We start from the raw sequence: 144,179 nt of genomic DNA on the forward strand, positions 1-144,179 counted from the left end.
AAAATGACCCCAAAGCAGTCATAACTTTCGCCGGAAGTGCAGCATCAACCGAAAGTGAGGGTATGACTTCGATGGAAAATGACCCCGAAGCTATTTCTGCCCAAAGAAGAAGACTAGAGACCCGAGCAAACACAGGGACCCCAACTAGGAATATGCGAAGTGCAATGACAACAGATATGGAATTTGACCCTGACGCAATCATCCCGACAAAAAGTTTAACAACGGAAATGGAAGACGACCCAGATGGGGAGCCTACCGGAAATGTCACCCCAACCGGAAGTCCAGCTACTACAGAAAGAATTACCGAAAACCAGCCCACGGCCGGAAGCTATCACATGCGGCCAAGCGGACAGACCACAATGATGGAGGAGGATGTCATGGGAAGTGAGGAAATAAAGGAATTTTCTCGCCCTAAACAAACGACTTCAAAACCCTCACCTGCGTCAATAAAATTCTATGGAGGCGACGTTAAGATTCCTGAATCAAGTCTTCACTCGGTCTGGCCCGAGGAGCTCACAATGGACAACCCTCGGCACGCCTACGGGACCGTCTCGGACTTTGACTTGTCTGATAGAGGCAAGGACATGATGAGCCTGATCGGTCCTATCGCAGAGAAAGCGGCCGCTGATATCAGTAGAGAGGAATTCAACCCGGAGAACCGCCACGACATTGAAACGAACTCAGGTAAGAGAGTCATAGTTATCACCATTATAAACATCGTCATCATCACACAATTTACTTATATCAGTAAAGCCATCATTCCACCTCATCATTTTCACCAACATTGTAATAATCGCCATCATTATCATGACTACAAAAGCATCATCATCATTAGCATCACCACCATCATCGTCACCAATCGCCATCTCCATCATCGTCATTACTGAAAACAACAACACCATGATCATCGTCATTATCATCATCATTACCAACAACAGCAATAGCATCATCATCATCATAATTAGCATCAACATCGTCATTACTAACAACAACAACAACAACAACAGCATCATCATCATCATCACCTTTCTACATTACTAATAACAAAAACATCATCATCATCATATTTTAGCTTGCATCTACTTCCTACTTGTAGGCAATCCTCCTGCACCGAACATTAAGAAAGTACATGCTTAAAATGCAATTTTACAATATATTGATTAAATCTAAAATAATCATACAAATAAGTTTGAGAATACCTAAACGTTTGACGGACTATTTATCATTCAGGTAGTAGCTCCAGCTCTTCAAATGGCGGTTTGACGAATACAGGAGGCTCATCCTCAAGTAATGGCGGGAGTTCAAACACAAATGGTGGTAGTACGTCAAATACAGGCGCGGGGTCAAACACAGGGGAGAACTCTGCCAGCGTCTCATCAATGCCTGGTCACACAAGCACCGGATCCTCTACAGGGTCCGCAAGTAATGGAAATCTACCTGGAACTGGTCAAATGGGTTCTCCTGGAACTGTTCAAACGGGTTCTCCTGGAATTGATCATTCACATGGAACTGGTCAAACGGGTACTCCTGGAACTGGCAAAGCGGGTTCTACTGGAATTGATCATTCTCATGGAACTGGTCAAACGGGCTCCACTGGAACTAGTCATGCTGGTCAAACCGGTAATACTGGTCAGTCTATTACGCCTGTGACGGGGCAATCTCCCAGTTCTTCTATTGACCCTCACGTGTCTGTCATCACGAGTCAGACCCAGGGATCGTCAGGAGTGCCGGTGCATCATGGGAATAACCCAGAACAAATATCCGTAGAGACAGGGTCAAAGGCAGGTTAGTATCGATCAAAGTCATTGGTTGACAATATTTTTTTGTATATTACCGCCGAATGCATTAATACGCGCCCAACCCAGATGAAGTCCTGATATTCAAACTCATAGCTGATAGCTACTCTATAAATTCATTTTGACTAATGCTGGAAACTTTTTCTACCATATCTGTGAGAGTAAAGCCGCATTGTCACCAGTTTACTTCCGGAGGTGCGACGGAAACCTCAACCGTTAAAATACAAAAGAATCTATTAGAATCCGAGATATTTAACAGGCCATCCGCTCTAAATTATCAATCACAACCTTAAAAAAAATTTCAATAGACACACTGCTTTAAAAATGTTGAAATATTTTTCTCGTTTTTCGTTAAAAATCATAGATTGCTACGTAATCGACCGGAAGTAAACTGGTGACAATGCGGCTTTAAGTAGCTATGCTAAGCAAAGACTTTCTCTGTATTTAGGCGCACCGATCCCCACCACTGTCCCACCTATATCTGCAAGGAGGCTATACTAAACTAAGACTTCTTTATGTCTAGGTGCACCGATAACCATCACAATTCCACCCATCGTGCTACCGCAATCCGTCACCGCCATTCCAAATCTAGAAGGTTCCACAACAGACGGCTCACAGGGCCTCATACCTCTACCAACCACCCAGCCGATAGCGACCCAAACAACCACCGCACCTGGCGAGCAAGGTGCCGCCCAAGTAGGAACCTCTGGAGTTATTACGGCAACAACACCAACGTTTGTTACTACACATGCAACAATTTCGACGACGCTTACGACACCGACGACACCATCAACTACGCCAACAACAATAACGACGATACCAACTACACCAACGACGATACCAACTACAGCTTCGACAGTTATGTCAACGACAGTGACGACCATAACGACACCTGTTGAGACAACCAAGAGTACCGTGAATATCCCCACTACGATGGCGCCCAATCCCAAAACAGAACTGCGGAACTTGAACTGTAAGTATTGTGGAACAAGAGTTCTTAAAGCCGCATTGTCACCAGTTTACTTCCGGTTGACTACGTAACAATCTCCGATGATTTTTAAGGGGAAAACGGGAAAAATATTTCAAAATTGTGAAAGCAGTCTGTCTATTGGAAATTTCTTTGAGGATATGATTGATAATTTAGATCGGATGGCCTGTTTAACAGCGCGGATCCTATTAGGTTTTATTGTCTTTTAACTGTTGACAGGGGTTCTATAGCGTTTTGCTAAAAGAGGTGTTTGGCTCAGTAACAAAGGGGGTAGGGGGTAATATTTTTGTTACATATGGAAGCAGAGGACCTTTAAAAGGGAGGGCGGGCAATGTATAGAACGTATGATCGTGGTGACTCGTACACTACAGGATGATAAGTGCAAACATTCAGTTATTTAAAGAAACAAAATGTTCAAACTCTAGCTTTGTATACTTGAAGTGTGATGTCATACGCAGTCGTGTCGACCACAAACGCTCAACGTGAGAGATCCGAGAAACTGCGTAGGAAAACAATCGCCTGAATAGAAGCTGATTCTCGAAATAACAACATCGAAGTTTTTCTGTTCTCGAACAAAAGTGGAACATGCCACTTCAATCTTGTGTTGGATTTATTTTCCAAATAGATAATAAACCCTTCCGAACATAACATATTCCTTCATTAATATGTGCTGAAATAATAAGCTCGTCCGTCTAGAACTCCATTACAGTATACTTTTATCATATCACAGGCTAAACCCACACCACTCTGCTATCCTTTTAAGGTTGTGACTTTTTAAGTCCCCCGCCCCCCTTTCCTAACAGTGCAAACCTATTGAAATAGTTGTATACCCCTAACAATTATCTTGTTCTGTGTCAGTTGCCCCTCTAATCTAGAGCCTGTTTTTCCAGGTAAGATATTCTTAGTTGCCATGAGATTGGCGTACCCTTGGAATCGCGAGCTCATGTTTTCATCTACTCCCACCTACGAGAACCTTAGGCACATCATAGAGGAGAGGGTAAGGAGAGGCAACAGATGGCAAAGGGTGGACGATAAAAAGATGGCACAAGAAACTATGGAGATTTTGTACACAATATTATTCATCCTCTGTGTATAACGCAGTCCTGCTTTAATAAAAGACATGCTTAGCACTGAATTACACATTTCGACTTTCGTAGTCGGGCATCGTAGCGAAGTCGTAGGCTTATTTACACTCTACGCCCAGAGTTGTAGAGGTGTCGCGGGCAAGTCCCATACGACTCAACCTTAGACCTCTAATACAAGGGTATGTTTAAAGTTTGCTTGAAATTGTATGCTCCTTTCTTTCAACACAGGTTCTCGCGGTTTACGGAGAAGAGTTGAATTTCCTTGGGATACAGTTTGGACGTTTCTCGTAAGCATTTTTATGAACTTGATACATCTTCATTGCCAAATCCTTTGATTGCACCAAACATAAAAATGTTGCTTCCATGTTTTTTTAGGCGATCCAGTGAGGACGGTACGACAAAGGCCTACTTTGTTCTTCGCTTCAACAGCAATGGCGCGTTCCTTGCCAAACTTATTGACGAGTATGGACAGAACACCATATACGCGGCGGGTGGGTATACGATTAGGGGTGGGGGGGATCTCTCGATAGGGGCATATGATCAGGGAGAGGGGGAATTTTTCGATAGGGTATACGACCAGGTGAAGGACTGAATTTGTAAGCCGGTGTGGGTGAGGTTTGTTGGGCTAAGGGTTCACAGTGGTAAGATTGGGGCTTGTCTTGTTGATAGTTTGTTGAGGTCAGGGTTTAACCAAAACATCGCGTTTTAAATATTGATACATCTCAATTTTTTAATTTAATAGCTTTTGCGTTACACCTCTTTTTCAATGTGTTTTTTAAAGCCGCATCAACAACCAATAACTTAATGTAATCTCGTGAGATCTTACGACAATGTGAATTAATAGAATTCGAAACTCGACACCCAGAAACAAAAATTTTCCAAGTACCCTTCTTTTTTGTATTTCAGGTTGTTACGATCCAGCTAAAATATGTCCCGCAAACTGTCCCGAGTCCTGTGCGCCTGCATGCACGCCATCATGTTGTTCAGCGGGCTTACCCAAAATAATTACCGCCGCGCCTCCCCTATCCAAGTGTCCTGGCTCCTGTTTGCCCGCATGCGCACCTGGCTGTAATCCGCTGTGCTGCTCTTCAACATCGCTGCTTCATCAAAATCGAATCCCCCCAAATATGGTGATAGTAGAACCAGGACCACCCATGCAAGACCCAAGCTTACCAGGGCCCATATTACCTGATATGGTCCCACTTCGCGTTGCTATGGGTTACAAGAAATCCCTTCCTTGCCCGCGAAGCTGCGATAGATATTGTAAACCTAACTGCCCGATCTTGTGCTGTCGATCGAACCCGTTTCGAGTCAAAGGAAAAAAAGTCACTTGGAATAAGTACACAAAGCGATCTAAAGTTGCGAGACGAAAAAACCGTCAACGGATTGGTTCTAGAAAGCACAATTGAACGAATTTTGTAGACTTATTTTATTTATAGAATTAAATAAATTTAGATTGTGGATTCCATTATTGTCTTAGAATAATTATGGATAATCACCGAAAATTAAAATGTGATATGCATCCGAAAAAACCTCAGCCTAAGTCTCCCTGCATCCGTTCTGGACTCGCTAGGGAGACTATAACTATTACCATGGAGACTATAGTATATCTTAGCATAATTTGTACAAAAAATCAGTTACATTGACCTTTTAGGGAGCAAATATAGCTATTGTCAAAATACGTTGATGGCAACATAACAGTGTCGATCTGTTATCATTGAAATTTGAAATTCTTTTATCAAAATAGCTCAATTTTTATGCACGACTTTTTATTATTTGCCGATCTATTTCATTGATCTACAAAACCTGCGCTAATTTTTTTTTGCATCCCTCCCCCGCTTTTCCCCAAAAAAGTCTATAACATCTAAAGTTCCATCATTAACCCATTGGCCTCTTAACCGGCCTGTACCGGCCGTGAAAGCACCCGCAAGAAAATAAAAATAAAAACAAGGAAAAGATATCAGCAAACACAACTTAAGACACACATAGATACCTTTATTTTGATCCTTCAGGTCCATTTCCATGGCCTTAAAACACAAAATGCACTCCTTGGAGGCTTATGAAACCATCTTGCTCACGCCACAATTAGACAGTATTTTTGTAGTTTCTGCGCATGTGCGAGTAGGGTAGGTGGAAAAAGCAGAAAAAAGGGGAGAGAATGGAGCGAGACTAGGACAGAAAGGAGCATGGGAGTAAAACCAGATACAACTGCAAATAAAATTGCATTTTATTTTATTTTTTGTTATACTTAACATAAGCTGTAAGGCAATGGCCAAAAGGACATGAACAAGAAAAAAAGACATGAACAAAAAAACAAAAGAATTCTACGGCGTGAGTTTCAACTTAAGCAAAATTTAAATTTAAATTTAAATAGAAGTATCCTCGTGACTAGCCAGAATTCCTTTGTGATTCTGCTGTCCTTTCGTCTGTTGCCAGACAACGGTTAATAATAAATCCTACATATGTCTAAATTATGAGGATCGTCGGCCGGCGCATAACCCAAACAATCAACCAGAGAAAGTTTTGTTTTTCTGAGGTTTCTGTAGTAACCATCTCAAACTATTGTTGAGTATAAGGGGTTGTCATAGTAACATTAGGTAATGCGCCGTCAATCACTACGAATATAATAACCGCATGGGTTTAAAAGATTTCCTATAAGGATACCATGTGACGCACTTCCACTGGAAGTAATAATTCATTAAATGCTACGGCATGTTATACTGTCATGAAAAGTGCTTTTAAACTGAGTGAGCAACAGTTTAATTCAACTAAACTCTAAACTGGGACATACAGGGTCCAAAAGAAATTTTGTTGGTGTTCTTATTGTCTTATTAAGGAGGCTAAGACTTACAAAAATGTATGGAGCCTTTTATGAGGATTCGAGAACTGTTCTTTCAGGGCCCTTGTCAGCTACACCTTTGTTATTGTTTTTATCTAATTATTAGCACACAATGTGTTAAAATCTCGAAATAACCAATTAAAAACAAAGTTTATTACTTTATTTACCCAATTCAATCGAAAATATCGCATTAGCTTTCCCAAATCAGCCGATGGAAATGTTTCCCTTTTCACACTTGTTATTTTGCTAGGAGCAAAATGTTGGCTGTCAGAGGCTGTTTAATAACTAGGTGCTCTCAGTGTTATTCAATGCAAAAACTATCTAATACCTACAATGGTTTCCACATTCGAAATTCTTAGACCCCCCCCTTGCGCATGAATTCAAGAGGGCTCTAAAAGGGCAAATTGTGCAGATAATCCTCTATTGTGACAATCACGATCACGAACGTTTTTTAGATAATGAGAGAACCAAATATGGGCAGGGTGTCTTTGTAAGTATTTTTACAAAGAGGTACGAAAAGTTTAATGCGGATTATCTTTGGGGGTGTCTAAAAATAGCTTTGGATATTTTAGTTATTTTCGAAGTAAAAAATTCGTTAAATCGAGACTAAAAGATAATCGTGAAGACTTTGGGTTTTTATTTCAGTTTATAGTCTTGTAGTATAATTCTAAATGCATTATTTTGCAGTCTTGGTTTTACCAACTCAATTGAACCAATGTCATCGTGTTTTTAGTTAGCAATGTCCTGCCTCGTGGCTTGTATTAGCATGGCAACTATTCGCCTGGGGCAAATAACGCAAACATACACGAAAATCGTGTATATGCACGCGCACTTTCAAATACGAGAAAAAAGGTGATTATAATCCAAAGCTCAAAAGGATTTTTCTTCGTCTCTTTTTGTTATGACATATGACGAAGGGCTAACGTTCGAAACGCCAGCGAAACAAATGTGTTCCACAAGGGCGTAAAACAAGTAAAACATACAATTTCAACCTAGGATTGATTCATTTCCCTGATTCTGCCACGCCTACGTAGACCACCTAGTTATTCTACAGCTTGTCTGTTTTTTTTTTTTCTAGCCATGTTACTTTTAGAAACTCTACTTGAATGAAACACTAAAGTAAACGTGACGTTTGTGACCAAAATCTTGAGCAATGCGATAGAGTAGAGAATAAGCTCCTTGTGCTTGAACAATGCAATGCGGGAGATAAGGACATTGCAATAGAAAAACAACTTACTCAATAAAGAGTAAATCTAGCAAACAATACATTCCTACTTTCAAAAATACTTTCCGTGCAAACAGAAATAGCGATTGGCAAATTCTGGCATTTCTAATAGAGACCTTACGCAACGACGACGACGGCATCAAAAACGGCGCGCGAGCTCACGAATTGATTAAAAACGGCGTTGTCTGCAAATCTAAAAAGGCATTTTCCAATTTCCACGTTCCTCGCGCGCCGTTCTTGATGCCTTCGCCGTCGTCCTTGTCTCTAAGCTGTGTCGCCATGGCGTCTCGTATTGCTCATTAGAGTTAAGTCGTGCAAGTTCTTAGACTTGAGCTATTTTAAACTGGCTAAAATAAAGATAAAATATCAGCGGTAAGATGGCGTCGTCACCCCAGTCGTCTTTTAATTCTTTCACAAATACCTAGTTCAGGTGGTGTCACGTGATGCAGCTATCACGTGATTAAGGTTACTCAGGCTTGGTCGTCGATATCAACAAAACATTGTGTGTGAAGATTGCTAACAATTACCAATGTTTTAATGTTGACGCGTAAGTTTTTACAGTATTATCTTGGGGTAACTTTTTGTCCGTGTTTTGTCTTTACATTCCATTCCAGATTCCATTTTTCCATATATTGAACATCGACATTTTCCCGTAATTAAATAATAGCGTCCTTGCAGTCCAAGTTCTATATTACATATTCTTTCGATCTAAAGCTATGTCATATGTCTACACCTCAAAAGATCCACCGTGTCCCATCCTCTTCCACGCATTCCACAGAAGCTTCTGGATCATTCTAGGTCGCGCCGTATTTTGTGATTGGTGCAGTGCTTGTGCTAGTGTCCCCTACCTCTGACGTCACAAATCACATGTTAAAATACGGCGCCTCTACTGCCACCCTATGACATCATCTCACGTAGACTTCTTCTCCCCTCCGTGCATTTTCTTCTTCAGCATTCTTCGGAGCCATTTTACTTGCTTCTGTAATGCAAATTCATGTTATTTTTTTCTAAATATTTTAAGAGCCTAAGGCGAGTGCGCGGGAAACCTGTGTTATTCTAAAGTGTTAGGGTCTGGGCCGGTTTTGCAAGATGACGGCCAGCAAAAAAAAAAACACTAATAATTTAATTTGAATCGAGCCGTCATTTTACGCCCTGTGCAATACTGAATCAACGATTTCCATCGGCTAATTTTAACAAGTAACTGAGAAACTTTCAATCAAATAATCGTTGATAAAGTTTTCACACTTTAATCGTGGATGGTTTTGAATTTTTTTAGCAAATAAAACATCATCAATGTTAACAAAGTAGTGGTTGATCGACATTCTTTAAAGCATAAAGGTTCAGAAGAAAAGCAATCACACGGTATAAAAATATTGTCTAAGTCACATTAGCACTTACATACTGGCTGGATGTCTAATTTCTGTCGGGGGAGGGGGAAGGGGTTCTTGTCATGTCGACCTAATAGGAATGCTCGGCGTATTTTTTAGGGGTCAAAATTGGGCCTCGGGTATTTTTAAGGGGGTATCCGAGAAAAAATCGGCTTTTTCTCTTAGAAATTGTATTTTTAATGCTTCTGTCATTTTTTTATGGCAGCAATTTTTGGCGTGCAGGTATTTTTAGGGGTATTTTTCTATTTCCCGACGAGCATCCCTATTACTTTTACCCTGAAGGACCCCCCTTCCCGAATAGCATCCCTATCACTTTTACCCTGAAGAACCCCCCTTCCCGACGAGCATCCCTATCACTTTTACCCTGAAGAACCCCCCTTCCCGACGAGCATCCCTATCACTTTTACCCTGAAGAACCCCCCTTCCCGACGAGCATCCCTATCACTTTTACCCTGAAGAACCCCCCTTCCCGACGAGCATCCCTATCACTTTTACCCTGAAGAACCCCCGTTCCCGACGAGCATCCCCATCACTTTTACCCTTAAGAACCCCCGTTCCCGACGAGCATCCCTATCACTTTTACCCTGAAGAACCCCCCTTCCCGACGAGCACCCCTATCACTTTTACCCTGAAGAACCCCCCTTTCCGACGAGCACCCCTATCACTTTTACCCTGAAGGACCCCCCTTTCCGACGAGCATCCCTATCACTTTTACCCTGAAGAACCCCCGTTCCCGACGAGCATCCCTATCACTTTTACCCTGAAGAACCCCCGTTCCCGACGAGCATCCCTATCACTTTTACCCTGAAGAATCCCCCCCCTCCCCTCGGGGTCCATATACTCAATGATAAGATTTTTTGGCCGCTTTAAAGAGGTAAATGGGACTGAGAAATGGTGGATGTGGCTGCATAACTGAAGTGGTCGCTTTATAGAGGTATGAAATAAATTGTTTGGTTGATCAATTTTTCAACCCTTTAGAAAGTGGCCTCTTTATAAAGGACCCACATATACAAGTCAGCTGACTTAGTCATAAACACTTCAGGCTGAACGCTCTTACCGTCCGAAAAAGACACAAGGAATGACTCATTATTTATATTGAGTTATGGTGTAGTGTTATGTAGAGTTATGTAGAGTTATGGTGTAGTGCAGTTTTGTCACAACCGCATATTTATTCAAGTACAAAAGTCTGAAAGAGACAAACTATTTACGAGGACGATATTTGACTTCTTATGTCAAATATCTTAATGTCTAAGCTCATCAATATAAAAGGAATTGTTAAAGTAAATCGGTCTTACGACATATGTTTTTTCTTCATATGGCTTCAACTATCTGGAAAATATGAATAACCATGCGCTTTGTTCGAGTATTAAGACAAAGCCTTGGCAAAGGCCTCGGATTTCTTACAATGGTATCTAGCAAGTTTTTGTATGGTCAGTGGCTGAGACGTTCGAGGCTCGAGACGCTCCGCATTAAACTGAGATATCAGTATTTGAAAAGAAATATTGTTGGCTTGAGGAGTTTCTAAAAACATCACATGTTCGTGTCTAACTTGTAAAATCTTCCGTTTGTAACACTATACACTAAGTGTGTTTTTGTTTTTGCTTGGCATTGTTTGAGAATAAGCGGAGCCATTTTATTAAATAAATAAACAAATAGCTAGACGATAGCAAAAAAACAACAAGTTAAGATGGACTTCGGGTGTCTTTTTGTCAAACACTTTACCCGGCAAAATCTATTTCAAAATAATTCGAAATAAATGCAAATATAATGCCAATATATAAAAATCTATTAAAATCTATGTTTTCGAAATATAAAAGTATCATTTTTAATGGATAATGTAAATGGAATTTGGGATAGAAAATATGTATTTGTTATCTTTTTTACCGCGGTGCGTTTAGACGGGACCTTGTGTGCTGAGAAGGTGACCTCGGTTCTGTAGAATTTGTAAGAGACTCGCAAATGAATCCATTAGAGTTATTCACAGTATGACACTGAACTAATAAAGGGCATTCCAAACATACAAAACATATTGTGGTCTTAAAATCCATGCCCATACATAACTAGTACTCTACAAAAAACGACAGCAAGAGTTCCAAAGTCCACTGAAAAAGACTGGAAACATACATATTCATAAATAATAATTCTGTTATCTCAAACTCGTGACAAACCGGAAAAAACATGCGAACTACCTTTGCTTTCGTGTGGGAATTCATATATCACACTTCTATCAAACGATTCAGTTTATTTTATTTTCCTATTTGCGCGAATTGAATCATCAGAGAGGGCAACGTTTTTTTGTGTTCTGGAATTCGGGTGACGTCGAATGAACAGTGTTACTTTCTTGATATAATCACTTTACATCCTTTACTTTGTTCACTGACTGATCGTTGGTGTTTTTGTTGAGAGTGCTTGTCGAAAAATCATTCGCATTATTTGTTTTCCTTCCGAGTGGAGAAAGCAGCGCGCAAACGTCTTCTAGTGAAAATATAACCATCGTCCTGTGAGGTCTTCTGAAATACTGTAATACGATCTTATTTTCATTTCTTTACAAAATTCTTATTTTTAAAACGCAGCTTCCGATTTCCCAAAATACTCACTAGCTTCTCAAGTACTCTGTCATTGCAGAGTAAACTTTAGAGTTAATCCTTTGTTGACACAAGAGCGCTTTCATGCGAATTCTGCTTGATGTGAAATAAAGGACGGATTTATAGCACGGTTCGCATCCATACTTTACATTGTTCAAAGTAATCCCGGAAAATCTACTTTCAAACGGTAAGAAACGCAATGAAGAGTGCGACCGACATTACAGACAAACACATACCATTAGTGAAATGATTGCGGTAGGGACGTAAGGCACCCATGAAAGCAGTTGTGACAAAATTGTTTGTCGAAGTTTTGTTGAAAAATTTCAGTAATTCCGGCGCACGCCTAAACAAGTTGGCAAAGTATGTGAAGGTATCTAAGTTCATTAAATTTCAATTAACCACCCATACCATTCGAATTAGTGTCTTTCAGAACCCCAAATTCAGTTTGTAACAATGCTAGAGTATTTATTGATCGAAGTTGTTCGAAGAAGTGTTGATAATCCGATTAGAAGTGACTTTCAATCGACTTTGCCATAAAGCGCGAAGTTTAACGTTGAACGTAACACAGAGATGTGAATAGAGGAAACTGCTAAGCCGCCCTATAGTGTTGGACACTTTGGCATCATTTAGAACTCATCACTTTAGATGAGGATCTAAACAGCAGTTAATTCTATAGTGTTAAGTGGCTCACACTATCTCACAAAGTGTACCCGACACTAATCTGTGATATTTCTAATGACAAACCTTTTGCTTGAATCGCCGAAGCCACCTTCGCATCTCGCGAAGTTTCTGAGATCTCTTTGAATGTTTTTTCTTTCTCTTGCCGCGATTCAGTGCCTTGATTCTCTTGATTCTCTTCGTCAGCTTCTTAATCTGACGTTGTCGTTCAATTGATCGAATTTTTCCTTGGCTCAGCACGAATACCACAGCATTTGTATCCTCAGGAAAGGAGACCAATACAAGAAGCACCACGAAGACAGCGATAAGCAATAACGACGTCTTCATCTTTGAAGATTCTTCTTCAGTGAACGTCGTTGTTCACTTTTGTTTCATATATCCTCTTGACCAGTGTTCTCTAGAAAGCTATAAGCGGTTTATGTTTTGTCAGAAGCGCATGTTAAATCCGTACCCTAATTTCTCGAACGACGGGAGGTCATGAGCTATGCTATCCACGGGATCACAAACAATAAAACAAAAGCGAGGCTCTAAAATATGACCTCGGTAATTACATGCAAAATGATGCACCAAGTCATCCGAGGAAAGAAACAAACGCGTGCCTTAAGGCCAACGAAACAATCTCGCTACCCAGCTAGCGAAAAGCTGTCATTCAAGTGAATTCCGTGCTTTTTGGAACAACAAGGGGCTTAGGATACTCAGCATTTCTGCTTGTTTTGTCGCTATTACAAAGAGACAAGTTTTGGATGATATTTAGAAAGCTGTAACGTCATCTTTGCTTTGCACTGATGACAGAAAAATTGATGGCGTCTGAATGTGATTTGTGTCGTCCAAAAGGTGCCGCTTGCGCCAAGTTTACTTAAGAGGGTTATTTATGGTGTATGCCAAAGTAATAACAATAACAGCGTCTTTAATTAAATAGGAAAACAGTGCCTCACTCGAGTTTTCATATTACGTGTTCCACTAAACACTGCCCGTAGGTCGAGTGATGTTGCTTTAAAAGTAAACATTGTTTGTCCAAGGAAAGACTCTCTCGCATCTTCTATAGGATCTGAGCCATTATCTCCGTGTCAAGTGTTTAATGGATATTAATCGACGCAGGAAATGCGCAGTTTTCAAAGTATCCCACCTTTTTCGACCACGCCTTTTTATTTTCAGAAAACGGTAATGGTATAATGCTTTTGTAAAGGAAAAGACATCTTTCCTTCTCTGGACACTTGATAAAAAAGGTTATGCACAGTTTTACCTAGCAGAATGCTAATCTTTTTTTTTTCCGATGTAGCTATAGGCTACGGAATTTGAGATAATATCTAATTTTTGGTTCTATATTATGCTGCTACCAAGTGTCCATATCCTTAAAGGTTCTATATATGTTAGTTGTGTGTTTCTATGTGTGTGTTTTTTTCCTTGAGTGTTAAGTACTGTCACTGAGAAATATTGCCACTGGGCCAGTGTTCTCAGTGGTTCTATGTGCGTTCGTCTGTAAGTACTGTCACCGAAAATTATCACCACAGGGCTAATATCCTCAGTTGTTCTATGTGTGTTGCCTTGTTAGTAATGTTACTGAGGATGGTACATCAGGGCCAGTGTCCTCAAAGGTTTTATATGTTAATGAAGTGTTTTTTTGAGGATTGTAGCAGCGTCTACGCTGCATTAAAGTCTGACGGACATTTCACACAAAAAACAACAACAAGAAAACAATAAGACAGCAAATGCAACCTAAAACTGCTATGTTCATATTGTTAATATGAAATGTGATCATTTCAATCTTTTGTATCTGTCTCGCGCTTTATCTTAATGTTTGTTTTCTTGTTGACTGGTTGATATTGCTTGTAGCGTCTTATTTCCGTTGTAACGCGGGTGGTAAGGTTATGACGTGTGCTTGATAATAACCTGTTTTCGAATACCCATATTTTCTTCACTAATTCACAAAAGTTCGACCTGGATCCGTAGCGTTTTTCAGTTATATCCGTACCTACATATTAGGACGTGACATATAGGGACGTTCCTATATGTCAGCCGCCCAGCTGCTTGACATTTGCGTTAGTATAGGTAATTTTGGCGAACTTCCCCATATGTCACGCGCCTGGATGTCGGGTAGCGCTACGAATATAACTGAAAGTTCCAAAAAGTATGTGGATTGTTTACGTGAGTTTATTGTCTCAGTGGTCTATCGTTGGTGGAACTTCCACTTGTGCTCGCTTATTCACTTAGGTTAAACTATAGTAGAAATTAAACACAAGGCGATATAGACAGAGAATCGAAATGGTATTATTTTATAACTGCTACCTTCACAACCATTACGACATAATGCATGTAGATGTTGTTTTGAAAGTTTGACTAATAATTTGTTCATTCTACAGTAATTTTGGGAATGCAACTAGATTAACCAATATGCATTCTTTTGTGGGAAATATCAAAAACAACAATAAATCAATTATCTTTGGCATTTATATTGATTTATCGAGTTTGAGGCGTTTGTATAGATCATTATCGCGTTAATCGCTTCTTTTGATCTACATGCTGAATTACACTTAATTATCTAATAAAAATTCAGTTGATATATCGCCGCTGGCAAAACCAGTTATCTATACTATCCGACCACCTAATCAACGACTTCAAAGAGGCCCTACTCTTGCACAGTAATATCCAAAGAAAGAGACGCATCATAGTATACACGCACTTAGACAATCCGAATACGGCTTATCCATAGAGCGCAAGCCGTATGGAAACTTATGGACGTGATAAATTTTCCATCGATTTATGGCCCCCAAAAAGGAAATTTCTTGCAAAAAGATCCGAGGAGCCATAAATTTCCATAAAGCTCAAGAAAACAAAGACAATAATATTTGACAGCGTTTTGAGAGAAAGAAATCTTCGCAAAGTGAACGCGCGTAGCAGAACAGTAATGCGCTTACTTCGATTCTTATAAATGTACATGGAATATGTATTGATTTCTTGAGTCGATTTGAGCCTTTAAAGGAAATTGATGAGCCTTTATGACTAGTAAAGAGTATAAAAGATTATCAGTCGGGATGTATTTACATTTGGGGAGCGTAAAAGAACCATCGGGGAAGCTGTTCCTTGGTGCCATCTTCAGCGACAGTAAGTGTCCAGACAAAAAGGCTGAGAGGGGTCCAGAGCAGAATTCACAAACCATGGATCAATTAAGTTTAAATAGGCATCTTTAGTGCTGGTAATAGGCCACCAGTACCATCCACTTTTTCTATCCAAACGCACACATAAAATTAACCGTCCAGTTTTTACTTCCAAATAAGGGGTCGACTGGAGTGGAACCCATCTTGTCACCATGTACAGGGTGGGGTCCGGATCCCCAACTCCCCTCCACCCTCTAAACACGTGTCTGTTCTTTTTTAAACGTAAAATGCATAGAGCAGTCCATCACAAATATTAAGGTTAGTCGGATTGTAAATCACATTTGATTGATATTTACGGCGGGATGTTAATGACATACAAATAATAACATGTTCTTTTTCATTTCATCTCCAACAAGAGAGACTGCATCAATAAATCAAAGTCAAACCTTCTCAGGACACCCTCAGGGACATCTAATATCTCTCTATCCAGAGATCTAAGATCTGCAAAGATATCTCCGCGGGGAAGCAAACTTTAATTCATGGAGTTTCTATCAGAGCTCCCTACACAAAAGCACATCGTTATCAATAAAGATGATTTATGACTGCCCACACATAACTGATAATTCTTTATTCCTCTGGCAGAAAAATGTGTAAATGATCGCTTGTTTATGATTCGGTAACAAGTCAAGGGCGAATGGACCCAGGGGTCCCGCCCTTATTGGCCGCGTTTCACAGTTGGCCACACTGCATAAAACCCCGCACAGCACGTATAACGATGGTCAAGTAGGTTCTCGAACAGGTACTAGATCAGAGGCCGCTCTCAAATAGACGCCGTAACAAACAACCAGAAAACAACACGGTGGTTAAGTGGTTGATCGAACGGTTGCTAAATCAGAGGCCGCTCTCAAATAGACGCCGTAACAAACAACCATAAAACAACACGGTGGTTAAGTGGTTGATCGAACGGTTGCTAAATCAGAGGCCGCTCTCAAATAGACGCCGTAACAAACAACCAGAAAACAACACGGTGGTTAAGTGGTAGATCGAACGGTTGCTAAATCAGAGGCCGCTCTCAAATAGACGCCGTAACAAACAACCAGAAAACAACACGGTGGTTAAGTGGTTGATCGAACGGTTGCTAAATAAGAGGCCGCTCTCAAATAGACGCCGTAACAAACAACCAGAGGACAACGCGGTGGTAAAGTGGTTGATCGAACGGTTGCTAGAACCAAAACAAAGATTCAGCCAATCGGAATAAAATATGGTGGATTCCAAAACAGATCACGCAAGTTTTTCGAGATTGAAAGGGAATCTAAGAAAATTGAAACCTAAAATCACAAAAGCACAACTTGAATAGACAAATTAAAGAGAAAACGGTAAGCTTCGTGTAAGTTACAACGGGTTTATGTAAACTTGTTATATTCTGATAGAAGAAACGTTTGCTAAACTCGTGAAAGTAAAGGCCCGTACCCAGGATTTTTCGTGTGGAGGGGGGGGGGGGGGGGGGGGGGTTCGAAATCCGATAAAGTGGACCTTATATTTGTGTGGGGGGGGGGGGGGGGGGGGAAGGGATCTCTCTGATAAAAATCTGACCATGCCTTTGCAGTATCTCCACAGGACGTTTATTGTCGGTTTGGCTACATACGAGAGCGATCTAGCTGATGCTTAATAGGTTTGTCTACAAATAATAGCACGTCTATTGAGAACCGAAAGTGGACCTTTGCCCGTTGTGTGTGTGTGTGTGTGTGTGTGTGGGGGGGTTATTTCGTGGATTTTGTGGATCCAGCACATTCAACTCAAGTTTGGGATCGATTCGATCAGAGTCGAAATCGTGGCCCATCACTGAGATTTCATTGAGATGGTTAGTTTTACAAAGACGTAAAACTAACCATAGTTTTATTCCCAAAAGATGGGTTCTCTAAAATTTTTTAAAAAGAAACAGGACTTAAATATGTCGAGGTCGATAAGTTCCGTCTCCTCTTATAGACTGGAGCAAAAACCAGCGCTAGTTCGATATTCACTAACCGTCCGCCATGAAATTACTGGAAAGCCGCCATACTTGGTCTAAATGAGGCCGAGATGTATCGCTTGCTATTTCTACCTTCTAAACCGTTAAAGGATCCGGGAATCTCAAATACGAGCGGCGTTGCAAACTCCTTAACCGTCCAGCGAGTCAGCGAGAAGTATTGGCGTCACTTTATGGACTGATTACTTTACCCTTTTAGGAAAAAGTGTCCAGTGAGTTTATATTCGCTGGAATAATCAGTCAGGCAATGCTTTGATAAACCACATTATTGCCAATGTTACTGAGCAAAGGAAGATGAATGTTGCGGCGGATGCTTCTTGGACGAAAGCTTCTATCAACATGGGGCCACCTGTCGAAGAGGCTTTTATAGGACGATTTTAAAGAATGCAATTCAACATGGCGTCGAACAATGCCAATGTTAATGTCGCGAATATAATTGATGGAGAATTCCGGGAGCTAAATCCCACATCTACAAATTTTCGTAAAAATCAAATTATGAATTATTCTAAAGAAAACAAAACAAAAAATATCTGGTTGTTTAATTAACGTGCGTAACGAGTGTTTTTCCGGGGTTTTAGAGTGACGAGAGAAGAGTCTGACCGCCCAAAGAAGGATACTTTTTATAAGTTATGCTTGTGTTATGCACGTCTTTCATGTTTCAAAGTGCTCCTGCAGTCCATGTGCCAAGAACACGAAATTTATGCCGGCTTTGTAAGCAACTCCAGCGATCATCTCACGTGTGTCCCTAATGGTAAGCATCACTCTATCACGTGAATATCAAGTGCTAACGCGAGGCGCATGCCAAGGGGTCTTCCTACTGAGCACAAATGTATCTGCAAGAAAGGCTTCGTAAAGCTACTCCCGCGATCACCTCACGTGTATTCCTAATGGTAAGCATCACTCTATCACGTGAATATCACGTGCTAACTCGAGGCGCATGCCGGGAGGTCTTCCTACTGAGTACAAATTTATCTGTAAGAAAGGCTTTGTAAAGCTACTCCCGCGATCACCTCACGTGTATTCCTAATGGTAAGCATTATTCTATCACGTGAACACCAACGATCCTCTGATTGGTGAACATTTAGTAAACCTGCACAAACAATGAGTTTTCGGTCCTTTAATTCAAACTTCTGTAGTCTCTGTCTTGCCTCTAACGATAATATACGGTAGTTATTTAAGGCTATTTAAACATGACGCTTACTTGAATGGAAGGTAACATTCAATACAAGGGCATACTACGAGCCCCCCTTTCCGAATATGTTCTCATGCCGAAAGTATCAATTTTAAAAGTTGCTGGGAAAAATTATCTGCAGTACCTTTTTTCCAGGAGAGACGATTCCTTTTTTATCCCAGCCAGCAGTGGTTACGCATTTTAACACATGAATAATTGCCCGTATAACCGATCGGGACGATTTTTGTCCCAAGCATCCGCTCCAGTGCCCAAAAAATATTACCAGCACAACTAGTTCGACTCCACAAATTTGCCAGCAGAACCACTCGGGACGGTCATTTTCCCAGCAACCGAGGGTTTTAACATCTTCCCAACCAACAAAAAAAGGGGCTGCGGAACAGACCCGTTTTTGCCCTTGAACATAACACATTAAGTCATAGATTATTGGGAGCAGATATTTTGCAATCGGGGTAAAAGGAATTCGAAATAGAAATGAAGCACAGATTGCGGGATTAATGGAAAAATGATCCTGGATAACGGCATTTAGATGGACCATTAAAAACTAAATTGGAAACGCGCTATTCACTATTTAGTGTGCAGAACAAAGTGTTATTAATTATGCAAGACTTTAAATTCCATTAGAATTTTTGACATTCCTGCACGGAGCAATACAAAAGATTTCAAAACAGTTGGTGAAGTGCCAGCTCTGAGTATGGCTTCTTTGCATTTGGACATTCTCGTTATGATACTGATATTCCCCTTACAGGTTATTGGCAATCAAGGTAGGTAGATTGATGTTAAACTTCATTGATTCCTTCATCCTTTCGCTAGAAGCAAAGTTCATCACCGCCAATCGAGCAAAACAAACTTATTCTATCAATAAGAAAATTAAGAATGGAAAAACTCAGTTTTTCAGTGAAAGCTGAAACTATCACAAATGGTTCGTGTCAAAGGATCTGGCTTTTGTTGTTTTGTTGATCGGTATGGGGGTAGAGTTTAAGTGTTGTTACAGTAGACGATGTTTAGTTTAGTTTGTTTTTGGTTTCGAAAAGGTGCTGTCGTTATCGGGCTTCCTCCTTGTACCAGCAGCACTTGCCAGCGTAGTGCAATAGCGCTGTCTAGAATAGGGCTTAAAGCCGCATTGTCACCAGTTTACTCCCGGAGGTCCGACGGAAACCTCAACCGTTAAAAGACAAAAGAATCTATTAGAATCCGAGATATTTAACAGGCCATCCGCTCTAAATTATCAATCACATCCTTAAAGAAATAGACACACTGCTTTCAATATTTTGAAATATTTTACGCGTTTTCCGTCAAAAATCATCGGATATTGTTAGGTTTTAACTATCTAGACAGATGTGTTTTGCATAAGTTATGGAGAAGGTTTTGCAATCGCCTCTGGATTGGAGACAAAAATATAAACACAAACAACTAAAGAGCTAAGTTACAGCAGACAAGGACGACCGCTGTATAAGGACCCATAATTTTTATAAAGAGTTTTAACAAACAAGTTTTTACAAAGATGTATCGACCTGCATTGATAAAACTTGAGAGAGAGCAACGCGCGTTTTTTATGATGAATATCCAATACTAGAGACCAATACACAGGTGGAATGCCGCTAACTCGAACTGACTTCAACTTTGCTAGAGACTTATTTTTCTGTCATTTCTACTCGGATAACACGGAGTCCCCGCTTGTTTTTGGATATTTAACGGAGTTCCACAATATGCACTGTATTTTTTAACATGGATTTACAATATAGGAACTATTAACAGACTACAAAGGAATCATTCCGTTAAAAATTCTCATACGGTTTTTAAATAACATCTGTTCGTTTTCTGTTAAAGAAAACAAAATGATTTACATTTAGAGATTTTTCTAACACCTAGGTTACAATTTATTTCAGGACGCAAGTGTCGAATTTTGCCTCTCACTAAAAACCAGACAGGAAAAGCCTTGTCAAACCATGTTTTCGACAATCTCACCGCAAGTGATGAAAAAAATTGTGGATTAAAGTGCTTCTTGGATGAACGCTGTGCTTCTATAAACATCGGGCCACCTGTCAAAGATGGTTTTATCTGTGAGCTGAGCTCCTCGGATCACATCCAAGACCCAGAAAGTTTGGTTCCCAAGGACGGCTACACTTATAAAGGGACAGAGGTATTCTATTAAAGTTTAAAGACTTGGTTGACATTATTGTTTCCGTTGTATTTCAATGATCGAAACATTGGAAATGACCTCGAGTTCGAGTGAGATCATAAATCTAAACTAAAAGTCTGGTGGCAGAAGCCGAAAAATAGGGGTTTCGCACATGTCGAGGGCTAGAGAAGGTTTGAAAGCATATTTGAGTAGATTTTGATCCCCTGAACAAACCTGGTAGTTAGTGGAGTGTTATATATTTTGAATTATTTAGGTTTTTCTATTTCGGGTAAAAAAACACAGGATACCCGAGTATAAATTTTAGAAAATAATTTATTGAGCATGCAAAACATACAATATAGGCATGAAAACATTCTACAAACATACTTTTCATATGTTGCAAGTCGCTCCAACTAATACAGCCTAAAACCACAGGGTGCCCGAGTCATATATTTGCAAGGTTCCAGTGTGTTCGCGCATAAGCTTGGGGAAAAACCAATAGAGTTTTCATTCTATTGTCGTTTTTAACTCAGAAGCAACCTAAACATGATACTCCAGTGTCAAATATGGCATCTGAGATAAATCTAGGCTTCTAGATGCTTCTCTTTTATATCTAATGGGACCACAGGGATTCCAAGTCAAGTTTTCTTTAAATGAGCAAGTCAATGTTAAAACAAATTGAGAAAATGTTCGAAGTGAAAGCCAACTGAGATCTGTTAGGAAGACTTCTCAAATGCAAGACAAGTCAACCTATCAGTCCCCTGCGCAATTTCCTACAACGATGGAAGTTTGAGGAAGTGCACCATTAGTGACCTTTTCACAATTCTTGCGGAAGGTGTTGACACATGATGTTGTTAATATCTTGGATGGAATGGCAATTATTCAGATGCAAATACGTTTGGGGAGCTTGCGCAGAAATCATCATGATGCAGATCACCACCAACAACTGCTCTATCCTTAACATGGTCTTGGGATACAACGATGTAGCTGGGAAGAGGGCCAGGAAAGGGCCACAATACACCAGTCACGACAATGGTCCAAGTACCTACAGAACCCAAAGAACAAGACCATCTCATGCCCGGGAAGGACCTTTTAAGATGAGGAGGTGTTTCAATGGCGAGAAAGCCAATGACAGAAACAGAAGAGGATCCAGTGGATCTAAATGGGGGGTGGATGATCGCCGGAAAGACGGCTTATAATTGCTCCAGTGCTTCTTGGTAGGTCACATAGATCTTAAATACTTCATATGCTGAATTGGATTTGTCGCTTCATCAAAGTCAAGCTGGCGAAGGAAAATGGCCAGTACCTCCCGTCCCTCAGACATTAATTCATTAACCGGGTGCTATTCCACAAGCAGCATCTCTGGTAGAGGAAAGAGGAAACCATGGCTAACGCTAAGACAAAGAGCTGCACGCCAATCAACGCTTAGTCTGTTTTGTCAGCATAAAGCCCTCGATGATGAGATAGCAGCGAAGACAGAGGCTTTTGTTTGCGATCTCTATATGTATCAAGATCAGCTGACGAGCTGCACCATCTGAAGTTCTGCCAACATCAGACAGCCTCAGGCAACATATGGAGCTTGCCAGCTTCCAGACGTTCGGTTGTTGGCCGAGTCCAGAGGAACATGGATAGAAAAGCAAGAACAGCAAGTCTCAGGCCTGTCTACATGACGAAAGACCCAGATCCACCCAGTCTTGGCCGACAAGGTTTGATGCTGATGTCAACGGAATTTTTCTTGGGTAAACAAGGGTCTTTTATGCACAGAAGCCTGTTCATGTATGGCTGAAGAGGCAAAGAACCCCCATAACACGGCAAGCAAGTAGATGAGTCAAAGGACGAAAACAGTGATGATGAGTAGGATCAAGTCCTGTTATGCTAGTGCCAAACCTTCTTTTTCTTTTTCTTTGCCTGAGATGTCGGATGAGAACAGGCCGGGTACCACAGCCTAGACGGAAAGAGGGCTGATCTGTGTTATGCTAGATTGCCTGGCAAGTAACTTTGTTTCCATTTTCAAAGAAGTAATGGGCTCCCTGTGGTTTTAATGTCGTGCAAGGCTACACCTTTGGTACAATGAACGTACTTTCAATACAGGACTGCAATTGCTAATATTGCATCTTTTAACAATAAGATAGCATAGCATCCTGCTCAAACATTCTCTGAATGTCGACACTGACAAAAAATGTCAGTGTCGATTTGTCAGCGCTCTGTGCGATAATTACGTACCTTTAAACGAGGTTGTCGATTTACCAGTTGACAGGTCGACAAAACTTGTCGATTTGTCAGTACCGACAAAGCTGACAAAACAAGACTCCATGTTTGTGCAATCTGGCGATAAACGGCGAGAGTAGTGATTTATGTGGTGCTTTGAGAATTTGCCTGAGATCACCAATTTGGTGATTTAGCTAGTGGTGATGGATGCCATCTTGATGCTCTGTAACACCGAGAAACTACCGATAGTCGTGCCTGCAAATTCTGCCGATTCTTGACTTTGAAAAAAATCACATTTATGATTTTCTTATTATCTATTGTTTTCGTCCGTCATTCGTTGCAGATTCAGATTGAAGCAAAATATGTGCGGATTAGCGGATTTTCGAGAAAAAAAAGCGGGATAGGCGGATTTGGAGATAGACACCCCAACTACCCCCCACCCCCTCCTCCGCATAAAATGGAAATACTTGTATAGAAGGCGAGGTTGTCCACCTAAATTTGATATAGATTAACCGAAATCGCGACACTTTTCAGAATGGCTGCTCAAGCAATCCGTGCGGAAACAACGAGATATGCATGCCTGGAGGTCTTCCTACTGAGTACAAATGTATCTGCAAGAAAGGCTTCGTAAGCCACTCAAGCGATCGCCTCACGTGTGTCTCTAATGGTAAGCATCACTCTATCACGTAAATATCACGTGCTAACTCGAGGCACATGACAGGAGGTCTTCCTACTGAGTACAAATGTATCTACAAGAAAGGCTTCGTAAGCCACTCAAGCGATCGCCTCACGTGTCTCCCTAATGGTAAGCATCACTTTATCACGTGAACATCACGTGCTAGCTCGAGGCGCATGTCAGGAGGTTTTTTTACTGAGTACAAATGTATCTGCAAGAAAGGCTTCATAAGCCACTCAAGCGATCACCTCACGTGTGTCCCTAATGGTAAGCATCACTTTATCACGTGAATATCACGTGCTAGCTCGAGGCGCATGCCAGGAGGTTTTTCTATTGAGTACAAATGTATCTTCAAGAAAGGCTTCGTAAGCCACTCAAGCGATCACCTCACGTGTGTCCCTAATGGTAAGCATCATTTTATCACGTGAATATCACGTGCTAGCGCCAGATGCATGCTGCTGGGAGACGCAACTGAGACCAATGTCTCAGGTCAAAGAAGTTATATACAGCTCTCGGCGCTTACAAAATGCCAATCTTGTTTTCAGGATTTACAGCATCCGACTGTCAAGATCTTCATTCGAAATTCCCCTCGTTTCCAAGCGCCATGTACAAACTGTTCCCTGACAGCAGTAACCATGACAACTGGATCGAGGCGTACTGTGATATGACGTCAGGAGGTGGTGGCTGGACAATGTGCTACACAAGTGACGATAAGGCGGACCCAAGACAGGAAGTGACGTATGACCCAGCACACCCGTACGGCACGGATGGGTACCGAACCAACTGTAACCCATTCGAGGTGAGTAACACGGGGCTATCACGTGCAACAGTAGACCGGAAGTGATGTATGACCAAGCACACCCGTACGGCATAGATAGGTACCGAACCAACTGTAACCCGTTCGAGGTGAGTAACACGGGGCTATCACGTGCAACAGTAGACCGGAAGTGACGTATGACCCAGCGCACCCGTACGGCATAGATGGGTACCGAACCAACTTTAACCCGCTCGAGGTGAGTAACACGGGGCTATCACGTGCAACAGTAGACCGGAAGTGACGTATGACCCAGCGCACCCGTACGGCACGGATGGGTACCGTAACAGCTGTTACACGTTCGAGTTGAGTGACACGGGGCTATCACGTGCAAAAGTATAAGATCGGAAAGTGACGTATGACCCAGCACACCCGCGTGACATAGATGGGTATCGGACCCACTGTAACCCATTCGAGGTGAGTAACACGGGGCTATCACGTGCAACAGTAGACCGGAAGTGACGTATGACCCAGCACACCCGCGTGACATAGATGGGTATCGGACCCACTGTAACCCATTCGAGGTGAGTAACACGGGGCTATCACGTGCAACAGTAGACCGGAAGTGACGTATGACCCAGCACACCCGCGTGACATAGATGGGTATCGGACCCACTGTAACCTATTCGAGGTGAGTAACACGGGGCTATCACGTGCAAAATATGGCAGAGCAATAGGTGACAGGGTTATTTTATTTTCTTTTTTTACAGTTCAACGAAGTCATCTTCGTCCACGGCCAACAGTTTGCTTGGTTCCGACGGCAAGGTGGCCAGGCCTTGAACCTTGGTTCAAGTTATAGAAACTCCGCGTCTGACAATGGGTTATGGGACGGGCATGGCGTAGCCTCGACTTCCTACTCGTACCAGCTGCTCGTCTGTGATGCAGACCTTGTCGAAGGGTTGTTTGTCAGTGGGTTTGCAAACAGTTGTTATAAAAGGTGTGGTAGCTGGTGTGCTGATTCTTACAGTGACTACTACCGCATGTCTGCCACTCATCCATCATTTAGAGGTGTTGCCTTCAAAGAAAACGGCCATGTCTCCGTCACTTATAAGCTCGTTAGCGTAGGGATAAGGAAAAGGAAATAAAGCAAACGAAGAACACGCATAAGTGGGCATTGGAAAAGCGAAGGAAAATATTACCCCCACCCCTACATGACAGTGTTTGTATGGAAAATACAAGTCATTGCGAATAACAATACTCGAGTCAATGGTCGTGGTGTTTGTGTTAAGACAAGAGATTAATATTTACTCGCCGCGATTTTTTTTGTTATCAGAATAAATGTAGCTACAGCGATTATTGGGGCGCCCTTTTTTTGGAGAGCGGCTTTAATTGATTCAAATTGATTTTGAGCCCCATTAGAGAGGTAATTTTTTAAGACTTTTATGTCTTTAAGAGTGACCGTCTCAGACGAAGAATTTTTTTGTTCAGAACAAAAATACCTTTTTCCAGGAGATAGCCCTTGATGACCTTAGTATTCTGTGAAAGTTTGAAACGAATCGTATAAATATTTTTGGCTTGAGAGGGGAAAATGTATTTTTCGAATATATTTAGCGATTTTTCGGTATTTTTGACTTGAACAGAAAATGTCTAAAAAAACAAACAAAATTAAGCCGGGCAGCAAAAATCTAACTTGATTAATAGAAATTATATAATTGTACATATTTGGATTAGGTCGTTGGTAGTTTTAGTATTTTTCTTAATTTTTAACAGATTTTTCAATTATTTTATGTTTTTCGTACTCCGTGAATAAGCCCGGAAAACGAGGCCTATATCTTTCATGGGACGTGACGTGCACAATTCTTTTCACTCTAGGTATACAGCACTTATTGTACCTCCAATATATCAAATAAAATTTTGTGGCAATTAAAAACACGAGTTTTGATGAAGCGATAAACAGCCCCCACTGAGCGCTCATATTTCAACAATTGCAAGACAATGGGGGGACTGGGGACTTTTATAGACACCGAAACGCCCCTTCGGGCCTCCCAGCCCCATTTTAGGCTTGCGAGGTGCACTGGGCCCCTCCGACCCCCATCCCCCCCCCCCCCCCCCAGCGCCATTTTAGGCTTGGAAGGTGCGCTGGACCCCTCCGACCCCCCTCCGATTAATAATTGCTAATTATCAATCTACGTCGGGACCGCTTCGCGTAGATAAATAATTAGCAATCATTAATATACGGCGGGACTGGGGCCTTTCATAGAAAGGTGCATAAAAACACCCGTTTATCGTTTATATCCAAGGGTGCACGACAACCCTGTCAATGCTTGTATTCCGAGGCAACAAGACAACCCTCTCTTCTATCCCTAGGTTCCATGACAGTGTAGTGGATACTTTTTAACAGTCTCAAATTGGCTGTTCGAGCTTTTTATGCCGCTCTAGTAAGTTGTACAAGTAGTAGCTAGTAGTGTACAGCCAGAATCAACATAACATTTTATTATGGCTCTGTTGCGTGTATTTTATAGTTTATTATATCAGCGATAGAACTGGAAAAAGATATATGAACGTTATGTACACGACAAAAACGTGTTTTTTTAACTAACTGTGCTTACATGGGCTTCCTGTGGTGTTGTCACGCATTCATTGTTTATATCGTTGACAGTTACGAAATCCGGAGCAAGCTACCAACAATAGAACCAAAATTAGTTCCTACGCGGGGAAACTGTAATGTTTCTAGTACAGCTTTCTATGAAGGACTAAATTCGACGGGAAGCGTGGCGTACGATTGCGTCTAATTCGAGGTCGATCGAATGGTTGACCTAGCGTTATCGAGTGCTCTTTTGAACTTCTACGGTTAGATACGCCTTGTAAGATGTTATTTAAAGTCTACCAGGACCACGTTTCGCATTTATATGAACTTATTTTGGCGATAAAAGCACAGGTAGCCCAGGCAGGTTGCTTGTCGTAGCTCGGAATTCGGCTGTTCTGAGATCGGTCGAGTAAAGCGTTTTGTGTGTGTGTGTGTGTGTGTGTGTGTGTGTGTGTGTGTGTGTGTGTGTGTGTGTGTGTGTGTGTGTGTGTGTGTGTGTGTGTGTGTGTGTGTGTGTGTGTGTGTGTGTGTGTGTGTGTGTGTGTGTGTGTGTGTGTGTGTGTGTGCGTGCGCCGAACCGTGTTTAGGAGGACCGGTATTTGGATAAACACCAACGTTCAGAGGACCACCGTATTTACGAGGACCGACCTCCGGTCCTCGTAACGCTTTTTGTCTAGAACACCGTAAAACGTCGTGCAATGATATCCTAGAGGCTTTTTAAAGTGGTCCTCGTAAACCACCCTGGGCATGATTTGTAAGTGTGCATGATTTTGGTCCTTCTAAACCACCTTCCGTTAGCTTTTTACTTTTTATTGTTTTTTTCAGCCATACTCTAGGAATCTTAGGTTTTGAGGCTATCTCACATATTATCAAGGAATAACAATTACAAAAAAGTTGTTTCTTCTAGTTTACACTCTTCTTTTATTTTTAGCCCCACACACACTTTTTTCAGTGGTCTTCCTAATGTCGGTGAAAAAACATGTCGTAGCAACGTCGGTGAAAAAACTTGTTATATTTTAATCAAATGCAAGTAGGGAATTAAATGACACTATATAGTTGTTTTGTTCGTTTATTAGAATTGCAACAAATAAATAAATTCTATCACACTTTTCTTACAGTAATCAATAGAGAGGTTTCCACAAACCCGTAAAATATACCTCAGCGTATTATCTTCTCATTTTCATCTTCTTTTGACAACGACAAGAAATTACAGTAAATATTGGAAAATTCGCGGGTCTTGGGTTCCAAGGTTTAAATCCGCGATTTAAACCTTCAGCGGGAACTTTGTAGTAATTTTGGTAAACTAGTAGTATTTGGGGGTAAAAAAAAAAAAACCTTGGGGTCCAAGACCTGACCGCGAATTTTTTTAGTGTTCGCGAATTTTCCGGTCGCGAATTTTCCAATATTCACTGTATCATTTGCTTGACAGGGTTATTGTAACAATTCCAAAATCGTTATTGAATACATTATTTTAAGCTAAGCTCCCTATCCTCTGTACATTACATCCATGCTAATCAAATCTGAGCTAAGCCCCTTATCAACTTTATATTAGACAACATTAATCAAAATGAGGAAAGCCCTTCAGCACTGCACATGAGGCCAATGCTAATCAAACTGAGCTAAGCCCCTTATACACCGTTTATTTGACTAACACCAACCAAAATATCCGCCCCATATCCACTCTACACCACATCAATGATAATCAAACTGAGCTGAGGCCCCTATCTACTGTACATCAGACCAATGATCATCAAACTGAAGTAAGCACCTTATCTAGTGCATTTAGACACATTTAGACACGCTAATGAAACAAAGCAAAGCCCCTCCTTCACAGTACAGAAGACTGATGCTAATCAAACTTAGCTGTGCCCCTTATCCATTGTACATGAAACCCTTATTCAACAGAGCTGAGCCCCTTATCCAATAATAATCAAACTGATTTAAGCCCCTTGTATATTAGACTAATACTACTCAAAGAAAAGACCCATATCCCCTCGACACCTGACCAATTAAATTCAGACTGAGCTGAGCCACTTATCCACTGTACGACAAACAAATTATAATTAAACTGTATAAAGCGACTTATTTACTTGAAAACAAGCCAATAATAATCAAACTGAACTAAGCAACTTATCCACCACACACCAAACTGATGCTAATCAAACAAAGCTCAGTCTGTTATCCACAGTACACGAGAGCTAAACTAACTCAACTGAGCTAAGGCCCTTATCCACCGTACATCAAATTGAACTAAGCTACTTATACATCGCATGCTAATCAAACTAAACTACACTGTTTGCCCCTTATCCACTATACACAAGACTTAGCTAGGGCCCCTTATCCACTGTACAAATGACAAACGCTAATTCAACAGAGCTAAGCCCCTTGTCTACTGTTCTTCAGACATAATAAACAAACTGAATTAAGCCCGCCTATCCGCTGTTTATATGACCGGCTCCAATAAAACTGCTCTAAGCTCCTCAGCACTGCACAAGCAGCCAATGCTTCTTAAACTGAGCATAGCCCATTACTCACCGCACACCAAAATGACGCTAAGCAAACTGAGCCAAGCCCCTTATCCACCGCACATCAAACTGGTGCTAAGCAAACTGAGCTAAGCCCCTTATCCACCGCACACCAAAATGACACTAAGCAAACTGAACTAAGCCCCTTATCCACCACACACAAAACTGGTGCTAAGCAAACTGAGCTAAACCCCCTTAAAACCCACTGCACACCAAACTGACACTAAGCAAACTGAACTACGCCCCTTATCCACTGCACATACTGATGCTTATCAAACTGGGCCATTTCCTTTATCCAATATACACAGACCAATACTAATCACACTGAACTAAGCCTTATATTTACTGTACACAAGACCAACTCTAATTCAACTGAGCTTAGCACTTTATCCATTGCACACCAGACTGATGCAACACAAGACCAGCACTAACTCATTTAAGCTAAGCCCTCACCACAGCACACCAGACCACAGACAAATGCTAATCAAACTAATAAAGTACCTTAACCTCTGTACATCAAATTAAACTTTACCACTTATCCATCACACACCAGACTGATGCCAATCAAAGTGAGTTAAGCCCCTCAAACACTGTACACAAGACCAACACTGACTCATCTGAGCCAGGGCCCTCACCACAGCACACCAGGCAAATGATAATCAAACTGAGCTAAGCCCCGTATCCACTGTAAACCAATATGAGGTAAGCCTCATCTGCTCTACAACAAACCAATGATAATCAAACTGAGTTATCAGAACAATAATAACCAAACTGAACTTAACACCTTATCCACTGTACACCAGACCAATGATAGTCTAATTCCCTTATCAACTCTACATCAAACAAATATTAATCAAACTGAACTAAGCACCTTATCTAATGCATTTAGACAAACACGAATGAAACCGTGCAAAGCCTCTTATCCACCACACACAAGACTGATGCTATTCCAACTGAGCTTAAAAGCCCCTTATTCACCACACACCATACTGATGCTATTCAAACTGTGTTTAAGCCCCTTATTCACCACACACTATACTGATGCTATTCCAACTGAGTTTAAGCCCCTTATTCACCACACACTATACTGACGCTATTCCAACTGAGCTTAAGCCCCTTATTCACTACACACCATACTGATGCTATTCAAACTGAGTCTAAGCCCCTTATACACCACACACTATACTGATGCTATTCCAACTGAGCTTAAGCCCCTTATTCACTACACACCATACTGATGCTATTCTAAATGAGCTTAAGCCCCTTATACACCACACACTATACTGGTGCTATTCAAACTTAGCTTAAGCCCCTTATACACCACACACTATACTGGTGCTTAATCAAACTGGGCTTACTTATTCACTACACACCATACTGATGCTATTCAAACTGAGTTTAAGCCCCCTTATACACCACACACTATACTGATGCTATTCAAACTTAGCTTAAGCCCCTTATACACCACACACTATACTGGTGCTTAATCAAACTGGGCTTACTTATTCACTACACACCATACTGATGCTATTCAAACTGAGCTTAAGCCCTTATTCACTACACACCATACTGATGCTATTCAAACTGAGCTTAAGCCCCTTATTTACTACACACCATACTGATGCTATTCAAACTGAGTTTAAGCCCCTTATTCACCACACACTATACTGATGCTATTCCAACTGAGCTCAAGCCCCTTATACACCACAAACCATACTGATGCTATTCAAACTAAGCTTAAGCCCCTTATTCACCACACACTATACTGGTGCTTAATCAAACTGGGCTTACTTATTCACTACACACCATACTGATGCTATTCAAACTGAGCTTAAGCCCCTTATACACCACACACTATACTGATGCTTAATCAAACTGGGCTTACTTATTCACTACACACCATACTGATGCTATTCAATCTGAGCTTAAGCCCCTTATTCACTACACACCATACTGATGCTATTCAATCTGAGCTTAAGCCCCTTATACACCACGCACTAACTGATGCTATTCAAACTGAGCTTAAGCCCCTTATACACCACACACCATACTGATGCTATTCAAACTGAGCTTAAGCCCCTTATTCACCACACACCATACTGATGCTATTCCAACTGAGCTTAAGCCCCTTATACACCACACACCATACTGATGCTATTCAAACTGAGCTTAAGCCCCTTATTCACCACACACCATACTTATAATGCTATTCCAACTGAGCTTAAGCCCCTTATACACCACACACCATACTGATGCAATTCAAACTGAGACTAAGCCCCTTATACACCACACACTATACGATGCTATTCAAACTGAGCTTAAGCCCCTTATTCACTACACACCATACTGATGCTATTCAAACTGAGCTTAAGCCCGTTATTCACTACACACCATACGGATGCTATCCAAACTGAGCTTAAGCCCCTTATTCACTACACACCATACTGATGCTATTCCAACTGAGCTTAAGCCCCTTATTCACTACACACTATACTAGTGCTATTCAAACTGAGCTTAAGCCCCTTATCCACTACACACCATACTGATGCTATTCCAACTGAGCTTAAGCCCATTATTCACTACACACCATACTGGTGCTATTCAAACTGAGTCTAAGCCCCTTATACACCACACACTATACTGATGCTATTAAAACTGAGCTTAAGCCCCTTATTTACTACACACCATACTGCTATTCAAACTGAGCTTAAGCCCCTTATTCACTACACACTATACTGACGCTATTCAAACTGAGCTTAAGCCCCTTATACACCACACACCATACTGATGCTATTCCAACTGAGCTTAAGCCCCTTATACACCACACACCATACTGATGCTATTCAAACTGAGCTTAAGCACCTTATTCACCACACACCATACTGATGTTATTCTAACTGAGCTTAAGCCCCTTATACACCACATACTATACTGGTGCTTAATCACACTGGGCTTACTTATTCACTACACACCATACTGATGCTATTCAATCTGAGCTTAAGCCCCTTATTCACTACACACCATACTGATGCTATTCAATCTGAGCTTAAGCCCCTCATTCACCACACACCATACTGATGCTATTCAAACTGAGCTTAAGCCCCTTATTCACCACACTTATAATGCTATTCCAACTGAGCTTAAGCCCCTTATACACCACACACCATACTGATGCAATTCAAACTGAGACTAAGCCCCTTATACACCACACACTATACGATGCTATTCAAACTGAGCTTAAGCCCCTTATTCACCACACACCATACTGATGCTATTCAAACTGAGCTTAAGCCCCTTATTCACCACACACCATACTTATAATGCTATTCCAACTGAGCTTAAGCCCCTTATACACCACACACCATACTGATGCAATTCAAACTGAGACTAAGCCCCTTATACACCACACACTATACGATGCTATTCAAACTGAGCTTAAGCCCCTTATTCACTACACACCATACTGATGCTATTCAAACTGAGCTTAAGCCCGTTATTCACTACACACCATACGGATGCTATCCAAACTGAGCTTAAGCCCCTTATTCACTACACACCACACTGATGCTATTCCAACTGAGCTTAAGCCCCTTATTCACTACACACTATACTAGTGCTATTCAAACTGAGCTTAAGCCCCTTATCCACTACACACCATACTGATGCTATTCCAACTGAGCTTAAGCCCATTATTCACTACACACCACACTGGTGCTATTCAAACTGAGTCTAAGCCCCTTATACACCACACACTATACTGATGCTATTAAAACTGAGCTTAAGCCCCTTATTTACTACACACCATACTGCTATTCAAACTGAGCTTAAGCCCCTTATTCACTACACACTATACTGACGCTATTCAAACTGAGCTTAAGCCCCTTATACACCACACACCATACTGATGCTATTCCAACTGAGCTTAAGCCCCTTATACACCACACACCATACTGATGCTATTCAAACTGAGCTTAAGCCCCTTATTCACCACACACCATACTGATGTTATTCTAACTGAGCTTAAGCCCCTTATACACCACATACTATACTGGTGCTTAATCACACTGGGCTTACTTATTCACTACACACCATACTGATGCTATTCAAACTGAGCTTAAGCCCCTTATTCACTACACACCATACTGATGCTATTCAATCTGAGCTTAAGCCCCTTATACACCACGCACTAACTGATGCTATTCAAACTGAGCTTAAGCCCCTCATTCACTACACACCATACTGATGCTATTCAAACTGAGTTTAAGCTCCTTATTCACCACACACTATACTGATGCTATTCCAACTGAGCTCAAGGCCCTTATACACCACACACCATACTGATGCTATTCAAACTAAGCTTAAGCCCCTTATTCACCACACACTATACTGGTGCTTAATCAAACTGGGCTTACTTATTCACTACACACCATACTGATGCTATTCAAACTGAGCTTAAGCCCCTTATTCACTACACACCATACTGATGCTATTCAATCTGAGCTTAAGGCCCTTATTCACTACACACCATACTTGATGCTATTCAAACTGAGCTTAAGTCCCTTATACACCACACACCATACTGATGCTATTCCAACTGAGCTTAAGCCCCTTATACACCACACACCATACTGATGCTATTCCAACTGAGCTTAAGCCCCTTATACACCACACACCATACTGATGCTATTCCAACTGAGCTTAAGCCCCTTATACACTACATACCATACTGATGCTATTCAAACTGAGCTTAAGCCCCTTATACACCACACACTATACTGATGCTATCCAAACTGATCTTAAGCCCCTTATTCACTACACACCATACTGATGCTATTCAATCTGAGCTTAAGCCCCTTATTCACTACACACCATACTGATGCTATCCAAACTGAGCTTAAGGCCCTTATTCACTACACACCATACTGATGCTATTCAAACTGAGTTTAAGCCGCTTATACACCACACACTATACTGATGCTATGCAAATGTTAATGACACTGAATTAAGCCCTTATCCACTGTAAACTAGACCAACAATAACTCATCTGAGCTATGCCCCACCAGAACCTAGTGTTAAGAATTAAGCCCCTATCCACTGTTCATCATCAGACTAATAATAATCAAAACAAGTTAAGCTCTTATCCACTGTTTATACGATCAGCTCTAATAAAAATGAGCTAAGCCCCTCAGCACTGTATAAAGGCCAATGCTAAGCAAACTGAGCTGACTCCCTTATTCACTGTACAGAATTGAAATGCACAACACACCAGATACTGATGTCCAACACACACCAGATTCTGGTGCTTATCAAACTGAACCAGCCCATATCAACTGTACATAAGACTGAGCCAAGCACCTTTTCCATCAAATTGGACTTAAGCCAGTTATCATCAGACTGATGCCTCCAGTTATATCATCAAACTGAGCTAAGCCCCTTGTACACAAGACAATCCTAATTCAACTCAGCTTAGCCCCTAGCCAACACACAAGGGGCCAATGCTAATCAAACTGAGCTACAAGTGCACTTTACATCAAATTGAACTCAGCCAGTTATTCATCACACACCAGACAAATGCTAATCAAACTGAGCTAGTATATGGGAACAATAATAATCAAACTGACTAGGTCCCTTATCAACCACACACCAGACTGATGCTAAGCATACTGAACTAAACCCCCTATTGTACACAAGACTGAGCTAATCACCTTTTCCACTGTAAACCAGACCAATCCTAATTTAACTGTCCATGGCCCCTTATCCAATAATAATCAAAATGGAATTATGCACCGCACACCAGACTAATGCTAAGCAAACTAAGCTGAGCGCCTAATCCATTGTACATAAGACCAATGCTATTCAAACTTGGCTAATCCATATATTCACTGTACATAAGACCAATGCTATTCAAACTGGGCTAATCCTTATAATCACTGTAGTTGAACCCCATATCTGCTGTACAGGTGACCAATGCTAATCAAACTGAGTTGAGCCTCTTATCCACCACACACCAGGCAGGGCAGTAGAAGTGATTATTTAACCTGAAAAGGAAAAAATAATAAAAGTAACAGTTATTGATTAAGCGCCTTTTTGTAGAGGTTATATACAGTAAAAAAGAACATGCAAAACAACAGACAGGTGATACAACTATTGCAGGTAAACTGGGCAATTCCACATGAGATATGCAATATCAAGATTTTTTCAAATTACATTGAGCCTTCCAAACCATTGAGCCTTATGAAAATGATAAAATATTGAGAATTTGGGTTCACGCCCATTTCACAGGGCTCACTGAAAAAGGGGCTTGTGCCTTGGATTGAAAAAAATTCCAGATTTCTCACTTGTTTCCGCATGAGGACACATTATATTGTGGACACATTATTGTTGACATTACTTAATGTCCACAACGTTGACATATTTAAGTTTAATTTAGGAAAAAAGCTTCACATAAATGTGAAGAATCATTAAAATTCATCTTTTAGATACATGCATCTTTTATGTAAAAAATAAAAATTGAGAATATCTATCCTACTTATATCATATTTTTTTCAAAAAGAAAGGTTGATTTTTATGTTATCTCTGCAATACTTCTATTTTAAAATGAATAAAAAAAACTGGATGTCATTTTTTGGGGGAAAGCTACAGTACGACTTTTGCAGTGAATGGTATGAGAAGCAATTTAAAGTAGAATTAGAAACAAATCTCAATTTTTGTCTTTGGATGTGATGCACAACAATCATGAACAAAAAGAATGTAAACATCATGGAAATCGTCATTCTCCATACACAGAGCTTCTGGAATTACGCAAAAAAAAAACCCTCAAAATTACGCGTGATTCTTTACTAAATTATACGCAAAATTACACGGAATATCAACTGTTACGCCCAAACTACATTTTGTACCGAAGGAAAGCACGTTCGAAACATCGCACTCTTACGAAGAATATCTCTCTTTTTTTACGAGAAATAGAGGTAAGAACCCATCAGCTGTGCAATTAAATGTTTTGTCTTTCAAAATTTATCCAAAATATGTGGGATTACGTGGAAATTTGTGGATTACGCGGATTACGCGGAAAAAGCCAAATTACGCGCTTCCGCACAAGCGCGTAATTCCAGAAGCCCTGCATACATGAGACGTAAGACCAAAACAATGAGCTTGTCACAAGTTTGAAGAACAAGAGGCTAAAAGTAAACATAAAGGAGAAACTTTTACATTTGGAAGGCCAGCTTAAAGTCACTTTGTTCCCTATAAAAATAGAAAAAATGTGCACTCTATAAACAAATGGAGGGTTCAACTTTGAAATAAATATGAGTGTTTGCATAACTTGTATAAAATATTTGGATGTTTTGGATTGGACAAAAATCCACATTTATGCTGTTTTAAGTATGAGCAGAGCTTGATGTGCCCTAAAATTGGATTGGGATGACTTATAACTTCTGGTTTAGGGCTGGATTTCAATATAAATTGTTGCTGATTTGCTGCAATGATAATGCTATGGAGAACATTTCTCATTTGTTATTTGAGAGAAGTAGGTACTATACCCATTATAGACCACAAAAATTGATGGCAAGGAAATTTAATAGAAAACGATCGCAAGATAGAAGTGTTTTACTGACCATATTATCGAAAGCTCTTACCTAATATCAGACTTCTTTGTGAGAGTAATAAAAAAAAAATGCAAGTATTTTAACTGTAACTAAAATACCACAGACAATAATTGTTGACGAATTTAGTTTTTAAAAGTCATGTTTGTAAATGTGTGACAGCTCAAATTTATGTTGAATAATTCAGCAATTGTTAGACTGTCTGATAATACAGTAGGTTGCAAGGGTGAGGTACTGTCCAAACAAATCAGGAATACAGAGAGGCCAAATAGCATCCTGAGACATCAACAACAAAATGGAAGGTTTTTAAACTCGCCATGAGGTGCATGAGTAAAGATTATTTCTTGTTTTGGGAATTATAGCCAAATTCGTTGTTGTGCGACCTCCAAAAATCCAAAATCCCTTTCTTTGTTTGATAATAGTGCGTAGTCAATCAAACCAAACAATCAAAACCAGCTGTAATAAACACCAAGTCTTGTAAAAAGCTTTGGAAAACATTGTTCTCTAATTGTCAGTTCTTCAACTTGATGAGTCAGTTTTCAGCTTGTTTTCCTATGAAGTGAGATTTTTATGATTTTTTTTGCAACTGTCCAATAATAGGTACCGTCTGAAAATAGGTATGAGTACCTTAAAGGTTCTGTAACACCCTATATCAAACAAATTTCATTATCCTCTTTAACAAATATTCTGGCATAGAATACAAATATTGTGGTCAATTTGTTTAAAAGCCATGTAAATGTTTCTTCATATTAACATTATATACAGTCATAAAAACACTAATAGCTTTCTTAACTTGAACTGTTTTAATATTAGCTTATCTATTTGATAACGCATTAAGCATTGTGGGCTATTAGACATGGGCTCCTTAGCAGTGTGGTATGCCAGTTCAGGAAGAAAGGAAGTAATATAATGGTTCATTGTCCTTGTGAAAATGCCAAAAAGTCATGAAGATATTCAGCAGAAATCGCAAGCTGTGCACCAACTATCAGTGTAATGGTGAACGGCTAAGACGGAAAGATGCCGAGAAATGGCAATTTCTAGTGAGAATTCGCCCCAATTCAGAAGGAAATCTGTGCAGTTATGGCTTCTCTTTTAATAAAACTGTACCTGTATCTCCTTAAAAGGAAACAGTGTGAACAGGAAATCATTTAACCATTTCATAATCCCATGACAATTAAAGACTTATTAGAGGTGAAATTAAATTTTAACAAAGAAGCAGTAAGCTGTTCCTCTGTGCTGTTCATTGATGAGTGTCCGCAGATAAGTCTTGTTGTTTTCTCTTGAATTTGTAGAGTTATCATAGATAAATATACACATTTTTTTGTCAAACAGTTCCTCTGACTTGATTTCGGGTTCGCAATAATGCACGGTTATTGATTAAATCGACCAAATCATGATAGCTACACAGAGGAAATCTTGCATGTGATTCACCCTGAGCTTACATAATATTCTATCTAATCCTTGCAATACTTTGAAGCTTTGAAAACTGTTTGGTAAACTGGAAAAACCGAAAGTGTACGACATTCTGCTACCAAGCTGCCATTTTTAACTATTGGTTTACTGCGAATGAAATGCCAGAGTGGCCTGGAGTCGAATGTTTTGATGGCCAATGTTAATCCATTTTTTCCCTCCTTCCCAAACTGGCATTCTCCCCACTGCTTAGAGCTTAGCTGCTTAGTGTATCCAACCGGAAGTAATATTGCAAAAGTGAAAAGGTAAACTTTTAGGCCAAAATGGACAAAAATACCACAATATTCATATTGGTTGCCAGATTTGCTAAAGATGACCCCCGAGGTGTTAACAGGAACTAATGAACTAGGTGTTCACATAGTCATGTTTGGGCTGAAGAAAACAAATGTGCCATATGACTGTCAATTAGTTTAACTAAGACAAAATAAAGATGCAGTAAACAAAGCATAAATATTGAGAATAAAACCTAAAATCGTCAGAAATGTGTAATGAAAGCCCGTTTAGATTTGAAAGGCAATTAAAAAAAAAAACGGTTCAATTCTCTATTGGGTTCAAGTCAGGGCTTGTTGCAGGTATAGTAAAGAGCTCTGCGCCTTTTTTATTGCATTTCTTTCTTAGCGTCCCCACAATTCTGGCTGGGGTCACCATCTTGAACCCATAGACGCAATGAAAATTTGTTCAATTTTTTAAACATTCCGCGAAATTTTCTTCGGATGTAATTGGAAAAATATTTTCCGTCGAGGTGCTCATACTGTTCACATTCAATAACCCCTTTCCCGTATGAAATTGCTACCATCAACTTCACAAGTTTTCCCCCTTGTCCCCTCTTTGCTTTCTCTGGCTGGGCAGCCCGCTTTTAACCCCTCTCCATTTTTACGCCTTTTGCGCCCCCTTGGGGCTCGGGCTTGATAAGCTGGGTTGGTTTTGTGATAAAAGTTTAGCCCGTCTAAAAAAGGTTTATGTCCTTCGACCAAACATCTTTGCGATAGAGTCGCTTAACTATTCTTGCAAAGCGAAAATGCGTTTCTTCAAGTCCTGTTCACTCAGCATTCCTTTTCTTGCTTGATTGGAGGTACTCGTATCCATTTCTATTTAGCGTACGTCAGACAGTTCGAACGCTCACTTTAGCTGCATCCGCATCCGCAAATTTCATCAATCTTCTGGCTGAAAAAAAAGACCTCTTGCGCCCGAAGTTTGTCTATCCCGTTGACAATAATCCGCTCGTGTCTGGGTGAGATTTTAAGTGGTCGCCCTCCATTGTGTCGACATTTTTTCTAATTTTAGATGTCTCGATCATTTTTTCCTCTGTATTTAAACTGCCGATAATCCTAAACCAGTCCTTTTTTTCAGGCTGTTTTTCAGGCTTTTTTTCAGGGCTGATCATGCCTCATATTTCAACAATTGCAAGACAATGGGGGGACTGGGGACTTTTATAGACACCGAAACGCCCCTCCGGGCCTCCCAGCCCCATTTTAGGCTTGCGAGGTGCACTGGGCCCCTCCGACCCCCATCCCCCCACCCCCCCCCCCCCCCCCAGCGCCATTTTAGGCTTGGAAGGTGCGCTGGACCCCTCCGACCCCCCTCCGATTAATAATTGCTAATTATCAATCTACGTCGGGACCGCTTCGCGTAGATAAATAATTAGCAATCATTAATATACGGCGGGACTGGGGCCTTTCATAGAAAGGTGCATAAAAACACCCGTTTATCGTTTATATCCAAGGGTGCACGACAACCCTGTCAATGCTTGTATTCCGAGGCAACAAGACAACCCTCTCTTCTATCCCTAGGTTCCATGACAGTGTAGTGGATACTTTTTAACAGTCTCAAATTGGCTGTTCGAGCTTTTTATGCCGCTCTAGTAAGTTGTACAAGTAGTAGCTAGTAGTGTACAGCCAGAATCAACATAACATTTTATTATGGCTCTGTTGCGTGTATTTTATAGTTTATTATATCAGCGATAGAACTGGAAAAAGATTTATGAACGTTATGTACACGACAAAAACGTGTTTTTTTAACTAACTGTGCTTACATGGGCTTCCTGTGGTGTTGTCACGCATTCATTGTTTATATCGTTGACAGTTACGAAATCCGGAGCAAGCTACCAACAATAGAACCAAAATTAGTTCCTACGCGGGGAAACTGTAATGTTTCTAGTACAGCTTTCTATGAAGGACTAAATTCGACGGGAAGCGTGGCGTACGATTGCGTCTAATTCGAGGTCGATCGAATGGTTGACCTAGCGTTATCGAGTGCTCTTTTGAACTTCTACGGTTAGATACGCCTTGTAAGATGTTATTTAAAGTCTACCAGGACCACGTTTCGCATTTATATGAACTTATTTTGGCGATAAAAGCACAGGTAGCCCAGGCAGGTTGCTTGTCGTAGCTCGGAATTCGGCTGTTCTGAGATCGGTCGAGTAAAGCGTTTGTGTGTGTGTGTGTGTGTGTGTGTGTGTGTGTGTGTGTGTGTGTGTGTGTGTGTGTGTGTGTGTGTGTGTGTGTGTGTGTGTGTGTGTGAAATGTTGTCAATAAAATTGCCTTAGAACTTAGAACATGCCTTGTTGTTGTCAAATTCACGTGTAATAAACGATTTGGGGGGGTTTTCTCAACAGAATTTATGACTTCTCTCTCCCTACTAAAGAAAGTATCGAGCTACGACAAGCAACCATTGCCTGGGCTACCTGTGATAAAAGGTGCCCCGATGCAAAGGTATGTGTTCTTGCCATTGTCTTGCAATTGTTGAAATATGAGCGCTCAGTGGGGGCTGTTTATCGCTTCATCAAAACTCGTGTTTTTAATTGCCACAAAATTTTATTTGATATATTGGAGGTACAATAAGTGCTGTATACCTAGAGTGAAAAGAATTGTGCACGTCACGTCCCATGAAAGATATAGGCCTCGTTTTCCGGGCTTATTCACGGAGTACGAAAAACATAAAATAATTGAAAAATCTGTTAAAAATTAAGAAAAATACTAAAACTACCAACGACCTAATCCAAATATGTACAATTATATAATTTCTATTAATCAAGTTAGATTTTTGCTGCCCGGCTTAATTTTGTTTGTTTTTTTAGACATTTTCTGTTCAAGTCAAAAATACCGAAAAATCGCTAAATATATTCGAAAAATACATTTTCCCCTCTCGAGCCAAAAATATTTATACGATTCGTTTCAAACTTTCACAGAATACTAAGGTCATCAAGGGCTATCTCCTGGAAAAAGGTATTTTTGTTCTGAACAAAAAAATTCTTGGTCTGAGACGGTCACTTATAATACACTGTGATTTATTACAAAATATAGCTTCGCACAGTTAGAATAGAATATTAGTAAATTTGTTTCCTTCTCAAATTCAAAGGATACCCTTGAAAGCCTAATAAGTAGGCTTAACAAAGCCCCCAGCCATTGGTGTAAGCTCTATTTGCACTTTGTATAGTGGTAATGAGATCTAGAACGGTATACTGAAAGTTAGTGTACAGCGAGACTAAAAAGCATTTGAGAAAATACAGTTAAGAACGGAATACACTCGTGTAAAAGGTTTCTTCGAAAATCAATAAACTGATCCAAACACGACTCTTGTTTCTTGAAATGTTTTGTTTCTTCATGCCGCCGCCGTTTGTATTAGTACCCGGCCACACGCCTCAGTTTGAAAATTGGGAACTATGAGATAAGATATTTTCAAAGCCAAGGTCAAACCAACAGACCAAGTCCAATGCAGGCGCGGACATAGGGGGGGGGGGGGGCATGCGCACGATGCGCGCGCACCCCCTTCCCCCCTTGGCGACCAAAAAGTGGGTCAATTCTTATCAAGAAATCTTCCAATACAATGCTTTGTCCACATAATACCTGACTGCGCAACCCCCCCCCCCCTTCTTCAATTTAGTATTGTCATTTGTATGCATTTACATTGAATATGATCCATGAATAATACGGCTGAGTTCAAAAGTGGTATTATCCATGGGGCGTATTCAATGCAAATGAAGATTAATCATTCGACTCGATTCATTTGAATTGAATACGGCTCATATAATCTATACTTAGATAATATAGATTTAGGCATTGCCTGAAAGAGGAGTTCCAATCGACCAAATCTGTGCTATTAAATATTATTATTTTTACGAATTTTTTTGTTTTTGACGACGTCAACTATTTCACAGATCACGCGACCACTTGTTATACACGCTTCCCCCCACCATTGACATCTACACGACACATAACATCGTCTGACAACCAAACACGGTGGGTGTCATGTATGTTTCAAGTGGGGTCAATTGAGATGGTCACGTGACGTCATTTATGACTTTTTTTAGGTATGGGCCTCCGCTCACGCGACGCTTCGCGCGTGGGAGCTCCGCTATTTAGAAAGCGTAAGAACTCTACTCTTCTTGGGTTAGGTGGGGGGGTGCGAAATCCAAAAAAAGGACCTACAAAGCCCTCCCCCCTTCTTCCGGGCGGGGGGGGGGGGGGGGGGGGGGGGGAGGGACAATACTCCCCTCGTGAATTTTGAATTTTTCCCTGGATCTCCCAGAATGCTTAAAGGCATCTTCGTGGTTTTACAAGCCTTCAAGGAGTGGACATTGTGTTTTGGGGCCATGGAAATGAACCTGGAGGATCAGAATAAAGGTAACTATTTGTGTCTTGAGCTGTGTTTGCTGATCTCTCTCCCTTGTGTTGTATTTTGAGCGTTTTATTGAGAGGGGTGATTCTGCTTTTCTTTCCTTGTTCGATTTTAAATTTGTCAAAGAACCTGTGCTATTATTTGGCTTAAGAGTAGTTGCCAACACCTTGGTTGGATGCATATCTTCAAGACCATTTATCCCTTAGACTGATGCCTGAGTATCTTCATTTTGTTGTGTTTAGTTTGCATTTATGAATTTTTTGGGTTGTGGGTACTTCCCAAAGCCGGTACAGGCCGGTTGAGGGGTCAATGTGTTAAGGATGGCTCTTTTCACTAAACGAAATTAGGATTGTTCGGATAATTACTTAAATAAACATGTATCTCCGAACTTAAAACTCATCTTAAACATATATCTTTTGCATAGTAAGTGGTTGAAAGTTTTAATGTTTTTTTTCTTTTATGTCATTATGTCCATGTCGTTATGTCGGGCTTAAAAGAGTGCGCGCGCCTGTTGTTATGTCACTAGTGTGCACTAGGCATTACGAAAAGGAAATAAAGTGAATAAAGGGCTACTTAAGGCATGCTTATAAGGAACTAGACCCTTCGCGCAGGGTTGACTGGGATACCTGTGATTTGCAATTTATTTGAGCACTGTGACATGGATGACAAAGATTTTACTGCCCACTTTGGATATAATAAAACAAACTATAATCTTGGTTTTTATTGTAAATGCTATATCACAGCCTTGTTGGGGCAAGAAAGGTAAGAAGCATCATCTCTTGAAAGTAGACGGGGCTGATTGTCCTATCTTTTACGGTGTAAAAATCTTACAATACTATCCCCACAGTACCCTGGTTCCAGAGCCTCGAACGTCTCGCTGGCCACTAATTGACTTATTTCTGTCAAATGAGAGGGCTATAGAATATCCAGACATGATTGAAATTAAAGCATAATATACATATTTTTTAGATCAAAAACACATACGAGTTCAAACAATTCTCTAATTTAGGGAAATAATAAAAACTTATCTAAAGGAAGCACCAAAACACCAAAAAGATAAGCACCAAAGTACCCAAATAATTTTCATAGATTTACATATCTTACAATACACATGGCTACTGACATGTTTACCTCTAAATAGATACCAGCAAAGCAAAAGCACCAGGCTTTTAACTTTTGTAGTACAAGATTTTTGACGCTTATTGATGAAAACTGCTCGATATTGTTAGGTTACACCTATGCTGTACCTTATTAAAATCGACATGGTAAAGATGATGTCATTCGATGAGAGATCAAGTTATTTTATAGTAAGAAAAAAGAAAAATATTTTGGGTAGCCGGTTAGTTATTTTGGGTAGCCGGTTAGATTTAGCAATAAAAGTTTAATACCTCGCGTCCGTTAATGATTGTCCAGTAACTGTAACAACGACAGACATTTGGGGACGGTACCGGGTTAACTTGATCGCTGTTACAAAACTGCTTTACACAGAGTGTACAAGTAAATTTGAACCCTATTCAGACTGGGGGGGGGGGGGGGGGGTTCATTAAGGAAAATTGCTATAAATTCTGAACCATAGAAGCTAAGAGGCTTAAATGTGATGACTTTTCCTAAATTGGCTCAGTTTTAGCGGATCTCATTAGAATGATTCACTAGATGCACACAAAAAACGATTCTGAAATTAAGATTTTCAAGTGCAGTTTGAAGACGGGGACTATCCTATCGCTCGTGCTTCGATGATGGCAGCATTATATAACACAAGTGAATCGTCACAGTTGTAAGGGGGGGGGGGGGGGGGGGTTCAGTTAGCATCATGTCCATAATTGTAAAATCGTAAAATATAATCGATGAAATAAAAATAAACAAATCAAACTGCAGGCTCTGCTCTCCATTCTTTAAACCCCTTACATCAGCGTGATATTGCCTTACGTATTTCGAGAAACCTTTTTTTTTCAGCTGTACTTGTTTTCAGCTGTACTAGGATGCTTCCAAGGGTCAAGCCACTACCTCATTCGACTTGCCACATAAGATCTGCTCTATTTCAAGACAAACCAGATTCTACCAAACATAAAATTTATTTTTATTGCTTTGTACAATTCTAAAACATGTAGAATTCTTTAATAAGTTAGTCAGTAAAACCATACATGGCAATGGAGCTAGCGTTACTGCTTACAACTACTAAGGTGTGGAATGCATGGAAGCGACGCAGATTATATTAGACTACTCGGCATTAAACCAGGAAATGCGATCAGTAGTTCAGGGCGCACATGAGTGCCACGCCCTGTTTGATCCAATGGTCTTGGGGCTTACCACTCGGGATTTCTACAGACAGCACGAAGTTCGTCGAATGGCCAGTAGTTGAAAGAGTTCCTATAACACAATCGAAGGTTGTGAGATGTCAACCGTGCAGCAATCTTTGATTCCATCTCGTCCTAAGCACTCGAAAAGGTCTATAAGGTTTAGAAGGGATGCGTATGACTCCACAAGGGTTCTTGTTTAAGGAATATTGTTGAAAAAAAATCCGAGAAGGAGAGGAGGTGATGGTCAAAGGAAGGAGAGGAAGGAGAGGGGGTGATGGTCAAAGGCCAACTCAGAAAAAAAAAAAGAAAGTTTTAAAATCGAAATAAAAAGAAAAAGAAAAAAAAAGATATTGTGCAAAAATATAAGAATCTTTTTTTTTCAAGATCCCTAACCAAATGTAGCCTGTCATAGTATATTAGTTCATGACCAGCTTTGTATAAGGTTGATCATGTCCGTTTGAATGAGCAAACACTTCTGAGCTAATAGAATTCTTACCCGCTCTAGTGAGTGTCTTATAGACGGGGCAGTCGTAAATGCCAGAAGAAGGTTTCTCGCGGTTGGCGGCAGGTTTGAGCCAGATGATCGGCATATCAGTGAAGAGCTCTTTTGGTCGGGATTCGGCAAGCTCATGACTCTCTGTGTCCCAGCGAGCTCCCTCTAGAAATAATCCCCGGATGTAGCATCCGTCCTTAGGCCGAGTCTTTAGCTCATCTTCTTGTTGCTTAAGAACCTGTGGTAGAAATTTAAGAAATGAATTGCACTGCAATTGCAGCACTGAGAAACAAATCCAGTTATTGGTCAGAGCAGTAGCCTTCTAGCTGGCTCTTATTCGGAAATGTTTTGTTTCCGAATACTGAGAGTTCTGTGGCCCGCGCGAAGGCCGAGGTGCGCTTTGGCGAAGCCCGTAAAAGAGCCGTTTAGCAGGGCTGAACTCGGTACCACCGGATCACAACTCAAACGCTTGACCCACAAGGCCATGCTGGCACCCCGTGTAAGGTAAACGTCACTCCGTTTTCCAATATTTTATTCCGAATAAGGTATATATTTATATATGACTTACCTCGAAATCAAAGGCGATGATGTCGATTGATATGGAGTAAGCACGAGCAAAGTTCTGAAGGGTGCCGGTGAGGAAGCCTTGTGGGAAGAAGAACCCGGATATCCAGAATACCTACGACGCGGAAACGATTAGTTTATGTATCCCAGAACCGTAGCAGGCCTTGAAATTATGGGGGGGGGGGGGGGGGGGGCACAGTGCAGAAACATTAAGAAAGTTGTGGGGGCACGGCCACGCTTCTTCTGGTCATTCCCTTATAATTTATGAAAATTGTTTGGGTCCCGTACCCCCAGTACCCCACCCCCTGCTACGGCCCTGTATCTGGGGACGGTCCGTAAAAAAAGGGGGGAGGGGAGGGGGAAGAGTTTGAAGAAAGGTTGGGCCAGATTCATTGTTCAGGTAGATTTCTTATGATTTCTTGTTATGTATAAGCTAAACATAGTCTTAATGTCTGAAAAAAGGGGGGGGGGGGTGCACTTGGCCTACCCCTAGATCCGCCCCTATATGTCCGCCCATGTGTATGACACCTATAGATTGTTCAGCTAATATTTTAAGTCTTGGATTTTATGCCGAGCTCGTTCATCTTTGCTTGGTAGTAACTTACCGGGGGTATGCCATTGTCAATCCATTTCTGGACAAACTGAATCCGCGCCACCAAGTCAAGCACCCACGACGCTAGAGGTTTAAGTGAAGGATATGCCTAAAAGAGGGAAGAGAAAAGATTAGTTAAAAATAGCGAGCTGATAGCTGTTTCGACTGATTAAAGAATGTCTCACCGCGGAACACAGTTTATATTGATTTGTTTGTTGTTGAAGAGGGAGGAACTCCCAGAGACCGAAGAAAAAAGCTTCAAGCGTCGTAGCAGGCTTGGAAATATCGAGGGTGGGGGTTGGGGGACACAGAAATATTAAAAACATAGTAGAGGAGGGGGAGTTAAGGCCATGCCTCTTCTGGTTATTTCCTTATACGGACGAGAACCAACTAACTTAAATCAGGACTGAACCAGGACCGGACAACTGTCAAACAGTGCACGAGACATGACCACAAGGATCTTACCTTGCCCGCCCAAAGATCTGGCACACTGTTGTCAAAAAGGCTGTTCGACATGGCTTTTTTCCTAGTATTCGGAAAATGCCCAGAAAAGCCTTACCTTGCCCGCCCAAAGATCTGGCACACAGTTGTCAAATATACTGTTCGACATGTCGACATGTTTTTTTTAGTATTCGAAACATGCCCAGAAAAGCCTTACCTTGCCCGCCAAAGATCTGGCACACTGTTGTCAAACAGACTGTTCGACATGTTTTTTTAGTATTCGAAGCATGCCCAGAAAAGCCTTACCTTGCCCGCCCAAAGATCTGGAACACTGTTGTCAAACAGACTGTTCGACATGTTTTTTAAGTATTCGAAACATGCCCAGAAAAGCCTTACCTTGCCCGCCCAAAGATCTGGCACACTGTTGTCAAACACACTGTTCGACATGCTTTTATTTTTAGTATTATAAAACATGCCCAGAAAGGCCTTACCTTGCCCGCCCAAAGATCTGGCACACTGTTGTCAAACAGACTGTTCGACATGGTTTCTAGAGCCTGAGACATGACCACGAGACCCTTGAGTGCCTTGAGCAAGTCGTTCAGCGTCTGTCTGACGGTCACCAGCAGCTTGTTGTAGCGGATAACCTCCTGCACGAGCACCGTGTTCATGGACTCTTCGTACCTAACGGGGTACTTCTCCATCAGGGGGCCTAGAGGGATTGGCTGGGGAACACGTTCTAAGATCCCTTTAGCAGTCTCTTCCATCACCTGAAGTCCACACGGAAAAAGTAAAGCAATAGATTTAGATAAGTGTGGAGTTTATAAACAGTTACTATAGCAGTTCATAAATACAAACAATAGTATTTATATAGCTCTTACACGATCTCAACCACATTCTAAGCGTTGCACACTTTAATAGAATTATGATAGAAATTAAAATAATATTAGAATAAATATTGTAAATGACCCATCCTGTAACTGAGGAGCACAAGCTTCAAGCAAGCTCACAAACTTTTAAGTCAAGTCCAGAGCCAAGAAACAGAAATATATTTTCCATATCTCGATCGGGAATCGAACCTGCATCAGCAAAGGCCACATACGCTGACGGGCCAACATCCTGGAACTGAGGAGCACAAGCTTCAAGCAAGCTCACAAACTTTTAAGTCAAGTCCAGAGCCAAGAAACAGAAATATATTTTTCATATCTCGATCGGGAATCGCGCCATTAGACCACTTAAGATCCCCTTACTACAGACGACTGACCTCTTCTCGCGAGCGCCCTTTGCCTGTGGACGCCTTAGGCTGCATCTTAAGAATGCCATGAAGCAGGTTAAAAGTCTCGTTCTGTGCGAACGTGATGTTGGCATTGTCATGAAGGCTGAAGATTTCGGGTGTATCGTTGATGGGCAGACTTCTGATGTAGTGGACATAGCCCTGGTAAGAGTTGATATAGAGAATAAGAAACAATTATTCCTCGAGTCCGAAAAGTCCAGTTTCGAATTCGAAAATGACCGCTAGACAGATTAATTGAGGGCGCATTTTACAGTGTTAACCTCGGCGTAAAGTTAATTATTCACAAATTCCTACGAGAAACTACCGATCCTGAAAATCATACACTGATTGTACTTGTAAATACTTCGCTTTCTTATGAAAATTTATGAATAATTTTCTTCATGTCGTCGAGACTTTACAAATTCAAAACTGGACAATTGTCCCTTGACACAGACACCATAAGGGCGAGAATAGTAATTGATTAGTCAAATGCACACTAATGGCCAATTTTTATAACCAAACCGTTGTCAGTTCTTGTCTTTTGTCATTTTTTTACTTTCAAATCTGGCAATTGTCACTACTGATAGGTTATAAGCTATTGCCTACCAGTAGATCCCGATCGGGAGTAGGAATTTCGCTATTTACATCGACAAGCTACATTATGGCTTCAATAAGGCGTCAATATTTCAAACGTATCATAGATTGGATATGTTAAATTTTGAGATCTGACTTTAACCAGCGACCTAGCACTGTTGAAGTGTCTTTAAAGATTCACAGAAGTTAATGTGCTCACTGAAACGTACCTCGTGGTCAGTCGAGTCGGGTAGGCTGTGGTAAATACCAGAAATGGAAAATTTGTGCTGGCTTTCTACTACATTGGGAGAGTAGAAGCTGTCCAGGATGGTCATGATGCACCGCCTGTCCCAGTCATCCGTGACACGACCGCCATAGTTGATGTGACCTGCCGTGTACTTAAGTACCTGGAACATTAGAATAGGCATGTCATGGACATGTTTGGACGGAATATTGCACCTAAAACATTAGAATGGGTATATCAAGAATGTCTTTGGACTGAACACTGACCAATATTCAGCACCTAAAATATTAGAATGGGTAGAATATAAATGTGTTTGGACGGAACACTGACCAATATTCAGCTGGTTCTCTTATCTGGTTTGTTCATAAAATGCAAAGGTTAAGGGATATATTGTGTTTACAAAAAGGGACATGTAGGGTGGGGAAAAGTGTGTCAATAGCATGGGCGGAGAGGAGAGTTTTTCATTGAATGGGATGCCTTCATTATTTTCTTGTCAGGGAGAGGAAGAAAGGGAAAGCTTTAAATACAAAAGCTTAGCCATTAAGTTATATTTGGGAAATACTATGTTGGCTGTTTCAGAAACCAGGGGGGGGGGAGAGGTTACCTTGAATGGAATGCCTTCATACTCGTCTAGGAACATGCTCAGTTGGCTGATGCAAATACGCAGATCGCCGGTGGTAAACTCGTACGGAATATTAAACCCAAGTGGACCAAACTTCCTCCTTTCAAGTGTAACACCGTGGAAGAGGCAGAGCGAGAACAGTAGTGGCTTGAAGACCTCCTTTAGAAGAAGAGGACATTCAGAAAAAGTGTTAGATTCTCCAAGAATTGTTGGATTTTCCGAGAAGCGTTGGATATTCCGAGAAGTGTGTTGGATGTTTAGAAAAGGTTCAGGCGCGGATGGGGATGGGTGTGCGCAGTCATAGGTATTATATGGAAAAAGGGTAGTATTTGATGAACCTTCAATAGGAAATTGTCCACTTTTTGCCAATGGGGTGTGTCACGGAACATACTGAGGCCTTTAACCCTTCAAAAAATATCTAAGAAGTAAGTCGAGCTCACCTTACTGCAGGTCTTGTAGAAGTCATCGCTGAAGCCTACGTATGACCTCAGAAGGTTTGCCTTGATTCCTCTTGGCGGCTCCACCGTCATCTTTGATCCATTCTGTAAGATGGACACAGGGAACCTCGGGCTAGGCATGCTGGTCAGCCATAGACGGAAGTCACGATGGACCTGTAATAACATCATATCATTCGTCAGTCAGGTCACTTAAGAAAACAGTTATGATCCTTCATTGCGCTATAATGAAAACCAAGGAGCTGGTTTGTAAGATCTAAAGAGCAGAACAGGTCTTCGTCAGAGAAAAAAAAACTTCATAGGAATTTATAGGAACTCTTATAACAACCATACCACCGCGCCACTGTAATCACTCCATTGTCCCATCACTCACCTTATCAGCGTCGATGTTTTCAATAAGCCGTTCAAGCGTGGGCATCCAGCTTGGAGCAAGGTGACAGTTCTGGAAGAAGACCCATTTGCCGCGCTCCATGGCGGACCTCATCAAGGCTTCTGCGCGAGGACCCTACACAAAAGTACTTTGTAAAAAGGCCATTTGCACTTTCGTACTAAGGACGATTAATAAACGATGAGAGTCTGTGACTTTAATATTCCTTTTTACCTTACCAAGTTGAATGAAAAGACGGAAAGGAAAGAAGGAAACATTTTTCTCCAATTATATGGTGGACAGAGGGTTTGATTGGTTCATTCTAAGTAATTTTATTGTTTGTGTTAAAGTTACCGAAACCTTAAAGTTATATTTCTTATCGTTTCCATCCGCTCGATGTGAGACGTTTAAAGCATAATTTCACATCTGGATGTTGGTCTGTACTGTTGTGAATGTTGGTCTGTACTGTTGCGAATGTTGGTCTGTACTGTTGTGAATGTTGGTCTGTTCTGTTGTGAATGTTGGTCTGTACTGTTGTGGATGTTGGTCTGTACTGTTGTGGATGTTGGTCTGTACTGTTGTGGATGTTGGTCTGTACTGTTGTGGATGTTGGTCTGTACTGTTGTGGATGTTGGTCTGTACTGTTGTGGATGTTGGTCTGTACTGTTGTGGATGTTGGTCTGTACTGTTGTGAATGTTGGTCTGTTCTGTTGTGGATGTTGGTCTGTTCTGTTGTGGATGTTGGTCTGTAATGTTGTGGATGTTGGTCTGTACTGTTGTGGATGTTGGTCTGTGCTGTTGTGGATGTTGGTCTGTGCTGTTGTGGATGTTGTTCTGTTCTGTTGTGGATGTTGGTCTGTATTGTTGTGAATGTTGGTCTGTACTGTTGTGAATGTTGTTCTGTTCTGTTGTGGATGTTGTTCTGTACTGTTGTGGATGTTGGTCTGTACTGTTGTGGATGTTGGCCTGTATTGTTGTGGATGTTGGCCTGTACTGTTGTGGATGTTGGTCTGTACTGTTGTGGATGTTGGTCTGTACTGTTGTGGATGTTGGTCTGTACTGTTGTGGATGTTGGTCTGTACTGTTGTGGATGTTGGTCTGTACTGTTGTAGATGTTGGTCTGTACTGTTGTGGTAGTTAAGTCTGTTCTGTTGTGGATGTTGGTCTGTACTGTTGTGAATGTTGGTCTGTTCTGTTGTGGATGTTGGTCTGTTCTGTTGTGGATGTTGGTCTGTAATGTTGTGGATGTTGGTCTGTACTGTTGTGAATGTTGGTCTGTTCTGTTGTGGATGTTGGTCTGTAATGTTGTGGATGTTGGTCTGTACTGTTGTGAATGTTGGTCTGTTCTGTTGTGGATGTTGGTCTGTAATGTTGTGGATGTTGGTCTGTACTGTTGTGGTTGTAGTTCTGTTCTGTTGTGGTTGTAGTTCTGTACTGTTGTGGATGTTGGTCTGTTCTGTTGTGGATGTTGGTCTGTTATGTTGTGGATGTTGGTCTGTACTGTTGCGGATGTTGGTCTGTACTGTTGTGGTTGTAGTTCTGTACTGTTGTGAATGTTGGCCTGTACTGTTGTGGATGTTGGTCTGTTCTGTTGTGGATGTTGGTCTGTTATGTTGTGGATGTTGGTCTGTACTGTTGTGGATGTTGGTCTGTACTGTTGTGGTTGTAGTTCTGTACTGTTGTGAATGTTGGCCTGTTCTGTTGTGGATGTTGGCCTGTACTGTTGTGGATGTTGGTCTGTACTGTTGTGGATGTTGGTCTGTACTGTTGCGAATGTTGGTCTGTACTGTTGTGAATGTTGGTCTGTTCTGTTGTGAATGTTGGTCTGTACTGTTGTGGATGTTGGTCTGTACTGTTGTGGATGTTGGTCTGTACTGTTGTGGATGTTGGTCTGTACTGTTGTGAATGTTGGCCTGTTCTGTTGTGGATGTTGGTCTGTACTGTTGTGGATGTTGGTCTGTACTGTTGTGAATGTTGGTCTGTACTGGTGGTGAATGTTGGTCTGTTCTGTTGTGGATGTTGGTCTGTACTGTTGTGGATGTTAGTCTGTACTGTTGTGAATATTGGTCTGTACTGTTGTGGATGTTGGTCTGTACTGTTGTGGATGTTGGTCTGTACTGTTGTGAATGTTGGTCTGTGCTGTTGTGGATGTTGGCCTGTACTGTTGTGGATGTTGGTCTGTACTGTTGTGGATGTTGGTCTGTACTGTTGTGGATGTTGGTCTGTACTGTTGTGGATGTTGGTCTGTTCTGTTGTGGATGTTGGTCTGTATTGTTGTGGATGTTGGCCTGTACTGTTGTGGATGTTGGTCTGTACTGTTGTGGATGTTGGCCTGTACTGTTGTGGATGTTGGTCTGTACTGTTGTGGATGTTGGTCTGTACTGTTGTGAATGTTGGTCTGTACTGTTGTGAATGTTGTTCTGTACTGTTGTGGTTGTAGTTCTGTTCTGTTGTGGTTGTAGTTATGTTCTGTTGTGAATGTTGTTCTGTACTGTTGTGGATGTTGGTCTGTAGTGTTGTGAATGTTGGTCTGTGCTGTTGTGGTTGTAGTTCTGTTCTGTTGTGAATGTTGGTCTGTAATGTTGTGGATGTTGGTCTGTACTGTTGTGGATGTTGGTCTGTAATGTTGTGGATGTTGGTCTGTACTGTTGTGAATGTTGGTCTGTCCTGCTGATGTTGCTTTTTGTTATTTATTGCTATCAACTCCAGTTGTTGTTCTGTACGGCAATTATTGATGTTCTCTGCTACTGTCGTTGTTTTTAGGATGTCGTTGTTGTTGTCTGTGGCAGTGGCTTACCTGGCCCTGTCCGAGGGAGATAGCGTTGAGTTTCTTGGAAAATCTCATCTCCTCGGCGAACTTGTATAAATCAGCTGCAGGATCCGTGCCGACGGACAGCACAAAGATCAGCGGTGTAGAGGGCGAGGAGTCTTTAAACACAGCAGAGAGATCGGCCGTCTGCAAAGACGATAAGATTAAGTCAGCAGATATACCAGTAAGATTAAGATAAGATTAAGACAGTCAGTAGATATACCAGTCAGCAATAGCTCTTGTCTATAGACGATAATCAAAAGGCATTTAAACGCAAAGATATCTGCTCTCTTAACTTTTAAGATATATTCTCTCTTCTATGATAGGATCTTTGCTCTCTTCTTTGGTAAGATATTTGCTCTATTCTTTGATAAGATATTTGCCCTTTTATTCAATAAGATATTTGCTCTCGCATTCTATAATATCTTTTCTATTCAATTGATAAGATATTTGCTCTTATATTCTATAAGATATTTGGTCTTTAATAATATGACATATTTACTCCATTATTTGATAAGATATTTGCTCTCTTAAATAATAAGATAGTACTATTTGCTCTCTTATTCTATAAGATATTTGTCCTCTTAATTAATAAGATATTTGCTCTCCTATTCTATAAGATCTTTACTCTCTTATTTGATAAGTTATTTGCTCTCTTCACTAATAAGATTTGCTCTCGTATTCTTATACTCTCATACTTGATAAGATGTTTGCTCTGTTATTTAATAATATATGTTCCCTCCTACCTGAGGTTCAATAAAGCGTTGTCCCAGGTTCTCCGCCACAAAGTCCTGCATGGCGTTAGTGACCTTATCTACGCGAAGACATTTGAGTACTAACATCTTCTGGAACATGTCCAAGTCGCTATTCCATGGTTCAGGCAACACTTCCCTAAACAACCATGATATATCGTGTTATAATAAATGCCATAGTCTATCAGTAGCGCCGGATTTGTGGCAAACGACCAAACCAAACAACGTCATATTGCTATATAAATTGAATATTTCTACTGCGAATTGACAAAAAGAACTATTCTTCTCGCCCTCATTGTCTCTGGGTTCAATAGCCGATTCAGCTTTTAGCATCATGGGCATTTCCTAATAGCCCATATGAGCTCCAGGAATAATGTTAACCGCTTTGTCAGCAGTTGTCAATCATTTCAAGTATTCTAATCACTGCCCCTTACAAAGTCTAGAAAGCGGAAACAAATCGAAAGTGTTCTCGTCTAGTTTACACATTTTCCTAATCGCTCCAGAGTACTTTTACATGAGTATCTCTTTCCTGAATAATTCACTTTAATGCAATATTGTCTAGCAATTTACAGTGTACATATTTTTTCCTGCTCAATAAAATTTGAAACATTTGTGAAAACCCGTAGTCATGGGAATCCTGTGCGCTATCATGAATGTGTTAAACCATTTGGTGGCTGTGCTCACCTATGCGGATCTGCGCTATCAAACATGCGTTTGTACTCTTCAATGTGGTTAGAGAAGTCTTCAGCAAATGCTGCGAACTTGGGCTGAAATGTTTAGATTTGAAACAAGTTTGATACATTAACATCAAATGAAAATTATGATGATACCATGATAAAAATAGGTTTAGAAGAAAACGATAATAAGTAATGAGCAATACTTTTTAAATGGTTAACATTAGAGACTCTTTCTGCACATTACAGACTCTTTCAAAAAATCCATTCCCATCGCGTAATTCGAGCCTGTGACTGAGGTACTTTGAATAAAGTATTATAAAAAAGGTATTCAATTTCCATCAAGGGTGATTATTTTGAAGTTTCTTGCAAATAAACTGATGTATTTTCGAGGTTAAACAATAGCAGATGAGGCTCACCAACATTCTTTAAAACCAAAGTTGCCATTATTGACTTACCAACACTGGTATTTTAAGGATCTCTCCCCAGGCCCTCTCAGACAACCAGTCAGGGGCAGGGTTGGGGTGGTCCTTAGGTACGGCAGTACCGCCAGCCAATAAGAAGCGCCACTCGTCCTACGAGGTAAACAAGCAGGTTAGAGCCGTGCCGTAATTGCTTGAATGAGCGCCTCCCCCAAATAGCGCCTCGCGTTTTAGATAAAAAATATGATTAAACAGCCTCGGTCAGTCACCATTTTGTCACCCTAGCAAAGTACCAAGTGTGGAAAAGCATCCATCTCCATTGGCTGATTTGCGGAAGCCAATGGCATATTTTCGATTGAAGTCGGTAAAAGAAGTATAAAACTTTGTTTTTGGATTGTTATTCCGAGATTTAAATACATTGTGTGCCTTCAAATGATTTTTTTACGTGATCGCCATTCCCTTCTTTTGACGAGAGGGGGAAAGGTTGAAGTGTGAAAGAGGCTGATTTGATGAAAGTAACTAAGCACGTTAATCATGTTGCGAAGGGAGAGCGATTAAATTGAAAGATGGGCTGGTTATGTTGGCTTGCCATTCTCTTCTTCTGACGGGAGGAAGTGGTTTGAAGTGAAAAAGGGGATGATTTAATGGAAGCTACTCACCATGTTGATTTTGTTACGGAAGGGAGGGGGAGGGTGTAGAGAGAGAGGGGGGGGGGGGTGATTTTATAACCGTGCTGATTTGATGGAAGTTACTAAGCTTATTAAACTTGTTCTGAAGGGAGAGCGATTAAAATAAAGGGGGGAGTGTGATTTTGTTAACGTGGTCGCCATTCCCTTCTTCTTACGGGAAGGAGAGAGATTGAAGAGAGAGGCTGATCTTATGGCAGTACTCACCATGTTAATCTTGTTTTCATTCATCAGAATGCGAACACAGACAAGGAAAGAGAACAGCAATTTGTCCTTCTCGAACATGGACCGGCACACATTGGAGTACAAGCTGAATGTGAAGTACTCATTGATGTTCTGGATACGCGTGTCAACAGAGTCTGAAATTTGATAAGTGTGTCAGCAGAGTCTAAAAAATAGGATAAGTGTGTCAGTAGAGTCTAAAAAATAGGATAAGTGTGTCAGCAGAGTCTAAAAAATAGGATAAGTGTGTCAGTAGAGTCTAAAAAATAAGATAAGTGTGTCAGCAGAGTCTAAAACAATTGTATAGGAGTGTCAACAGTCTAAAAATAGAATAATTGTGCCAGTAGTCTAAAAAATAGGATAAGTGTGTCAGTAGAGTCTAAAAAATAAGATAAGTGTGTCAGTAGAGTCTAAAAAATAGGATAAGTGTGTCAGTAAAGTCTAAAAAATAGGATAAGTGTGTCAGTAGAGTCTAAAAAATAGGATAAGTGTGTCAGTAGAGTCTAAAAAATAGGATAAGTGTGTCAGTAGAGTCTAAAAAATAGGATAAGTGTGTCAGTATAGTCTAAAAAATAGGATAAGTGTGTCAGTAGAGTCTAAAAAATAAGATAAGTGTGTCAGCAGAGTCTAAAACAATTGTATAGGAGTGTCAACAGTCTAAAAATAGAATAATTGTGCCAGTAGTCTAAAAAATAGGATAAGTGTGTCAGCAGAGTCTAAAAAATAAGATAAGTGTGTCAGCAGAGTCTGAAAATTTGATAAGTAAGCAGAGTCAGATGTCTTTTTTCCGATTGGCTTATTTCACCTAGAGGTTTCGTTTATCCGACTGACTGTGCTCCAATTTGTTATGTCGATTTAGGTTAGATGTTTTTTTTTAGAATTTGTCTTCTGTTGACCGCTTAAGAATATGTTTACGTAGTTTTAGCGCATTATAAATAAATTATTATTATTATTATTATTATTATTATTATTATTATTATTATTATTATTATTATTATTATTATTATTATTTTCATTATTCCCTTTTGTGCTGGCTTGACTTCTTCGCCTTGACTATTAAACTTTGTTTTTTTTATAAACCACGTAGCTTTTTAAGAAGACTGACAACTTCAACCAGTTAACCTTTTTAACAGGGTCCAATAGAACCCTTATCCTGAAAGGCAGTGACATAAACAAGGCTTATAAACTCTTACCTGATATATCAGCATTAGCGATGCTGTTGAGGAAGATGGAGACAAACCACTCAAGGGAGTACTGGTACATAGGGTCTATGTTAGCCAGGTCATTTGTGCAGAAAAACAGGATCCCTGTCCTAACAGCGACGGGGATGTACTGGGACCGGGTTACGTCGATGTCCTTCTCCGTTTGTTCTGCAATCACGACTTTCGCCTGTCGACACAAAGAGATTGTCAACACATAACCAATCTTAACAAAGCGGCGATTGCTTTCTGGCAAAAATATAAGATACCCCCAAATTTCTCAAGACGCTTTAGCAAGTGTAGCGGTAAAATGTGCGCGATTTATAGGGTTATTCTCGAAGGCACCTTTCAACCCCAAATAAAAATATACAAGATGCATATTTACCTTAATTTCTCCAGACTTGGCCTTAGAAGCTTCCAGAGTAGCGATAAGGTCTATATCATCCACAGGGTTACCCTCGGAGGCGCTGAGCTTGTGCAAGATCTTGTCTTCGATCTCCTTCAACTCTTGCTTCATCTTGGCATTGCTAATAATCAACTGGTTCTTGGCTTCCTCGAGGTCGGGGCGCTCTTCGGCCACCACAAGGGCAAGCATCTGGTCTTCTAGGCCGCTACAGGAGTAACATGAGTTAGCAGGGTTGGATCCAGGGTAGTTTACAGGAGTTAGCAGGGTTGGATCCAGGGTAGTTAGGGTTCAAAGAGAAAAAGCTTGAAGAGAGTGATGACGATGTTGGTCATATTGGTTTATCTTTGTGCAAGCTCTAATATGAGGATGCCGAATTTATTGATTTACCTTTGTCAGAGTGTGAGTTGACAATAGGTTGGTACTAGTACGTTGGTACTAGTACGTGACGGGTTAGTTAACGAAAATCTTTTTAAAAGAGTGAATTGAGATGAGGTGAAAAGGTTTAAGTCGGTGAAAGTGAAGTTGAGATCCAGACTTAAATGGTTTACGTTGGTGAGAGTTGAAGTCGATAAGTAGACTGAAATAATTTACCTTGGTGATAGTGAAGTTGAGATGTAGATTTAAATAATTTACCTTGGTGAGAGTAAAGTTAAAATATAGACTTAAATATTTTCCGTTTACACGTTGGCGAGAGCGAAGTTAAGATGTAGACTTAAAAGGTTTGAATGGAGTGAAGTTTATGATGGTGGGTCAAATGGTTTACCTTTGTGAGAGCGTGAAGTTGACAATTGTGACTTTGGTCGACACTTCTGGGGTATAGTGCGGGTTGGGAAGCTTGGTTGTGATGTAGAATTTAAAGTCGTCATGGTACGGGATAATTGCGTCTCCAAGCTTGATGACAGTGCTTCCTGACTGCTTGAACGTCTGCACAAAAGAAACAACGTGATCATTACGATAACAACGTAATCAAACATTTTCTGAATAGTAATTCATGCCAAATTGCTATTTGCCACAGTAACACATTTGAAATAGCAGAATCAGTATTATGGCCATACGTGATTCCATGGATAGCACAAAATTAGCTCCCCTTAAGTTACAGGTAAACATACAACAAGTATTTGCTGGAGACTGGTAAGGCTTGATAATTACGAGAGAGCTATATAGATAACATAAACAATTTTTATAGAGACGTTGTAAGTTGTGCTTGAATGGATTGTTGGACTTGAGTGGGATTGTGGATAATTACGAGAGAGCTATATAGATAGTGGGATTGTGGATAATTACGAGAGAGCTGTATAGATAGTGGGAATGTGGATAATTACGAAAGAGCTGTATAGATAACATATACAAATTTTATAGAGACGTTGTAAGTTGCGCTTGAATGGATTGTTAGACTTGAGTGGGATTGTGGATAATTACGAGAGAGCTATATAGATAGTGGGAATGTGGATAATTGCGAGAGAGCTGTATAGATAATATATACAAATTTTATAGAGAAGGTGGCTGCCACCCATAGAGAAGATACTATATATAATTGTTGGAGCGCATTAAACGTGGCTTATTTGTTCATTTGTAAAATTGCCCACTTTGAAGAGTTTGTTCGTGATCATGTTATTAACAGTGAGGCTTGGATGCCGTAGACCGGCTTAAACATATCTCCAAGCTAGCTATAAATCAGCACAAGCTTGAAAAAGTATGTTGCACGCCTCTGTGAAACAGAGTAGTTGTGCTGCAAGCGTTAGCCCTTGGTCAAAATGAAGTGTTGACTTATATATCGCTTGTCTACACGACACCTAAGCTGAGCACCCAGTTTTTTCAACAGCTGGTATATACGGTTTTTATTTATACCAATAAACAAGATTTCCTACCTGCTTCAAAAGAATCGGTTCCAGAGCGGGGTCAAGTTCCTCGGCCACGTTTTCCAGCAGGCAAGGCTTGCCAAACCTGATAGCATTCTCAAGACTCCTCAGGAAATCACGGTCTGTCAGCTTTACTACATCTAGACCAGCTTCTTTTTCCTGTTGATAATAGGCGGTCAATATAAAAAAATACAGAAGTCTATGATTTCCAAGACTTGATCTCTTAAGAAGAATTAACATGGAAGCCCTGGAACATAGTATTCTAATCAGTAGAAATCTTGGAATTTTCGATTAAAAAAAAACCCTAAGATAGGACTGCTCAAGCCATATGGATGGAGTACTCACAAAGTTTTTGATCCACTTGTTGGCCTGCCCTTGAGGATCGATGAAAAGAGGCCATCGCTGTGAGTTTTGCACTATGACACCGTTCTCCACAGAAAGATTATCACGTGGTAACCCCGCGATCTGCCAGTTTCTTATATCCACAGGGTTCCCGAGAGTGGAGACGAGTGAGCACAGGTCAGAGTGTGGTACGTCAAGGTCCTGTAGCTCCTTCAGCCAGTCCTCGACCATACTGTTACGATATTCGCCCTGAAAACGGAGAAGCATGAGATCCTTAAATCAAGTTGTTGGTCAAATGCATGTGTTTCTACCTTGGCACCTAGGGTAAAAGGGGAGGCAATAAAAGAGCGTAATGGGTAGCGGGTACAAAACGAGAAAGGCATATAAGAGGGTACGTGTGGGGCATTGTGGAAAGATTAGAGAGTAACAATGTAACCAAAAAAATGCGAGAAAATAGCAAATTACAAATATCTATTTAAATGTAAAGCAACCTTTATGTTCTAGGGCAAGGTTTATTATCAGGGGGTAAGACTATAAAGGTAGTTTACCGTGAAGGTGCCGAGATACGCGATACAACCCGACGAAATCATGACGTCACCAATAATATTGACAATCTGTCCATCAAACACCTCAACTGCTTCCCGCCAACGGACCTTCTCATCGCTGAGACCACCAATAAGCTGAAAAAAGATAATCACGTGTTGGCATTCATTGATTTTCTTTGGCACATCCTAGACACATAGTATTTAAAAAAAAAAATACGTATATTTTTATCCAAAAAAAACACCAAGAAATACGAAACGACAATTATGACAAATGGGGAAGGAGGGGGGAAGGGATTTAAATTTTCTTTGTTGCATTTGGCTATCTGAATCCCACAGACAACAATTCCTATCTTTGAAAGCAGTTACATCGATACAAAGCCCACTAATTAAGGTTGTTGGGTTGGGGATGTATTCCAAAGATTAAAAAAATTATATTATTCCATGTTTTTCGTTCCACTGGCAGTTCAAGAGGGGGCTTAACTGGGGTCCTGTTAAAATAAAATAAAATAAAATAAAAACTTTTCCTTGGCATCCCTACAGGAAGATTAAGGGTTTAAAAACCCTCAATTCCTTTCCTCCCCTCCCCTCCCCTCCCCTCCCCTCCCCTCCCCTCCCCTCCCCTCCCCTCCCCTCCCCTCCCCTCCCCTCCCCTCCCCTCCCCGTACCTTCTCGGCTCTCCCAAGTCTGGCTGTACACTGTTCCGTCTTAAATTCCAGCTCCTGTTTCTTACTGATGCATTCCTCATATTTCGCCTGAAGGGATGCTATTCCTTCCTCAACTTCGGTCAACCGCGCTTTAGCTGCGTCAAGTACACGCTGAGTCTCCGCCAATTCCTCAGTAGCTTGTTGCAATGCGGCCTATGACGAAGACAAGAGTAGGGTTATCTCATGTCAACACAAGCATAAACTTATAGTCACACAACATAAGTTTAATCAATTTGAGGAGACTTATGCCTAGTGCACACTAGCGACATATCGACATAACGACGTGGGTGCGCGCACTCTTATCTTCGACAGGCCAGGTATTTTATGTGTACGGGGCAACGGGGCACTAATAATAATAATTAATAATTTATTCACTTGAAATAGCGCGTTTTAACATGAAAATGATCAAAAGCGTTTTACATTATTGAGTTAAAATACTATAACTATGGATAAATATGAGTATATATAACTACAAATATAACTACAAAAACAAATATTAATATCGACGTGTAGAAAAAAAAACCCTAGTATTTGGAACGATGTTTCTATAAAAATTTAATGAATGTATAAATATAAACGTTGAAAATCTCTAAAAATTAATAATTGTAAGATATTTTAAATAGGTGAGTCTTAAGCTGTTTTTTTTTTTTGTTAAATGCTAAGTGGCTTTATATTACGAATATTCTGTGGAAGGCTGTTCCACAGTGTGGGGGCAGCAGAATAAAACGAACAAGTCCCTAATGTTGAAAGCATGCACCCCTTTGGACAGTCTAAATATACGGAATCATTCGATCAGAGAGAATAAACAGAACAGGACTTAACGGACACTAAGCTGCTTGTATAGTTAGGCGAGATGGATACGGTAAAAAACCAGTAGCCAATGAAGATGATATAAAACGGGTGTAATATGATAATACTTTCTTTCGTTATTAACCTGGCAGCAGTGTTCTGTTAATGTTGTAATTTACTGAAACTTAAAAATGCTGCTGTTCCACGATTCCACTGCAGTGTTAATAGTGAGTGACTACTTACTCTTTTTGGTGCAACGCCTTTGGCGACGAAGTGATACTTGTGCATAGCACGGACCCATAGACAGATGGACGTACAAGCCTTGGACACCTGTAGACACGGTAGTACCATAAGTACACAAGATCATCAGCATTACAGGTTCAATGATAAAATCGTTACCTTATTATAGGAAATTAACGTTTCACTAAATCAACGCGAATGTGAAAAATTCGCGTTAATTAAATATATCCTAATTAAGTTTATTTTTAATTTGTAATACATTAATTAATTTAAACGTTAATAAAAAAAACTTTAATTAATACTGAATTTTATGAAAGATCGAATACAAATTCCAACGAATTTTAAAACCATACTCTGTTTATTAATAAAGATTTCCACATGTTTAGTTGTCTTTTTTGATCACGTTTGGTAATTTTCCAATTCGGTCGTTCTCTCTAGCCGTAAAAGCTTGCATGCGCGATGATAACAGTATTTCGTAAATTGAATATTTCCAAGCAGCAAACCACCAATAATATGTCTTCAAGATCCGCGTTAATTAAGTTTATTTGAATACATTAGGCACAAATTGGCGTTAATTTCATTAATAAGTTGTCCAAAAATTCGCGTTAATTTAATACGCATACATTTAATACACGTTAATATCTACCAACGTTAATTTCTTACAATAAGGTATTAAGTTCGTCGACAATATATGATCATGATAACTGCGGGACTGTCAACATATGAGCACCACCAATATGACAGTCAACCAATAAAATATTCACCAGTGCATGTCCATCATCAACACAACACGTCCATAAAAAATATTGGATGAGGTTTTGGTGATATCCGAATTCAATAATGGTTTTATTATACATTGATTCAGTGAAACATACTTTCGCCAAAACAAAAACTAATCAGGATTTGCACAAAGGCGCCACTTCCCACAATCGTGTTTTCACGCCCAAGGCCCAAGATGCATTTCGCGTTTAGAATCACTAATCTCTAGTTGATTACGATAAATGATCTAATAAACGCTGGGGGCGTTTATCCAATTTTTATGGTCCCGGGGGGAGGGGGAGGGGGGATTAAATAGAGAGGACGTTTATTAGAGAGGGGCATTCAATATAACCTTGTAAGCTTAGGGGGGGGGGGGGGGGGCATTAAATAGGAGGCGTTCTTTAGATAGGGGGCGTTTAATAGATCATTTACGGTAGTAAAGACTTGCCCTTCAGATTGCGTGATTATCAAAATAAAACGCATGCTCTTATACAATGTATACTTATAATAATAATCGTCCAGGGTACATGGCACAAGTTAAATATCATTGCCACTACAAGGCCAGCACCAGGCATCTTTGGTTTGATCAATTGCAAATAACAAAGTGTAAAAATAGAGGGTTTAACCTTGGCTATAGCAGCTGGTGTAAAGTCCTCCATATCGATGTAAGGTTGGATCTTCGTAATGACTGCATCAGGGATGTTGTCCTGTAAAATGACACATGATATAAATAGATACCCTACACAAAGGCTAGATACCGGGGGAATGGTTGCCTTACCTTGTCATATTTGAACAAACTCTCAATAAACTTGCCAGGATCCTGCAGGAGTGCTTTTCCTGGCTCCCAATAATCATCCACCTTAGTACCGACCTACGGAGGACAGAAAAATATAATCAGGAACACAAACTAGATAAGATAGATATCCACCTAAGGCCGACCTTCGGGGGTTGAGTATGATAACCATTAACACGAACTAGATTGAAATCCACTTAAAGTTCCAACATTCCGACCTTTGGGGGGGTTTAAGTAAGATGACCATTAACACAAACTAGATAGATATCCACCTTAGACCGACCTATGGGGTAGACCAAGTTAACCATTAACACATAACAGATAGATATCCAAAAACAAAATGATGCTTCCAATGTCTTGACATGAAATCAAAGCCGTTTCAGCAGAGGTGAGATGCCCTATACGCTGATGCGCTAACACACTACCACTGATTCTATTTCAGTCATGTAAAAGTTCCCTTAATTCGGTGATACCTTTTCCCCAGCAACCTTCTTGGGTTTGACGCCCTTCATGATACAGACTGCTTCTATGACGATCTTGACACCGAGGGGGGGCCTTTGCAATGCACGGACCTGCAAGCGGATAAACAGTCAATAGATGCAGCCAATAAGGCAACAGAAACTAACAAACATACAAGGAATTTTTAACATGTGGATCAGCCACTCCTTTGCTACTGCTAATATTTCAAATACAATGGTCCGCTTTCGAATATCCATCCGCATTCAAAATTCGGCACTTGTGTAAGGCTAGTCGGGTCAAAGTGTTTAGTAAATCGCTTGAATTAGCCGAGGAAATGGATGCTACGTGTGACTTGAGCAGGAGTGCAGATGGTGGGGTGATTGGATTTCTTAAATTGAAGACGGGTGGCGGATCGTAAGCAGACGATTTTTGTTTTTAACGCTAACAGTTTTTTCCCATAGACCAACTTGATAGAGCGTCATGGTTTTTAACGCTAACAGTTTTTCCCATAGACCAGCTTGATAGAGCGTCATGGTTTTTAACGCTAACAGTATTTTCCCTTAGACCAGCTTGATAGAGCGTCATGGTTTTTAGCGCTACAGTTTTTTCCCATAGACCAGCTTGATAGAGCGTCTTGGTTTTTAACGCTAACAGTTTTTTCCCATAGACCAGCTTGATAGAGCGTCATGGTTTTTAACGCTTACAGTATTTTCTCATAGACCAGCTTGGTAGAGCGTCATGGTTTTTAACGCGAACAGTATTTTCCCATAGACAAGCTTGATAGAGCGTCATGGTTTTTAACGCTAACAGCATTTTCCCATAGACCAGCTTGATAGAGCGTCATGGTTTTTAACGCTAACAGTATTTTCCCATAGACCAGCTTGATAGAGCGTCATGGTTTTTAACGCTAACATATTTTCCCATAGACCAGCTTGATAGAGCGTCATGGTTTTTAACGCTAACAGTATTTTCCCATAGACCAGCTTGATAGAGCGTCATGGTTTTTAACGCTAACAGTATTTTCCCATAGACCAGCTTGATAGAGCGTCATGGTTTTTAACGCTAACAGTATTTTCACATAGACCAGCTTGATAGAGCGTCATGGTTTTTAACGCTAACAGTATTTTCCCATAGACCAGCTTGATAGAGCGTCATGGTTTTTAACGATAACAGTATTTTCCCATAGACCAGCTTGATAGAGCGTCATGGTTTTTAACGCTAACAGTATTTTCCCATAGACCATCTTGTTAGAGCGTCATGGTTTTTAACGCTAACAGTATTTTCCCACAGACCAGCTTGATAGAGCGTCATGGTTTTTAACGCTAACAGTATTTTCCCACAGACCAGCTTGATAGAGCGTCATGGTTTTTAACGCTAACAGTATTTTCCCACAGACCAGCTTGATAGAGCGTCATGGTTTTTAACGCTAACAGTATTTTCCCACAGACCAGCTTGATAGAGCGTCATGGTTTTTAACGCTAACAGTATTTTCCCACAGACCAGCTTGATAGAGCGTCATGGTTTTTAACGCTAACAGTATTTTCCCACAGACCAGCTTGATAGAGCGTCATGGTTTTTAACGCTAACAGTATTTTCCCATAGACCAGCTTGATAGAGCGTCATGGTTTTTAACGCTAACAGTATTTTCCCATAGACCAGCTTGATAGAGCGTCATGGTTTTTAACGCTAACAGTATTTTCCCACAGACCAGCTTGATAGAGCGTCATGGTTTTATAAAGTCATAGCAAGCCAGGCTGACTCTTTGTTTTTTCGCGTTTTCTCCAACAGTCCCTTGTATTTTCCCGACAAGTATCTTACAAGGCCTTGATTTTGGATAAGGTCGCCATAAAGAACAAATAATACGGACAATCGCCTACACAAATTCTAAGTGAGCCAAATGGCAGAGCTTATACAAAAAGTGGCCGTCCGCCACCACACTATATGCAGAGTAGGTGTGAAGTTGTGGAGAACGAAAGAAAGAGAAGACACAAGAGCATGACCGGCAATGTTAAACATTGTGGATTGGCTCGAGCATGGTGAACAGGAGATAAAGAAGCACTTTTGGAGGGTCATACAGTACCTCTACTACATCGGTCTTGTTAAGTGATTTCAAGCTGGCAAGAGCAGCCTCTAATGCCGGCAGAGCTTCGTCCAAGTCTCTCTGAGCATCATCTGCAATAGCTTGCGTCTCAGCTGCCTTCTTGGCCGCCTCTGCTTCTTCCCGCTGCACTACTGTCTTGGTCTCATTGGCTACAACCTGATGGGATATGAGAATTAGTCACGATCTCACTGCCTACCAGCTGATGAGATGCTTTCAGAAGGTACAACTTTGTTGGATATTGGAATTATACATGCTCACACTGCAGGCCCGTACCCAGGGGGGGAGTGCAGGGGGTGAGAACGCACCCCCCCCCCCCCCCCCCCCACAACGGCCGAAGGTCCACTTTCGGTTCTAAATAGACGTGCTTTTGTAGACAAAACTATAAAGCATAAGCTAGATCACTCTGGTATGTAGTCAAATCCGACAATTAACGTCCCTTACTGCAAATGCATAAAGAAATCCCTTTTTGTATTTTCGGGGGTGGTCAGAGAACTCACTCTCCCCACCCCTTCCCCCCACCGCACTCCCGGAAAAATTAGGTCCACTTTTTCGCATTTCGTACCCCCTCCCCCCCTGGGTACGGGCCTGTACTGGCTTCCATGCGATAAAATATGGAAATTGTTTACGCTCCCAGTGGCTGCCCTGGTAGTAGAGGTTAAAAAAGGTAAGTGAAAAAAGGGGTGACATATCTGGAAAATAACTAATTTAATCGGATCAGGAATAGAGCTAAATCCCCTTCAAGCCTGTAAGCAAAATAAAGTGAATATGGGTCTTACAGAGTCCACTTTGATCTGGTCCATCGTCTCGACTGTCTCCTTGGCAGCCTGGGCCAGTAGAGGTTGCATTGACTCCAACTCTTCTTGTAACTTCACCACCTCTTCTGCCGTATGCAGCAACTAGTAACAGAGAAGGTTCATCCATATGCATAATACTGCACTACTAAGTTTGTGTCAGGACAGTATATCGAGAAATAATTTTGAAGTTCGTCGGTCCGACCTGCGTTACACATGGTTTCGTAGGCTTTAAAACCCTATGCAAATGAGAAATTCATTCCGGCAGCGAATTACATCTGCTTGAATCACTGTCAAGTTTAATTTATTCTACAATTAAAACGTCTCAGTGTCTTAAAGTGTCAAACAAAGGGTGGGGTGGGGGGGGGGGAAAATTTTTTTTTTCAAAAACAAAGCAACACTGTAACGATGTTAAGTCGGAGAAACGGTCTTTAAATAAAATGATGAAATTCCATAATTTTTATACCTTATCTAATCCAGTCTTGGTCCTGTTGCGTGCGTTTTGCAGCTCAGACTTCTTCACTCCGATCAGCTTACGGAAGGTTCCAAGCAACTCCAGGTAGCTGGTGGGTGTAACGTAGTTATGTCTGGACAGCTCGGCCAGGTACTGGATTGACTTGTCAGCTACTGACTGGTGGATTACACCACAAATCGACACCTAATTCGTTAAAAACAAGGGTTACAGCAAATCGCATCCTGATTGGTGGAAACAAGTGTAACAACAAATCGACACCTGATTGGTGGAAAAAAGGGTTACAGCAAATCGACACCTGATTGGTGGAAACAAGGGTTACAGCAAATCGACACCTGATTGGTGGAAACAAGGGTTACAGCAAATCGACACCTGTTTGGTGGAAACAAGGGTTACAGCAAATCGACACCTGATTGGTGGAAACAAGGGTTACAGCAAATCGACACCTGATTGGTGGAAAACAAAATAATTTGCAATGACAATTGGTTTTCGAAAGGAGCATTGTATTATGTTTCAAATTAATCGCGAGCTCCCATAAACCCAATTTTTTTAACCGAAAGCTTTACAAACGCAAATTTGGGAAAACATAGAATTACAAAGTATCTGCTTAGATATACTCACCAATCCATTTGTATCTGCTTAGATATACTCACCAATCCATTTGTATCTGCTTAGATATACTCACCAATCCATTTGTATCTGCTTATATACTCACCAATCCATTTGTGGAGCCCGAGTCCTCAAGCTCTGGGATCTCGTTGAGGAAATAAGAGGCAACGGATCGAAGCGCCTCAGCTGGCCACGCCGAGAACCAGTCAATGGTGCAGCAGTTCACGAGAGAAGGGAACTGACGCAAGCGGGCACGGAATATCTCACCAATAGGACTAGGAGAAATGCACACAGCGTCAGAGAAGAATGCTATGATGACACTCAATCAGCAAGAACAAATACAGTTATAACTCTATTAAATGGCCAATTCCCAATGACTAAGCTATTGTTTAGTCAAACAATTTTTTTTTACTTCAATCAAGCGTCCGAGGCCATCAATTTATAGTCCCAAACATATTATTTATCATTGCTATTACCCCTGGTCCACATTACGCGGCGAACATATAATGTGAAGAACAGGCTGCTGTGACATGTGACCGTGCTGTATTCACCCACCATGCTGTAAGCACCTCATACATACCTATGACCTTACCAAATGAATAATACTTTTTATCTTACCTCACACCTATGACCTTACCACATGAATAATACTTTTTATCTTACCTCACACCATTGACCTTACTCCATGAATAAGACTGTTTATCTTACCTCACACCTATGACCTTACCACATGAATAATACTTTTTATCTTACCTCACACCTATGACCTTACCACATGAATAATACTTTTTATCTTACCTCACACCATTGACCTTACTCCATGAATAAGACTGTTTATCTTACCTCACACCTATGACCTTACCACATGAATAATACTTTTTATCTTACTTCACACCTATGACCTTACCACATGAATAATACTTTTTATCTTACTTTACACTTATGACCTTACCACATGAATAATACTTTTTATCTTACCTCACACTTATGACCTTACGACATGAATAATACTTTTTATCTTACTTCACACTTATGACCTTATCACATGAATAATACTTTTTATCTTACCTCACACCTATGACCTTACCACATGAATAATACTTTTTATCTTCCCTCACACCTATGACCTTACCACATGAATAATACTTTTTATCTTACCTCACACTTATGACCTTACCACATGAATAATACTTTTTATCTTACCTCACACCATTGACCTTACTCCATGAATAATACTTTTTATCTTACTTCACACTTATGACCTTACCACATGAATAATACTTTTTATCTTACTTCACACTTATGACCTTACCACATGAATAATACTTTGTATCTTACTTCACACCTATGACCTTACCACATGAATAATACTTTTTATCTTACTTCACACCTATGACCTTACCACATGAATAATACTTTTTATCTTACTTCACACCTATGACCTTACCACATGAATAATACTTTTTATCTTACTTCACACCTATAACCTTACCACATGAATAATACTTTTTATCTTACTTCACACCTACGACCTTACCACATGAATAATACTTTTTATCTTACTTCACACCTATGACCTTACCACATGAATAATAATTTTTATCTTACTTCACACTTATGACCTTACCACATGAATAATACTTTTTATCTTACTTCACACCTATGACCTTACCACATAAATAATACTTTTTATCTTACTTCACACCTATGACCTTACCACATGAATAATACTTTTTATCTTACCTCACACCTATGACCTTACCACATGAATAATACTTTTTATCTTACTTCACACTTATGACCTTACCACATGAATAATACTTTTTATCTTACTTCACACTTATGACCTTACCACATGAATAATACTTTTTATCTTACTTAACACTTATGACCTTACCACATGAATAATACTTTTTATCTTACTTCACACTTATGACCTTACCACATGAATAATACTTTTCATCTTACTTCACACTTATGACCTTACCACATGAATAATACTTTTTACCTTACCTCACACCTATAACCTTACCACATGAATAATACTTTTTATCTTACTTCACACTTATGACCTTACCTCAAGAATAAGACTGTTTATCTTACCTCACACCTATAACCTTACCCCGTGAATAAGACTGTTTATTTTACCTCACACCTATAACCCTACCCCGTGAATAAGACTGTTTATTTTACCTCACACCTATGACCTTATCCCATGAATAAGACTGTTTATCTTACCTCACACCTATAACCTTACCCCATGAATAAGACTGTTTATCTTACCTCACACCTATGACCTTACAACATGCAAACGAATATTTATCATACCTCACACCTATGACCTTACCTCATGCAAATGACTGCTTATCTTACCTCTTCATAACCTATGAACTTACCTCATGCAAATGACCGAGTGCGTGTTAGACTTGACTCGCTTGGTAAAGGCTGAGTACAGGTTGGCTTTAGTTGGCTGCATGCCCTCGTCTTGCACGACTGGTTTCATAGAAGTGTAAATATTGTCCAGCTCATCCATGGCGAAGATGTTCGGCACATCTCCCGCATTCAGAACATTGTTCAGATCTTCCAAGAAAGTCTCACTTTTGATCTGATGGGCAAGGGAAACGGTTACATCACAAAAAAGGGTTTAAGAAACTGACAGGCAATTTTTTTTCATTGCCAATCCATTGTTAACCATCGGACGAAAATTTGGTCAAAAAGGGTGATCTTAGAAGAACTCTGCTCCTGTCTGTTGAGACGTTTGTGGACGTTGAAAGCAGCAAGAATATTCTAAGAGGTTCTAGTACTCTAACGCACTTAATGCAAAACTTACCTGTGTATCGCTAAAGAGGAACACCATGGACTTGTTTTCGACTCCAGCTTTCAGCAGGATCTTCTTCAGATCCTCGCGCCATTCGGCGACACCATAGTTCTTGGCTAACTCGATTTGGAAGCACTCATACTCTGCCCTACAAAGGGTATAACTTGGTCATTTAATACGCTTAAGGAATTTATAAGAAGTCGTTTACTTCCGTTCAAGGGGTAGGTTTATAAAGATTACTTAAGAAAACATACATAAAAAAGAAAGAATGTGGAAACAGAAAAAAACAAATTTTGGCAAAGAGTAAATAGTAAAAAAAATGTGGAGTGTCTGCCTTGAATAGTTATAATGGTAATACCCGGACAACTAATAGAATAATTGTTATGCGTAATTGAAGATAATAGAAATGAATATATATATATATATTTTTTTTAGCAAACCAACTTGACAATCGTTGGGATATGACACGGCCAGCATTTCGTACTCACAAGGGGAGAGGATTGAGGGAGTACTTACATGTGTGCCGCTAGTCTTGTAAGACTCTGGCGTCCGCTGCCTCCCATACCGAGCAGCAGCGCGTTGCCGAGGGGTTGACGAATGACGCGGCCAATGCGCGCCAGATGCCTAACTGCATCACTGAACAAAACCAGCTTCATCTGTGCCGTGTTGATTTGGTTGTAGTCCTCCAGATATTCCTCCAGGATCTTAACCATCTGTAGAGAGCAATACGGTTAATGATCTCACCTTTTTATTTGTTAGCAAAGAAACCTCGAAACTCGAAAGCCAACTCATGTGTTGCTAGGGCACGGAAACACGAAACAAAATTACTCTACCTCATAGATACAAATCACGCGCTACGCACAGAGCAAAAAAAAAAAAAAAAAAAATGGCAATGTTTCCCAAAATAAGGCCTGGTTAACTTCAGTCAGCTCGAATTTTTGCATAGAGGTTCCTTATGTTATGTAAACCAACATATCAAAAAGTGTTTTTTTTTCTAATGGATTCGTCTTCGAGATATGAGGCTTAAAGTGCAATTTTCAAATGTTTAAAGAATAAATTCTCCTCGTTTTTAGGGAGAAGTCGGGCTCTGATAAGAAATTAAGCCAACTTTGCTCGCTAATATCTAAATTTCATATCTTCTAAATTTCTTTAAAATTTGGAATAAAGCTTTTGGTCAAAGGGACTCTTTGTATGCGGAATCTTGAGCTTATATATTGAGAATTGGAAAATTTCATGCCATTTTTTTTGCTATGTCGGCGCTACGCATTTATACACCTAAAAACATGGACAGTATAAGCGCTGGATCTCAAAACATTTCTACAAATACAGAAAGGGTATCGTATGATTATCCATTAAAGGTGATACATATTTGACATTTGCCGTTTTCACTGACATTTTTTGGAAGGTTTATAAAAATTGCTGTTGAATGCTTACTTTGTTGTAGTCAGTGATCTCGGCATAGATTCTGTTCTCCGCGCTAGGGATCATGAAGTCCCCGTAGATCATAGGTGATTCCCCCACGACCTCGTCCATACTCAGCTGAAAGCCACTCTGGAGCTTTTCCTACATAAGAACAATTCAACATGGCAGTTAACAAAAGCCTGTCAGAACTGACCCGAGATCAAACCCTGGTCCACTTGCTCTAGGAGAAACCCACTGAGTTATCACACAACTCTCCAGGTGCGCTATTGCACACTAGATGTCTTTACCTTCATTAGATCATTGAACCAGAGCCTGTCTTCATCATTGACCAGCCTGTCCTGGAACACCCGGCAGTTCTCGTGATACCACAGTCGCAACAGGTCCACCTTCTGCTCCAGCTTCTCCGGAAGTGCCATAAGGATGCCCTGGAACACTTTGGACAGGTCACGCAGATTGAACGTGTAGTGGCTCTTTGCCGGCGTTGGCAACAGCTAGAGGAGGACAAGAAGCATGTAATGAGCAGGTAACGCAAGGATAAGGACGTAACGCAAGGTTAGCACCATAAGGATGCATGTGACACTTTGGAAAAATCCAAGTAACGCAATGGGAAGGTACAGTATCACCATAAGGTAACGCAAGGAAGCGGTATTACCATATGGATTCATGTAACACTTTTGACAGGTCAATGTAACGCAAGGAAAAGTTACAGTATCACCATAAGGTAACGCAAGGTAAAAGGTATTACCATAAGGATTCATGTAAGATTTTTGACAGGTCCACGTAACGCAAGGAAAAGTTATCACCGTACAGATACACGCAACACTTTGGAGACGTCCACGTAATGCAAGGAAAAGTTATCACAATAAAGATACATTGGACAGAACCACCTAACGCATGGAAAAGGTATCACCGTACAGATACATGCAACACTTTGGAGACGTCCACGTAATGCAAGGAAAAGTTATTACAATAAGACTACATTGGACAGAACCACGTTACGCAAGGAAAAGGTATCACCGTACAGATACATGCAACACTTTGGAGACGTCCACATAATGAAAGAAAAAGTTATCACAATAAGGATACATTGGACAGAACCACGTTACGCAAGGAAAAGGTATCACCGTACAGATACATGCAACACTTTGGAGACGTCCACATAATGCAAAAAAAAGTTATCACAATAAGGATACATTGGACAGAACCACGTTACGCAAGGAAAAGGTAACACCGTACAGATACATGCAACACTTTGGAGACGTCCACATAATGCAAGAAAAAGTTATCACAATAAGGATAGATTGGACAGAACCACGTTACGCAAGGAAAAGGTATCACCGTACAGATACATGCAACACTTTGGAGACTTCCACATAATGAAAGAAAAAGTTATCACAATAAGGATACATTGGACAGAACCACGTTACGCAAGGAAAAGGTATCACCGTACAGATACATGCAACACTTTGGAGACGTCCACATAATGCAAGAAAAAGTTATCACAATAAGGATACATTGGACAGAACCACGTTACGCAAGGAAAAGGTAACACCGTACAGATACATGCAACACTTTGGAGACGTCCACATAATGCAAAAAAAGTTATCACAATAAGGATACATTGGACAGAACCACGTTACGCATGGAAAAGGTATCACCGTACAGATACATGCAACACTTTGGAGACGTCCGCCTTGCACTAGCAAGGGTAAACTCGTGCACCATAAGGAGGCATTAACATATTGGCCAGGTTGCTCAAGGTTATGAATATTTATTTGTTTCTACACTATAAATAACAGATCATTGAACACTGTGTCATCGAACACACGTACCTGTGTTATGACAGTGTTATAAACCGACAGTGTTCCCATAACAAGTGCGTTATTCAGTAGGTCCTTCCCCTCACCGGTGTAGTTTACTGTAATAACAAAACGTCTCTTTAGAAGACAGAATAAGAATATTCTACCAAACAACAGGGAACAACCAAGAACCTAAAACCATTCGGCATCTAACAATATCACAGAATTAGAAACACTACTAGACGACGACAGCGCGCACATGCTTGATTTATATGTGCATTGAAAGAAAAACGTGGTAGCGCGCACTGAAATCCTGCATCGTGCTAATAATGTATGGACTTAATAAGATAAGTCGAGGGTGCACTTTGCAAATCACTAAGATATTTCTGTTCCTGATCTCTAACACGGATATGCAGGGATAAGTGAGGTGGTTGCGCTGCTGTTCAACTTTTGTTTCACTTCGAGTGTTATATTGAAAAGAAACATTTTTCATATTTTCTCATTTCCAAGCCTCTATACCTCAACAATCTAAGGTGATCAAAATCCTTTGGTTACCCAAACCTGCATTAATCTACGTGATAGACATAGCTACTTAGGGTACCTAGAACAGTTATCATGTCATATCTACACTGATCTAACCTGTGGATCGTGACAACCTGACATTCCTATCTGCAAGATATATTAATAAGTTAGCACTGCACAAATTATCACTGAGTACCTGATTACAACACTGTCAAGAGGCTGAGAACATATCGACCCAGTATAAATCTCCTTTAAAACTTATTTATTAAGCTTACTGTATAGTGTTCAGCAAGACTAACTTGTTATAGCCCGGCCTCTATATCTTGTTCAGCAAGACTAACTTGTTATTACGCCTTTTTAACCTGTTCAGCAAGGACTACCTTGTTTTTACGCGTATACCCCGTTCAAAACTGATGTGTACGGTCCCAATACTGCCTGCAAGACTCACCTAGCCACGACTTGAGAATAGAGCTGAAGATATTTTGTTTACTGGAATCCTCGAGTTCCGTGAAGGACAAGTGATTAAAGTGGCGTAGGAAGCGTGGTGTGACCGGATTACGCCCACCCCCAGGGGGGCCCATAGCGCACACAAAGGTGATGTCCACAAGCTCACGGAAGACACCTGAAAAAACAACAGACAATAAGCCAACAACAGACAATAAGCCAACAACAGACAATAAGCCAACAACAGACAATAAGCCAACAACAGACAATAAGCCAACAACAGACAATAAGCCAACAACAGACAATAAGCCAACAACAGACAATAAGCCAACAACAGACAATAAGCCAACAACAGACAATAAGCCACACGCTTTATGTAGCCATCAAACGTATAACCTTACTGTTTACCTTATCCAAGTGTAGCTAAAAGAAAATAACCAATTTTCGGGAAAAGGATTATATGCGGAGGTTTACTCAATACAGTTTCAAGTTTTGAGTAAACGTACAGTCTTTATAGCAAACCTAAACGTACTTTTTTAATTCAATAAGGTGTTCAAACCAGAATACTGCACTTGTCTTAAAGATCAAAGACTGTTTAAAACAATATTTTGATTGTTTCGCTTGATTTGGACTGTTTTCGAGCTTCGCGAAATAATGCTAAAAGCATTCTTGAACTGCGGATGTGCTGCTTCAAGATGTCAACCCTTGAGTGTTGTATACTGACCTATGGCCTTTCTGTCGTACCAGCCCTTGTGATCACAGTACTGCCTGAGGATCTCTATAGGAGGCTGGGCTCCGTACACTTCTAAAGCAGGCATGTTGAGGTCATCCACAAACAGGACATAATATTTCCCGAGAGGTGGGCCGAAAACGCCCTTACGTCTACAGACAACAAAACAGTGTAGTATAATTCAGGACAGGTTTACAGAGTATATCCGATATCATCACGATCTCTAAAAGCGCGATCTCTAAAAACGTGAACACTAACAAAAGACATGCAATGTATATTTTCTAAAGAAAGGAGCTGAGACTTGTTAGGTCACGTTCATAGTTGATTGTTTGCAAATGTATGTGATTGGTCTAACCAAACATCCATGCATATTTCTATGCATGCATTTTCTGTCCACGGTTTTACTGGTCGCACTGTAAAGGAGGTCTGACATGTCCCCCCCTCTTTAACCCATGATATATATGCAAGGCATCTCACAAATCTTTCAGGATTGTACCTTTTGTCCAGCTTGCCGTCGATAATATCCTGTGTCTGATTAGCAGATGTCCTTGCCGAGAAATTGATGAAATGCGAGAGGAATGCGTGCGGCATCTTGTTAAGTAGCTTATCAGAGATGGCAAGAGTCTTTCCTGATCCAGTAGGACCCACGCACAGAACCTACACAAGTCATTAAGTCACTAATCTACACAGTCAGCCAGAAAAGACAACCTGTCTGTGTGGTAACACTATGCCTTCAAGTAGTTTTCGTATGCATGATCTGACCGTGGGCCGATCTAGGCCTGGGCCGAGCCTCCCCCTCCCCTTCCCCCCCCCCCCTATTTTCAGATATTTGACCTAAAAATAATAAGAAATACAAGGAATTCCACAGAAAAACAATGAGCCCCCCTTATTGGAACTCTTGGATCCGCCCATGTATACCCCTTGTTGTTGTGTAAGGAGTACAAGGCCGGTCAGTTAAGTGCGTGGGTATTCTGTGCCCTTATGTAATTCTTAGGTCAGTCAGGTATTCTGTGCCCTTATCTAAGTTGTATATGTGATCTGGCCCGTACCTTCTTGTGGTTGGTGACCAGCTTTTCCAAGATGAAGGAGCCTCTGACCAGGTCCAGGGTTGGTACGATGATATCCGAGTAGCGCATGTCCTGGTTAATATTGACTTGGGAAATACCCTCCATCCAGTTACACCATTTGATCTGATAATAAGAACCTACTATCAGCCAAACATAAGACCCAATAGGAACCTACAGCAACAGCGACAAAAACGTGGACGATGGAAACAAAATACTTTGTATTCTGCAGCCTTTTACCGGGAATATTTTCACTGCAATTTAATTTCCATAGCCATTCTTGTCAAATTTCTCAAACCTAACATTTAAACATACATCAAAAGCTATACCCCTAAACTATTCAAATCATTATCTAGGTATTGGGCGTAGGCACTTTAAAGCTCTGATAAGCCTCTTTCATAATACTCAGATGAACACAAGCATTCAGACATATTACTGACCGTGTCAGATTTCTTGCTCTCCTCCTCATCGTCATCATCACTGCTGCTTGCTCCACCGTCCATAAGCCGGTAGTCAAAGACGAGGCCCTGGGCGGGGAATGGCATCGCAATCTGAGGAAAAAACAACAGATACGTAAGCTTGGGATCTCAGCGATTTAACGCGAGAAAGCCTTTCTATCGGTATATTTTGGTAAGCTATAGTGATACTTTTGACTGAAATTCGAAAATGTAGCTTTAAACTGTATTAGTGGATAGTTACATAAAAAGGACATAACATATACTTCACATTTTGAACGAAACAATAACAGAGTTGCGATTGACTGCGCCTCTTTACCACTGGTAATTATAAAATTTTATAAAATTTGGAATGGGTAAAATTACCATGGAGACCTTGTTCACAATCAAATCAGATTTAGTGCCCAATGCCCCCTCCGTTGCAATGCGGTAATCACTCACCTTTTCCTCTTTCATTTTCTTGCGCAAAAACTCGCTGAATTTCTTTCTGCCGTCGCTGTCTGTAGTCCCGCCCACGGACCAGATGAGTGAGAAGATGAACCACGGTTCAATGAGCTGCTCGATCAAAGCAAGCTTCTCTGGTAATATCGTCTGACCCTGGGAGTAGAATGTTATAGCACGTTATGATAGCAAAAACCAAAAATTACTAGCATCAAACATTGAGTAAACAAAGAAAGTATGTGGATGGAATAGGGGATGTTTTATCCCTGAAATGACTCCACGTGTGTAATAACTTGGTGTGGACAAACCGGCTTGTTGACGAAACAACTGGATACCAATAGGAAAGGGTGACAAGGGCCTAGCCAGGAATTTGTAAGCCAAAGTGATTTCTCAAGAACATTCGTTTCCAACTGAGACGTAACGACTAAGACGTAATAGCTTTCTTCGACCAGAAAAGGGGGACCCGGGACCCCTGGGCTACCCCTCTGGATACACTCCTGTGTGAGCTCTCACCTCCCTGGGTACAAATGGTTGGAAGAAGCAGTCCAAAAGTCTCATTAAACTGCATGTCAAGTTGCTGTCCACAGTCGGTGCATACTCTTTCACATTATCCCTTATGAACTTCAATGAGCTCTGAAAGGTAACACAAAGTAAAATATAAGTTTTTTTTGTATATCCCAGAACAACATTGTGAGTCATGGTTAAATGCCCTTCGCATACGACTTAGCATACATACTCCATACAGTTTATAAGCACGCCTAAAAAGTATTAAGGGGTTGCTAAGCATCCCCTTAATAAGCAGACTGCCTAAGCAGACCACCAAGTAATTCTACAGCTTGTCTGGTATCTTTCTAGTCAGCCTATATATAACTTTACCTCCAAGAAGCCGTCAAACAGGGCTTGCAACTTGTCCTTGTAGTCGAAGATGGCATCTGGTAGGCGTTTGAGGTAGCACACCACGTATGGTGACAACCCAAGTATACTGGGCTCAAGGTACACCATACCGCAGCGGCTGACAGTAGCGGGTGAGGCTACGGCCAGATCCTGCACCTCAAACATCATGGTCATCACCTGTGAAAATCAGGGGAGAAAAATGTTACAAATATCAAGCCGAATAATAAGCAATGTATATGTATAACTAGCCGAATAATAAACAATATATATGGGACAAGGGGAAGGTTTATTTATTTTTCCACTAATTAGGCGGAGACTTACCTCTAAAAGCTTTATGATCTCCCGACTAATAAGTCTCTGCGAGCTTTATAATAACTCTAAAAATCAGGAGCAGACATACCACTGAAAGCTTAATTATCTCTCCACTGGTCAGGCTGAGACTTACCTCTGAGAGCCTGATGGTCTCTCCACTGGTCAGGCTAAGACTTACCTCTGAGAGCTTGATGATCTCTCCACTGGTAAGGCACAGCTTCTTGTTGTCATCCAGCACTGTGTTCATGTTCTCAATCCAGACAGCGTCCACGGGACCGTCAAACACGTACCACTTGAGATCAGGCGTGGAGCTTGATGACCCACCACGGATCATAGAGGAGAGGATACCATCCGTCCTACAGACAACAACCACAAGCAAGTATTAGCCCTGAGAAGATGATACCATCAGTCCTAAAGACAACAACCACAAGCAAATATTAGCCCTGAGAAGATGATACCATCAGTCCTACAGACAACAACCACAAGCAAGTATTAGCCCTGAGAAGAGGATACCATCCGTCCTAAAGACAACAACCACAAGCAAGTATTAGCCCTGAGAAGATGATACCATCCGTCCTAAAGACAACAACCACAAGCAAGTATTAGCCCTGAGAAGAGGATACTATATGTCCTTAAGACAACAACTACAAGCAAGTATTAGCCCTGAGAAGAGGATACTATCAGTCCTACAGACAACAACCACAAGCAAGTATTAGCCCTGAGAAGAGGACACCATCAGTCCTAAAGACAACAACCACAAGCAAGTATTAGCCCTGAGAAGATGATACCATCAGTCCTAAAGACAACAACCACAAGCAAGTATTAGCCCTGAGAAGAGGATACCATCAGTCCTAAAGACAACAACCACAATCAAGTATTAGCCCTGAGAAGATGATACCATCAGTCCTAAAGACAACAACCACAAGCAAGTATTAGCCCTGAGAAGAGGATACCATCAGTCCTAAAGACAACAACCACAAGCAAGTATTAGCCCTGAGAAGAGGATACTATCCGTCCTACAGACAACAACCACAAGCAAGTATTAGCCCTGAGAAGAGGATACTATCCGTCCTAAAGACAATAACCACAAGCAAGTATTAGCCCTGAGAAGAGGATACTATCCGTCCTAAAGACAACAACCACAAGCAAGTATTAGCCCCGAGGTGGCGATCATCAAAAAAAGACAAAGACGACAACAAAAGAAGCACTATTAGCCTCGAGAAAACAAACGCGCAGAGTGTATTTTGTATACTCTGAAATCAACATACAAAATTTAGCGTACTGTCAGCATACAGTTGATTGAAACTTATTTTAAAATTCATATTTTAGTTCATTTGTTATCGTCACAACGTGATAGAGCGTGTGTAGTGAGTAGGTGTATTGTCTGCGACTGTATTGGCAAACTGTCACATTTAGCCTTCCACTGCCAAACGCAGGATGACGGGGTATTTCGATCTTGTGACCATACTTGGTCTTGTCCGTGTTATGTAGTTGTGCGATCATTAAATTGAATTTTGTCCCAGAACTATAGTGTGTGGCCGTTTGAAATGTGCTTTTGAGGGCCACGCATGTTCAGTTTTCTGAACCATCCCTAAAAACGTGATATTCCACTCTGCCACAAAAGTACAAGTTATCAGGGTTCACATATATACAGTTGACTCTTTATGTATCATTCCACTGTCCTGACAAATTAGTTCATGTTATCATGGTTTCACCCCCCCCCCGCTTTTGATAAAGTTTACCCTTTACGTGATATCCCACTCTGCCACATAAGTTCAAGTTATCAGGGTTTAACCGCACTTATGATATAGTTTACCCAACTCACCATTCATGAGTGAGTAGATCAAACTCTCCGTAGAGCTGCCCCATAGTGATAGACTTGGGGTTAAGTACAAACGTGTGGACTTCCTCGAACTCGTTGCCTGCAGGTGACTTCTGACCTTTCAGGGCCGTCATGGCCTTCTTGAGTACCTCATAACATTGGGTTTTACCGGATCCAGTAGGGCCCACCAACATCAAGCCATGACGGACCACTGTTGTCTCGTAAAGCTGGATACACTTGGTGACAAAACCTAAAAACGAGTTGGAGTGTCACAACGACGACTGCGCCACTGAATATATAAAGTGACAAAAAAATGAAAACGAGGAATTGGAATGTCATAACATTTTTGTCATGGACAGAACTGAATACGTAGCTAAAAATAATGAAACCTAAATTGGAATGGCATAACTGAAACTTCTTAGTGGTAAAATAAGTCTTTCAACAGGTGCACTTGAAACACTAAGATATCAGGGGATTGGGATTCTATAAAACTTCTAAAATGCACCCCACAAAGGCGATGAGAGCAAATGAGAACTGCAGTAGCGTTCTGCATCATCAGCTAAGATAACACGTTATAATTCTCACCAAGACAATATTGAAATGCTATTAAACTGTAAAAATGTACCGCACAAACGCTGGACCATCAAACAAATAAGAACTGCAGTAACGTTCTGCACCATCAGCTATGTAGAGGGTCCTCATGGCAGAGATAACACGTAATAATTATTACCATCAACATCTTGAAGGCCGGTCTTCAGGCAGGTCTTGCGAATGGAGTCCTCCAATACACCATAGTCGATAGGTTGTTCCCTGGGAACAAAACCAAGTTAAGTTTCGTAGCCATCTTTTCTTTATTCTGTTTTACTTTTCCAGCACCTGTAATTCCTTTTATTGATCCTCTTATATTTTTGTTTCCCAAACGTCGGGCAAAATGGCGTTTTGACAGGGAGAGTTAAATTAGAAGAACTCTGACCGGTATCAGCGACTTAAAAACGCCCTTGTCAGCCACACCATTCCTATCCTTCTCAGTATTGTAAGACAAATTTAATGAAAAATCCCGAAATAACCATTTAAAAATGAAATACTTTTTACCAAATTCAACCGAACCGAAAAAAATATTTTTTTTTGGGGGGGGGGGGGTGGGAGGGGGACAAAATGGCGGTTGTCTGAGGGTCTTTGGGCTATATGAGAAGTAATTGCAGTCTCAAGGAGAACCCATGGTAACATTACTTACTTGACATGTGGGAAGAGATCAGAGACGATACCACGGAACAACTTTAAGTCATCCTGCAAGAACTTGGGCACGTTCACGTCACGGATCGCACGTAACACGATTAGCTCCTATAGAGAAATATTTGGGAAGCATTTCAAATCTAAAATATTCGTCGCTGTCGCCACAATCAACTTGGCTGAACAGGGACCATCGGAATATGGGGGGACGAAAAAGAAACATCAAGATAATTGGGGGCGAAGCCAAACCCTTACAGATTATTTTCTTAACTTTTTTTTGGCCTCAAGAGCCCTACTACCTGCTACGGCCGTGTGTCACTTACCTCGCTCATGTCAGGCGCCTCTCTCTTCAAGTTTCCTGCTGCAGAGATGACAGTCTTGACTGCTCGCATGCCGAAATCATAATGGTCCTAAGCAAACCACAAGGGGACAAAAATACAGTTTGAATAGCATCAATAAACCATACGTACTTAAAAAACCCTTGGGTGATACCTTGAAGGCCTTCCTTAGAACCCGAGCTGCTTAATGATTTGAAGGCCTTATTTTTTATATTTTGGTAAGAGTATGAATGATTTACCCGTGCAATGTCAAGGATTTACCTGTGAGATAAGATATTTTTAGGGGTGATGGTTTGAAGGACTTACCTGTGAGCTGAGCTGTTCCGACGACAGCTTGAAGGTAGTTGTGATCTTCTTAGCTAGACCTTTAGCCTCAGAGAAACCGAACGAGAAAAGACTGATCTCAGCAATAAGAGCGTAGTTCGGTACCATCATGGCGACAGGACGAAACAGCGCCTAAAGATACGATAGATTGAGCAAAGTGAAACAGGGACTAAAGATACGACAGATAGATTGAGCAAAGTGGAACAGGGCTAAAGATATAAAGGATAACAAGGTTGAACAGAACCTAAAAAGATTTTTTTTCGAGTAGAGCCCCAGAGAAAGATAGAACATAATTTTCACAGTAGAGCTCGATATCCTCAAATGTAATGAATAAGAGTCGCTGTCTGAAAACATTGTCTCCCGGCGTTTCAAAAATGAAGATCGAATAAGTGTGTCCGAGTCAGCAGGGTGAAACTCTGATGAAGACTTACCTTCAGGTTGTCAGGAAGCTCTGTACGTCCGGCATATCCAGGGTTCATAGTGATAAAGACAGCACAGCTGGGCTTTAGATTAAGCTCTACTCCCTCAAACATGAACCGCTCGACCTGACGCAAAACCTTTTCTTAGCAATAAAGCCTGAACTTAAAACTAACTAAAAATCTAAGGGAGAGACCTGAGAGTTTGTGATGTTTACCATGGCTTTTACAGCTTAAAATTAACCCACGGGAGAGACCAGATAGTTTATATTTACCCTGGCTTCCAGAGCTTGCTGTATGGTGGAGATTTGCTGTGCGACGACAGATAACACCTCCACGTCGATACGGTTGAACTCATCAAAGCACGCCCATGCACCGGCGCTGCACAAATAGAATTAGGATATATCAGTGAATACTCCAGTTAAATATGATAACGATATATCAGTGAATACTCCAGTTAAATGTGATTAGGATATATCCTAATGAAGGATATCCCCAAATACCCATATGTTTCTAATGGCGGATATCCCTAAATACCCATATGTTTCTAATGGCGGATATCCCTAAATACCCATATGCTTCTAATGGAGGATATCCCCAAATACCCATATGCTTCCAATGGAGGATATCCCCAAATACCCATATGCTTCTAATGGAGTATATGCCTAAATACCCATATGCGCAAGCTTATGCTTTATTAAAATAAGTTTGTGTTTAGCCACGTCGTAAAACAGGCACGCGAGGGAGTTCAATTTCAATGTACTTGAATGTATAGCAAGGCTCAATAACGCGAATTCTTTTATGATTACGTCGAATATTTTGCTTTCCTGTCGTAATGTAAGGAGTCAGCAATGGCAATTTACTCATTTGACAACTGTACGATTATCAGTTTACACACCTGGCTAATCCTTTGAAAAACTTGCCCATCGCCATGAAGTCGAGTTGATCAGAGCAATTAAACACTACGCACTGTACAGCCATCGCTTTACCCAAATCCTGTGACAAACAGACATTTGTTTACTCTATTTGGGGAACCTTGTAGTACGAAGACAAGGCATGACGACAGTAAGTTAAAAAAAGTTATTTTTTTATGAATGGAAAACTTTGAATACAGTGTCCGACGCGCACTTCCGTGACCACCTGGATAGTATTGTGTAGTTAGCCAATAAGAATGTGAGAGATGTGTTATCAGATACGACGCGCAGTACCGTGACCACCATGATAGCATTCTGAAGTAAGCCAATAAGGATGCGAGGAAAGTGCTATCTACGACGCGCGCTTCCGTGGCCACCTAAGCAGTTTTGTTAAGTAAGCCAATAAGATGCGGAAAAATGCTTCAATGCACAGCAGAACACGACGGGATCCTCCTACTTTTTTCCAGTCAAAAGTGTGATTTTCGGATGCTTATTGACTTACTTCCCTTTAACGTTGTCTTGATTGCACTAAAATCAGAGTTGGGTTCTTCAGCCCGGCGCAGACGGTGAGGAAAATATTACGCGTAAAATCTTTGCTCACTGCCTCGGGAGGCCAAAAACTCACAGTGTGCGGACGTCAATCGAACGAAATTATGTCTCGCGTGCAACTGAGGCGAAATTCTATCCAGCTTGGACTGTCAGTTTGTCAGTGCGCCATGCTTTAAAATTTGCAAATCTTCACAATTCGTGAGTTTCTGTGACGATGTTAATAGGATGCACTAAGTAGTTCTCCTTTTAGTAGTCTTACAATATAATATTAGAAGACAAATTATGAGAAGAAATCTCAAAATAGCCAGTGTTTTACTTCAGTTACCAAATAAAAAAAATACACCAATAGCTTTGCATGATCACCCAATGGAAAGGGGTGCTTTCCAACACTTGTATTCTGCTAGGAGGACGAACTTAAAGCCGCATTGTCACCAGTTTAATTCCGGTCGATTACGTTACAATCTCCGATGATTTTTAACGGAAAACGCGAAAAATATTTCAAAATATTGAAAGCAGTGTGTATATTGCAAGTTTCTTCGAGGATGTGATTGATAATTGAGAGCGGATGGCATGTTAAATATCTCGGATTCTAATAGATTCTTTTGTCTTTAACGGTTGAGGTTTCCGTCGGACCTCCGGAAGTGAACTGGTGACAATGCGGCTTTAAGCAGGGACTGTTTAACATTACCTTGGTAGTCTCAGTCTTGCCGGTGCCAGCAGGACCTGCTGGAGCACCTCCGAACTTGAGATGAAGAGCTCCAGTGAGAGTCAGATAGCAGCGATCAGTTAGAGGGGTAATGACAAGACGACCGGTGTTACCCAAGTACTCATAGCCGTAGTCGAATTGGGCGTTGACGGCGCGGATGACCATATTGTCTTCCTCCCAGTAGTATCTATACATAAGATATATCAGTCAAGCTGGTATGACATAATACTGGTCCATTAGTACCTATACACAAGATATATCAGTCAAGCTGATACGACATAATACTGGTCCATTAGTACCTATACACAAGATATATCAGTTAAGCTGGTACGACATAATACTAGTCCATTAGTACCTATACACAAGATATATCAGTCAAGCTGGTACGTTATAATACTGGTCCATTAGTACCTATACACAAGATATATCAGTTAAGCTGGTACGGCATAATACTAGTCCATTAGTATCTTAGGTATACATCAGTCAGGTTGCAACCATGTCATAAGCAGTAAAAAGATTTGGACAAGTTATTGGCTAACGAAGTGACCTAGGTCACCTAGGGTAATTAAAAGTTACCAAAGAGAATAATTAAGTGCTTCGAGATGTTATCACCTGAGCTGGCTGATCCACTCAAAGTCATTAGCAGACTGAACTCCCTCTTCCACCATCTTGCCCGCCACATCACAGGCGTGTACCTAGAGTACAATAAGAACAAGTCAACATAACCCCAAATCACATTTCCAAAATCACCAAACATTCCTTCTAAAGCAAACCACGTGGAAATGAAATATCAGTGCGCCCTTGTCACCTAAACTTGTTTTCTTTTCATTTTCAATAAATATTCGGAGACAAATAATGTGATACAATCGCTGAATAACAATTTAAAAGCAAAGTTTTACACTTCATTTGCCAAAGTCAATCGAAAATATCGTAATAACTTTCCCAAACAGTCGCATGTTTCTACGCTCTTGATATATTGTACTTGGAATGTCAAAATGGCGGCTGAAATAGACTCTTGAAAAAACATGACAAAGAATCATACCTCAATGACGATAAGCGCGCCCAGGATGAGTCGCGCAAGTTTTGAGAGATCACCTCTCACGAGTGTCACCAGGTCGTTCAGCTAAAAAACACACGCAACAATCCTTTAAGAAAATGTGGTGGAACTGTCACAAACAGATAAATAAACCAAAGGTCTAAAAGGTAGGCTTTACGCCTGTGAAACAGAGTAGTTTCGCAGACGTATCAAGCTGCCTTCTATTCACCAACGTGCTTCAACAGAGGAGTGACGATCGAATCGTCGGGGAAAGTACTGTGGTTTCAACAGGCATAAAACATACCATTTCCACATTATGATGGGCTATTCAATCACGCATACGAAGACCAAGTTATTCTACAGCTTACCCGGTAGTCTTTCTAGTCATACCACCTACTTATTCTACATCTTGTCAGTAGTTTTTTTCTAGTCATATCACCTAATTATTTTACAGCTTGTCAGTAGTCTTTCTCATGCCACCTACTTTTTCTACTGCTTTAAGTCAGTATTTTCTCTAGTCATAACACTTACTTATTCTACAGCTTGACTCTAGCCTTTCTAATCGTGTCACCTAACTATTCTACAGATTGTCTGTATTTGCTCTTGCCATCTAACCTAGTTATTCTACAGATTGTCTGTATTTGCTCTTGCCATCTAACCTAGTTATTCTACAGATTGTCTTTATTTGCTCTTGCCATCTAACCTAGTTATTCTACAGCTTGTCTGTATTTGCTCTTGCCATCTAACCTAGTTATTCTACAGATTGTCTGTATTTGCTCTTGCCATCTAACCTAGTTATTCTACAGCTTGTCTGTATTTGCTCTTGCCATCTAACCTAGTTATTCTACAGCTTGTCTGTATTTGCTCTTGCCATCTAACCTAGTTATTCTACAGCTTGTCTGTATTTTCTCTTGCCATCTAACCTAGTTATTCTACAGCTTGTCTGTATTTGCTCTTGCCATCTAACCTAGTTATTCTACAGCTTGTCTGTATTTGCTCTTGCAATCTAACCTAGTTATTCTACAGCTTGTCTGTATTTGCTCTTGCCATCTAACCTAGTTACTACAGATTGTCTGTATTTGCTCTTGCCATCTAACCTAGTTATTCTAAAGCTTGTCTGTATTTGCTCTTGCCATCTAACCTAGTTATTCTACAGATTGTCTGCAGTCTTTCTTATCATGCCACCTTGCTATTTTACAGCTTGACTCTAGTCATTCTAATCATGCTCTGATGTTCTATATACCTGGTTGCGCAAAGCAGTGTTGAGCTCGCCCAGACTGTTTTCTTGCAAAGCTTCTGTCACCTCTCTGGTCCAGAACGTTTGACATCCAGCAATGACTACTTGTCCTGGCCACTGTAGAACCCACTCAGTACGTGGTACCTGCAATAACATTCGTACCATTGTTTTTTTTCTCAAGTGTGCACCTTTAGGAACTTAGGTAAGGACGAACGGCAACAGCAGCTAACAATTGAAAATTAAAAAGCCAGACGTCAAATGTTCTCTGATTTTCAGCCGTTTTCCTCAAAAGTAAAAAGTAAAAAAACTTAGTTTCACCGTTGGATAAGCATTTCTTAAACCATTCTTAACATTCCTATACCGTTGGGATGAGGCTGAAGAAGATATACCATTGGGAAAAGCTTCGGCATCTTTCATGATGTGTCTCATGCTAATCGTTGGTAGTCTTATCGTTGGTTAAGTTCGGGCACCCTATACTATGTAGGGTGTCATGGCGTGGGCTACTGTTTAGTTCATGCGCCTTGCGTTGCGTGCCTTGTAACATGACTTACCGTTGGGTAAAGCTCCAGCGCTTTGCGTAGCGTGTCCCGTAAGCTGTTTCTCATGGTGTTTTCCACCTCCAGTAACCAATCCTCCACGTTGCCTGTCGGGTAAAGATCTGTGGAGAAATCAACGTTCTCCCCTTCTCCGGAAAACATGGAAGAGATACGAAGGTCTTCCTCGAACTTCAACTGAAAAAGTGAACGCATTTACAATTAGAACTTGTTTTAATATCTTGTAATATCCCATTTTTTGTAATAGGTACACTAGTACATCGGCATATAATATTATTGCAAAAATATTTAATAATATTACGAGTTATATACCCTATAGATGCCCTTTCTTATACGCGAAGTACGAGAAGCTTTTACCGTATTTACCGTATATATACCCTATCTAATACATGAAGAACGAGAGGTGTTAACAGTGTATAACTGGTACAAGAGGCACAAGAGGTGTTTACCATATAAAAACCCTACTTGATAATACGAGACATGTTTACCTTAAATATACCCCACCCAATAATACAAGAGGCGTTTACGGCATATATACCCTACCTAATACATGAAGGACGAGCGGTGTTTACGGCATATATACCCTACCTAATACATGAAGGGCGAGCGGTGTTTACGGTATATATACCCTACCTAATACATGAAGGGCGAGCGGTGTTTACGGTATATATACCCTACCTAATACATGAAGGGCGAGCGGTGTTTACGGTATATATACCCTACCTAATACACGAAGGGCGAGAGGCGTTTGCGGCATATATACCCTACCTAATACACGAAGGGCGAGAGGCGTTTACGGCATATATACCTTTCCTGATACATAATGTACAAGAGACGTTACCTTGGCAATATTCTCAAAGCACTTCCTTAGATGGGGCTGTACGGCAGTCGGGTCCTTGGTCTGGGACAGAATCTCCAGCAGCTCGTCATCCGAGAGGAAGTAGAACCGTGGGAAGGCTGTGCGCTTGGTCTCGAGGTACTCGCTAAGGCCCTTCTGCACCTGCTCAAGCAGCTTGTTACACTCCCGTAGACTCTCAAGAAGCCTTGCATCTGGGCACAGCGATATCACCTAGTGAGGTGATATTGTTTGTTATAGCAAATAATATATCTTACATATTATATAGGGGACAGAGGAAGAACTACATCCTGTGTGTTGAGCACACTCTGGCGGCCAGGAATATACCTCCTTTATTTATTTCATATATAGTATATATAATAACTTACACGAGTTCAAACAGAGATACGATTTAAAGAAGAAAAATAAGAACCTTTTTTTTCCTTAGGTTCATTAATTATGCATTTTGTTCAGTTATAAGAACCTGCACGTGCTGACCATATTTGCTTTTCTGTGCCCTATTTAAAAAAACGGCTGTTAACAAAAGTCAAAAGCAAAAGCCTTGCTTTCTTGTCCGAACTACCCAGGATTCTCTACTATCTGGAACACGCCCACTCTCCTTGTTAGAATACATGATAGCATCCGATAAAACATCATAGGTAAGCGGGTGAGTGATCACAGTTGAACCTGGACAGGAGCTGTGTGCAAGAAGTATGTGAGGTCATACCTGAGGGTTTGACTTGGCAGCATTCATGACCTTTCTCCAGATTCTTTCCATGGTCTGGTATCTTTTGCTCTCTACTGGGAGCTGACGGTTGATATCCTCCGAGCTGAAGATGGGCTCCAGATACAACCAATTCCTCTGGCACTGAAGCCATTCGTCCATTACATCCTGGAGGAAAGTGTCACACAACAAGGATCATCATACAATACGAAGTATTATACAACATATACAAGTGTCATATAACCTTCAGCCATTCGTCTATTACATCCTGGAGAAAAGTGTCACACAACAAGGATCATCATACAATAAGAAGTATCATACAACAAGAGTATATACAAGTGTCATATAACCTTCAGCCATTCGTCCATTACATCCTGGAAAAAAGTGTCACACAACAAGGATCATCATACAATAAGAAGTATCATACAACAAGAGTATATACAAGTGTCATATAACCTTCAGCCATTCGTCCATTACATATAGGAAAAACAGCAAGTGTCTTACAACAGCAACCAGTATCACACAATTAGAGTCACACAACATATTATATACATGTCATATAAATTGCCATTCATTCACCACATCCTGGGAAAGAGACAAAAGTCGCACAAGTGTCACACAACAGCCGGTATCACACAGAGATCTTCATTATAACTTTGTGCAACTAAGCAATCACATTTATAGAAAAATGAAAAAGTGTAACATAACACGTCCATAACAAAATGTCACAGAAGAGTTCAAGTATGGCTACGAATCGGCAGAAGTTGCAAAATGCTTCATAAATGATGGGCTAACCTGTGTCATAACGAGTTTGCCTTCCCATGAAGTGATGCGGTCTTCAAAGGGCTTCTTGTAGGGCGAGAAGCTCATGCTCTGTGTCATCACGATGTGGTCATCAAGCAACTGCGAGCAGTCGTCGCTGACCTTCATGATGAACGTGCCTGTCTCCTTGTAAGCCAAGATATCAAGTAACAAGGGCTTCCACTCGCTCTCCATCTTGTCCAAAGCCTGGGAAACACACCATTAAAATTAGACATAGATAACATAGAGGACAACAAGGGAAAGGTGATACGACGAGGATCAAACACCAAAAGGGTGATAGATTGCATGGGAAGAAGAAAAACAGTTGGTGGTTCGAGGAAGGATATATAAATGATGTTACTTATTGGTATGGCAACTCCGTCTTAGTACTTGCTGCCAGTTTGCAGCTTACGTTCTTACACTTGTGGAACTACGTAAAACTGACGTGAAAGGTGTGTAAAAAACCATGTGAAATTGTCCTGGATTTCATATAGTTTTTACATCATTTACCAGGTAAAAATTATGTGAAATTTTGAAGTCCTTTTTACATCTTTAATACCACGTGAAAAGGATGTGAAATAGACGTAATGTGAAATGCATGTAAAATGACAATGAGAAATCGTCCCTGGACTTGGTTATTCGCCTACCTGCTCGATTGAGTATTCTTTCCCTGCGATCTCCCCAATCTTGGCTATAATGTCTGTGTGGTCCTGTAAGCCCATCTCAAGACACTTAGTGAACGTCAGCTGGGCATTAGCGACCACAGGGAAACAAAGCTCCTTGGACAGCTGTAAAATGTAAAGGAAACGATGTTTTGTACAAAGTAGAGTATCAAGTATCAATCAGAGACAGTCAATCTACAAACACTTACGTACACCACTCTATCTAGCCATGATTAGGCAATGACATATATGTTATTCACTGGGAAAAGGAGGACACCTTATCTAGGTACACCTCCGTACGACACACTGTTATCTAACCAGGGTGAAGCTATGACAGACCTGATATACACAAGTTAAAGTAAGGTTTATCCTAATGAACTCACACCTCAATATGGCAAGCCTTTATTCAGCTGGGGTTAGGCTTTCACATACTCGCTATACATGAAGGTGACATCTAAATGAACGCTATTGCTTTCTATCTACTCAGGGTTGGGCCATGACATACCTGTTCCCAATGACGGCTCCTCATGCCAGGATTACGCAGACCCTGGATAAGAGGGATGTAGGGCTTGAACGCCTCTATCTTCTCACGTACTTCATACGCGACCTGCTGGCAAGCTAAAATGATAAAAGGCCAGTCACGCCTAGCACAACACACTTAATTATGTGCACGGGAACAACTTTTCTGCAAAGGTGCTTCTTGGAGTAGTAAACGCTTGGTGATTGTTTGTCCTTGTTTTTACCTGGTATTTCCTTAAAGTGTTTGTAACATTTGAAGATGGTCTTGAATGAGTTGTTCACGTTCTGCTCAAGCTGTTCTGCATCAATGGTTGTCAATGGGTCATTCATCCAGCTGTCATGCCATTTTTGCCAGTCGGACGCTGTTAGCCACATGTTCTTAAATGGCTCAAACTCCTTAATGAGACGGCCTAGCTTCTCGTACTGCAACGAAAGGTAAGATAAATTCAGTCGTTATCATTAACATCATCATTATAATGCCCAGAAATGGGTGCGCAATGCAGTTCAGAGGAATAACCATAATAAAGGGGCCGCTTTTAAAGAGGTATAAAATAGGGTGTTAAAAGTACAAATATATCAGGGCTTAGGAAAGTGGCTGTTTAGTACCAGCTTAAAGGCCAATTAATAGGTACCACTGTAAATCTGCACTAAAATAATATACAGATTTTGAGTTGAAAAGCAGTTGATCAGGTCAAGGCAAGACACACTTGCTAAGCATTTACGCACCGAAGTGACAGGCATGTTGAATAGCCTCTCTCTGTTGTTGTAGGTATGTGCCAGGGTCTGGCATTCCTTCAGCTGTTTCACAAGTCGACGGACTTCGTTTGCCACCTCATGAGCCTTACTAATGTCTGTGTGAGCGGCAAAGCCAGCCACGGCCATGTTAAGCGAATCCAGTCGGTCCTGATGATAAAAGACCACATATTGTTTACTACTAGTATTGTTAGGGCCACGGTTATATGATTAGAAAGACTTGGCGACCCCTGTATGAAATTTAATAATGAACAGCTAGCCATAAAAAGTCTGACACTTTAAAAAGAAACAATCGCAAAATTGCAGTATCATAGAATATTAATGAAAAAGCATGTGGTTTACATGACAGCAGTAATTTGGCTGTTGGGTGTCTGCGTCAAACCTTTTTTTCGCTTGTACCAGTTTACTTCCGGTCGTTTAAGTAACAATCTCCGTTGTTTTTTAACGGAAAACACGAAAAATGTTTAAAAATTGTGAAAGCAGTGTGCATATTTGGAAGCAGCTTTGAGGATGTGATTGATAATTTACACCGGATGGCCTGTTTAATAGCGCGGATTTTAATAGATTCTATTGTCTTTTAACGGTTGAGGATTCCGTCGGACCTCGGTTAGTAAACTGGTGACAAAGCGGTTCTAATATATCATTTTTATGTCCAAAAAGAAATGTCAGCAAAGAGAAAGCCAAATACAGCTCCCTCTAGCCTCCTCCACACGCGTCTGTAAACGTAATAAAACAGAGAGTGGATTGAAATAGCATTTGTCTGCAGGCTTCTTGTGGTAAACATATTTGTTCTCTGCTGCTCGCGATGCGGGTAAGTCGCCACAGTACCACTAAGTAACCTTGCTCATTCTTTGGTGCTTTCTGGGTAAAATCGCTGGCTGTGGAGAAAGCCCTCCGCCCCCAATCAAGGCACTTTTTGTGGTTTATGTAGTTTCAAATCAGGAATGCGTTTGGTCTAACAGCTGGTGTGTACCTGGAATGTGTTTTGGTCTGATAGCAGGTTCTTCTGGAATCGCTCTTCGTCCGCATCCAAGGCTTGCTCAGTAGCGTCCATTTGCTGCTGAATCTTGTAAGGCCAGCTGATACATGTCCATCTAAGGGGCCCAATCAGCATTCAGATATTTAGCATGTGATTACAAGAATATATCATTATTCATATATTTAACATTTCATTAAAACGACCAATCAACATTCAGATATTTAACACAAATTTTATAGACCAATTCTCTGATTGAGATATTTAACATGTGATTTCAAGGACCAATGGCCATTCATTAAAATCTAATCACAATGATCAGATGTCACTAAATTACAGTATGAACACTGCTTAAAACAAATATTCATATGGTAAGTTTGGTTGCAGCCCTGGCCTCCAAAAGGAGTACCTGAAACCGTGAGAATACTACCAAAAGATGCAAATTATGTATTTTCACAGTAGTGCACGTACTTTGCAGAGAAGTCTTCTGCAGATATGTTGTAGTTGAACTCCTCTATAAGTTCGTAGTCGACCATGGCCTTATCAATGAGCTCCTGGTTCTTCTTGAGCAGCTCTGGGATGCCCTTCATGTATTCACGCTGCTCCGCCAGCTCCTCAATACTGTTGGGCTTGTCGTACAGCCGGCGGGCAATCAACTTGAACTCCTCGCACACCTGGAAAATGTACCACACATCAATGTACCATATAACAAATGTACCACATAACAATGTACCACATACAACAATGTACCACAACAATGTACCATATAACAAATGTACCACACAACAATGTACCATATAACAATGAACCACACAACAATGTATCATATAACAAATGTACCACATAACAATGAAACACACAACAATGTACCATAAAACAAATGTACCACATAACAATGTTCCACATACAACAATGTACCATATAACAAATGTACCACATACAACAATGTACCGTATAACAATGAACCACATACAACAATGTATCAAATAACAATGTACCAAATACAACAATGTACCATATAACAAAAGTACCACATAACAATGTACCACATACAACAATGTACCATAAAACAAATGTACCACATACAACAATGTACCATAAAACAAATGTACCACATAACAATGTACCACATACAACAATGTACCATATAACAATGTACCACATACAACAATGTACCATATAAGAAATATACCACATACAACAATGTACCGTATGACAAAGGTACCACACACAACAATGTGCCATATAACAAATGTACCACATAACAATGTACCATATAACCAAGGGTAACACATAAAGATGTAGAAGTTAAACAGCTAGAAAACGCTGTACGGTAAATATAATATCTCTCAATATAATTAGGCAAAGGAATTGTGGTATAACTTGCACAACAGCTGTTATTTAACCAGAACACAGGACAGTACAAGATCTAGCATTAATGCAGAAGCAAAAACAACATAACTGCAAAAGCGACAACCACAACAACAACAACAACATCAACCCCAACATCGCAACATTGACTGCAACACAACCATAGCGAAGTAAAAACACAGATCCTATACCACTGACTCAAATACCTCAATATTGAAACATTTCGCGACATCATTCGACTATGGACGCCAACATAATAACAGTGACAGGCCACTGGCCGACATACCTCATCTGCCTGTTTTCTGAGCTTCTTGGCAAGTAAGGCAATGACTGCATCAGCAAGTGCTTTCCGCTTCTTGGCCAGGTTTTTCCTGATCGACTCTGTAAGAACCCAGTAGGGGCCGATCACGATACTGGAAGGCAGGGTGTTTTCCAACACTTCCTTGTCTTTCAGGTGTCGCTCGATCTCCTGCTTTACCTCCGCTGCTGTGTGTTCCTGGGAATCGTACTCCCTACAACCATATACAGTATATAAGATATTGGTTTGATGTCATCATTATGTATGACAGCAATGTGAATAGTTGTACTTACTCTAAGTACTGATTGATGTCAAGGTTCTGTAATTCCAGGTATTTCTCGTACTGCTTGGCGTACGCCTTTAGTGGTATGAGTGACATCATGATGGCATGACGCACTTTCTCCCTCAACCGCACCACCTCAGGTTCATTCTCGCCAACTGACTCAAGCAGTGGGGTACCACTCCAGAACAGACCCTCTAATACCATCTTTTCCAGTTGAGGGACATTCTAGAAAAGGGCCACGTTTGTTACACATAGCCCAATATTGGTACCTAGCATCAAAGGTCCTATAGTACCATTCCCTCCAGAGGAGGAATATTTTGTCATTACCTTAGTTGCTATAATGCCCTTGTCAAAGAGTGTGATGACTGTCCGGCCGAATGCATCAAGTTCTGTGTTGTAGGCCACCATGCCTTTGTCAATAGTGAGGTCCAGCATAAACAGCGCATTCTTCTTGGGTCTGAAAGCAAATAAAAAATTAATGTAAAAAAAATTTCACTACCATATGCACCATGGAGACCCAACATCGATCATCAGCAAAAATGGCTAATGAACAAATTTAATTAAATCAAATACCAGCAAACTATATACAATTTTAAAGTTGAATAATTGTAGTTTCGTCCAAAGACGCTTAATTTTGAATGTTTTTTGTTTGATTTCTTGTTCAAAATGTGAAATTGACCACATTATTTATTAATTAATTATCCACACCAAAAGTACATAAGAGGGAAGGTCATTGGAGCAAGTGTTACTATTTTATCACTTGTAAGGACAGTGTAATTATACTAAGCGGGGGAGGAGGGGGCGGTGGTGCAAGTGTTACTACTGTATCTTATTACTTGTAAGGACTGTGTAGTGATACTAAGCGGGAGGGGGGAGGGGGGTTGTGGAGCAAGGGTTACTATTCTATTAAGTGGGGAGGTCAGGAGTGTGTTGTAATACTAAGTGGGGAGGTCAGGAGTGTGTTGTAATACTAAGTGGGTAGGTCAGGAGTGTGTTGTAATACTAAGTGGGGAGGTCGGGAGTGTGTTGTAATACTAAGTGGGGAGGTCAGGAGTGTGTTGTAATACTAAGTGGGAAGGTCAGGAGTGTGTTGTAATACTAAGTGGGGAGGTCAGGAGTGTGTTGTAATACTAAGTGGGGAGGTCAGGAGTGTGTTGTAATACTAAGTGGGGAGGTCAGGAGTGTGTTGTAATACTAAGTGGGGAGGTCAGGAGTGTGTTGTAATACTAAGTGGGGACGTCAGGAGTGTGTTGTAATACTAAGTGGGGAGGTCAGGAGTGTGTTGTAATACTAAGTGGGGAGGTCAGGAGTGTGTTGTAATACTAAGTGGGGAGGTCAGGAGTGTGTTGTAATACTGAGTGGGGAGGTCAGGAGTGTGTTGTAATACTAAGTGGGGAGGTCAGGAGTGTGTTGTTATACTAAGTGGGGAGGTCAGGAGTGTGTTGTAATACTAAGGGGGGAGGTCAGGAGTGTGTTGTAATACTAAGTGGGAGGTCAGGAGTGTGTTGTAATACTAAGTGGGGAGGTCAGGAGTGTGTTGTAATACTAAGGGGGGAGGTCAGGGGAACTTCTCTAATTACTTGTAAGGAGTGTGTTGTAATACTAAGGGGGGAGGTCAGGGGAACTTCTCTCATTACTTGTAAGGAGTGTGTTGTAATACTAACGGGGGAGGTCAGGGGAACTTCTGTAATTACTTGTAAGGAGTGTGTTGTAATACTAACGGAGAAGGGTCAGGGAACTTCTCTCATTAATTGTAAGGAGTGTGTTGTAATACTAAGGGGGGTGGGTCAGGGGAACTTCTCTCATTAATTGTAAGGAGTGTGTTGTAATACTAAGGGGGGAGGTCTGGAGAACTTCTCGAATTACTTGTAAGGAGCGTGATGTAATACTAAGGGGGGAGGTCAGGGGAACGTCTCTAATTACTTGTAAGGAGTGTGTTGTAATACTAAGGGGGGAGGTCAGGGGAACTTCTCTCATTAATTGTAAGGAGTGTGTTGTAATACTAACGGGGGAGGTCAGGGGAACTTCTCTAATTACTTGTAAGGAGTGTGTTGTAATACTAAGGGGGAAGGGTCAGGGAACTTCTCTCATTACTTGTAAGGAGCGTGTTGTAATACTAAGGGGGGAGGTCAGGGGACCTTCTCTCATTACTTGTAAGGAGCGTGTTGTAATACTAAGGGGGGAGGTCAGGGGACCTTCTCTCATTACTTGTAAGGAGCGTGTTGTAATACTAAGGGGGGAGGTCAGGGGACCTTCTCTCATTACTTGTAAGGAGCGTGTTGTAATACTAAGGGGGGAGGTCAGGGGACCTTCTCTCATTACTTGTAAGGAGTGTGTTGTAATACTAAGGGGGGTGGGTCAGGGGAACTTCTCTCATTACTTGTAAGGAGCGTGTTGTAATACTAAGGGGGGAGGTCAGGGGAACTTCTCTTATTACTTGTAAGGAGTGTCTGGTAACACTAAGCAAGAAGGTCAGGGAACTTAGAGCAACTTCTGTGTGTTATTACTTGTAAGGACTGTTGAGAATGTCTGTGCCCCAGTCCAGCTCTTCTGGGATGTCAATGACACTGCAGCAGGCATCCAGGATCATATTGGTGAAGGCAGCTAAAGAGTCCTGGACCAGGTAGCGCAAAGAGTCCTGTGGACATGAAAATAAGTAGATACTAAGTTGCAATCAATTTGATGTTATCAATTAACCTCTTAAGTTGCATCAAATTTTTCAATCACAATAGTTGATAAGATTAAAACTGCATCGTCAGCAGTTTACTTCTGAAAGGCAGAGGGAAACCTCAACCAAAAGAGACAAAAGAATCTATTAGAATCTGCACTATTTGACAGGCCATATACTCTCTAAATTATCAGTCATGTCATCGAATAAACTTCAAATAGACACACTGCTTTTACAATTTTAAAATATTTTGAGTTTTCTGTTAAAAATAATCAGAGATTGTAATCAACCTGAAGTAAACTGGTGACAATGCAGCTTTAAGCTGTTTAGATAACTAACAGGACATGTTAATATGTACCTGCATGGCGAACTTCACAAGCTCCATGAACTTAGATAGCTTGGATATCTTGTAAACCTCCCAATTACGCTCATCCATGTTGAACCACCCTTTACCCACATCCATGAGGCTGCTGCGGATGGCAGTACGTAGGGTGTTCAACCAGCTGTCACGCAGGAAGATCTGCACCTGAGGGTGATGGGAATATAGAAGTTTTTTAGGAGAGTTTGATAAATGATAAGAACAGCATGAGGAGGTACATCATCACATCGCACAGGAAAATGGATCATCATTACAGGGCTGTGGATAGGGCAAGGGCTAGGGCTTTTGTTCCCTTGATATGTTTGTTGAGTAGCTGCAGAAACAGAGTGTAACTATCCAAGACAAACTGACAATGCCCAATTCAAGATTTCAAATACTTTTCAATAACATTTCTTTGTAGTTGTAGCAATTGTTTCAAATTAATACTTTCTGCCTTGTTGTAATCATTTTAAAAACTTAACAAAGTACTGAGAGATGATTGGTTACACAATAATTGTCCTCCTTGTCTAATAGCATAGGAATCAACAGCATACGGGAGTTCATATATTAGCTAAGTTAGCAAATTAACTTACTAGTGCTAGTAAATGAAATTGGGGGTGAGAAAGTTTAGTGGTGTTATTTTGAAATTTTATAGAATTAAATTTTATAGAAAAAACATACTAGTAAACAAAATTTCGGGGCGAGAAAGAAATCTGACATAATAATAACTATTAAATGAAATTACGGGGCGTAAAGCAAAAACAGCAACTCGAACGAGATTTGGTTTACTAGTAGTATGTAATTATTGTTTACTAGTATGTTTTTTCTATAAAATTTTAAAATCCTATAAAATTTCAAAATAATACCAACCACACTAAACTTTTTTGCTAACTTAGCTAATATATGAATTCCCCACAGCATACCTGGGAGCTAACTTGTGACTGCGTCTGCTCAAACTCTTCCAGCTTCATGCTCTTGGTGACTGGTACTTGGAAGACTGACATCTGTGACACCTTGTTGCACTCAGTTATAACTTTACCCATGGCAAGAATGGCTTCCTTGCGCGTCAGAAGCGAGTTGAATGCAAAGTTATCAAACTTTTCATCAAAAGGGTAAGCTGGGACATCTGGAAAGAATCCTGAAAAAGTGTGGTTGTCATGATAAGATAGCAAAGGAAAGGGAAATAGCACAAAGCTGTTATAAAGTAAGATAAGGTAGCAAAACTCCTAAATAAATCTTCCTATAGTTGTTTGCTATAATCTATTTGCAAAATTCAAGAGTGGAATTGCTATAGTAACAGGGCCAAGCTACACCTTTGCCTGTACAGATTGATGTACCCTATTATACGTTATTTTCGTGTAACTTTAATTTCACAAATTTTGTAATTTTAAAAGATTCTCGAAAATAAAATGACACGAAAATAAAGTGTTGCCAAAATTGGTATGCTTGAAAATTGAGTACAAAAAAGCCTTTGGGTGAAACACCACAATCTATCTAGTCCTCTAATGCACATAGTACCCTAAGGGGTTGGCCATTGGACTGTATTTATAGATTTTTATGGATACTAATTTTTTGTTACAATTTGTTTGGTTTTATTGTCTCTAAATAACAAAATCGCAATAATAAAGTGACCTGGATTTTACAGAAATAGTGAAATCGCATAGATAAAGTGTCGCGAAATATTGCCATCTTAAAATCGCGAAATTTTGACATCACGAAAATTAAGTGTGACAAGGTAATGGAATGTGTGCAATAAGAAAACCCTTCCCAGATTTTCCCATAAGTAAAATAGTAACAGCCATACAAAAAAACAAATACAGTCTTAAATTTGTCCCAACCCAACTCCTTCAAATACTTCAAAGTCCTCTCCTGGACCTTAATAATTCTAACCTCTTTCTGGGACCACCTCTGGCTCAACCTCCTGTATTGTGACATAAGGGTACTGGTCTGGGCTGGATGACACCACCCGGTCAAATGTTATCCTGTTCATGCTGCGTGCAAAGTCAATCTGAACCTCCTTACACAGCAGACGAACATTCTCTTCAAGGCTATGGATACAACAAAGATGTATGAGGGTATTGTAAAGAGCGATAGTATGCTACAAGTACTCTAGAATACTCTAGAAGGCTTTGGAAAAAGCACATACAATGAAAAACTTTCTTTACTTGTCATCCTTGTTTAGCATAATGTATCCCTACCGAGGACGACAGATCGTTAGGTCACAACCATCGAGGAACGGAGGAGAGGGGTGGTGGTTGCCATATGCTGCTCTGTCATCACGTGACTAAGTCATTCACAGAGACTGATGGTTTCGGTCGAAACGAAATGGTTTCGTTTCAAAACTAAATTTTCACGTTATATTAAAATCTGAGAAATCGACTTATATTTCCGTTATTAACAAAGTATCTATAGATGAAAGATAATATCCATTTTGCTTGAGTTGTATGCATTTTAACTATTCCTGTAATCACTTTGCATCGCTTGCATAACATAATGTAAGTTTATCTCTATGTATCTTTCAGTTATGTAATTTCTAAACTAGATTTCTCTTAATTTATATTTTTCTAAATTAATTTCTTGCCTCTCTCATGTACAGTAGATAGATTCATCTTACTTGTTTTCCTTGCAAAGTTTGCTCATATTCCTAATGTTTTTTATGCTGCAATAAATGTCGCTTTGTATAACATTAGATTATCCCTAGGTACTTATTAATTATCATGATTTTCCTTACTTGTCGTCCTTGCGAAGTGTTCGTGTGTCTCTGGCCCAGTTCACCATCCTGTCAATAGAGCTGCTGTCCAATCTTGGGACTCCATCCATAGGCATGCAGTCAATGTAGAGATTATACCGAAGGAGGGCCTCTGTCTCACGGCGAAGAGCAAAGGCTTTGGCAACTCTCTCAGCAAACACCTAAAAAGGTTTCAAGCTATTCAATGGGTCTGTCACATTATGGTGTGATGATAGGGCAAGGACTGTATGGGTGGAAATTAAAATGTATATGTGTATGCTCTGGCATGTGATGCTCTCAGTTTTGACACTCAAAAAAATTGTACATACACTGTACTCAAACAACCTGCACAGAAATTTTACACAGAGAAAAGGTAAAGCACTTTTGGAGGGAGGAGCTTAAACATGGGCGAGTTGCTTATTTTAGGGGAGCTGCTTATTTAAGCACTTAATGTACACCCAAAATAATACAAGGAATCATTAAAGACAGTTAGTAACATACCATTGGGTCCTCTGCATTAAACAGCACTCTAATCCTTGGCACGCTGAACTGACTCTCAGTGTTCAACCTCTTTTTCTTCTTGGTTGGTGGTTTCTCATCGTTGCTGGTCATCCGTGCCCTGACCTTTATCTCCTCAGGAACAACATTGTGCTGCAATCCATCAGTGCCGACTATCTGGACCAGGAAGAGCTCACTTCCCTTGTCATAGCTTAAGGCACCAACTTCCAGCCACTCATATTCCTTGATACCATCATTTACTTTTCCTGGAATCAAAAGCAATAAATAAAAGCACCGAAAGGGTACCTTTTCAAATTTGTTCCACTCTGGATACCGTTTTCAAATCGTTCCGTTTTCGGTCCTCGTTTTTGCGTTTCCGTGTGGATGATACCCGTATCCGTAACAAAAAGGCTGCGTTGAAAACGGATAGGTGGGGACGGGGTCTGATAGGATCAAAATTATTTCACAAAACTTTTTATGGTTGTCTTTTGTAACCATCAGCCATGGCAAATAAATATCGAGATTACAAGCTGGAGTAACTCTTTTCAGTTTCACTTTAGTAGAAAATGCGTCCTTATACTGTATATGGATGGATACTATATGGTGTTTGTGTCACTTTTTGCAAAAGGGGAAATCACTCAATTCACGGTTTTACGGTTGGCTTTGGAGCAGATTTGTGATTATCTGTTATACTTTTTTACTGTTATTTTCTGATGTAGTAAGAAATTTACACTGCAATTGGCTTCTCTTTAACTGAATTCAAGAGAAGTTGTATGCAATTTATGGTGAGCATTGTTGTCCGTCATTTTGTGAAAATAGACCAAACACGATCGGCAAGGTTCGTTGAAAATATATTTTTGGGCTGATTGTTCAAAAATGTCTTCATCAGTCCCTTCCCAGGTAGAGCCATAAGACCAATGCTTTTACTTTTTGTGGGTCACTTGTTATTACATTTGTGGGTTTATTACAATTGTGGGTAATTTATTATTACATTTGTGGGTTTATTATATTTGTGGGTAATTTATTATTACATTTGTGGGTTTATTACATTTGTGGGTAATTTATTATTACATTTGTGGGTTTATTATATTTGTGGGTAATTTATTATTACATTTGTGGGTTTATTATATTTGTGGGTAATTTATTATTACATTTGTGGGTTTATTACATTTGTGGGTAATTTATTATTACATTTGTGGGTTTATTACATTTGTGGGTAATTTATTATTACATTTGTGGGTTTATTACATTTGTGGGTAATTTATTATTACATTTGTGGGTTTATTATATTTGTGGGTAATTTATTATTACATTTGTGGGTTTATTACATTTGTGGGTAATTTATTATTACATTTGTGGGTTTATTATATTTGTAGGTAATTTATTATTACATTTGTGGGTTTATTATATTTGTGGGTAATTTATTATTACATTTGTGGGTTTATTACGTTTGTGGGTAATTTATTATTACATTTGTGGGTTTATTACATTTGTGGGTAATTTATTATTACATTTGTGGGTTTATTATATTTGTGGGTAATTTATTATTACATTTGTGGGTTTATTACATTTGTGGGTAATTTATTATTACATTTGTGGGTTTATTATATTTGTAGGTAATTTATTATTACATTTGTGGGTTTATTATATTTGTGGGTAATTTATTATTACATTTGTGGGTTTATTACGTTTGTGGGTAATTTATTATTACATTTGTGGGTTTATTACATTTGTGGGTAATTTATTATTACATTTGTGGGTTTATTATATTTGTGGGTAATTTATTATTACATTTGTGGGCTCTACAGGCATTAATTACATAACTGTTGGCATTACTCATACATACCTGGTGCCATCATAATTATATACATACATGATGCCATATAACTTTATACATACTTGTTGGCATCAATCATAAACATACCTTTGACATCACTAATACATAACTGTTGGCATTACTCATACATACCTGGTGCCATTAAAATTATATACATACATGATGCCATAACTTTATGCATACTTGTTGGCATCAATTATATACATACCTTTGACATTACTTATACATAGCTGTTGGCATTATACTTATCGGTGTATTACATACCTGTTGGTAAGAGCGCTTTCCCAGGAACAGGTTTTCTCACACCATCTGTCATTCCAAGATTTATCCATTCTTCTGAGGTGCGAGTGTCATACTCAGTGTCATCAAATATGTGCAGCGGGAGGAATGATGGGAATGGGGCAACGTCACCATTGGTCATCCCTGTTAGGTTAACAGACATGTTGTAGTCTTCCCGTGGCATCAGATCACCCGTGTTGACACCAAACTCTTCAAGAAGATTGTTAATGTCCTGCTTGGCATATATCCTCTTCCGTCTGAAAAGTTGACACAATCACATTTAGTATGACAGGCGTGTAGGCCTTTTTAAGGTTCCCCATCTAGGTCCAACAGAAGCCCAATTATTGTGAAGGATATTACATACAAAGTTGCACTTGCCTTGCTTGAGTTGACAAGAGTTTTCAAGAAGAATAATCATCAATATATATAGGTTGCGTGGAGGGTGCATTCACACAGACTACCCTCAAGACTATGGGCTGTATATATACAAAGACTAAGTAAGATGACCCACAAAGAGTATATCTAGTGTACCTTTCAATCTCAATTTTTCTAGGAACTTGTCCCATCTCTGCTTTGTAAGGAAGCTGAACTTTAGGAGCCCACGCCTGGGTGGGGAAGTCCTGTGGTATAAAAATAGTATGGCATTTGAGAGCTGAATACCTTATACACAAAATAAATTCAAACATTGTAATGAGCCAATTTAATGGAAATGATTGCAAATAAAGATAAAGCAATCAACTTGGCCTTATCAACCATGGCTAGCACAGACAACGGCTAAACTATAGAATTCAGGGCCATGTCGAAACTTATTTGCATATCCATTGTATTTTTTGAGCTGTTCTATAGAAATCAAGGTGCAAGGTCTTTCTTATCTTTATATGATAAGTTGCTTTTAGTTGCTGTTATTTTGCCGCTAAAAAAATTGAGCGCACACTAGTTTGCCACGCAAACAGTACATGATCGCAAGTCCGCTGTTCATCCTGTATTGTATAGTTGCTCCCAGACTGTAGTATCATTCAATCATAAAGCAAGCTTTGAACGACTTAAAAACAGAATGTACTTACAGAGACTGTGACGGGAGCACTTGTTGGTCCATGCTGTTGCTCCTTTAATACATTTATGAAAGCCTCTTCATTATCAGGTCCCTTGAACGTGTTCACTTCAAGAAGGAAGAGAAAATAGTGGAATTAGGTTTAAAATTGATTCAGCAAGCTTTCAAGTGACTTGAAAGAAAGTCTAAGCTACTTGTAGTTGAGTTGTGTTTAGGCAAAGCAGATAGTTTGCTGTTAATCTGACATTTATATCGATTCTGGCAGCTTTACTGTATGGTGGACTCGGTACTCTTGATATTTAAAACAAGATTCTTGCATTTTCTCATTCATGCATGTGTTTATCCTCTAATAAGATGTACAGATGTCACAATGTGTCATGGATACCAAAGCATGCAATGAAACGCAATTGAGTTGTGTGACTGTTGTTTGTGACAACAAGCATTTTGTGCATCGGGAGAGGCCCCACCCACCCCCCTCCCCCCCCAAAAAGAGATCTATTTGCTTTTATACAGTGTTTTCTTACATTAAAAACTAGTTCTAGGAAAAGCATGCTCACATGCTGACGCCAATAGTGCATGTGTCCTCTAATAACACATGGGTCCTTGACCATTCAGTCTGCATGGTTTACGAGTGTCGTATAATTTTATATTAGGTACATGAATTATTTGGCTACTTTTGCCTACCTTTAGGTGTATGTTTCACCTTAGCGGCTTTCCATAAAGTACTCTGCGATGCAGATGGGCCAATGGCAACATTCTAAAATATATACAGAACTGTATCAGGCTCTCTAGGTAAGAGCTGTAAAGGATTGTTTCCCAAACAAAGCGACAGATTCAGGAGAAATAGGCACGGAAATCTGTACAATTGCCACTCTTTGGTCTACGGCCACCGGGCCCCTCCTACACTGTAGCACACGCGTATTTATTTCTGACAATGAAAAGGATTTCTAGCTATTATTCGTGATAAAAGCCAAAAAAACGACAAACTTTGACCAAAACTTTTACGGTCATTGGATACTTTTGACGTAAAAAAATAAATCTCACCGTGACATCATTTCCAGCACCCTCGGCCAGTATATCAGAGTAATACCCTCTCTGTTTGATATTTGGGTAACTTAGTCCCGCAGACTGAGGTGAACGAGGAGAAATAATCCTCCTCCCGCTCGGAGATTTAGGCATCGACATGTTGTGGTTTGAGCTCCGCGCGCGCCCGTTCTGCATAGCTCAAGTTTCCACGCAAAATTAGAACGGATTCCACAGTTCCTTGGATAAAATCTTATTCCTTAAAGCATAAAGAGCTCTAGGAGAACTGTAACTTGGCGATACTGTCTTTTTCCGCCATTGAAACTTGTTATTTTTTGGATGTCTTGAGTCTTCTCGATATTTTGACGGTCTTTGCCGACTAACGTTTCCCGGGCGACCGCGTAGTAGAGCTCCCGGATGTTGGCGCCATAATTCGGGAGCACACAGGGAGCCCATTAAAGGCGGACGGTTAGAGCACATAAGCAAATTTGTACAGCGCTAAATTTTGCGGAAGTTTCCACTTTTACTGCCAATACCTGGTTTCAGCAGGTATAACAAGGGCGAGTACCACCATTAAGGGTGGCGTCAGGGGCTGGTTTTGACTATGCCGTACGCCCCATACGAGTCGGTTATAAGTGCTGGGGCGGCGGAGAGGTCACGAAAGAGGGTTGAGGGTTGCTAGGAGTGGTTTAATATTAACAGCGCTGGCTTGATAGTCTTGGATATACGAAAAAGGGCTGTCTGAGTTATGGAAACGAACACATTGTTTACAGCTCAGATTGACCTTCTCACTCACTTTTTCTGATACTTATTAGGGCTTAAAATTATAAAGGTTAGTCTATTTATCCAGGTAATTTTTTAGATTTTATTGTTAATTTCGAAATTCACAACAGCTGAAACTGACCCACATCTCAAAATTAATTTCAGTTTTTGTATACTTACATGTCATTAATTAAGGTAATTCCCTTGAAATAGTTCTACAACCCAGAATTTTTTTTAACTTGGCATAAACAATATTCAAGTTAAGGGCTTTCAAAAAATGTAATAAAAAATGGGGGTACCGACCTCGTTTTCACAACAGAGGGGCGTAGAGTTGACGCGTTTTTACTGATAGCGCAAGGAAAAATCCCAGCTCTTAGTTTTCAAAAAGAGTGCCTAGTCTTTAGAAAATTAAGTTGTGTTTGTCGAGCTGCCAAAATCCGATCTCCTAAACAATAACCCGTAGTAGCTAATGTTCAAAACAAATCATATTTTAAGAGATCGCACTAGAAGACATTGTTTTCGTCACTATTCATACGGTAAAAAGCGCCATTTTGAAGTATTTTTACGGCTTAAGAAAAATAACAAAACTTCTACAACCCAACTTTATTTCTTCTTTTAGTATATCATTTTTCCGTATATATTTTACTATTTGAGCAAATAAAAAATGGGGGTAACCGACTTCGTTTTTCTGTCAAAGCGATTTTAAGTAAAAAAACGCGCGCCTTTTGCTGTGCGCGCGCACTTAATACTAGAAAATTCGAACAAACAGTGCGCTTAACTATGCGCAGAAGGGGTGCGCAGTGCAATTCAAGGGAATTACCTTAAACACGCACGCGCACTATAAAAGGGAGCTCCCTAGGAAAGCTCCGGAAAATCTGTCAATCAAATCTGTAACGTTTATCAATTACCTATTTGTTTGGTGTGATTTAAAGACACTACAGGAAATAGATATTGAAGGCCAACAAATTCATACCCTAGGAAAATATATTAAGAAAGTACTATACTGTCTCTCTCGCCAAAGATTGACGAAGTTCGGGCTTCATTTACAATGCAAATCTGGACTTCGTCTGTATTACAGAATCGTGGCTTAAACCTCACATTCCAGACGACTTCGTTTCAATCTCTGGCTACAATATCATACGACTGGATAGAGAGTCTACCGAACATGGGGGAGTTTGTATGTACGTTCGGGATCATATTCGTTTCAAGATCCTAACGGATATTATGGACGATAATTTCGAAGTTTTGTGGGTCCAGATCTGGCTGCCGCGACTCCCAAGGGGCATACAGTCTATTATAATTGGAACTGTTTACCATCCTCCGAGTTCAAGTGATCCATTGATTCTTGCTTACTTGCATGAATCGATGTCGATAGTGGAAGCTCAGTTCACTGACTGTGGAGTTATTTTACTTGGCGATTATAACAAGCTGGGCATGACCCGTATAAAGAACGCCTACGGTGTCAAACAAATCGTCCCATTCCCGACTCGTGGTAACAACAAATTAGACCTAGTGTTTACCGACCTCAGTGCATTTTACGAAGTTCCGATAAAGCGTCCTCCTTTTGGTCTCTCCGATCATGACTCTGTTGAAGTCCAACCCGTGGCTAGACAGAAGTTTCCAGATAACAAAGTCTTGCTCAAGTCACGTGATCTAAGATCAACTAAGCGTGTCTTGCTATGCAGAAGTACCTGGAAGAAGTAAACACTGACCTCTTGGTAGGATCCAAAGTCTCATGCGAGGAGAAGTGCCAAATCTTCGAAACTATCATGAAGATTGGCATGGACTTTATTATGCCTGTTATGTCGAAAAAGTTAGTTAGCAGTGAACCAGCGTAGATCAAAGATCACTTGAAATATCTAATTAGTGAGCGTCAGTCAGCCTTTGCCCAGGGCGACCACGCTGAATTCAAACGTCTGCGCAACCATGTTAATCGCCTGCGCAAGTCGTGTCGGGAAAAATACTACACCTCGAAGGTCGAACACCTCAGGAACTGCGAACCGCGCAAATGGTGGAGTGAAGTGAAATCATTGAGCGGCATGAAATCTGCTGTGCGCTCAGATACACGATCGGTTCTGAAGCATATCGACACTGGATCAGATGATGATCCTGCTTCTCTCGCTAATATAATCAACGAGGCGTTCCTTGCGCCAATGGCTTTTTTCACTCCGCTGTGCGCTGACGCCTCTCCAACTATTCCACCCACCGATTCGCCTTCCGTTACGGAGCTTGGTGTTCTAAAGAAATTGTCGTCGCTTAATACAACTAAAGCTACTCGCCCAGATGGTGTCCCCGGATGGTTACTCAAAGAAAACGCTGACCTCTTGGCGCCGGCTGTCACAAGCATTATCAACACTTCTTTTGCTGAGGGCAGGCTCCCTCAGTCCTGGAAACACGAGGATGTTGCTCCTGTTCCGAAGCAAAAGCCAGTGCATGATATTAACAAACACCTTCGTCCCATCTCCCTGACGCCGATTCTCTCAAAGGTGGCCGAGGACTTCGTTGTTGAGAATCACGTGAAGCCAGCAGTTCTCGCTAAAGTCGATCCAAGGCAGTTCGGCACTGTTCCCGGTTCTAGCACCACTGAAGCCCTGATTAGTATGGTCCATTCATGGAACCAGGCAACTGATGGCAACGGGGCTACTGTAAGGGTTGTCCTGTTTGACTTCAGGAAAGCATTTGATCTTATCGATCATAACATTCTACTAACAAAGCTGCGCACCTTCAACATCCCTGACGCAATAATCGCCTGGATCACTGATTTCCTATCATGCAGAAAACAGCGCGTCAAACTGGGACAGGATTGCCTTTCTGAATGGGGCGTGGTCCCAGCCGGAGTTCCACAAGGGAAAAAATTGGGCCCCTGGCTATTCATAGCGATGATCAATGACCTCGATATCGCCGACACTGAGTTGTGGAAATACGTTGATGACACGACAATTTCCGAAACAGTCCCGAAGTCCAAAGTCAGCACCATTCAAGCGGCTGTTGATTCCCTGGCCAGCAGCTCTGCCTCAAACAAGTTCCAGCTCAATGAGTCCAAGTGCAAGGAAATGAGGATAAGTTTTAGCACTAGTGACACTTATTTCGATCCAATAGTTGTAAACGAAGTTGAAATTGAAAAGGTTTCATGTGCTAAAATTTTAGGTCTCCATATTTCTTGTGACCTCAAATGGAACGATCACATTGATGATATCATTACAAAGTGCAAAAAGCGCATGTTCGGTCTGCGTCAGCTTAAACGTTCAGGCCTTGGCAAGTCCGTACTAGTTAGTTTTTTCCGCACTTGTGTCAGGCCTATCACGGAATATGCTTGCCCAGTCTATCATGATAGTCTTCCAAGCTACCTATCTAATTCACTAGAACAAGTTCAACGCCGCGGGCTACGCATTATATATCCATACTGCCCGTACGAGGAGGCCTTAGCGGAGGCAGAACTTGTCAGTCTAGCTGACCGTCGCCAGTCTCTGACCGATACCCTCTTCGACAAGATCGTTAGCAACAAAGCCTGTAAGCTTAATAAGCTCTTACCACCTGTGAACGATGCTAACATTTCTCTGAGACGTAAACGCCTTTTTAATGTTCCAAGGTATAAGAGCGGCCGTTTTGGCAATAGTTTTATAATTAAGAATGCTTCCTCCCGTTTTACTTAGATTTTATATACTTCTATTAGTTTCCCTGTAAATAATTTTAGTGTAAATAATTTCATAATTCAACCCTTGGGTTGCGAGGATTTTATTCAATAAACTATCTATCTCATCTCTATCTCTATATAAAAGTTATGCAACATTTTGGAAAACCAAGGCACAGTCAGGGGCGTACGCAGCCTATAGGCCTGCAGTCACTGGACTGCAAAAAAAAAAAATGGCGATCTTATTTGCATAACGAGGGGGAAAATCAAATCTTTACTCATTCATTTGTATGTAGGTAGTTTTATATATATGATGAGAACAAAAACTATAATTTTCTTAATCATGGTAGTCTACAGATGATTTCCAAACATATTGTTATGTCGTTTGGTACCACTGAAGTCCTATTTTAGATCGAGGATGACAGAGGATCGTTTAATAATCTCAAAAGTCTGACGCATTGAAGCCAATTTCAAGCCCAAAAGCAGGAGCTACGAAATCTGCACGGGAATGCGGGATGAGGGGCCACGCCCTCATTCAGCTTCTGAATGCTATGACTGCAACTAGTTAAAATCCTGCGTACGCCCCTGACAGTTAAATCAAAATAGTGGAAAGCTACGCACTTATTGCAAGATCAAGACAAATTTTAAACTAGAAAAAATATTTATCAGAAGCTAATGTTAGACGCCGACAATCTGTGACTAGATAACTAGCAATTGAAACAGGCCGCTATAAAAATTTACCTTATGAATTAAGGATTTGTGAAAAATGTGAAAAAAATAAGGTTGGGGATCAGTACCATACCTTAATGGAATGCGACTATGTCAATGATATACGTCGAGTATTTTTTAATGATCTATTTGCAATCAATAACTCTTTCAAACTGTTAAGGCCAAAAGACCTTTTTCTTGTATATTATGAGCTTAACAGATGACTCCATTACGAGCCTGGTCCTGAAATTTTGTGATGATGTAATTAAATATTATGAATAGAGGATAGGCATATAAGCCAACCTACTTTGTATATTATCCTAATATACCTGTATTAGTATATTGGTATTTATTGGAATAAAGTTATTATTATTATTATTATTATTATTATTATTATTATTATTATTATTATTATTATTATTATTATTATTATTATTATTATTATTATTATTATTATTATTATTATTATTATTATTATTATTATTATCATTATTATTATTATTATTATTATTATTATTATTGTTGTTGTTATTATTATCAAATCAGTCGAGACTTCAAAGCGTGCGAACGTGTTTCACGGAGCTCCCGACAAACCAGAAAATGAGTCGAGCTACAGTGCAAGTAAGTAATAATTTGGTATTTTTGTAATCAGAAATGTTTTAAAATGCAGCGGTATCTGAAGCATAAAAAGTACAATGTTTTACAGCAGAAAATACACATCTCCATCGTAAATAGAATGGATTTTTTCCCCCTTTTACGTGAGTACTAAAGTTTCCCCGTTCGGACTTAGGCATGTTTGTGGCTTTATTTCATCATTAAATCCTCAAAATTGTTGAAAAGAGAGAAACCTGTAAGTCCTTCTCTCTTACGGGTTTTAGATAACCGACGACGTAATGTAAACAAACGAGAGCACAACTTCATTTGCGTCGCTCGTATTTCGCTTCTAAAGTCCAAGGATAAAGTCCAAGTTTTTTGGCACTTGAGTTGTACATTTTTCAAAGACTTATCCGCTTATGAAGTGCTTTTCTCAATCTTTACCCAAGTTGCATCGATTCTTTGCTATAGTATTCATAATAACCATTCCGCTTCTCAGTGAAAAAAATGGCATTCAAGTTTTGTTAGGCAATGCGTGAGATCTCTTAAAAATAGAATAAGCTAATGCCTGTAAAAAAAACATTGATTGTTGCACTTAGATCATGTGTTGTAAATAAAGCGAATATAATAATTGCTTTTCTTCCTTTTGTCACTTTATCTTTGACCTATTTACATTTCAATCACAGACCTATCCAAGTGCACAAAGTTTGAAGCCAAAGTTCCAATGCATCTCCTCAAACCACCACTCGTACTACCAGCTCTCCACTACCAGTACAATGTTAATATTTGTTTATTGTAAATAACTGGATAAGGCATGATCAAGTGTGCTTTACATGCACAGACTGATCTTGCAGTTTACAATATCATTCATGTAAGCACTGTACCTGAAGATATTCCCAAAATATAAAGTGTAATTCAGTGTAAATAACAGCATGAAAACATTAATAAAAACTACTTGTTGTTTGAGTTGATTAGGCAGCATGCCTATAGTCATCCTCACATTGTATCATATATGAACAACACTGATGACAGTGCATTACAAAATATATATGTCCTAGTCAACAATTGGAATTCTACTGGAGGCAGTCTCAAGGAGGAAGTAAGATATAAAGTGAAGGCTAATACAGATATGAGAGCCATGGGAGTGTAAGTTTGTATTTCAAGGATGCATTAAATCATCTTTATTTTATTATCTGCATTTTCCTAATATTGGATGGAACTCCCAAATCCAAGCAGGGGAGAGTTAGGGGTATGGGGGCCTGTTCCCTTTTCTAAAAATATAGGAATCAGAAAACCCTTGTTGTATAGATTGTTTATTGTTTCATCTTTTTAAAATGTTTTCACAATGATGGAAAAATAAACTGCATTGTTAGGGAAATTTAGGTTGCCTTTGTTATTGAATAGTTACACAAAATAGTTGTATAGGAAAGATGTGTCATGAACTACACAGAAATAACACACCAATTTAGTATATTCAACATACACATTAACCAAGATCTGTTGTAACGATGAAAAATATTTTATAAAAATAAAGATACACATTTTAGGAACCTGGGCATATGGAGATGGGCTATTATTTAATAGTAGGTCCTAGGATGTTAAGCTCAGTGGAGTGGCTCGTGCCCATATGATTCACTACTGGAATAGTGGTAGTGTTATCAATCATAACCCTGATGTGCACATTGTGGAGGTCCTTACGAAAGGTTTTGAGCCCCAGTAGAACTGCTAGTAGCTCTAGGTAATTAATATGGTACTTTTGTTCATCAATAGACCATGTCCCCCCTGTGCTTTTGTCGGTAAAGACTAGCCTATATTAGACGCGTCAGTGGTCAAGGTATAGGAAGGAGTTCCCTTGGAAAATAAGATTAAAGTTGTTGACCACATTATTTTCCCACCAAACAAGCTCTGCTTTAGCGTCCGCCGATAGACTGAGATTTTTATCAAAATTGCCTTTGTTAGCGGCCAATGCCTTAGTTTTGTCCTGTTCAAGAGATCGATAGTAGAGCGGTCCATACATCATTTCAGGAAATGTGGATATAATTTTTCTAATAACACATGCGAGTTCCCGAATTGTGATACTCTTGGAGTGCAAAAGGTTGTGACAACAACAACAACAAGTTGTTGTGAGGGAATGAAAGCGGGTTTGTCTTGGTGGATCACAAAACCAAGGTTATCAAAAATAGTGAAGGTGTCGATGACATTCGCTGCACAACGCGCAGCCGTGTTTCCTTGCAGGAATAAATCATCAATGTAGCTAGCTACAATGTGACCCATATTGTGGAGCGCCGCTAGTGGGGGTTTTAATAATTTAGTAAATACCCGCGGGCATGAAGCCAATCCATTTGGCAGACACGTAAATTGGAAGGCCGCCCCAAACAAATCGAAGATTATGACGAGGGGGTCAACCGCTATCGAAAAATACGCATCTTTAAGATCTAAGCTAGCCATGTAGCATTTTTTCTCAACCAGTTTCAGAATTGATGTCAAAGTGCCCATTTTGAAGTGGTCATATATTCGTCCAAACCTTTGAGGTTAAGAATCATAGGATGGCCACCGTCCTTTTTAGGACGGATGAAGATATTGGAAATAAATTTCCCTGGTGAGTGGTATGTCGGCTCAACTACGCCTTTCTTTAAAATTTTTGAGATTTCTGAGTCGATTATAAGTGATTCTGCCTTAGAGATTGTGATATTCGGCCGTGGCATATTAAAGGGCCTGCCATCAAAACTGATAATTGCCCCTTTGACAGTGGTAAGGAGTTCTCTGTCAGAAGTAATCTCGTCTGCGAGACGGTGAATCAGTTCTTTTCTTTCCTTGCCTTCGTCTGATTCCGTCCCGCACTCTTGTACAAAAAAGGCTTGTCACGGTTTCCACTCTGGTTGAATCGGGCATATGAGGGTTTCCCGTGTTTGCCCCTGCCGCCCTGACGGCTGTTTGATGACTTGTCAAAGGTTTTAACGGCCCCAAGAGTTTTAGCTATGCTATTCATTTCCTTTGCATCTCTGATCTGTTTTGCCAGATCTTCGCCAATCAAGAGTTGCCAGATCTTCGCCAAACAAGTGTTGTTGTTGGTCATGTGGTGTACAAAGGGAGTAGTAATCCCTGTTTAGGGCAGGCTTTATTTGCTCCCGCCGAACATTAGAAAGTTCGGCGATGGCATGGCCCAACAACCTCATGGCATCTATCGCCTGCAACTTATTCACTTCATAGGCGGCGCCCTTTGCCCCTTCCGTGTGAAGGTTATCGCAGCATTGTAGGATGCTGAACGTGGCCTTTTGAAGGCTTTGCTGGACATTGGCCAGCTTTATGTCAGCCTTTCGTTTATAGTTGTTGAGCTTATTCCAGATCTCGGGATTCACCCGCGGGACAGTCATGCTTGCACAATTTATCATAACAAAAACTGTAATTTTAATCAAAATTTTAAATGAGATGTGAGTAAGTTTCAGCTGTTGTGAATTCGAAATAAACAGTAAAATCTAAAAAAAAAAGGACCTGGATAAATAGACTTACCTTTATAATTTCAAGCCCCAATAAAAGTAAGTAAAAGTGAGAGAAGGTCAATCTGAGTTATGGAAACGATGCCTGCTGTAAACAATGTGATCGGTTCCATAAATCAGACAGCCCTTTTTTATAAATCCAAGACTATCAAGCCAGTGCTGTTAATATAAAACCTCCTAGGAAAAACGTATACATATGGGTTGTTCTAGCGACGATTTATGTCTTCATGTGAACGTAATTTGTATTTTTGGCAGTCTTTGGTTCAGCGAATTTTTCGGGAAAAGGTTCGGAACTCGCCACCATTCGTGTGATAAGTTCGTAACCGATAGTAGACTAGTTCCCAGTCCTCTCACGACCAAGGGCAACCTGCCAGTGCTGAAAAACGCAAGACTAGTTCCAGTACCGCGCGGTTATACCAGCCTTTTTGTTTGGTAATGGCGGCTTTTTACCGGCGACATGTCACATTTTGGCGAATGCTAAGAAAACTAGACCAAACCTAAGGCTATAATTTTCTTTATGACTCCTTCATTATCACACAAATCTGTCATCTTTTGTACAGTATGGTTTTAATGCTGTACGGTTAGTTAAATCAGCGACTGAAGTCAGCCTTTCGTACCTTTTCTCGAATGTTTCAACACTACGATTGTGCTTGTTTTCGCCAGATCACGCGCATGCGCATACGTTCAGCACTGTCGGGCAACCTGGGTGATGGAAGCGAAGCTCGACCGCATAAACAGGAGAACGGCGGACGGGAAACCAGCATCCAGAAGAATCTCAAAGGTCGGTTTTATCATAGCTTAGCGCTTTATTTATCACTCCTATTTAGAATCCTAGCAAGTGCGAGAGAGAATCCATTTATATACTCAAGGGCAAACCAGACAAAATGTTCGTGTATCGAATAATATTTTTAATTTGTTTTCCCAACTTGTGTTTAAAGCCAATTTCTTGAAGCTGTTGTCATAGATTGATCTGGTTCCGTTTTAGCCGTGATTCATAACGGTTCAGGCGATTTTCCTCCCTCATCTCGGTTCACCTCCTCCCCACTCGTAATAAAATACAACAGGGTAGGAAGCTCCACGCCCTGGCAATCACAACTTCGACTCTTCGAGGCAACATTTTCGGCAGAAAACGGACAGCTTTTCCCTTCAAAATCTATTGATGCGTTTAGAATAGTTTCTAAACACATCAATTAGAATAGTTTCTAAACACATCAATTAAAGAAAATAATCCAAAAGACCAGAAAGTCGAAATTCGCTGCAAAGTCGTAATTTATCTTTCAGGGTGCTGCTAGTCCATCCCCTGAGCGCGGTCGGGGCCTGGACACAAAACAGAATACAATAGTCTCAGCGGTTGCCATAGCACATTGCATTGTGTTCTGTATTGTTTCCAGGGGGTCGTTTCTCAAAAGCCCTGATAAACCTGGAAAGTCACCCGGTAAGCCCCCGATAAACTTTATGGGTGTTTCTCAAAACGGCCGCTATTTTCGGGTCCGGAAAAAATCCCAGTAACTCGCCTGGTAACTTACGGGAGCTCAAGAGCTCCCATTAACTTACAGGGAATTACTTAATGCGAAAATTGATACCCAAAACGATGTTTTTCCTTAATATTTTCAGCTGAATTTAAAGATCAACTATTCGTCTTGAATTAGCCAAGTTGAAATACCCAATATGGTGCTTTTTTCCGATTAAGTCTCGCCATTTTCAAGTTGTGTCGAGTTGTAGTGAGTTTTCATCACCTGAGGAAACCATTCCACTGCCGGATAAGAAGTTACCCAATCACGGCTAACATCATTTTATGGGATTCCCTATCAACCAATCAGGTTTCTTTTCTGTCAAATGATTTGACATTTAGCTGTCACAGTGCGCCTAAAAAAATGTAAACAGCTGTGCGAAGGTGTTGGAAGTTTTGCTACAAAATGAGACTTTATCTACTTGTTCTTTGTCTTTTTTTCGAAGAGTGCCAATGCCACAGCAGTGTTTAGGGTACTAATTGTCTACAGACATCGACAAATCTACGATTTTATTGATTAATTTACTTATCGGGAACCGTAAACAACCGGGACCCTACCGATAGCTTTGAGAAACGCTCTTCCTCACCCGGTAAAGTATCCCGTAAACTCTCCCGGTACCCTAACGGGCCCGGTAATTACCGGGGGAAAAGCTGTCTGTTTTCTGCCAAAAAAGTTGCCTCTAAGAGTCAAAGTGATCTCGTGATTTCTGAGTATAAATTAGTACTTGTCGTCAGTTTATGATTTTCTGATTTTTGAAACTCGTGAAATGTGCAGGGTCCCCCCTTACCGCCCCTGTACAGTTGTTTGACAAAAAGTTGTCGTCAACCGCCTTTGCGACTACACGACAAGCCCGCATGTAAGCATGGGTAAAAACCACTGAAGCTCTATAGCTCTGCAAAGCTATAGCTCTTTGTTTTTTTTTTTTTCACTTACAAATATGTATAAATTCCTATATGTTTGCTGACCACCCATGTAATTTAGTCCTAGACTATGATAATGGGTAATAAACTGATTATTATTATTAAGTTTATAAAGTAAAATATAATATTTATCAATAAAATGGTTACTCAAGTATTTATATTTGGTGTTTAATAATAAATATATATCTTTTTTTAGAGTTTTTTTTAGCTGCAGTTTAGGGTCTGTTGTGAATGATGGAATTTAAGAGGGAAGACCATATGCATGAGTTTGATGAAAAGCAATCCTCGAGGCAATTTAATCAACAAGACCTCCAAGATATGCAGGTTAAAGATGAGCCAGAGTTGCTTGACTTTCAAAGTGTAGTAATAGAAGCATCAAAGCTGCTGGAGACCTGTTCTGATTCACAGAAGCCCAAAAAATCTTCTGACAAGAAATTATTCCAATGTAAGGAATGTGGAAAGTGTATCACATCCAATTATAGCTTAAAGGAACATTTGCGGATTCATTCTGGCGAGAAGCCTTTGAAATGTTATGAATGTGGCAAGTGTTTTTCACATAACAGTTCATTGGTGGAGCATCTTCGAGTTCATTCTGGAGAAAAACCATATAAATGTGATATATGTGGCAGAAAATTTTCACTCTCCAGTAACCGTGATAAACACTTTCGGCTTCATACTAATGAGAAACCCTTTAGATGTGATCATTGTGGCAAATGCTTCACACATTCTGGGAACTTGAAGGAGCATATAAGACGTCATTCTGGTGAAAAACCTTACAAGTGTGATGAATGTGGTAAAAGCTTTGCTTTTTCTAATAGCTTGTCAAGGCATCTTAAGGTTCATTCTGGTGAAAAGCCACATAAATGCAGTGAGTGTGGCAAGTGCTTTGCACGTAACTATAACTTAAAAGAGCATCTGAGGGTCCATTCAGGTGAAAAACCATTTGAATGTGATAAATGTGGCAAGACATTTTCACGTTCTAGTGATATAAGTAAGCATCAGTGCAATGATTTGGCTGAGTAAGCATTTTGATTTAGGTGTTTAGTTACTATTAATCATTATACTATAGAAACAAATACACTCAACCATGATTCCTGTGATCTGGTTTGTTGGCTACTCTCTATTTATCCAGTAAGAGTAAACTATGATTGAACACTTGTCATCGGTTGGATTCGTTCCTTTCTCTAGCAGCTCATGGCCTCTACAAAATCGGTTTCCTTTCACTTGATGCGCCATAATTGCTTTAGTGGTAGAATTATCAGGCGCTAATATTGGCAACTGCATTACATTTCTTTAAAGGCAGCAGCAGTTGAACATGACTAGTTGTATTAAACTCAAAATAGTATTGGTATTGGGCTCGAGATGCAGTTTTATTTTTCCCCCTAATGGTTTTGTTTTAAAACAATACCCATAAGCCAATAGTTTAAAAATAGAGAACTGCAACAAATTTGAATGGAAGGTAGTCTGTGAGTGCATTGTGTTCACCTTTATAACATCTGACACACGTTTTTTTTTGGTTATCCAAAGGTTTAATTCATGTTAACGCTTGTAACAAACTAAAAGCTGGGGAGGGAATTCTTTCAGGGTAAGAAAAATGTGGGGTTATAAATAGAATGAAATGTGGCTCATTATTGCTATTATAAAAACCTTTTCAAAGTTATCCAGTAAACCCACATTCTCCTACATTAATATGAAGACCTTTCCATGACACTAATAAACACTTGTCTAAAATAAATAGTAAACTTACAAAAGACGATATGATGATGATGATGATGATGATGATGATGATTACGATGATGATTATGATGATAGGGCAAAAAGGACTTGTTTAGAGTTCGAGAGCTGATCAAAAGGTTTTTTAGATAATACCTTAAAATCTTCTCTTAAAATATATTACATAATTCATTTTTTTATTATTGATAATGATAATATTTTTATGATCATAACTGTTATCTTATTATTGTGGAGCAATGAATGGGGGACTTGCACTAAGAAATCAAGTGGCATTAGAGTGGAAAACTTCTGCACGTGCTGGCTTTCAGCGGCAAGATCAGTTGACACTTTCTGGCATTATCTGTGTTTACTTGGGGTTGAAGTTTGCCACTCAAAAAGGCTCGTGATTTCTGATGGTAAGTCACAGATAAGGACCACAAAGGAATATTGAGCTAGTTGAAATATCTGAGGAAAACTAGAGCAAGCAATCCTTGGCTAAAAGGCACGCATTCAAGAAAACAATCGAGCATGATGGTAGGTCCCTTACCCTCGTTGTCAGATATCATATGATCGGTTCATACCCTCCATGTCAGCTATCAAATGGTCGGTCCCTCCCACCGTCAGATATCAAACGGTCGGTCCCTTACCCTCCCCGTCAGATTTCAATGGTTGGTCCCTTCCCTCCCTGTCATATATCAAATGGTTGGTCCCTTACCCTACCCATCAGATATCAAATGGTCAGCCCCTTACCCTCCCTGTCAGATATCAAATGCATGGTCGGTCCATTACCCTCCCTGTCAGCTATCAAATGGACGGTCCCTTACCCTCCACGTCAGATATAAAATGGCCCATCCCTTACCCTCTCCGTCAGATATCGAATGGCCCATCCCTTACCCTCTCCGTCAGATATCAAATGGTTGGTCCCTTACCCTCCCCATCAGATATCAAATGGTCGGTCTCTTACCCTCCCCGTCAGATATAAAATGGTCGGCCCCTTACCCTTCCCGTCAGATATCAAATGGTCGGTCCCTTACCCTCCCCGTCAGATATCAAATAGTCGGTCCCTTACTCTCCCCGTCAGATATCAAATGGTCGGTCCCTTACCCTCCCCGTCAGATATCAAATGGTCGGTCCCTTACCCTCCCTGTCAGGTATCAAATAGTCGGTCCCTTACCCTCCCCGTCAGATATAAAATGGCCCGTCCCTTACCCTCCCCGTCAGATATCAAATGGTCGGTCCCTTACCCTCCCCGTCAGATATCAAATAGTCGGTCCCTTACCCTCCCTGTCAGGTATCAAATAGTCGGTCCCTTACCCTCCCCATCAGATATAAAATGGCCCGTCCCTTACCCTCTCCGTCAGGTATCAAATAGTCGGTCCCTTACCCTCCCTGTCAGGTATAAAATGGCCCGTCCCTTACCCTTCCCGTCAGATATCAAATGGTCGGTCCCTCACCGTCAACTATAACTATAAACACCGCCAACTACACCGGTCTTGGCTATGAGAAAGGGGTCGCTTCGCCTGTTAGCTACACACAGCCAAGACAGGCAAGTCAGTAAACAAGCTAGCCTCTGGTACCCAGTGTAATGAACACTCAAACTGACTCAAATTAATTGTTTAATCGTAGAAAAATAGTTGCTTATTCAATCAAAGATAAATCTATGCTTATTTACAATACAAAAGTCTCTATTTACTCGTTAAGAGTAGCCTTACCATCTTAATAAACTCTATATTAACTTGGCTCTTCCCTTTTTATCTCGTCTTGATTTTTATGTAAACACGTGACATAACAAGGCTGTGTTTTTAGATTCGTTGGTCATCCTGTGGTGACTATGTTTTTTGCAATAGCTTGATTTCAGTGGGTGGGTGAGATTAGCCACTGAGTTCACCATGGTCCCCCTGTGGTTAGCAATTCGATTCTAGAGGGTGGGTAAGTTTAGCCACTGAGTTCACCATGGTCACCCTGTGGTTAGCAGTTCGATTCTAGAGGGTGGGTTAGTTTAGCCACTGAGTTCACCATGGTCACCCTGTGGTTAGCAGCTTGATTCTAGAGGGTGGGTAAGTTTAGCCACTGAGTTCACCATGGTCCCCCTGTGGTTAGCAATTCGATTCTAGAGGGTGAGTTAGTTTAGACACTGAGTTCACCATGGTCACCCTGTGGTTAGCAGTTGGATTCTAGAAAGTGGGTAAGTTTAGCCACTGAGTTCACCATGGTCCCCCTGTGGTTAGCAATTCGATTCTAGAGGGTGGGTAAGTTTAGCCACTGAGTTCACCATGGTCACCCTGTGGTTAGCAGTTGGATTCTAGAGGGTGGGTAAGTTTAGCCACTGAGTTCACCATGGTCACCCTGTGGTTAGCAATTCGATTCTAGAGGGTGGGTTAGTTTAGCCACTGAGTTCACCATGGTCACCCTGTGGTTAGCAGTTGGATTCTAGAGGGTGGGTAAGTTTAGCCACTGAGTTCACCATGGTCACCCTGTGGTTAGCAGTTGGATTCTAGAGGGTGGGTAAGTTTAGCCACTGAGTTCACCATGGTCACCCTGTGGTTAGCAGTTGGATTCTAGAGGGTGGGTAAGTTTAGCCACTGAGTTCACCATGGTCACCCTGTGGTTAGCAGTTGGATTCTAGAGGGTGGGTAAGTTTAGCCACTGAATTTTCCATGGTCATCCTGTGGCCGAGACTCTTGACTCCAAGCTCTTTCATCTCGGCTTTGCTGAGTTCTGGTAAGTGGCAACCTTGTATGTCGTTTTCACGGAATGTTTCTACGTATTGGTGGAAGCCCAGGGACTCAAGCCACGAGCAGACATCGTCACATGACCACTCCGTCAGAGGCTTGACCAGGAAGTGTTCCCTGGAAACAATAATGAACAAGGCATTCAATTTTGCGCTCTGTGGAAACAATCATGAACTGGGCATTCAATACAATGCTTTGTGCTCCGTCGAAGTAATAATAAACAAGGCATTCAAATGGAAAACAATAAACGAGGCATTCAATACAATACTTTTCGCTCCGTGAAAACTAAAATGAACATGGTATTCAATACAATGCTTTGCGCTCCATGAGAAACAATAATGAACAAGGAAAGTGCTTGATATTCTGTTGGAATAATCATGAACAACAGATTGACGCGATTGACTCACCGTTTAGGGGAAGATTTGAAGGCAGTAGGCGCACTAATGACTTTATTCTAGAAGAGAGGGACACAGGTTTTAAGTACCGGGAAGATCTCAGGTAATAACAATAACAACGCTCATGAAAGTATAACAATAAATTAGCATCAATAGGTTATCACATTTAGAGTTGCTCCATGAACATCCCCTACATTTCTATTTAGCCCCTAGACTCCTCTTTCTTACATTTAGATTTAGCCGCTGACCGCCCCTCTACATTTCTATTTAGCACCTAGGCTCTCCTTACATTTAGATTTAGCCGCTGAACCCCCCTCTACATTTCTATTTAGCACCTAGGCTCTCCTTATATATTTAGATTTAGCCCATAGACCCTCCTTACATCTAGATTTAGCCCATAGACCCTCCTTACATCTAGATTTAGCCCATAGACCCTCCTTAAATTTAGATTTAGCCGATAGACCCCCCTTGGCAAGAGCTAAAACTGTTGAACCCTTAAAATCTGTGGTTAATAACATGACAACTGTCCAACATGGATATAATTTGAGATCAGGAAATGAGAAAATAATAGGACCGCAAGCTAAAACTTGTAGGTTTAGAGGTTTTGTGACTGTGCGCTATTGTTAGTTTCTGTGTGACGACCTCTCACTTGTAATTCAGCCATGATAGCTGCAATGGTGTAGAAATAAACATATATTATTATTATTATTATTATTATTATTACATTTATATTCAGCCCATACACCCTCCTTACATTTATATTTAGCCCATGGACGCTCCTTACATCCATATTTAGCCCATACACCCTCCTTACATTTAGGTTTAACCCATACACCCTCCTTACATTCATATTTAGCCCATAGACCCCCCTTACATTTATATAAAGCCCATACACCCCCCTTACATTAATATTCAGCCCATACACCCTCCTTACATTTAGATTTAGCCCATAGACCCCCATTACATTAATATTCAGCCCATACACCCTCCTTGTATAGATTTTGCCCATAGACCCCCTAACATTCAGATTCTTCCCATAGACCCCCTAACATTCAGATTTAGCACCTGGAGCCATACTCTCCTAAGCAGTCGTTCTGACTCCAGCCTCGCGTGACAGAGGTGAGAATGCCTGCGTACGAGACTAATGGCCACATTTCGCAGTCAGGTAAGATATAGCCCCTGGATCCAGAAGAAAAAGTTGAGAACAATAAGCCTTACACCCCCTATCACTACAGCGTGTAAATACGAGTATCAGAGACAAAAGAGAGCTAAAGTCAACACGAACGGCATCAAAAACGGCGCGCGGCGCGCGTAGAATGTAAAAATAGGGAAAATGCCGTTCGAGATTTCCTGTCACGGACGTCAACGCCGTTTTTCAGCAATTCGTGAGCGCGCGCGCCGTTTTTGATGCAGTTCGTGTTGACTTGCTTGAGCTCTCTAAAGACTGTCGTCGCGAACGGCAGATAGAACACGTAACATACCTGGTCGAGTTCCGGTAGTGGCGGCGGTGGTATTAACTCACTGCTCAAGTGATCATGTGAAATCTCGTCCTCCTGTAGAAACTCGGGCGGTGGGGGCAGGCTAGGGGATGGGATCTCAAGAAAGCGGGAATCATCGTTGAACTCGTCAGGAGGAGGAGGGAGGTCAAATTCCTCGTCCGCATCTACTCCCCTTTCGGCGACGTGATCAAGGTACGAGTCGAAGCTGGGTGGTGTTACAACAGGTTTAAACGGTTTCGCAAGAATACCCGCTGGCTTGGGTGCAGTGGCGGGTTTGGCAGATACCTTAGGTGGTGCAGGGAGAGTCTTGATGACCGTAATAGGGTAGGCTGAGGAGGGTTCTGTCGGATAACGGGACTCATAAGGGGAGTGTGACTCATAAGGCAAGCGTGACTCAGCCGGCAAGCGTGACTCAGCAGGCAACCGTGACTCGGCGGATGAGCGTGACTCAGTGGTCGAGCGTGACTGGAAGGAAGAGTTTGACTCAAATGGAGAGCGCGACTCCAAAGGCAAGCGTGGCTCACACGGTGACGGTGACCGTGGGCTCACAGGGGAAGACCCCCCTGACCTATCCTTTTTCAGCATGAGTTTGATTTTGAGTCCTGTCGACGTTGTGATAGTTCTCTCCACAAGCTCGTCCACGTCGCCTGGTGTGTCCTGCGCGCTCCCTGCAGGCGAGGAAGTGATAACAGAATGTGTGTCGAGTGTCGCTTGTTCCTGCCTCCTTCCTGCAGACGAGGAAGTAATAAGGGGCGCTAAATTGGGCCTATTACCCGTATTTCCATCCGTATTGACGCCTTCTGTTGCATTCCCAAGTGTCGAGAATTTATTGGTACGTAAAGGCGAGCTAGGATTTACATTCACAGAATTTTCCTGGTGCTTGTTGGGGCTAGGGGGTTCAGTTTCAACCTCCTCAATTCCACCCCTCCCCCGTACATCTTCTAGGGAGAACCCAGTTCGGATACGCTCGGTGCTTGCATTTAAGCTCTCCTCAGACGGGGAGCCAGAGCTGTACTCGTACCAAGGTCGAGTGTGACTCCCCCCGCTTGACTTAAGTACCCCATTTTCGTCACTACTCCCCTGGAAGGATACAGGGGGAGTAACAACTTCCATAGCAGAATTAGAGTCGCTACTGTTCCACGAATTCAAGCTCCAGTTCTCGCTCTCAACTTCTCGACGGATCATGTCATCAAACAACATCATGGTACGATCTTCTTCTGTATTCACACCGGGCTCTAAGCGCTCCGGCGAGTTATCGATTGACGTAGGAGGAAATAATGACTTTCGAGGAGAAGAATCAGATTCTGTTCGGATAAATATAGGCTTATGTCTCGGGGAAGGGCTTTTCTTTTTGGGCGGCACCGGGGGCGGTGGTTTCCGTGCCGGCTTGCTGTCTTGGGCTGGTCGATTGATTGGGATATTGGGTGAATCATTGGCTGGTCGGTTGATTGGGATATTGGGTGAATCATTGGCTGGTCGGTTGATGGGGATATTGGGTGAATCATTGGCTGGTCGGTTGATGGGGATATTGGGTGAATCATTGGCTGGTCGGTTGATGGGGATATTGGTTGAATCATTGGGCTCGTCGTCCCATGAGGAGGGGGAGTCGGGATGCTCAGCCTCCGCGGCGAGTCTGGCCGCGCGCGCAGCCACAGCCTTAGCGAGCATATCCGAGTGCTGGGAGCCGAATGTCGGCGTTGTCTTGTTGCTATGTCCACCCAGCTTGCCCAAGGGCTGTATACTAGGCTTCGATGCGCGCGCAGGTTGGCTATCCACAGACTTGAGTTTCCCCCGTTTGGCGTTCAACGCGTCAGTGGTGATAAGGCCCGACAGTACAGGAGTCATGGGAATATTATTCTTTTTAACCAGTTTTTCCTGTTGCTTGACAGGTTTTTCGGGTTGCTGGTTGCGTTTCAAGCCCATGGTTGGCGGGGCTGGTGGGGGAGCAGGAGGGGCCTGGACACTAGGTACGGGAGGGGGCTGGGGAGGTTTAGCTTGAGTAGTATTTCGCACTTGCGTACTATGCTCGTTACCACTGTTCAGGCTGCCCTCATGCAAATTATCATCGTTCAGCTTCGCCATGATATCCGAGCGTACCTTGTCCATTGCCCGAGTCCTTGCCGTAATCTTGGCAGGTGCACTGGCCTTACGCGTGCGCTGATCGAACTCATCAGAGCACTGGGTCAGCCTCTTGTCCATTCGCTTGGTTCTTGCCGCTACAGCTTGTTGCAGGGCGGATGAGAGCGAAACGGGTCTACTAGAGTCCAGGCTGTGACGCCTGTCACTAGCGGAGGAGCCATCGTCTCGCGACCTTGTCTCCTCGTTGTTTGTTACCTCTATGGGCGTTGCGATAATGGGAGCATCACGACTGGACATGGATGTCTCAACATAGGAGTCCCTACGACCAGGCGTACCAGGCATGGCGAGATTAGGAACATCCTGCCGAGAAATAGGCCTTTCCGCATATGGCGCACTCGTACAAGGCGTCGCGATAATAGGGATATCTTGCTTGGACCCACGCCTCTCAACAAAAGGGGCTCTGCTTCCAGGCGTGGCCGCTAAGATGGTATCGTTGTCTAAGACGTCGTAATCCCGCAAAGGTATGTAGTCCGGTGCTGGAGGCGGTTGAATTGCCATGTCTGGGGTGGAGTGACTGCTAAGCTGCGTTCTCACGGAGAGCTTGCCAGGATCCTCGGACATAGAGCGCGACAAATGGATTTTGTGATCGGGAACCTGCGGGATTTTATACGGGACAGCCGTGCTCACGGGACGCCTCCTGATTGGTTCAGTATTTGGCGCTATGGGGATATTTTGCATGGAGTGAGATCGCTCAATAGGTTGATTCGGCGGCGTGCGACTGGCCTTGGTTTTCCCGTTGAATTTGAATTGTGCAGCAGCGCGTGCGTTGCTTGATTTGCGACGTTGGAGCGTATGCCAGGGCGAGTCTTTCGTTACAGTTATAACGCTGTCCACACCCAAGTTGGCGGGCTCATCATGGTTCAGACCCGTATCTACAGCAAGAATTAAGACGAAAATTATCCATTTAAACAAACATTGGAGATTAATCATGATAAGATTTTCACATGCGCGATTGAAATCTGGTTGATTGACATGTGTGTGATTAACAAGTGTGTGATTGACAGATGGCGCATTGGCATATGGGTGATTGACAGATGGGTGATTGACATGTTCATAACGTACCGAAGAGTGACGGGCGGCTGTTAGTGCGCAAGCGTCCAAGTGTGAGCGTGGTGGACGGGTCACGTGCCGGTAGTGGAGGTGGCTTTTTCCCTGTCAAGTAAGAGTTATATCAGACATTGCTCATTCTCGGTATGTAGCCAACTATATACACCTTTTTTTTTAATAAAGACGATAAATAAAATAATCGCATTATCTTTCTACACTTTCAGGTATTCTGTAGACATGTAACGATACCCAACGTAGTTTATGCTACATAGTTAACAGTCATAAGCCTGGCCAAGCTTTCAAACATGTTGGTCAAACATTGAAAACGAACTCTCGCGTTGGCATGACCACAAGCACACGCACACGCACTTTTTCCGTAATAAATAAAGGAGAGGTCAAAAGTTGCGCCATGGGAACTCTGGCTGAATAAAAGTACGAAGCACGCGTAGTATTGTTTGATGGCTGGCTAAACGGCAAAACCTGTACGTTCAACAGGAATGTTTGATAAACATGTTTCAATTCTTTTAAACATCCCGTGGAAGCCAATTGAGTGTCGTGTTTTGTGGGTGGCTCAAGGTACGATTGGCGTTAAACGGTACGTCTGAAAACATGATTAAATGATAGCCAGGCCTGTATAAGCATGTAATACCTGGTAGCCAGGCCTGTATAAGCATGTAATACCTGGTAGCCAGGCCTGTATAAGCATGTATATACCTGGTAGTCGTAATGAACCGCAAGAAAGGGCATCATCGTACGGTAGACCGTTGACTGCGGGGGGGACCGTCATAATCTTCAGGGTGACCGATGTCCCGCTTCTCCTGATCAGCTCCACCACGTGGGTATGCGTTGCCGTGGTAACGTCCTCCCCTTCCACCTGTTGATTAGCGGAGTTCAATTGGCTGATAGGTTTACTGATGACGCCTTGCTCATATGGATTTTAATAAAACAATTTATTACTTTACTCTACCTTAGCTTAGTGGACCCACTAGCTCCAACCCCAGTTGGGGTGTTCCAGCCCCATGTAATATACTTTAGTTTATCTAAAAGTCTTGCGTTTGATAGTGTTTATTACTCCCCCCTTGACCTCTTTTCAGTCATCTATATCTTCCCTTTATTGACAGTGCAAGGGTTGGCCTTCAGAATAAATTCCCCCCTTGACGTCTTCTCAGTCATCTATATCTTCCCTTAAGTGACAGTTTAAGGGTTTACCTCGAGAAAAAAGTCCCCCCTTGACGTCTTTTCAGTCATCTATATCTTCCTTTTATTGACAGTGCAAGGATTGGCCTTCAGAATAAAGTCCCTCCTTGACCTCTTTTCAGTCATCTATATCTTCCCTTAAGTGACAGTTTAAGGGTTTACCTCGAGAATAAAGTCCCCCCTTGACGTCTTTTCAGTCATCTATATCTTCTCTTTAGTGACAGTTTAAGGGTTTACCTCGAGAAAAAAGTCCCCCCTTGACGTCTTTTCAGTCATCTATATTTTCCCTTTATTGACAGTGCAAGGATAGGCCTTCAGAATAAAGTCCCCCCTTGACCTCTTTTCAGTCATCTATATCTTCTCTTTAGTGACAGTTTACCTCGAGAATAAAGTCCCCCCTCGACGTCTTTTCAGTCATCTATATCTTCTCTTTAGTGACAGTTTACCTCAAGAATAAAGTCCCCCCTTGACGTCTTTTCAGTCATCTATATCTTCTCTTTAGTGACAGTTGACCTCGAGAATAAAGTCCCCCCTTGATGTCTTTTCATTCATCTATATCTTCTCTTTAGTGACAGTTTACCTCGAGAATAAAGTCCCCCCTTGACCTCTTTTCAGTCATCTATATCTTCTCTTTAGTGACAGTTTACCTCGAGAATAAAGTCCCCCCTTGACCTCTTTTCAGTCATCTATATCTTCTCTTTAGTGACAGTTTACCTCGAGAATAAAGTCCCCCCTTGACCTCTTTTCAGTCATCTATATCTTCTCTTTAGTGACAGTTTACCTCGAGAATAAAGGCCCCTCCTTGACCTCTTTTCAGTCATCTATATCTTCTCTTTAGTAACAGTTTACCTCGAGAATAAAGTCCCCCCTTGACCTCTTTTCAGTCATCTATATCTTCTCTTTAGTAACAGTTTACCTCGAGAATAAAGTCCTTGCACTTGACGCCCTTCCTGTCGGCCTCCCCTCCGCGTTCAACTTCCCCGATGTACTGTAAGGCGGGGAACTCAAGCGTGGGCTGGAAATCTAGTCTTGGGGTTTGAGCTACAACAGATAAATAGGTACCATTAGCTTAATAATTGGCAGGATAGCTTAGGGATAAGGGCTTCGTCACCGTCAAGCAAGAGGACCAAGGTGGGAACTTTGTGCATTGGGGACTGTGAATACCTCGTCTTTTGGAATGAAGAGGTCCTTTCTCACCGCACGTTATTGGGTACGATCTTCAGTGGCAGTGGTTACACACCAGCTCACACTCATGATTGTAAACTGTACGGAGCAGACTGTATTTATACAGTGACCAGTAAAGCCAGTTGCATGTCAAGTGCAATTAAACTTGCCTCGCCATGTCGATTTGCGGTATACATTACTAGACATTTTGTTTCATTTTGCCAATTATTATACCAATCTTCAGCGACAGTGGTTATACGCTAACTCGCACTCATGATTGCAAACTGTACGGAGCAGACTGTACTTATACAGTGACCAGTAAAGCCAGTTGCATGTGAACTTGCCTCACCATGTCGATTTGCGGTATACATGACTAGACATTTTGTTTCATTTTGCCAATTATTATACCAATCTTCAGCGACAGTGGTTATACGCTAACTCGCACTCATGATTGCAAACTGTACGGAGCAGACTGTACTTATACAGTGACCAGTAAAGCCAGTTATGTGAACATGCCTCGCCATGTCGATTTGCGGTATACATTACTAGACATTTTGTTTCATTTTGCCAATTATTATACCAATCTTCAGCGACAGTGGTTATACGCTAACTCGCACTCATGATTGCAAACTGTACGGAGCAGACTGTACTTATACAGTGACCAGTAAAGCCAGTTGCATGTGAACATGCCTCACCATGTCGATTGACCAGTAAAGCCAGTTGCATGTGAACATGCCTCGCCATGTCGATTTGCGGTATACATGACTAAAAATTTTGTTTCATTTTTGCCAATCATCATACCAATCACTGTCAGAGGGCATTCGCTGTAGGATGTTTTCATTTCGCACCAATTGCAAATTCACGCAAATTGCTTTCCATGGTATGTGTACACTGTCATTGCGTTAATCACTGTCATCACGTTTCTACTAAATTCTGATTGTCAACAACTTACAGTTGGCACCTCTCATCTGGAATCCAAATCCTCCCTGATTGCCTCGGTATAGTGTTACAACTCTAGGAGGCGGCATATGACCAGCATCTATTGACGGCCCATCGCTATAGATATACCACACAGATACACATTACATGATGACTTTAGGGGGATGTGTGTGACCATAGACAATAGGATTTATTGACACCACATCGCTATAGATAATATGCCACACAGAGATACATTACATGATGACTCTAGGGGGATGTGTGTGACCATAGACAATAGGATTTATTGACACCACATCGCTATAGATAATATACCACACAGAGATACATTACATGATGACTCTAGGGGAATGTGTGTGACCATAGACAAGCTGTTGTAGAGAATATATCACACAGAGATACATTACATGATGACTCTAGGGGGATGTGTGTGACCATAGACAATAGGATTTATTGACACCACATCGCTATAGATAATATACCACACAGAGATACATTACATGATGACTCTAGGGGGATGTGTGTGACCATAGACAATAGGATTTATTGACACCACATCGCTATAGATAATATACCACACAGAGATACATTAAATGATGACTTTAGGGGGATGTGTGTGACCATAGACAATAGGATTTATTGACACCACATCGCTATAGATAATATACCACACAGAGATACATTAAATGATGACTCTAGGGGGATGTGTGTGACCATAGACAATAGGATTTATTGACACCACATCGCTATAGATAACATACCACACAGAGATACATTAAATGATGACTTTAGGGGGATGTGTGTGACCATAGACAATAGGATTTATTGACACCACATCGCTATAGATAATATACCACACAGAGATACATTAAATGATGACTTTAGGGGGATGTGTGTGACCATAGACAATAGGATTTATTGACACCACATCGCTATAGATAATATACCACACAGAGATACATTACATGATGACTCTAGGGGGATGTGTGTGACCATAGACAATAGGATTTATTGACACCACATCGCTATAGATAATATACCACACAGAGATACATTAAATGATGACTTTAGGGGGATGTGTGTGACCATAGACAATAGGATTTATTGACACCACATCGCTATAGATAATATACCACACAGAGATACATTACATGATGACTCTAGGGGGATGTGTGTGACCATAGACAATAGGATTTATTGACACCACATCGCTATAGATAATATACCACACAGAGATACATTAAATGATGACTCTAGGGGGATGTGTGTGACCATAGACAAGCTGTTGTAGAGAATATATCACACAGAGCCTAGATTATTTGATAACTCTAGGGAGATGTGTTATCAAAGCCTGCAGTATGTGTTAATGGGGCATCATTATAGAGAATACACCAGATATAAATAACTAGTATCACAAAGCACTGACCTCTTGGCGTAGATTGAAGTAATAGAAGAGGGTCGGTTGAATAACGTGTGACGCCTTGGTTTTTCTGCAATAAAAAAGGAGGTTTTTGTCTATTAGAGGCTTCATAGAATTAATGTTACACAGGTACAGTCGAACCTCTATTAAGCGGCCCTCTATTGAGCGGTCACCCTCTATTCAACGGTCATTTACCAAAGTCCCAAATTTTCCCCCTTATGTTTACTGTAAATTTGACCTCTATTGAGCGGTCACCTCTATTAAGCGGTCACTAAGCTTAGGCCCGAGGGTGACCGCTTAATAGAGGTTCGACTGTATCTATTTTAAAAAAGTTTCACAGCGTAGAATGACACATAGGATGTTACGTATGTAGGTGTTGTGCCATAAGAAGTCATGATATCAAGGATCCTGTATGTACCTGATTTCACCTCCTCAACACAGGTGTGCGGGAACCAACCATTCCTGCCGTCAACACGCCCTTCCCAGAATCCTTTCTCACCGACATACAACACTGAAAAGAAACATAGCATGTATCACTAAAATGGAGAATTTAAGAGTGCCACAATAGTTCAGTGACACAGGTTTTGCTTTTCAAGTCAGAGATAAAAACGAGCTCTCTACTTTGGGGGCTGTGAATTCCACATCTTCTCAGATAAAGACGATAAGCCAGAGGTCCCCTTTTTGAAACCTGTATTATCGTGTATTGGAAAGGGATGAAACAACCGCTGGGGATGATGGCCCTTGGTAACATTTTCAGTGATAATGCTTCACACTAACTTAAAGTGCCTTTGTCAGCCACACATTTGTTATTATTATTAATAAATATTGGAAAACACATAATGTGTTGGTATGCGATATACAAATACTAAACATTTCATTTTGTTCCATTGTGTGAGATAAGGGAAGCCTGTAATTTTACGGCTCGTATGGCCATTTCCAGTCCTTACATGTCACAAAAGGGCACCAACAGTCTTAACTTGTCACACAGCAAACATCTACAGTTACATGTCACGCAAAAGCACCTACAATGGGTTACTTGTCACGCAAAGGCGCCTCACATTGGAAATTTTAGTAAATGTCATTCACTTCTTAAAACGGAATTTTTTTAATACAAAAAAATAGTTTTTTTTGTAATTTGTAGGCTAGTGACGTCACATTACTATGGCTGGTCACGTGATTGACATATACGATCGTTGCTTGTAATACAAGCGCGCCAAACATGAAACAGTAGGAAGAGCGAACTGCACTTTGTTGTTTCTACAATACTGAAGCATCTTTATCAAAATTTATTAAATTTCTAGTTTGCGTCTTGCGGGAAAAGGTGCGTTTTGTGATAAATGCATGTTAATACATCACGAATAATCTACCTACTGCTAACTGATTCTCGATGTAGAAACCACTAGAACCTCGGCAAATGACCTTCCATGCGAGACTCTAACGTGACATGACTCATCTGGTGACACGAAACTGCAGGACTCTTTAAACAATAAACAAAATCTTCTTCCGACACTCATCGTTTGTTCATTAACTCAAATAAATTTTGTTAAGTTGGTATTTATTAACAATCTACTAAACCGGATATGAGGGAAACATGGTCACAGCTGCGGCAAATATCGCGAGAAAAAGAAGAGTCTGTATTAAGTGAGACGACGTGATAATACAGGGCACATTAAACAATAAACAAATATTTTTCCGACACTCGTTTTGTGTGAAAACTCACTTAGAATTTGGTTAGCTTTATAGTAACTTACTACATCGAATAAAAGAGTTCAAGCAAGTACAAACTTACAGCAATTACCGAGGGAGAGATGAAGAGTTTGTCTATCACCGGAAACACCGCTAAACCCAATTCATCAGCGATATTTGATTGTTTAAACAGCAATATGGACTGAAGCTGAGCGTATTCAGCACACACATAATCGCGTCCAGACAATCGCATTAATTGCGATTATTGCCCTCTTAAATAACGACACCGATAACCGAATATTGAGTGGAAATGTCAACAAGACAAGAGAGTAGAATAGGTTAGGAACAAACAGCATCATTCGGCACAGAGCAAATTGGTCATAAAATAAATCGAAAGCAGCTGTCGTTAATTTATGTCAAACTAATAAGGTTTAGGAAACTTTACAGAATATTTATTTTAAAGGTACAAAAAGTCGTTAAACCTTGAGTGAAATTAGGTCGAGAGAGTAAGTAAATTTATATTTGCAAAGTCACACGAGGAACCTAATACAACATATAAGGTTGCACGACGTTTGGAAAGTCAGTCAGGGTATATGAAGGAGATTGGTTAGAAATGAGATCGGAAAGCCACGCTCAATGGGATAGCTTTTAAAGGAAGCGAAAATAATAACAAGGAAGAAGAAAGTGCGATGAAAGCACTCGTATGAAGTCCACTGACCGTCCTGTTTCCATGACTCGACCGAGTCGCCCGAATATAATTCTCTCCTGATCCACAAGAAACCATCATCTCGAGATTCACTTAAGTCCGATTGTGGACGCCTCGATTTCTTTACGCGGAAACTCGCGCTTCGTCTGTGAGATGCCTTTGACTTGGATGGGCTCAGGTCTCCTCGGGATTTGCTATCTAGTGATTTCGTGTTGTTTCTCTTTTCCATAGATCCTTCATCGCTCTGAAGAGGCGATTCCAAGCTGTGCGTTGTGATGATGTTTGATCGTCTCACTTGAGCGGGCCGTCATTTTCACACGCAAATGTGGAAACAGACAGTTGGAGGTCTGGATAAGCAAGCAGCTAACAAACCCTGGAATGGCTTGAACCGTGAAAGTTTCGATGATCCATCACACCCGCTAAATCGCAGCTCTTGAAAGGCGCACTGTAGAGTCACGCAAACGAAACACAATACGAGCGAGACAAATCCAGTGGTCACGAAATGTTATGAAGTCGCTTTGCACCGCTCTTGCAACTTTTAAGTAAAAAACGTTTTAAAAAACGTGTCACGCAAGAGTAACACCGAACGTAATGTGTCACGCAAAAAAACGCAAAGTTATGGAGTCGTTTTGTGCCGCTCCTGTTGTTCTTTGGTCACGCAAAGTTGTGGAATCGCTTTGTGCCGCTCCTGTGTCAGTGAGTTGTCAAGGTAACATGTATAAGGGAAGTGTGATGTTAATCTTCGAAATACCCGACGTGTCACGGAGTTTCAGAGGCGCTCTGTGGGAGGTGAATCACAGTCTCTATCATTTTGTCATCCTAGAAGAGTACCAAATGCGAGAAAGCATCCATTCCCATCGGCTGATTTGGGAAAGCTATTACGATTAAACAACAGATCTTAATTGGTAAATAACGTAGACAGCTTTGTTATGATTATTTTTAAATTTCTTCAAATAATTTGTCTTCAAATTTAGAATGTAAATAATAACTACAGTAAGGTGTGACTGATAAGCTGCAAACAAGTGCGACATTTCTTGCAAGTATTAGCATTTCAAGATTGAGTATAATACTATCTGGCATGGCATGGCATCTTGTAAAAGTTTTATTCAACAAGTTTCTTATTCAAATAAAACAACAAAAACTTACATGACGGTCTAGCCATGCGTAAACTCCTGCAAGTATTTCCTTAGCGTTTCAGGAAAATTGAGTATATGTTCTGGGGTGATATCTGGCTGTCATCTTGTGAATACAGTACCATCAGAAAACTATTACAAGCTATCAATTATGAATAAGCAGCGGGAAAAATTAAATTACCCTTCCACCGTCACATCTCATTTTACAGCCAGCGCAATGCCAAGTAATGGGAGAGAGCCAAAAAAAAGGGGCGATTCATAGATATGGTCTTAAAACGAAATTCCCAATCGACAGTCAACAAATATAGAGCGGGGGGAGGTAGGGGGGGGGGGGTCCCGTAGGCGTAAGCGAAGTAAAACAAATACCGATTTTTATAAAACATATAGTTAGTTGTATTGTATTATTGTATTGTATTGTAATTTGAAAGTATTCCGAAAAAACAAATGTAGTTTACAACTGATATAAAATTCACAAGAACACGCGCGAGTTCGCCGCCCATATTTACCTATTTATAGTATTTCAGACAAACACACGCAGCACTTCTTGGGTTGATAACTTTTATAAATTGTCATATTTTAATAAAAAAAATATCAATTCCTGAAATTCCGCTGACAACATCAGGCGAGATGAGGACCCCCACGGCAAGACAGCCTAGTTTAGTTTTAGTTTAGTGTAGTTTTATTATATTGTCATTTTCTTTGTATCACTTTCTATATCATTGTAATTTTACTGAACCAAACCTTCGTGTTCTACCTTTATATATGAACATAAGTAGGGTGACTTCACAAGCTACTTATAAGGCTTCCGCTTGTGTATATATATGTATATACAAATACAAGTAATTGATTGATTTACCTTCTACAATGTCACCCTTGTTAAGCGCCAGTTCGCCGCCCATATTCGGCTTGTACTCCTTGACTGCGATGAATCTCTTGCCAGGCATACTCGCGTACAGTCGCTTACGCATCGTTGCGCCGCCAGATATCATTTTCACCGGCGGCGCCGAACGCCCATCGTATACGTCCGTACCTCGACTTCGCGACCGTATCGCTTTAGCATGCGATCGATGCTCATTCGGAGAGAGTTCGGGCCCAGACCCGGAGTCGTACGAAGAGTCGGACGCTGTAGAGTCAATAGAAGCGCTACGCTGGACCCTACCTTCCCCGCTCGGTTCTTGGTCGGCTAATGAGATCGTGTCGCCAATGATACTAGGAATACTGTGCGTGGAAGAGCCCGACGACCCGCTACGAATGGACAATTGGCTGTCCGAAGGCGCCCGATCGAATAGCGAGTTCGCTCGGGGTCTTACGAGCGTTTTCCGACGTCGGGTGCTGTAGGTCGGTTTACTGGAGATTTTGACTGCAATGGAAAAAGGCCTGCGGTTTGATACAAGAAATCATTATGCTCTCTATCACTATGCTCGCCCCGTTCGCGCGGATTCAAGGTTTGTCATCAAAACAAACACACTCTCGTTTTCGTGTGAAAATATTATAATTCTTATATTTACTTTCTAGAAAATACGTGTTCTTATATTTTAGCGTAGACACATGGCTGTGCCTCCCATTGTTTTCTTAATGTTTCTCTATCGTGCCCCCCCCCCCCCCCCAATAATTCGAGGCCTGCTACGGCTATGAGACATCATGACCTGCGCGACAGCTGTAATTCATCTTGTTTCTAATCTCAAACCTATCTGTGCATCGTGATAGTTGCTGATATACACGTGATATACCTATCTGTGCATCGTGGTAGTTGCTGATGTACACGTGATATACCTATCTGTGCATCGTGGTAGTTGTGGATGCACACGTGACTTACCTATCTGATCATCATGGTGGTCACGGGTGATCACGTGACTTTCCTATCTGTCAATCAAGGCAGTATAAGATGAACACGTGACTCACCTATACGACCACCAAGGCAGTTATGGATGTACACGTGACTTACCTATCTGACCGTCATGGTAGTTTCGGATGTACTCTGCAAGATCATTGTTCCCTCCCATGGCCGCCATGTTGTACGCCGATTGATTGGCGTAGTTCAATATGTCTCTTCTAGCGCCGCGAAACAGCAATACATGCGCACAGTCCTCCTGGAAAAGGAACAAAGTCAATAAAGCGAGTACTGGCGCCTTACCACCCAATCCAAGGCCTTACCTGGTTGTTGCAGGCTGCTATGTGGAGGGGTGTATTCCCTGAGGCGTTGGTTACATTGATATCTGCACCGTAGTACAGTAGATGCTCCAGATGCTGCACTCTGCCATTCTTGCACGCCTTGCAATAAAAAAGCATTTTTATGAGGTCTAGTTGGTGTGTGATTCTAGGGGTCATAAATTGGTGTATGAACTGTGGCCAATGATGTTGTTGTGTGATATTTTGTCGACTCACATGGTTTATTTTCTACATGCCTTGACAAGTGTTGTGTGATGTTGTGTTACTCACATGGAATGTTTCCTGCATACTTTGATAGGTGTTGCATGACATTGTGTTACAACAACATGAAGTTCTCACATGGTGTATTTCCTGCATACTTTGATAAGTATTGCATGACATTGCATTACTAAAATTGTATATTTCGTGCATACCTTTACAAGTGTTGTGTGACATTGCATTACTTAAATGGTGAATTTCCTGCATGCCTCGATAAGCGTTGTGTGACATTGCATTGCTTAAATGGTGTATTTCCTGCACGCCTTGACAAGCGTTGTGTGACATTGCATTACTTAAATGGTGTATTTCCTGCAAGCATTGACAAGGTTGCGTGACATTGCATTAATTACATGGTGTATATCCTGCACGCCTTGACAAGCGTTGTGTGACATTGCATTACTTAAATGGTGTATTTCCTGCATGCCTTGACAAGCGTTGTGTTACATTGCATTACTTAAATGGTGTATTTCCTGCATGCCTTGACAAGCCTTGTGTTACATTGCATTACTCACATGGTGTATTTCCTGCATGCCGTGACAAGCGTTGTGTGTCATTGCATTACTCACATGGTGTATTTCCTGCATGCCTTGACAAGCGTTGTGTGACATTGCATTAATTACATGGTGTATATCCTGCACGCCTTGACAAGCGTTGTGTGACATTGCATTACTTAAATGGTGTATTTCCTGCATGCCTTGACAAGCCTTGTGTTACATTGCATTACTCACATGGTGTATTTCCTGCATGCCTTGACAAGCGTTGTGTGACATTGCATTAATTACATGGTGTATATCCTGCACGCCTTGACAAGCGTTGTGTGACATTGCATTACTTAAATGGTGTATTTCCTGCATGCCTTGACAAGCCTTGTGTTACATTGCATTACTCACATGGTGTATTTCCTGCACGCCTTGACAAGCGTTGTGTGACATTGCATTACTCACATGGTGTATTTCCTGCACGCCTTGACAAGCATTGTGTGACATTGTATTACTCACATGGTGTATTTCCTGCATGCCTTGACAAGCGTTGTGTGACATTGCATTACTTACATGGTGTATTTCCTGCATGCCTTGACAAGCGTTGTGTGACATTGCATTACTCACATGGTGTATTTCCTGCATGCCTTGACAAGCGTTGTGTGACATTGCATTACTCACATGGTGTATTTCCTGCATGCCTTGACAAGCGTTGTGTGTCATTGCATTACTCACATGGTGTATTTCCTGCATGCCTTGACAAGCGTTGTGTGTCATTGCATTACTCACATGGTGTATTTCCTGCATGCCTTGACAAGCGTTGTGTGACATTGCATTACTCACATGGTGTATTTCCTGCACGCCTTGACAAGCGTTGTGTGACATTGCATTACTCTCATGGTGTATTTCCTGCACGCCTTGACAAGCGTTGTGTGACATTGCATTACTCACATGGTGTATTTCCTGCATGCCTTGACAAGCGTTGTGTGTCATTGCATTACTCACATGGTGTATTTCCTGCACGCCTTGACAAGCGTTGTGTGACATTGCATTACTCACATGGTGTATTTCCTGCACGCCTTGACAAGCGTTGTGTGACATTGCATTACTCACATGGTGTATTTCCTGCATGCCTTGATGGTCCATCACACCCATCTCCGCCTGGTCATTCAGCAGGATTTCACAGCAGTATGGGTCAGCCCCGTAGAGTACTGTGTAATACAGGGCGGTCAAGTTCTAAGACAAGGAAAAGAAACAAAAAATACTATTTTAGTACATAGATAAACCTTGCGTGTACTGTATTATAATTTTCAAGAACCGAGCAAGAGAATGCAAGAAAAGCAATGGCTATCTTGATGTGCTATAGGGTAATGCCAGTTTTCCTTACCTTCCCGTCACGGTAATTTGGCGAGGCTCCAAGGTCCAACAAAGTCTATTAAAAATAAATATTAAGTGGACATCAGCTTTACAATTATAGTGAATTCCAATTACATATGGAATTATAGCGAATGCTAATAAAGAAAATGTGAAAGCAAACTCAAGGAATGAATGGGGTGATCTTGACATGTCGACCGACCTTGAGTGAGTTGACCTTGCCTTTGATGGCCGCCTTGTGCACGGAGGTCAGCCCGTCCCCCGCCCGGTAGTCAAGGTGCGCGCCACCATTTACAAGCGACATGATCAGGTCCATGCCTTGATCCCCCATTGCTGCAATAGTCAGGGGGGTCTCTGTACACACAATATGGACAGTTAGTACATCTGATCAGGGGGGGGGCTATCCTTTTATGGATTAAAGCTGCATTGTCACCAGTTTACTTCCAGAGGGCCGAAGGAAACCTCAACAATTAAAAGACAAAAGAATCTATTAGAATTCGAGATATTTAACAGGCCATCCCCTCTAAATTATCAATCACATCCTCAAAAAAAATTCCAATAGACACACTGCTTTCAATATTTTGAAATATTTTTCGCGTTTTCCGTTAAAAATCATTGAATATTGTTAGGCAATTGACTGGAAGTAAACTGGTGACAATGCGGCTTTAAGGGGTCTCTGTAGACAAATTCCCAATAATGTTGATACTAAAACTGCAGGCACATAACCAGGATCCCCCCCTCCCCCCAGACTCGACCAACCTCCAGTTTTGTCCTCCTGAAAGTTAGGATCCAGGCCCTTGTCTGTCAGTTTGGTCACTTGGGGGATTGAGCCCAAGGAAACTGCATCCAACAACTTCTTGAGGTTACCCTATATATTGTAAAAAAAGAAATGTAAATGTGCTCTAGCAAAAGCCAACTGGAAAGCTGACTTTGGCTGATGTTCTGATAAAGTTTGTTTAGTAGTCATACAGAGGGGAGTAAAAAGTCATACAGAGAGAAAAGTTGGAAAGCTTGTAATGAAAAGTGAGTGGGTGGCTAGATTACCTTTGTGTGAACTTTCTGAAGAGCCTTTGCATCATATTGCAAGGACTTGTACACTCTCCGCTTGTACTTGAACTATACAAAGATCAGTTTACCATTAGTGTGAGATCAATGGTGCTAGCTATTAAAACTTGATCTAAGTAGCATATCTAACTTAGACATTTACCCATTTTTTGCACTTAAGGTGAAATGTGAGGTAGCCTGTTAACATGGAAGAGGACAGAGCTTCCTCTTACAGGGAGAAAGTATATTCCTAACCATACCTCTAGCTGTGCAGGTTTCACACGCTGAGGGTACTCCCTGAATGTCCGCTCCTCATCGAGAAATTTGCCAGATCTACCATTGCAAGGAGGCTCATAAAATCCATAATTCAATGCATCTTTAACACCCTACAATAGATAATAAAAAAAACAAATGATATTTTAACATTATATTGTTTTTTTTTCTGTTGGCAAATATAGTAAAAGTATGTATTGATGAAAATTAGCAGCAAAAATTTGGATAAAAACAATTTAGACTAACCTTAGCTAGCTCACTAATGACTTGTAGCTTGGCAAGCCATATTCTTTCTTGGTCATCAAACAAGAACAGTTTCTAAAGGCAAAGCAGTCATTTAGTACCACTTTAATATCACTGGAAATATATTTAATGATAGCTTCAAAGATGAGACATTCAGTTGACAAATACATTGGGAAAAATGTGTAATAAAAGCAAATTCATTATTTCTCAAATTGAAAAAAATATTAGCAATAATACCTTTAGTACTCCCTCAGGAAACTTGACACAGACTTCCACTTCATAATTTCTATCCTCAAGATGACCATTGTGTCCTGCCTTGACCTCACCATTCATGATCACCACCATCAAGTCCTACTTTTACACTTCCTCCATAATCAGGGCAGTATGAAAGTAGCCTGTCAAGATCATGGAATGATACAGCAGTCTAATGAGTTGAGAATTATATCAGGTCGCACTCTTGGGCTCTCTTCATAACAAGAGTCAACTTTATGTTTCTTTAGGGAAGTCTTAATAAAGAGGAAAAATTGGCGAAGGCAACTACTGGTTAGACACTAAATATTGTGCATGAATGCATGTCTCTATCACAATTTTCCCTTGGCTGCTGAGTGTCATTCATTTAATCTATCATAGGGCCATGAAACATGACAGCATATTTCGTGATACATAGATTGGTGTAGAGCTGAGATTAATTCTAGCAAATTGATTATGGGTAGATCCAGGGGTTGGTAAGTTTCTGATAAAATCTCTGTTATTTTCCACTCCATTCATATTTTAGTTGATTTTTAAAGTCTGGATCGGCCGGCGAATATCTGCTTTACTAATACCAAATGCATACAGTGAACATACAATTTCTCATAACATGCATTCACAAAAACACAAAAGATGAGGGCAATTTTAGAGATGAAATTTTCTAGAATCCTCTTTAGTTTGTCCTGATTGTGACTATTGGAGATGATATATATGAATTCATTTTCGATTTTGTACCATAGAAAAAAAGATTTTGAGTCTGTTAAATAGAACTATTCCTAATAAACAATTCAATAATTTACTGCTGTTATGTTTTATTTGAGCAGATAGATAAAATGAGATTTTGAAAAAAAATGGACAGTATTTATTTCCTAACCATTAAAAATGCACATTTTATTTTAATTCTTTTGATTAATTTGACAAACTTGACGAACAAAATGCCAACGAATGACTGGTTTAAGCATTGTTGAAACTGATATGAAATTTATAACAAAATGAAATCATAAAACTGCTACTCATAAAACTGATACTGGTCCGGAATACATAACCATGAAAGAATTGATCTCAATAACACGATATTGGAACAGTTTACTAAAATTATTCTATAAGGTAGTTCAACCTTAAGTAGCTCAAATAATCAAGGAATTCATTAAAGTGAAAATAAAATTTAAAGTAAAAAAGTAAGTATAATATAAAACTGCTTCGAAATAATAGCCCATAGAATATTATTGTTAATAGAGGGAATCATTGACGGATTATAGAACCCAGCAAACTATTCAATAAAAATAATGGCAATTTTAATTTAATACACACCATACAGACTCAATACTAAACTACTGGGAAAGTAAATTTAGAGGCTCTAATAATATTTTTTTCACACTTCATGATGAGACACTTACACGTTGAAAAGTAATAAAATTTGTTTAAGTTATCCTGAATTTCTTATGCGAGCATTTGGATTAAAAAACGCGAAAATAATATCACAAAGATGTAGATTGAACTAGATTGTTGACCGTTTTTTATCGTTCGGATTAGGGTTAAATAAAATTTAATTATCCCTGTTCGACTGTAGTATAAAAACATCGACACTTTGGTGCGATTCAGCCGTAAATTGGTGAAAAAATGTACGCTTCGTGACACAGAAATTAGGCATCCTAAGAATTGCAATCTTCGGCACTCAGGAAGGCGACATAATCTAACCTAAAATCCACTAACCTAGTGTGGATAAAACACTGACAAGAGCATTAGAAAACGCTTCAAAACCGATCTTATTTGAATCTGAGTTTGTTTACAACGCGACAACATTTATTCAGGTTTTACTTAAATCACTGTCGTCCCAAACATAAATTCGGTTAACGATTTGACTTTCGATCAACAAAACGGAAAACATACAAAGAGGCTGTTTGAATTTAAATTTGGTGTGCACGCTTTTATATGCAATCATTCGCTGTGATTTTTATGGCCCTTAACTGTCAAAACAACAGCAAAAGAGATTAGTTAAGT

The 144,179-nt window shown here is 40.8% G+C and overlaps 5 protein-coding genes and 2 long non-coding RNA genes across 16 annotated transcripts in view; 4 read left to right on the forward strand and 3 right to left on the reverse strand.

The window, feature by feature from the left end:
• Positions 1-5,337, forward strand: part of LOC116619380 (mucin-5AC) — a 12,849-nt gene extending 7,512 nt beyond the window's left edge. For 4 of the 5 annotated variants that reach the window (XM_048722321.1, XM_048722322.1, XM_048722323.1 and 1 more), the window contains 7 exons: positions 1-684; positions 1,231-1,785; positions 2,320-2,769; positions 3,675-3,781; positions 4,098-4,156; positions 4,245-4,360; positions 4,776-5,337. The exon at positions 1-684 is cut by the window's left edge and continues 1,170 nt beyond it. In XM_048722321.1, the coding sequence (XP_048578278.1) occupies positions 1-684; positions 1,231-1,785; positions 2,320-2,769; positions 3,675-3,781; positions 4,098-4,156; positions 4,245-4,360; positions 4,776-5,278 (2,474 nt within the window). In that variant the 3' untranslated portion in view covers positions 5,279-5,337. The remainder of the gene's footprint in view (positions 685-1,230; positions 1,786-2,319; positions 2,770-3,674; positions 3,782-4,097; positions 4,157-4,244; positions 4,361-4,775) is intronic. The other variant, XM_048722325.1, reaches the window with a different exon arrangement.
• Positions 5,338-7,322: 1,985 nt separating this feature from the next.
• LOC125560595 lies at positions 7,323-13,449 on the reverse strand. The gene is made up of 2 exons (XR_007306676.1): positions 12,651-13,449; positions 7,323-8,912 (listed from the first exon to the last, which is right to left on the reverse strand). It is a non-coding gene; the product is annotated as an uncharacterized LOC125560595 (long non-coding RNA).
• Positions 13,450-17,263: 3,814 nt separating this feature from the next.
• LOC5514513 lies at positions 17,264-26,584 on the forward strand. The gene is made up of 5 exons (XM_032384119.2): positions 17,264-19,658; positions 20,784-21,037; positions 23,759-23,891; positions 24,446-24,699; positions 25,425-26,584. Exons 1-5 carry the CDS (start codon positions 19,589-19,591, stop codon positions 25,797-25,799), a joined length of 1,086 nt encoding a protein of 361 aa, XP_032240010.1. The 5' UTR covers positions 17,264-19,588; the 3' UTR covers positions 25,800-26,584.
• An 18,926-nt stretch (positions 26,585-45,510) lies between these two features.
• On the reverse strand, positions 45,511-107,099 carry LOC5514541 (dynein axonemal heavy chain 1-like). Of its 3 annotated transcripts, XM_048722574.1 has the most exons (82): positions 106,718-107,099; positions 106,358-106,430; positions 105,687-105,781; positions 105,154-105,242; positions 104,608-104,879; positions 102,510-102,772; positions 102,012-102,190; positions 101,171-101,328; positions 100,204-100,418; positions 99,281-99,448; positions 98,762-98,892; positions 96,582-96,711; positions 96,265-96,479; positions 95,960-96,185; positions 94,774-94,976; positions 94,300-94,420; positions 93,300-93,476; positions 92,798-92,996; positions 92,560-92,672; positions 92,040-92,180; positions 91,387-91,599; positions 90,595-90,759; positions 89,874-90,101; positions 89,030-89,209; positions 88,485-88,622; positions 87,248-87,328; positions 86,818-86,900; positions 86,188-86,392; positions 84,935-85,032; positions 84,312-84,417; positions 84,052-84,165; positions 83,603-83,752; positions 83,282-83,368; positions 82,963-83,069; positions 82,459-82,538; positions 81,732-81,978; positions 80,085-80,262; positions 79,577-79,771; positions 79,214-79,333; positions 78,701-78,856; positions 78,245-78,355; positions 77,790-77,930; positions 77,237-77,397; positions 76,735-76,892; positions 76,015-76,188; positions 75,684-75,713; positions 75,078-75,163; positions 73,533-73,736; positions 73,258-73,386; positions 72,340-72,536; positions 71,836-71,971; positions 71,402-71,610; positions 69,112-69,280; positions 68,391-68,582; positions 67,910-68,029; positions 67,113-67,289; positions 65,047-65,145; positions 64,559-64,651; positions 64,407-64,487; positions 63,025-63,111; positions 61,954-62,145; positions 61,292-61,423; positions 60,747-60,992; positions 60,411-60,560; positions 59,306-59,466; positions 58,522-58,747; positions 58,131-58,326; positions 56,923-57,074; positions 56,066-56,182; positions 55,618-55,700; positions 54,928-55,072; positions 54,170-54,328; positions 51,379-51,510; positions 50,991-51,161; positions 50,533-50,709; positions 49,915-50,091; positions 49,103-49,273; positions 48,333-48,608; positions 47,414-47,509; positions 46,813-46,923; positions 46,248-46,482; positions 45,511-45,821 (listed from the first exon to the last, which is right to left on the reverse strand). In XM_048722574.1, exons 1-82 carry the CDS (start codon positions 106,892-106,894, stop codon positions 45,700-45,702), a joined length of 12,657 nt encoding a protein of 4,218 aa, XP_048578531.1. In that variant the 5' UTR covers positions 106,895-107,099; the 3' UTR covers positions 45,511-45,699. The 3 variants fall into 3 exon arrangements, with proteins under 3 accessions (XP_048578531.1, XP_048578532.1, XP_048578533.1); XM_048722575.1 differs by lacking the exon at positions 75,684-75,713; XM_048722576.1 differs by lacking the exons at positions 102,012-102,190; positions 102,510-102,772; positions 104,608-104,879; ... (2 more) ...; positions 106,358-106,430; positions 106,718-107,099 and adding an exon at positions 101,446-101,480.
• Positions 107,100-112,336: 5,237 nt separating this feature from the next.
• LOC116619377 lies at positions 112,337-113,357 on the forward strand. The gene is made up of 2 exons (XR_004296659.2): positions 112,337-112,418; positions 113,078-113,357. It is a non-coding gene; the product is annotated as an uncharacterized LOC116619377 (long non-coding RNA).
• A 3,066-nt stretch (positions 113,358-116,423) lies between these two features.
• On the forward strand, positions 116,424-119,479 carry LOC5514511 (gastrula zinc finger protein XlCGF49.1). Of its 2 annotated transcripts, XM_048723035.1 has the most exons (3): positions 116,442-116,468; positions 116,552-116,669; positions 118,516-119,479. In XM_048723035.1, exon 3 carries the CDS (start codon positions 118,551-118,553, stop codon positions 119,340-119,342), a length of 792 nt encoding a protein of 263 aa, XP_048578992.1. In that variant the 5' UTR covers positions 116,442-116,468; positions 116,552-116,669; positions 118,516-118,550; the 3' UTR covers positions 119,343-119,479. The 2 variants fall into 2 exon arrangements, with proteins under 2 accessions (XP_001634723.1, XP_048578992.1); XM_001634673.3 differs by having other exon boundaries at positions 116,424-116,669.
• A 2,152-nt stretch (positions 119,480-121,631) lies between these two features.
• The window catches only part of LOC5514510 (SH3 and multiple ankyrin repeat domains protein 2), a 22,838-nt gene continuing 290 nt past the window's right edge, over positions 121,632-144,179 (reverse strand). The window contains exons 2-21 of one of the 3 annotated variants that reach the window (XM_032384105.2): positions 142,167-142,324; positions 141,933-142,004; positions 141,674-141,799; positions 141,414-141,485; positions 141,129-141,237; positions 140,572-140,723; positions 140,383-140,427; positions 140,109-140,231; positions 138,244-138,360; positions 138,035-138,179; positions 136,946-137,449; positions 132,983-133,075; positions 132,571-132,634; positions 131,158-131,261; positions 129,958-130,082; positions 128,559-128,718; positions 127,860-127,949; positions 124,641-127,669; positions 123,172-123,218; positions 121,632-122,881 (exon numbers count right to left, since the gene is read on the reverse strand). In XM_032384105.2, the coding sequence (XP_032239996.2) occupies positions 122,641-122,881; positions 123,172-123,218; positions 124,641-127,669; positions 127,860-127,949; positions 128,559-128,718; positions 129,958-130,082; positions 131,158-131,261; positions 132,571-132,634; positions 132,983-133,075; positions 136,946-137,449; positions 138,035-138,179; positions 138,244-138,360; positions 140,109-140,231; positions 140,383-140,427; positions 140,572-140,723; positions 141,129-141,237; positions 141,414-141,485; positions 141,674-141,799; positions 141,933-142,004; positions 142,167-142,274 (5,526 nt within the window). In that variant the 5' untranslated portion in view covers positions 142,275-142,324 and the 3' untranslated portion in view covers positions 121,632-122,640. Of the gene's footprint in view, positions 122,882-123,171; positions 123,219-124,640; positions 127,670-127,859; positions 127,950-128,558; positions 128,719-129,957; positions 130,083-131,157; positions 131,262-132,570; positions 132,635-132,982; positions 133,076-136,945; positions 137,450-138,034; positions 138,180-138,243; positions 138,361-138,597; positions 138,631-138,920; positions 138,954-140,108; positions 140,232-140,382; positions 140,428-140,571; positions 140,724-141,128; positions 141,238-141,413; positions 141,486-141,673; positions 141,800-141,932; positions 142,005-142,166; positions 142,325-144,179 lie in introns of those variants that run through there. The other 2 variants (XM_048722637.1, XM_032384107.2) reach the window with 2 other exon arrangements.

Source organism: Nematostella vectensis, chromosome 15 (assembly GCF_932526225.1).
Source record: "Nematostella vectensis chromosome 15, jaNemVect1.1, whole genome shotgun sequence".
Classification (NCBI taxonomy): Eukaryota; Metazoa; Cnidaria; class Anthozoa; order Actiniaria; family Edwardsiidae; genus Nematostella; species Nematostella vectensis.

Excerpts from the sequence above, each read along its gene's own strand:
- LOC5514541 (XM_048722574.1), bottom strand. The coding sequence starts at position 106,894 with ATGCAGAACGGGCGCGCGCGGAGCTCAAACCACAACATGTCGATGCCT. Across the intron at positions 100,419-101,170 it reads AGAGGTGGTCCCAGAAAGAG|GATTCTTTCCAGATGTCCCA; the intron begins GTTAGAATTATT and ends ACACTTTTTCAG. Across the intron at positions 64,652-65,046 it reads AGAAGGTTGCTGGGGAAAAG|GTCGGTACTAAGGTGGATGA; the intron begins GTATCACCGAAT and ends TGTCCTCCGTAG.
- LOC5514513 (XM_032384119.2), top strand. The coding sequence starts at position 19,589 with ATGGCTTCTTTGCATTTGGACATTCTCGTTATGATACTGATATTCCCC. Across the intron at positions 19,659-20,783 it reads ACAGGTTATTGGCAATCAAG|GACGCAAGTGTCGAATTTTG; the intron begins GTAGGTAGATTG and ends AATTTATTTCAG. Across the intron at positions 23,892-24,445 it reads CCTCACGTGTGTCTCTAATG|GATTTACAGCATCCGACTGT; the intron begins GTAAGCATCACT and ends TCTTGTTTTCAG.
- LOC5514511 (XM_001634673.3), top strand. The coding sequence starts at position 118,551 with ATGATGGAATTTAAGAGGGAAGACCATATGCATGAGTTTGATGAAAAG.